At 39.3% G+C, this 144,179-nt stretch overlaps 1 protein-coding gene across 2 annotated transcripts; it reads left to right on the top strand.

Annotated features, from left to right (window-relative positions):
- Positions 1-61,189: 61,189 nt before the first annotated feature.
- On the top strand, positions 61,190-62,191 carry LOC148009312 (antifungal protein ginkbilobin-like protein). Of its 2 annotated transcripts, none has more exons than XM_087673603.1 (2): positions 61,190-61,331; positions 61,446-62,190. In XM_087673603.1, the coding sequence occupies exons 1-2, from the start codon at positions 61,283-61,285 to the stop codon at positions 61,943-61,945; spliced, it is 549 nt and encodes a 182-aa protein (XP_087529729.1). In that variant the 5' UTR covers positions 61,190-61,282; the 3' UTR covers positions 61,946-62,190. The 2 variants fall into 2 exon arrangements, with proteins under 2 accessions (XP_087529729.1, XP_087529730.1); XM_087673604.1 differs by having other exon boundaries at positions 61,274-61,331; positions 61,450-62,191.
- Positions 62,192-144,179: the final 81,988 nt, after the last annotated feature.

The following is a 144,179-nucleotide window of genomic DNA, read 5'->3' as shown; positions in this document are numbered from 1 at the left end:
CATCCCGAGTAGACACTCATGGATACCTAAATTCATGACTCTGAATTTGACTGAGGTTTTCTTTCCTCCCAGAAAGAATTCCACCTTAGCAGTTTGCCTAGTACAAGTTACCTCACGACCGTTTGCCAATTCCACAAGCAGGGTAGGTGCTTCTACTATGGCTATTCCTAATCTTTTTGCACATGCTGGTGAGATAAAGGAATGTGTATTGCCACAATCAATCAAGGTTTTGAAACCTTTACCTTGATAGTCTGACGGTGTCTGAATCACTGAGAACTGGCGATTCGGCCCTTTCTTGTGTAAAGCGGCATGGACAGTCGCTCTTTCGAATTCTGCTTCCATAGTCGGATCTTCCTCATCTTCTTCTTCGCATCTTTGTCTATTGGCAATGCAGGCAATTCTTCCTCTTCCACGGGTGGCGGCTCCTTGACCGCGGCCTGCACCTTGGAAAGGCGTTTGACGATGTCCCCCGCTGAGCTTGGGACATTGCCTCTTGAAGTGACCGAGTTCGTTGCAGTGGAAACATCGGAGGTTTCGGCCATTACTTTGAGTAGGAACAAAGTTGTTGACGTTATTTGTCCTTGCTTTTTTCCTTTGTCCCTGATTGTGACCTTGAACTCTCTTCACTTGAGGTCTGAATGCTCCTCTGTTCGGGTCAGTATAGGACCAAGTTTTATTACCCCTTGGTCTAGCTTGCACCTCCTGAATTATAGGTGCCGCTCGAATGAGTGCATCCTGAAGATCTGATGGACGCATAGATTCGAGAAGGGTATTTATGGGTGGATTTAAGCCCGCGCAAAATTTGGACACCTGCTGTGTCATGTCCATCTGTGGCGCATACTTTAAAAGTGAGACGAATTTAGAGTAGTATGCGTCCAGAGTGAGTCCTAGATGTTTTAGCTCGTAGAAGTCATTCATTTTCTACGTACGATATGCAGGTGGCAAATATCTCCCCTGCACGGCTTTCTTTAACTTCTCCCAAGTAACGGACCCCTCTGAAGTCCCTTGATCCCTACACCATTATTTCCACCAAAGTCTGGCTTCGCCGGTGAGTTTTAACTTGGCGAGCATGGCCTGATTGGCAGGTGCAGTACCAACTGCTTCAAAGTAATCCTCCATAGATTCAATCCAAATTTCAACATCAGACTGGACGAATCTGCCTCTCCCGTCAAACTCGGGTGGCTTTATCTGCTTGAGGAGGAACTTCTTCTCCTGGGTCACAGCAGTACTTGATGTAGGGGGCGAATTTGGAACATGTACCTGGGGTTGTGCCTGGATAAGTTTTCTTAACGTTATTATATGATAATTGACGTTAGCATATCTTTAGTTCAGCTATCTCGTAAATCATGAAGCTACTTAACTTTTTTAACAACTCTGATGCACAGCCAGATATTGATAAAAGAAGTCTTTATTTATATTTACATGGGCGTAGCCTTATACAACGTCTCGTGTGATGATAATCCAATCATTACATTCAGTTTGGGGAGAACAACGTTGTATTGCATTTGTCTACAGGAACTGTGTAATAGTAGGGTTTTGGGTCATGGATCTTTAGGAATCGATAATTCATTAGAAGTTCAGGATACCCTTTTCGTTGGAATCCATACTTCTCATGGCGGCCCAACACTTTAATCCTGTCGGCTGGGATTACACGGGTTACTTCCTTATATACATATGAGTTCATTTCAACCCTCCGACCTTGAATATGTAAAGTCGAATTTACGTGAGCTTCCACAAAAATGAACAGCTTCACGACTTTCAAGTCTTCCAACCACTTGATCCTCTTTACGTTGGTCTGTAGATAAGCAAACCGGTGGGCAGCTATATAGTAGATTCCTGAAGACCCCGTCCATCTTTGTTCTATGCATAAAGGTGATGGATTATAAATCTGCTCCAGGATGTTTATCATCCCAATTCTTTGTCTATAAAGTGGAGAATGCATTGCAGTCATAAACATGACCCGAAACACCAAAAACTTGTTCCACGCTTCATAGTTCTGCAAGACATCATTGAAGATGAGGAAATGTTTGGACAGCAACAATTTCTTTATTTCATTTTATTGAGATCTCATAAAAACATTTCGTTGTTGGTCGGCTCTGATACCAACTTGTAACGTGTCCCCTAGTATCATCCAAGACACGTCTTAGCAGTCCATCGGAAAGGATGTCTAGAAAACTCCGCCCGGCACTCCCAAGGAATGTTACGGGTTTTGTGATCTAGGTCTCCCCGTGTCTGCCACGTAGCGGAAGTATCCTGGCCATTTCCCACTTAGGATCAACCGGAATTAGGGTTTTCTTGTTTGGTCATTAGCTAACAGCAACTAGCGTCAGACCCGAGCGAACTACTTTACGCAGAAACGCCAGGTCCGAAGTGGATTCATGCTGCACTTGGTTCAAGGAGAATGGGAAATGAGAGGGATGCAAAGCTCAACCTCTCTGCCAAAAGGCATAGTCCCATTCCGTTCCCCTAAAACAGCGTAAATCGGGTAAGACGTAACTTTAGGTCATTGTTCTCGTTATTCATTTTGATGATGATGATCATTCCGCTGTTCTTCAAGATTTCTGAGAAAAGTTCCTGGCTAACCGGGACCACCCAACCATAGGACGGACCCATGGCCCATCCTCCGCACTTTCCTCGGTTTGTTTTAGTTATGTAATTATCTAACACATTAATTTGACATATAACAATCAGCTTCTTTAGTTAATCCCTTTAAGCACTGGTTCTTTCACGTAACCTTATCACATGACATAGAAAAACAATATCAAGCAAGTTCTTTTATCATTTCATCATTTTATCTTTGAAATACAAGGAGTTCCGCTCGTAGGCTTGTCCATAATCTGCCTGAAGGCTATCCAGTAATCACCAAGGATCACTATTCCAAGCTTCCACCTGACAACTAGTATGCGGGCCTCGAGATTCAATCCCGAGTCACGTTAGCCGCTTGTGCAGGACCCGAAAGGCGAGGGATTTACGGCCAGAGCCCCCTGGCACCCAAGCGTCCTCCTCCTCCAAGTAGAACTCAACAGAGAGACCTCTCGCGGCGGGTTCAGTCCACGTTCTCGGCGCCGTCAACAACCCCCTTGGTTAGGGTCAGGCATGCAGTCGGGGGTAACTGAAGCTGCCTCTCCTTTCAGGCCTTTAACCTGAAGTATAGGTACTCATTTAATTTGTAATTCATAATTCAAATAGAGCTCTAAAATCTCTAGCAAGCACAAACATTTCCATTAATCAACGTAGTTGTTTGGCAAACTGCTAAGGAAGTGTTCTTTCCTTTTTGAGTGTACCAACACTCGTTCCCAAGGTGTCTTGTAACTTGGCAAGATCTCTTACATTTCGGTGTAGGGCATACCCAACTTGGTTAACCCTAAGGTACCTTAGATATGCTAGTTTCTGGTTTACAACTTTCCTTATTTAGAAGGATATCCAAAAATACGTCTTTTTGCAAGATAACTTGCGTAAGGATCTTCCGTCCTTGATGAGGGTTTTTCCCTTTTCTCCTTGAGAATCAATCACAAGACTAAATGATTTCATACATGTTGCGCAAGTCCTGCGATGGAATAATTTGTTTAGATTCTTTAAGCTGACGTATGTCAGGCCTAGGGTTTCTTCATTTAAGAACCTTAGGGATAAACCCTAGTTTCTTATCTTTATGAATTTATTGTCGCTACAGTAAGGAAAGTAGTCAAGTGTTTAGGGTACGAATGTTTCTATGTTTAGATTGGTTTAGTTAACTTTTGAAAGGTAATATTAATCGTCTTGTCATGGTTTTACTATCCTTGTGACAATTTACTTTCCCAATCAATACAGTTTGATTTGGCATATAGCATAAGGCCAAGGTGATACAAAGAGCGACAATACTCCTTAGGACAAAAAGGCCTAGCTGTGAAATTGGTGTATACACTCTTTATTAGTCCCAAGTCCTCAAATAGCACGGGAAAAATGTTAATAGAGTGTCATCCAGCAATCCCCTATTACATTTTCTTTCCAAATGAGTTCGTATATCTAATTTTTATACTTGTTAATTCCTAACATTTAACTTTCGTTTTCTTTAAAGATGAACTCATGCCAAATAACAACAATTTCATTGCTAAGATGTGCAACTTAGCAAAGATAACTCCCTAGTAATTTGAGCATCGAAAGAAACCTTTCTTGAATTTAGCCATTTACCATGAATCGTTGCGAAAGGAATAAGACTAATGGTGCAATATATAATTTCTACACCTTAGGAATATATTACTATAGTAAATCGTTAATCTTGCTCGTAATTTTATAATGCTTGATGCAATTTGAAGAAAGCTAAGTTGTATACATTGTCATTCATAAGCTAACTCCTTCGTTAAAAATAACTCGAACAAATATATCCTATCCTTAACAATTTTTCTTTGCATGATCGACTTAAAACCGAATTAACACCAAGAAGAAAAAACCTGGCTTTGAGGTGAGATATCCACGTGGATACCGGGAGATGACCCTCCCGCAGCTACACCTTGGACTTTCTTTGGTGGCATCGTAGTTCGAATGTGAGATAGCTTTTTCCTTTTTCCTCTTGGAATTCCACTGTCTTCTCCTTCTTTTTCTTTTATCTTTTTCCCACTCCTCCTCCTCCACTCCCTCTTTTCACTCCCTCTACTTCCCTCCCTATCTTTTATCTCACGGCTATTTCTCCCTTACGGGATACCATACGAGGCCATGATGATGAATTGGATTTTTAGGACATGGGAGTGTGTGAACACCGGCTTGTTTGATAAAATTAAGAACACAAAGCTCAACTAAGAGAGCACTTGCACAAAAAGATCTAAAAAGTGAATGAAGGAATTAATGCAAGAGAATGAAAGTCTGCAAGGTAGCCTAAGGACAAAGTAGGCCTATGGGTGTGACTTGAGTAGTCTAAAGAGCTAAAGGGAAAAGAAACAAGGGGGCTTAGGGGGAATTAAAACCCGGGAAGGGGGGGGGAAACAAGGGCTTAGGGGGGGATTAAAGCTCGGGAGGGGGGGAAACAAGGGCTTAGGGGGAAATTAAAACCCGGGAGGGGGGGGGGAAGCTTATTCAGCAGACTACGGCGGCGTGTTGACGGAATGGACGGACTGCGATAGTAGATGGCGATGTGGCGGAGGGCAGATGTCTGCAGGATGATCGGCAGTGGTGACTTTTCTCCTCTCTTCAACGGCAGCGTTGGTGCAGGGTGGCTCCTCCTTTCTCTCCCTCACGACCACATGGTAGTAACATCTCCACTCTTTCGCTCTCGATGGCAGAGTATCCTCTCAACGTGCACCCTCTGTAACTCCCCCCTCACACGGCTCAGCCCTCCTTTAAATAGTGGAGGGGAGGGGGATCTCCCCTCCTTGCGTGTCGACACGCATGTCCTTTCCTCCATCACAGCTCCACCAAGGAGCTTAGCTACTCCTTCTATTTCCCTCCCCCTCCAGCTCGTCAGTCGGCTGCAGGGATAAGGGGGAAAATTTAAAAAAAAAATTCATTTATCACATTTTTTTGTAACACGGAATATTACAATGTTTGATTTATCAAAGAGTTAAGAGACATCATGGTAAACAGTATGGATTACTTATGCCTTTATCTATTCCATCGAGACCATGGGAACAAATTTCTATGGATTTTATTACTGGTTTACCTAATACTAAATCTAACCATGATATGATTTGGACAGTAGTAGATAGGTTTAGTAAACAAGCATATTTCATTCCATGTAAGAAAACTTTAACAGCATCACAAGCAGCACAATTGTTTTTGAAAACTGTTTTCACTAACCATGGATTACCAAAAGTTATTATTTCAGATCATGATTCTAGATTTTGTAACAACTTTTGGATTACTCTGTTTGCTAACCTTGGCACAAAGATTGATTTCTCATCTGCATTTCATCCTGAAACTAATGGACAAACAGAAGCTACTAACAGCACTATACTAGATCTTTTACATGCTTATACTATTTCTAAACCTCAGACATGGGATACACATTTGCATTTATTACAGTTTGCATATAACAATACACCACACACATCTACAAAGAAAGCACCATTTGAAGTGATTTATGGTTATAGATTGTCTACACCTGTTGCATATTTGTCAAATAGAATTCAGAGTGCTGATGATATTGCTAGTATGCATAATACTATTTTTGATGAGGTTAAAGACATGATTGCCAAAGCCCAACAATCATATACCAAACAAGCCAATAAAAAAAGACAAGCAATGAATTTCAAAGTTGATGACTATGTTTGGTTGAGAATAGAAAAACGTAGACTACAAAGTGTAGATAGACATCCAGTTGTTAAATTAGCCCCTAGATTCTATGGACCATTTAGGATCATTCGTAAAATTAATGACATTGCATTTAAGTTAGAATTACCACCTCACTGGAAAATTCACAACACATTTCACATTAGTTTATTACGACTATTTAGAGACCAATTACCTGTACACCCTGTTTATGAAAACCCACCTTTGTTAGAGGAAGAGACTGAAATACTTGAACCTGAAGCTATCATAGACAGTGACTTTATGACCACTAGAACTGGCCAAAGATATTCTAGATATCGAGTTAAATTTAAGAACCATCCTGTAGAGGAAGCACAATGGATGCACGCTAGAGACTTAAATGCTTTTCCCACTCTGTTAACTCCACATTGAGCTAATAGCAATTGAGGTCAATTGCTATCCCACCCTGAGGGTATGATGCCAGGAGGCATATTTCACGGTGGATTCCGTGCCACGGTGGATTCCGTGAGGTTTTACGGTGGATTCCGTAAACTTTGATGACCGGGGCTCATACACAAAGTGGATTCTTTGTGTGAGAAGTTGATGGGGACGCCTGTCCTTTTCGGGCGTTTCATTAATTTAGTGTGTACATGGGTGATTCCATAGCGGGTGATTCTGCAAAATGTATATTAAATTAATAAACGTTTATGAGTTTAGAGTGCGCACTTGTAATAAATTAAGGTTAGGATTTATTTCTAACCAGTTGATTTATTTATGTACCTGACGATTGCTAGGTATTCACTTTTGTCAGTTTAATTGTATTTACTAATGATTGTGAATGCTTCAGTTGATGTGTAGAGATAGCAGCAGTGGCGGAGGAAAGCATTGGAGGATAGCGAGTATTCGATTTATTGATTATATTTTGATGGGCACATACCTTAGGTATGGCGCCTATATTTTGTCACGCCTATTTATTGAGGCGTTGGATATTTAAACTCTTTGGGCACCGCCCACTAGCTTTATTCCTATTTTGTGTTAAAGCAAACTCAAAAGCTAAAAGCTTGCTATTTTGTAATTTGGGCTATTATTTGAGCTTGAAGATGAATAATACATAAAATACATGCTTTGTGGAGCGCTCACACAAGGCATGGGGGGAGATTGCACCCAATTGGTCTCTTGTTCATGTCGTTCATGCTTTTTACCTTGTAATTTGTGCAAAAAGTAGAGTTCTATTGTTCTTGGGGACCTTCCGGCATTCACTACGCAAGCATACAGCATCCGATCTGCGCACCAGAAAGAGGAAAATATCCCCCCTTCTACCTCATTTTCATTTTCTCTAGCCCTTGTTACGCCTTCGTCCCATACAACGGAATTGCTAGGACAAACACCGACAAAAAAATTATGGATGACCACCAACTCTTCCTAAACTACCATGTGAATTTTGCTTGACATCTGATGGCTCTACGATGTCACAGAAATTCAAAAAGCACATTTTAAGCAAGGGAAGCCAAGAACACGACCCATAGAGAAAATGACGTAGTAGGAGTCAGAGAGACCCCCATCACAACAAACTTGAGAGAGATAACATCTCGCCGATTTGGAAAAAATTAATAGTTTATAAGCTTATCGCTTTATTTGGCTTTAACGATTATAAACGCATTCTAATGAAGATGCATATGAACTTCCGCATAGGAAAATAAACTAAGTAATATAATAATTAAATCTTTAGTAAAAACACTCTTTCACTTGGAAATGGACTATATGCGAGTCATGAGAAAAATATTTTAACTATGGTATATTTCATGATATTTATTGTTATTTAGTAAAAGATGGATGTGATCATAATAACAGAAAAATGGTAGATGTTATCATGAAAGGAAATATTTTATAATTTTTTCCTCAAAGTGACTATCTCTAATTCATTTTTCTAATGATAAAAAGATGCATATGAATTTTATAATAGTTTATGGAAAATCATTTAGATAATATCATAAAATAATAAATGCATTAAATCAAAGAAAAATTGTATAGGAAAATATATATACTATACACACATAATTTAGGTGTGTGAAAATATAATTCGATGTCTAAATGATGAAATAAAAATTACACTTATTATTTTTGCATTGCATGGAATTTAAAAAAAAAAAACAAGCGGCATTCCACTTAGTACATAACTAAAATAAAATTGATCTTTCTAGATAACATTGAAAGTTTGGCAAATGGTTAGACTATTAATGATTATATTAGCAAGAGCATCAATATCATGATTTGACCCATGTATGAATCAGCGAGATAACCTAACCTAAAATATCAAGAATGTTGAAGTGAAAACAATTATGAAATATTTGACAACCCTAAAACTATTAGTATTAGGAAATAAAATAAATATCGAAAGTCTGTAGGACTTGTTGGACATTGTGAAGAATTTGTCCATACAAATTCTAAAGTCTAAATAGACTTGGAAAAGCATTTGAAATCCTACCAAGTGTGGTTTAGAGCAGGGTAGCGCATGAAATGCCTACCATGGACATAAGAAATACCAAATTTTTCATAAGGGTAAAATAGACTTCTCATAATTAATCAAATTCATGAAATAACTTGAGGATCCCAAAAAAGAGTTGCAAGTAGGTAGCGAAACCCTAAGAATAAGGTGAAATCTTAAAAGAGAAACCCTAAAATTGGGTGGGGTTGCTTTCTATGCTAAAAATAATTAGTGCTATTTCTTTTTTATTTGTGTACGCATTGATGGTTGCACATGAAAGATTGATTGTGCTTACGTTAATTAGTTCTGATTGTAAATATATAATTAAGATAATAAGAGAAAGGATTGCGTTATACCTCGCCTAGGGCTATACACGGAACCCTGCTCCAAGGGGGATTGTTTTGTACCGTTGCGAGGAGCTTTGGACTAGCCCCAAGACGGCGAGAGGTCACTCGGTGAGAAATCCGTTAGACAGAATGAGGTAGGAGTGCCAGGGGGGCTGTAGCCATAAACCTATCAATCGCTCTGAAGAATTATCAAATCCTCACACAAATCAGGATAGGATACGGGAGTCCCCGGTACTAGTGAAGGGATGGAAATCTTGGAAGGTTTCTTTTCTTCTACTTAGATAGACGGGATTTTCCGATAAATGGAGGTTTATCTTCTGTGTAGGCAGAAAGGAAAATTCGTTGCAAATAACTTTGTGAAACAATAAATAAATATGTTTTTTCAAAAGAGTGTTTTCCCTATCTTTGTATTGTGCCATAAAATCACGGAAGAAACCTTTGATAATAACAGTGTCATGGTGTTGCACATCTACGTATGGAAAAACTATAGAATCTCTACAGGATTTACAAAAAGCATGTCTGGTTTACTACAATAGTCTGAAATCTCTAGTATCATGTTTAGATTACTTAATTCTCACTTTAGATGGATTTAAACATATGCTCTGACTTATTTTCAAGGGAATAAGTTTTCCAAAACAAAATATGGAGAAAAACAACATGATTTACAAAAAGTAATATTTTCATCTATTTTTTATAGATTTTTGTAATTCTACTTGCACTGGCTTATCAACCAAACATGTTCCGATCATTTTGAATACCTAGATAACTATATTGGGAGTTCATATGATGAAGTTATGAGACAAACAAGTTGCAAACAAAAACAAGGCAGAAAAAATGAAAATAGTGAAAAGTTGTAAAAAAAAGCATAAGATTTAAAGCTGAATGCCTTAAGCTTTTATGAGTGAAAGGGAGTTGAGAAAAACTATAAAAGGGAGGACAAGGAGAGAAGGAGGATCCATCATCAAATCAAGGGAGAGAGGCTAGAGGTTGAGCTTGAATCCCTCGCCTTCTTCGATGACCGTCATCGAATTTTGGAGAGAAGGCTTGAGGTCAAGCTTGAGCCCCTCACCTACATCAAAGTTTTGTCATCACGAGTCATTATGAAGCTTGGTGCCCCTTGTCTTTCTCGATTCCACCTTCTTTTCTTCTCTCACTTTGAGATTTTGATTTTGTCTTTCCCAAACCTCTTGTGATTAAACTCGAAAGTCTTTTGAGTATCTTGCTTATATCTTAATTCAAGAATTTATTTTTGCATTCGACTTAAAACTAAACTCTTGTGTTTAATTATTGTATTTTGAGTTATTCTCTCATCTCAAAGCATCACTGCGGTGAGTGACTTTCTTGAACCCCCCATGTGAATCGCATGCGATACAAGCCCCCCACGAGAATCCCGTGTGACATGAGGTGAACCCGACATGAAATTATCACTTGTGATTGTCAAGATGGGAGACTCTTCGAATACTCCATCCACTTCATCATCGAGTGCTTCTTCCTTTTTGACCGATGAGATGAAGAATTTATTGCAAACTCTTTCTTCAGCCATTATGATGGAGAATCAACAGATGCAGTTATCAATGCAGTAACAACAACAATTACATTAGCAATAATTGGATCAACAAGGAATGATGCATCAAGAACAAGAGCATACGCATGGTGCAACCAAAGCGATCGAGACTGTGGTAAGTGAGCACAAATTATTTGATGGTGGCCAAAATTTATCAGCCTATCTTAAAGATTTTGAAAGCCAAATGTGCTTCTTCAGAGTTTCTACAAATTGGAGCAACTATTTCTTATGGCTTGTCACACCTACTTTGTGGATTAGAGTGACCAATTTATTTGTGCAAGACTCTAACTGGAATGTTTTCAAGAAAGCACTCAAATATGAATATTTCATGGAGGATTATGGTATTGCTACATGAAAGACATTCAAAGACTATGTTTATCAGCCCAACAAAGGTCTTGTTGCTTCTGAGTTGTTGTGGGAGTTTGAAGAGCAATACAACTAGTTGGATGCAATAGAGAAAAGAGCCCGAAACTTGGAGAAAGTTGAGTTATTCTTGCAGGCAACTGACCTTGCACTTCAAGATGAGTTGGGAGAGCTTCTTAAAGATCATACGCAGCCTATGGGATTGAAGACTAATTGGCAGGATGTTGTTGATGCGGTCTCTATACTGACAAAAAGACTGGGATGGAAGGCTCACTTGTAGAGCGGCATGCAAACACCTCTAGCAATGTCTTCTCCTACCTTGACTTCTCTTACTTCTCCTGTTGCTCCTTCCACTTCTTCTCCTATTTCTCATCTTGTGTCTATGCCTACTTCTATGCCTATGCCTATGTCTATTCTTGTTGCAGTTGTGACAGACCATCTGAAAAACTGACTATTGAAGATATGATGGAGGAAATTTTAAAGAACTTAAAAGACCTTAAAAATAAGATGACTAGAATGGAGTAGCAGTAGATTGAGAAGAATGATTATGATGATGAGAAGATTATTGATGGTCTCTATAATGGGCTGTCATGCTTAGATAGTATGGAGGATCTTTCAGCATTGTTGAAAATTGAAAATCAAGAGTTGTCATATGTCTTATAGGTCAGTTCTCTAGCGATGAATTGAAAATTTACTGATCTCATGCAACAAAAAAATTTAGGCGCTGAGAATTCCCAGCAAATAGTGTTCTTTGCTAAAATGTTTCAACAAAAAGATTTTTGAAGTGTCGATTTACAACAACAAACAAAATTTACACCCAAAGTAAGTTGTGGCCCTCACTATTGGGTTGTTAATATGCACTTTGAAAAAGATATGGCTGATTTTTGTTAGTCAAAAGAATTGGGTGTTGTTTATACACATCAGAATTTGTGTTTTCTAAGGTATTTGCAAGAAGAGCTGAAATTTGCAAGCTGTAGCAAAAAAGCCAAAGTAGAGAGACAATATAAGTTTGTTGACCATAAGGTCATATTACCTTTGGTCAGTGTTGATGATTTGCCAATGATGGATATGAATAAGATTGGAGTCACGGGATGGTCTCATGATGAACCAGCCAAAGAAGATCTTAAAGCTATGGAGCAGATTTTTGTAGGAGAGAAGACTATGCCATTGGATGCTGTGATGATCTATGAAAACTTACCTACTTTGATTTGTCCATATGATCCAAGAGGATACTGTGATAACCCATGCCAACTTACCTACATGTTATATTACCCAGATGATTATCCATATGATTTTGGTGGGAAAAATATTGTAAGTAGTGAAAAAGTTGACACATGCCGGGTTTGGAGGGGGCGGATGTCGTAGTGTTGCACGTCCACACATGGAAAAACTATAGAATCTCTACAGGATTTAGAGAAAGCATGAGTGGTTTACTACAATAGTTTGAAATCTCTAGTATCATGTTTAGATGACTTGATTTTCACTTTATATGGATCCAAACATATACTATGACTTATTTTGAAGGAAATAAGTCGTCCAAGACAAAAGATGGAGAAAAATAGTGTGATTTACAAAAATCAATATTTTCATCTATTTTTGATGGATTTTTGTAATTCTACCCACGTTGGCTTGTCAACCATATATGTTCTAATTGTTTTGAATACATGGATGACTATATTCAGAGTTCATATGACGAAGTTATGATCCCAAAAAGTTGTACACAAAAACATGGCAGAAAAAAACAAAAATAGTGAAAAGCAATTTAAAAAAACATAAGATTTAAAGCTAAATGCCTTAAGCTTTTATGAGTGAAAGGGAGTGGAGAAAAACTATAAAAGGGAGGATAAGGAGAGAAAGGAGGGGCCATCATCAAATCAAGGGAGAGAGGCTAGAGATTGAGCTTGAATCCCTCGCCTTCTTCGAGAACCGTCATCAAATTTTGGAGAGAAGGCTTGAGGTCGAGATTGAGCCCCTCGCCTACATCGAAGTTTCATCATTGCGAATCGCTATGAAGCTTGGTGCCCCTTGTCTTCCTCGATTCCACCTTCTTCTCTTCTCTCTCACTTTGAGATTTTGACTTTGTCTTTCCCAAACCTCTTGTGATTAAATCCGAAAGTCTTTTGAGTATCTTGTCTATATCTTAATTCAAGAATTTATTTTTTCATTCGACTTAAAACTAAACTCTTCTGTTTAATTATTGTATGTTGAGTTCTTCTCTCATCTCAAAGCATCACTACAGGGTGAGTGACTTTTACAAACCCCGTGCGTGAATCCTGTGCGACACAAGCCCCTCGCAGGAATCTCATGTGACAACGGGTTAATTAACGAAGCTGATATTATATGCCATAACTTAATATGATATGTAATTAGAAAACTAAAGAAAACCGTTTGTGGAAAGTGGGTGGGCGAGATTCCAAACAGATCCATCCTAGGGATGGGTGGTCTTGATAAGCTGGGAGCTTCTCTCAAGAGATTGAACAAAATGTTAATTAGGAAAAATTAAGCTGAGCCAAGCATTGACTTACCTAGGGTTAGGTCTTAAAACCCTAATAAGAAATTATCTTAGGGGAAAGGCACACTGATTGTGCCAGAACTCCGTTAGGGTTCCTTGAATCCTAACCAGTTTTATTGAAAAAAGTGTTGCACTCGATAAACTAAGGTTAACTATGATTGCTCTAGTCAAAAGAGAAGCCATTGTGGAACACCTTTGATGGAGCTAGATGATGTATCGAGACCTCAATTGTCAAATTAGAATCCTAAAATTGTAGGTTGATCCTTGTAGGGATGGCCGGTACCTTCCATTATGGGGTGGACTTTGGGAAACCTAGATGACAGACCCCGTGCATTCTCATGAGTGCCCAATGAAGCCATCTAGGATAGTTCCTTGATGAACCACTAAAACGTGTTGCTAGGGAACTCTTAGGCAAACAAGTGAAATGTGGTATTAGAGCAAAATTGAAATTAAAAATATCTATGGTTTTTAAGATCAACTATTCTAAATAATAATCATCCTGCTAATTGTTAAGGGATAAACTTTGGGAGAATAATGAAGCTTAGAATCAGTTCCTTGTTTTTCAAGCAATGTACACATCTTCTTTGAACTCCATGAATGACGAGTGGAGAAGAGAAATGATGATGATACTTGATCACCTATATGATCCATCCCCTATGAATCGTTACTATTACATCAAGGCCGATCGATTCTTCAACATGCAGACTAATTTGAAACACCTTGAATGGATGGAAAATTTAAAAGTAGTTGAGGAATTTATCTTTTGTCTTTCTAGAGAAGGAATCCACTTATGATTATGAGTGGCCGGCAAATACGTCTAGACCATTATGTCTATGACAAGGTATTGAAGGTAATCCCAACCGAAAGGATTATAATCCAAGGACGTTGCAAGTATCAAGATTATAGTATCGATGGTTTTCCAAATCTTCCATTTCCATAATATAGGTTTCTAGACATAGACAAAAATTGGCCTACTTTCTTCTACATGAATGTAACTAATACCCATCCTTGAAAAAGAAAGATATAATGATATTATATTTTCAAAATTGTACATAGCATCTAGCATAACCTATCAATGCTGATGTATCTTTACTTGTAAACATCTTCCATTTGTAAATATCCCTTGTAAAAATCATAGCTTATGGCTACTAATAATAAAAGATAATAACGGCTAGATTTTGTAAAAATATTGTGCTCTTTGGCCCATCATTGTTTTACAAAACTAGTAAGATATGTTAATGTGGAAATGAAGCTGAAAAGTTTGAGCGCTAAACTAATTCGTGAAACTTATGATAACCTAGGTTAATACAAATATTGCTAGTCTGACTGAAATTTCAGGAGAAAAAGTATATCCTAAAGTAGGTTAAGCCATCGAAACTCGATGGCAAGGGAAAATATGTTGAAGTTGAGGCAGAGATTTGGATTGAGACCATGGAGGACTACTTTATTGTTGTAGGAACTACCCCTGCTAATTAGGCTATGATCACCAAGTTGAAGTTGATTGGTGAGGCATGCTTGTGGTGGAAACAATGGTGTAAAGACCATGGACTTACTGAGATAGCTATTACCTTGAAAAAGCTAAAGGAAGTTGTGCATGGTCGATATTTTCCACCAGCTTATCGCACACTAAAAATGAATGAGTTATTTAACTTAAGATAGTTGGGAATGAGCCTAGAGGCATATTACTCAAAGTTTATCTCACTTCTTAAATATGTACCTTTCATGAATATTGCTTGGCATATGCCTAAGTTTTGTCAAGGACTGAATGCTCCTCTAAACACACACCTTGAATCTATGCACCCAAATTATATGCAAGATGCTTTGATTTTCCTAGCACCTCTTGATTAGGAGATTCAATCCAAGGAATAATAGGCTCTAAAATCAAAACAAAGAGACTTCATAGGGCTATATTAAGTGAGCCCAAGGTCAATGTTTGTCTAGTCAAAGAAAGAGGGCAAAAGAAAATGCAATCAAAAACTTCATACCTACAAAAAGTAATTCAGGAGTACCTAGGTGTTTCCACTGTAATGAGCCAAGTCAATTTAAAAGCCAATGCCCAAAGCTTGGTCAAATTCCTTGCCAAGGACAGTATAGAGGTCACAACCAAGCTTCAATTGAAAAAGAAAAAGCATCTGTTGTAAATTTTAAAGAGCTTGAAGAAGAGAGAAACCCAATTATGGAAGTCGATATGGAGAGGGCATCAATTCACACCACCCTCCATAAGAAAGGCCCAAATCACCAATTTTTGGTGATTCAAATGCCAGTAGAATATCATGGTAAGTCCTTTAAAATTGTGATTAACTATGGAAGTACACACTCATTCATATCACCAAAGTGTGCCAAGAAATTATGTATAGACACAATACCTACATCTAGGTTGCTTGTGGAACTTGCTAATGGGAAATAAATCCTATCTACTCAACTAACTTGTAAAGTGACATTTAACCTGGGAGGCAATCTCTCTAAAATGGGATTTAGGATCATGAATTTAGCGGCCTACGAAAGTCTTTTGGGCATGGACTGGCTAATCCACAATGACGCATATATTCAGTGCATAAAAGACCATGTGACTTTTCAAAACCTAAAGGGGGAAAAAGTGATGACCCAAGGTAAGACACAAAAACCCAAGGTTCAACTAGCCAAATCATCTTGCATAATAAAAGGTTTAATAAAAGGATTACTTGTGTATCTCATAAAATTAAATAAGGTTGAGTATAATAATTTGGACAAGAGAGAGCCATATTGGCTAAAGGAATATGATGACATCTTCCCAAAAGAGCTGACTAAATTACCACCTCGATCAAGAGATCAGACTTAGACCATGAGCCGCTCCAATCACTAAGAGTCCGTATAAAATATCTATCTCTAAAGCAATTGAGCTAAAAGAGAAACTCAAGCAGTTACTGGATCAAGGATACACCAAACCTAGTAATTCACCATGGGGAGCCTAGGTACTGTTTCAAAAGAAAAAGGATGAAACTCTCCACCTTTGCATTGATTACAAAGGACTCAACTAGGTAACAATCAAGAATAAGTATCCGATCCCAGGAATAGATGAGCTACTTGACAGGGTGTAAGGGGCAAAAATATTTTCCAATATTGATCTCTGATCTAGTTATTACCAAATAAGGACCAAGGAAGAAGATATCCCCAAAACTACCTTCAATACTAGATATGGTCATTTTGAATTTCTTGTAATGTCATTCAGTCTAACTAATACCCCTACTACATTTAACATATTAATGCATGACATTTTTTAACCATATCTTGATGAGTTTGCCCTAGTCTTCTTTGATGACATTCTAGCATACTCCAAGAGAGACAAAAACCATGAGCTACAATAGCGCATTGTATTGGGCACAATGAGGAGGCACAAGCTCTATGTGAAGAAAAAGAGGTGTTTCTTTTTCAAAAGACAGATGGAATATCTTGGATTCATAGTATCTCTTGAAGCAATCTCTGTAGACCTAGCCAAAGTTAGAGATATTCAAGAGTGGCAACCACCAATGACACTTAAGGAAGTGATAAGTTTTTAAGGGCTAACTGGATGGCATAGAATTTTCATAAAAATTACGCCCTAATAATTACACCTCTCGCTAATTTGTTGAAAAAGTAAATTGCTCTTGTGTGAATGCCCATAGGGCAATGCTAGTTTTGAGTATCTCAAGAAAAGTTTGGTAATATCATCCACTTTAAAGCTACCTAGCCTAAGTCAAGAGTTTGAGATCATAATAAGTGCAAGTTCTCTTGCACTAGGTTGTGTGCTTATGCAACAAGGTCATGCGATGATAGCCTATTCCCCAAGGAAGTTGAAAATCCATGAGAGGAATTATGTCACTCATGATCTTGAGCTGTTTAGCTATGATCCATGCTCTCAAATTGTGGTGACACTATTTGCTTGGAAGCAAGTTTACTTTGGTCATTGACCACAAAAGTCTCAAATGGATCTTTACTCAACTAGGCCTCAACATGAGGCAGCGTGAGCAGATTGAAGTCTTGCAAGAATTTGATTTTGAAATCAAGTTCAGACCTAGAAAAGAGAATGTGATTGCTGATGCATTAAGTCGTAAATCTTTTCTGAATGCACTTATCATGGAAGAGCCATCTAAAGGAGAGATTTTAGCTACCATGATATCGATGCCTAATAATGCAGTTATTGAGCTAACCAAAGAAGAGGCAAACAAGGATCCCAACTGATACTTAGGTAAATCCTAGTTAAGGACACTAATCCTAAGCTCAGATTTAAATACCAAATTTTCACTACGGATGATGGGCTTGTCCAGGACAAGGCTCTACATTCCTCTTAGTCATGCTGAAAAAGAAGATATTATGGGAAGCCCATGACTCCCCGTTCTTAGGACACCCTAGCTATGCAAAGAATCGTAATGCAATTAGAAAAAGTTACTATTGGAAAAGACTGAAGCATGTATGTTACTGAATGCCTAAGTTGCCAACATAGGTGAAAGCTGAGCGTGTCAAAATGCTAGGCAAGATCCACCCACTCGACATTCCATAGATGAAATGGGAATTCATCAATATGGATTTTGTAGTTGGCTTACCTTCTGCTCAAGGAAGGTATCATTCAATCATAGTGATTGTGGATATGTTGACAAAGGTCACTCATCTTATCCCAGTCAAGTCCTACTACAAAGCTTCGTAGGCTTAATGGATTGCCTAAACAGATCGTTAGTGATCGGGACTCTCTGTTTACATCACATTTCTAGAGAAGCCTATTTGAAGTAATTGGAACCCAACTTTGCTTTAGCACAACTTACCATCCCCAAATTGATGGTTAAACAGAGCGGGCTAATCACGTCATTGAATATATACTGAGAGATTATTGTTCCAGAGAACCACTAAGGTGGATACAATATTTACTCTTGGTAGAATTTTCCTACAATGCATCATATCACCAGAGTATTTAAATGAGTCCATTTCAAGCATTCTATGGGCAAGATTGTTTGATGCCATTGAATTTCTCTGATCCAAGCCTAAAGGTCAAGGCTTCTAAGAAAATTCTAGATGACATGGATGATCAAGTCAAAACTATTGATAAGACATCCAAGCTGCCAAAGAATGTCGTAAAGCTTATGCTGATCTAGGATGGCAAGAGTGTATCTTCGAAGAGGGAGACATGGTTTTCATCCATGTATGCCCAAAGAAGAGTTTTCTATCATTACAAAAGTTCAAAAAGTTGAGTCCAAGGTATTGTGGACCATACAAGGTTCTCAAATTCCTAGGAGCTAATGCCTATAGTCTACAACTTCTTGATCATGTGAAATTTCACAATGTATTTCACATTAGTCTTCTAAAAGCTTATGTGGCAAATCAAGATCATATTCTTGATGACCAGCAAATTGTAATGCCTAGTCAAGAAGCCCTTGAACTCCAACCTGATAAAATTCTAGATGCAAAAGAGAAACCTCTGAGAAACATAACCGTTAGAGAGTATCTTATCCAATGGAAAGACTATCTTGAGGAGGATGCTACCTGGATAGAAGAGATAGCTCTAGAAAAACAGTTTTCCCAGTTCTTTTTGAGATGATAACATCTCAATTCTTCTAAGGAGGAGAGAATGTAATATTCCCGCTACAATGCTTCATATCAAGAAACAAATTCACGCTTTAGGCATTTTGAACAATTACTTGTTGAGCTGTCATATAAGTGACCACACATAATTTTCTTGATATCGATTCTTGCATTAAATCATTTCCGTAATCTGACATGAGAAGATGCCTCAATGATCCGAGCCAACAGAACGCAATGAAATCTCCCAAATAATGTTACGATGGCTTGATCATATAAATTTTCCCACATTATATTCGATTTGGCATTCTTGATTCCATTTAATACATCGAGGATTACATCGATTCCATAATTGCAAGACAATTCACACAAGCCTCAATCGGTAGATGAATGCGCAAGAACGAGCATGATATTGAGTAAGTTAAGTATCAAAGAGTATGACATGACTTTATATACTAGATAAGTCATAAAGTAACTTGGCCAAAAACAACTAGAAGTTGTTTTGAAGAAAAAAAGACGTTTTCAAAAAAAAAGGCCAAACTACATGATGTTTTTAATGCCTGGAGGGAGAGACAACATTAAAAAATCATCCCCATGCCACCATCCAACAAGTAAGCAATGAAAATGAATATTTAATAAAGCTCAATTGGCTCTTGACAAGTAGCCAAATGAATCAATCAACTGCATACTCCCCCTCATGCCTATAAATACACTCCCTCTCCTTCACAAAAAAATCAAGAAGGAAGACCTCCTGATGATGGAAATTTTTCTCTGCTTCTCTTATCCATTGAAGCTTTGACCCTTGAAAGAGGAAAATACCCCCCCTTCTACCTCATTTTCATTTTCTCTATCCCTTGTTATGCCTTTGTCCCAATATGGCCAAATCACTAGGCAAAATGCTCACAAATTTTTTGTGGACGACCACTAACTCTCTTTGAACTACCATATCAATTTTGTCTGACATCTGATGGCTTCTCAAGGTTGTTGAAATTCAAAAAGCACATTTGAAGTAAGGGATGCAAGGAACACTATGGAGAAAATGACATAGTGGGAATTGACAAGACCCTCGTCTACTAATAAACTTAAGAGAGGTAAAATCTTATTGGTTTGAAAAAAATTAATGTTTTATAAGCTTATCTCTTTATTTAGCTTTAAACGATTATAAACATATTCTAATGAAAATACATATGAACTGTCGTATAAGAAAATAACCTACATAATATAATAATTAAATATTCAATGAAAAAACTCTTTCACTTGAAAAAATATTATATGCTAGTCATTAGAAAAATGTTTTAATTATGGTTATTTCAAGATATTTATTGTTATTTAGTTAAAGACTCATGTGATCATAATAACAGAAAAATGGTGGATATTGTTAGGAAAGGAAATATTTTATATTTTTTTTTGAAAGTGACTATCTTTATTTTATTTTTTAATTATAAATAAATACATATAAAATTTACAATAATTTATAAAAAATTATTTAGATAATATCATAAAATAATCAATACATCAAATCGATAAAAAACTGTATAGGAAAATATATACTAAATGCACATAAATTAGGTCTGTAGAAATATAATTTGATGTTTGAAAGATGAAAGAAAATTTGAAATTATGATTTTTGCATTGCTTGGAATAAAATTTTCAGAAAAACAATCAGCATTGCACTTAGGACATAGCTAAAAGAAAATTAATATTTCTAGATAATGTTAAAAGTTCACCAAATGGTTTGACATCGTTGATTGAACCATAGAATATAAGTAGAATAAAATAAAAACTATTTTCTCACTAAAAACACATGTAATGTTAATATTAATGATTATATTAGCAAGAGCGTCAATATCATGAGTTGACCCACGTATGAATCAACGAGATAACCTAACCTAAAATATCAAGAATGTTGAAGCAAAAACAACCATGAAATACTCAAGAATCCTAAAACTATCACTATCAAGAAATTAAATAAATATCGGAAGTCTGTAGGACTTGTTCGACATTGATAAGAAATTTTCCATACAAATTCTAAAGTCTAAACAGACTTCGAAAAGCATTTGAAATCATATTAAGTGCAAGTTAGAGCAGGGCAGTGCATGAATTGCCTACCATATGCATAAATGCCTATATTATCTTTTAGGGAGAAAATACCAAATTTTTCATAAGGATAAAATAGACTTCTCATAGTTAATTAGATTCATGAAATAACTTGTGAATCGTGAAAAGAGTTGCAAGTAGGAAGAGAAACCTTAGGAATAAGGTGGAATCTTAAAAGAGAAACCCTAGATTTGGATGGGGCTACTTCTTATACTAAAAATACTTGTTGTTTCTTTTTTATTTGTGCATGCATTGATGGTTGCACATGAAAGATTGGTTGTGCTTGCACTAGTTAGATCTAATTGTAAATATATAATTAGGATAATAAGAGGAAAGATGGCACTATGCCTCCACCACTGCTAGATGCAAAATCCTACTCCAAGGGGGATTGTTTTGTGCCACCATGAGGAGCTTTGGACTAGCCCCGATGGTGGTAAGAGGTCATTTGGTGAGGAATCCATTAGGTAGGAGGAGGTAGGAGTGCCACGGGGCCTCTGGCCGTAAACCTCTCAATCACTCCAAGAATTGCCTAACCCTCACACAAATGAGGATAGGATCCTAGAGTCCCCAATAGTAATGAAGACATAAATCTTGGAAGGTTTCTTTTCTTCTGTGCAGATAGAAGGGATTTTTTGATGAACAGAGGTTTATCTTCTACATGGGCAAAAGGAAAGAATCATTGTAAATAACTTTACAAAATAATAAATAATTAATTTTTTCCAAAGGATTATTTTCTCTATCTTTGTGTTGTGCCATAAAATTACATGAAGGAACCTGTGATAATGGTGTCGGAAGGGTTTTTGTCAAAAGGTCGAATCCACCGGGTATCAGAGGTAGAAGTAGAGATAGGAGATGGAAGCGAAGATAAAGAATAGACAAGAGGTACACACAATAATGGCATAGCCCAATGAATTGAATCAATAAGTATTAAAAGCACCTGAATCCTTGCACTACTCAGAAGCAATCTCCAGGCATTAGTTCTCCTGGAGCTCCCTCCTAGAACAAAAACATGGATAAGAAATAACAACTCCTTTGCTACTGCTCGGAACCAAAATCTCATGGCTCCATTGGCTCTAAAAGGGGGGTAAAACTTCAGGACACCTGATCACGGATCTCCTAGATCACTCCCTCTTCTTCTTTCTGTTCAAAGTGCAGTTTTCAATAATTTTTAAAACGATCGCGAGGTGCACGATTTTTCCAATCTATCTTTTTTTGTGAAAAATCTCATAAGTGGCTAAAAAAGCAACTTGCTTTTTGCATGCCATCCTAATATAGAGCCTTTTTTAACTTTTTTAGATTTTTTACAATAAATAATATAAAAAATAGGCTAAAATTATCCAAAAATCTAGTATTTTTGGATAATCCATGCAACTCACACTGGTACTAATGACTTAGATCACACTGACTCTGTAGATCAATAACGAAGTTGGATGATCATGCTTTTTCACACTTTTTCCGCATAGCATCACGACATCCACCCCCTCCTAAACTTGCACATCCTTCAGTATGTGCAAAAATCCTAGTTGTCACTGAATTCTAAGTCCTCCTCATCCTCCATAATCATATCCTTTGCTTCTTCATCTTCCATATCTTCCTGGCTACCCCCTGTATCATGGTCACTATTTTCTTTCAATTTTGGCAACTCATAGGTAGTAGATTCCTGCCTCTTGAATAATTTGATTCTTTTCCCTGCTACTGAAAGTTTTATGGATGTCCCATCTAGCTCATTTAATGTATAAGTAACATTATCAAATACCTATCTTACCACATAGGGTCCAAACCATCTTTTGGAAACTTTACGCATGGCATTATGTTGGTTGTCTACTGGTTGTCTAAACTACAATCATAAACCAATACCCAATCCCCATATTGTATGGTTCTTGATCTCAGTCTATGTCTTTTGTCATACCGTTTCTTGTTTCGTATTGTTGCTGCCCTTAACTTTGCAATTGCGTAAGGCTAATAACTCCTCTCGATTCAACTCCTCCTTCAAAGGTAGGGCACTCCATGTCATTATCATCTCTTCTATTGGCATGATAGGTTTTTGATGTAATATTTCTATTGAAAAAAATATTACGAGCCCATGTGAGTCTCATGCAATGACAATTCCAGCATTGAAGTTAGGGACGGTGCGATCTTTAAACGGTACACAACGTATCATGAGTCTCCACTGGCCAAACGAGACCGAGGTTTAAAAACCCGCATATCTACATGTGAACCTCCTCTTGGGAGGAGGTTAGAAGGATATTAAGAGGATAAAAATTCAAAAATTTATTACTCCTTCTTTCCCCAGCCGAATGCCGTGCTAGAGGAAAGGGAGTGTGGTGCGAGTGCATCAGCACCATAGCTAGATGACGTGGGGGGATCAGGCCATGCAATAGGTTGCGTGGGGAGGGGGGAAGTCCCCTCTCCCTTCAACTATATAAACCCCCTCTAAGGGGTGGAGGAGGGAGAGCGGTAGATTCTGAACGTGAAGGGGAAGCGTGAGAGAAGGAAGTCGCCGCCAGACTGTGGAGGAAGGTATTGAAGCTACCGCGTAGGGGAAGAAGAAGCTCCTAGATTTGTTGTGCCGGCGGGAGGTTGTCAATCAGAACGCTGCCGCCTGGGCTTCCCTCTCCTTCTGCACACGCCCACAGAAGCTTCCAAGAAGCTTCTTGGAAGCTTCTAAGGGGGGCCCTCTAAGCCCCATTTTCCATTGCACTCTCACACAAGGGGTTTTTATCCCTTGGGAATTAAACCCTTTCCCCCCCTTGGATTCCCCAAAAGCCACCTTAGCCCGGGTTTTTAAGCCCCTTTCCATAGCATTTCCACAAAGCCTTTTTAACCCCCCTGTTTCCTTTTAAAGCCTCCCATTGCATTCCCACACAAGCCATATTAGTAGGTTTTGAACCCTCTTTTCCTTTGGTTCTCCTTAAGTTCACTCTAACCACCGGATTTAAAACCATCCTTCCTATTGCAACTCCCATAAGCCTATTTTTCTAACCAGTGGAACGGCCCTTCCCTTTTGAACCCTCCCAAAGCCCAACTTTCTTTCCCCTCTTAAGCTTTGTAGTGGAAGCCTATAAGGTCCTCCCACTAGTTTCCTAATACGCCTTTCCAGGGCTTTGAAGGAGAGGGAGCTAAAAAGCACTTCCCACTCGATTTTTCCCATAAATTCCTTAAACCCTTGGGATTTTTAAAACAAAGAAGGCCCAAGCTCCGAACCCTAAGGCCTTCTAAAGCCCAATTCGGAAAGAAGGTGCTTCGGCCAAGGAAGCCGTACCGAAAATTGAAATTTCGCATACGAGGGAGATGGCCCAAGGTCATAAGTTTGCAGCCAAGGCAAGAAGGTCAAATTCTCGATGGCCCCTAAAAAGGCACAAGGCACAACCGCAGGAGGATCATCTCCTAATATTCATGTGGACATTTCACCGAACCCACAAGTCTAGGTTTTCTTCCTATTTTTGATTTACGTCGTAATATTGCAATTATGCATGGTTAATTCACGGAAGTAAGATGCACTTTTGCGATTGAAAAACATTGGCTATCTTAAAGGAAATAGCTCACAATTGAAGAATCGGTCATTTGTATTTCTCAAAGAAACGAACGAAAGAAGAACATAAGACGTCTATGCATTCTTAGCAAATTGTTTTTATGCATTGCAAAGTAACGAATCTAGATCAACTAATGACCATCATTACAAAGTCAAAATTATTGTAGTACACTTCGATTATGCATGGAAAGATTAAATCGCATGTTGCATTATTAGACATATCTTTCTTCACAATGATTCATTAAAGAAGATTGCTAACAACTGTAGGAATTTGCAAGGCATGGAAATGATTCTAGGGCTGCATGAAGTAGGTTAAACTCTAGACAATTGGCATAAATCTCATTCAAACTACGTAGTAGTCAGGAAAGGTTGTGTAATGCTCATTCAGGGCACGAATATTTCATGAAGTTAGGGAAAGGCTGCATGGTTTGTTTTAACATAAAACCCTAAAAGTTTAGTGGCATGAATTATGAATGCATGTTCTAAAAGGATCAATAGAAATTATGCCATAACTTAACATACGCTTTGCTCTTAACCAGAAAAGTTAGGGGTTGTAAATCTAATCATACATAGGCAATGAATGGTGTGCTTACGAGAATGGTATTGTAATGCAACTAGTTTTTCCCCTATTTGATCAAGACAATATCTTCATGAATAGACAAGTAAATTGGTTTACCCTAAACACCTAAAACCGCAAAGGAATCGCTTAGAAATGGTTAAATCGATGCAACATATCTCAAGTGCTAACTAGCGTTTAGCACGTTGAGGACGTGACCTAGTTGCACTTATTACCAAGTTGAAACTCTCATACCCTAAAGACCTGCCCACATTCACGGAATGTAGGGACAATAGGACATACTCACAAGAAACAATCTAGGGTTTCTACCCTAAGGATCGCTCGATTAAAAAGATGAAACTCGGATTGAGTTGGAACCCTAGGACCGACGGAATTGGCCTAGTGCAATCGGAAATGAATTGGATATGAAGACACTCTAAACCCTGTTCTTATCCAATCATGATTTCATGATTAGAAGACGTCATTCGATGGGTGAAATAGTCCCATGGATTAGATGCGACACTTGTGCAACAAGTTGCAGAGTCACATGATCTTGTGGTTTGATCACAAGGGAATGGCCAATTCCTCGAAATGAGATTGGCAGATTCTTGCGCAAGTTTATCTTGCAAGAGGATGATTAGTCGTCGTGATATAGTACCTTTCTTGGAAAAAGTGACCAAGATAAGGGGATTAGATATTTGCTTGGAAACAAAGGACCAATCAATAATTTGGAGCAACATACTTTCTGCTAATAGAACTTAAGGTATTGGTTAAATTGGGTTAATAGGATATGGCCCTAACCCAAAGACATACGGGTTATCAAAAAAAACCTTGGGAATCTTGCGAAGTCGCAATCGACCCCGGAATCGAATGTTGGATGCATTTGGAGAAAAGGATTCACTCCTTAGCAGTTGGCCAAAATAATGACCACTGGAAATGATTGTGCTTGTATCAGTTTAAAGAGCACTGTTTGCTTTGTTTGCACAAGGAACTAAAGGATGAAAAGATATGTAATGCTTCAAGTTGAAGGCCAAAAGGGAGTGGCACCTCAGTTACCCCCAACTGTCTGCTTGACCCTAACCAAGGGGGTTGTTAGCTGCGCCGGGAAGGTGGACCAAACCCACCGTGAGTGGTCTCTCCGTTGAGCACTACACTTGGAGCAGGAGGACGCTTGGGTGTCGGGGGGGCTCTAGCCATAAATCCCTCGCCTTCGGGGCCCTGCACAAGAGGCCAACGTGACTCGGGATTGGATCTCGAGGCATGCATACTAGTCTATGAGCGGAATCTTGGATTAGTAATCCCTATGGATTGCTAGATAGCCTTCGGGCGGATTATGGATAAGCCTACGGGCTGGAATTTATAAATGTATTCCAAGGATAAATATGATAATTGGTTGAAAAGAAACTTGTTTGACACTGTTTTTCTATGTCAAGTGCTAAGATTACGTAAAGGAACTGGTGCCTAATAGGCTAATTAAGGAAGCTACTTGATGCATGTCCAACTAAATGTGGTAGGTAATTAGACAACTAAAACAACCTAAGGAAAGTGTGGTGGATGTGGCCATGGGTCCGTCCTACGGATGGGTGGTCCCGGTTGGCCGGAAACTTTTCTCAATCATAATGGACAGCAAGAAGATCGTTTCAAAGGAAATGAATAGCAAGGGCTCTAACCTAAAGTCTAGGTTATAATAATCATGGTTTATACTATTTTAGGGAACAGAATGGGACTATGCCTTATGACAAAGAGGTCGAGCCTTGCATCCCTCTTGTTTCCCATTCTCCTTAAACCAAGTGCCGCGTGAATCTGCTTTGGCCCTAGCGTTTCTGCGTAAAGTAGTTCGCTCGGGGTTTGACGCTAACTACAGTTTAGGAAATGACCATTGGAAAAAAACTTGATGTCGGTCCTAAGTGGGAACGGCCAGAATACTTCCGCTATGTGGCAGATGCAAAAAATCCTAGATCACAAACCCTGTGACATTCCAGGGGAGTGCCGGGCGGAGCTTTCTAGACCTCATTTTCGATCGACTGCTAAGACGTGTCCTGAAGGGAATAGGTGGACATGTTACAAATGGTATCAAAGCAAACCAATAAAGGATTTGTTTTTTAAGAAATCTTATTAAGAAAAAGTAAAGCAAATGTTGTTGTTCAGAACATTTCCTTACTTTCGATGATGTCTTGCAGAATTATGAAGCATGGAACAGGTTCTTATTGTTGCGAGTCATGTTTATGACCACGATGCATTCCCGGGATTATCGACAAAGGGTTGAGATGATGAACATCCTAGATTGTATTTATAATCCATCGCCTTTATACATGGAACGAAGATGGACGGGTGACTCAGGAATCTATTACATAGCTGCCCACCGGTTTGCATACCTGCAAACCAACCTAAAGAGGATCAAGTGGTTGGAAGACTTGAAGATCATGAAGCTGTTCATTTTTGTGGAGGCTCACGTAAACTCAACTTTACATATTCAAGGTCGGAGGGTTGAGCTGAACTCATATGTATATGAGGAAGTGAACCGTGTAATCCCTGCCGACAAGATCAAGGTGTTGGGGCGTTATGAGAAGAATGGGTTCCAAAGGAAAGGATACCCTAATCTTCCAATGACTTACCGATTCCTGAAGATCCATGACCCAAAACCATACTATTATCCAGTTCCCGTAAATAAATATAATACAACATTATTCTCCCCAAACTAAATGTAACAATTGCTCTATCATCTCAGGAAATATTGTACTCTGAAAGGGCTATGCCCATAGAAATGCAATAAGACTTCTTTTTTATCAATGTCTGTCTTGTCCATGAGAATTGACAAAAATTTAAGTGGCTAGGATTCTTGGTTGATAGCTAAATTGGGTATGAAATATATTTCATAACGACTAGCGAGTTATAACATTAAGAATCCTTTATTCAGGCACAACCCTAACAGATTCCCAGTTCGCCTCCTACATCAAGTACTGCCGTGATCCAGGAGAAGAACTTTCTTCTCAAGCAGATTAAGCCGCCAGAATTTGATGGGAAAGATAGGACTGTCCAAGTGGATGCTGAGATTTGGATAGAATCCATGGAGGATTACTTTGAAGCAGCCGGTACTGCACCCGCCAACTAGGCTATGCTCGCCAAGCTGAAGCTCACCAGTGAAGCCACGCTTTGGTGGAAGCAATGGTGCAGAGATCAAGGGATCACAGAAGGATTTGTTACCTGGGTAAAGCCAAAGAAAGCTGTGCAAGGAAGATACTTACCACCTGCGTATCGCACGTAGAAAATGAATGAGTTCTACGAGCTGAAATAGCTGTGACTCACTCTTGACGCATACTACTCTAAATTCGTCTCACTTCTTAAGTATGCGCCACAGATGAACATGACACATCAGGTGTCAAAATTTTGTGCTGGTTTAAACCCACCAGTGAATACCCGTCTCGAATCTATGCACCCATCAGATCTTTAGGACGCACTCATTCGAGCTACGCCTATAATTCAGGAGGTGCAGGCTAGGCCAGGAGGTAACAAAACTTGGTCTTATAATGACCCAAACAGAGGATCATATAGGCCTCAAATGAAGAGAGTTCAAGGACAAAATTGGGAACAAAGAAAGAAAGCAAGAACTAATAATGCCAACAGCTTTGTCCCTAAAAGCAATGGCCGAAGCCTCCGTTGTTTCCACTGCAACCAGTCCGATCATTTCAAGAGGCAATGTCCCAAGCTTGGAGGAGGACATCTCCAAGCACCTTTCCAAGGAACTGGCCGTGGCTAGGGAGCCGCTACCCAAGGTAGAGGAACAACCGCCTGCATTGCCAACATGGAAATGTGCGATGAAGAAGATCCGACCATGGAAGCAGAGTTTGAAAGGGCAATGGTCCATGCCGCTCTTCACAGGAAAGGGCCGAATCGCCAGTTTTTGGTGATTCAGATGCCATTAGATTATCAAGGTAAAGGTTTCAAGCCCTTGATTGATTGTGGTAGTACACATTCCTTTATCTCACCAGCCTGTGCAAGAAGATTAGGAATAGCCATAGTAGAAGCACCTACCTTGCTTGTGGAATTCGCAAATGGTCCTGAGGTCACTTGTACCAGGCAAACTGCTAAGGTGGAATTATTTCTGGGAAGAAAGACGACTTCGGTCAAATTCAGAGTCATGAACCTAGGTATCCATGAGTGTCTACTCGGAATGGATTGGCTTAAACCTAATGATGCCCACATTCATTGTGGAAAGGGCCAAATTTCCTTTCGAAACTCTGAAGGGGAATTGGTCACAACTCAAGGTGAGGCTGGAAAGCCAAAAATTCAATTGGCCAAAGCATCTCGAATTATAAAGGGAGTTAGAAAGGGACTACCTATTTACTTGATTAAGCTCAATAAGTTAGATCAGAAGCAGGAGTCTAGAAAAGAACCTTCATGGCTAAAGGAGTACGTGGACGTATTTCCTGAAGAGCTGACAGAACTCCCGCTGCAAAGAGAAGTGGATCATGAGATCAAGCTAGTGCTAGGAGCTGCGCCAATTGCAAAGAGACCTTATAGAATGTCCATCCCGAAAGTAATTGAGCTGAAGGAACAACTCAAGCAACTACTAGATCAGGGCTACATCCATCATAGCAGTTCACCATGGGGAGCTCCAGTACTGTTCCAGAAAAAGAAAGATGGAATGCTTCGACTGTGTATTGATTACAGAGGGTTGAATCAATCAACTGTCAAGATTAAGTACCCTATTCCTAGAATAGATGAGCTTCTTGATCGTCTTCAGGGTGCAAAGATCTTCTCCAAGATTGATCTCAGGTCTCGTTACTATCAGATAAGGATCAAGGAAGAAGATATCCCAAAGACGGCCTTCAACACAAGATATGGACACTTTGAGTTTCTAGTTATGTCATTCGGGCTTACGAATGCGCCTGCCACCTTCAACAGGTTAATGCAGGATATCTTTAGGCCATATCTTGATGACTTCGTATGCATCTTCTTTGACGACACTTTAGTCTATTCCAAAGAGGAAGAAGATCATGAACCCCAACTTTGGATTGTCCTTGAGACAATGAGAGCATATAAGCTCTATGCTAAGATGAAGAAGTGTGCATTCTTCAAACGTCAGATTGAATATCTGGGATTCATCGTATTAGTGGAAGGAATCTCAATGGATCCGGCCAAAGTCAGAGATGTTCTAGAATGGCCAATACCAACAACTAGCAAAGAAATAAGCAGTTTTCTTGGATTGACAAGATGGTATAGGGTCTTCATCAAACTATGCTTTGATTGCAGCACCTCTAATGAACTTATTGAAGAAGCAAACATCCATTGCATGGTCAACTGCCGAACAAACCAGCTTTGATAGATTGAAGAATAGTTTGGTATTAGCACCTATCCTAAAACTTTCAAACCTTAGTAAGGAGTTCGAGGTAGTAACTGATGCTAGCATGCTTGCCTTAGGATGTGTGCTCATGCAGGAAGGTCATCCTGTAGCATACTCTTCAAGAAAACTGAAGAGCCATGAGAAGAATTATACTACCCATGATCTAGAATTGTTAGCTATCATCCATGCTCTAAAGCTTTGGAGACACTACCTGTTAGGTAACAATTTTACTCAAGTCTCAAGTGGATCTTTACCCAGAACGAGCTCAACATGAGGCAACGTCGGTGGATTGAAGTGCTAGAGGAGTATGATTTTGAAATCAGGTACCGACCGAGAAAGGAAAATGTAGTTGCCGATGCACTCAAACGCAAGGAATTCCTTAATTCACTAATCTTGCAAAATCCATCAACAACTAGATCTCTAGCCACAAAGGTGTCCATGCCAAACAACCCAATACTTGAGCTAGCTAGAGAGGAAGCATGCCATGATCCAGCTTATCAAAAGATGCTAAGGGAGATCCCTATCAAGGACCAGGACCAAAATCTACAGGCTAAGTATCATGAATTCTCTATCAGTAGTAGACTTGTCTACTATAGAATGAGATTATGTATACCGGCAAGCTAGTCACTTAAGTAGAAGATATTGTGGGAAGCTCATGATTCCCCTTTCTCAGGACATCCTGGCTATGCTAAGACTCTCAATGCAGTTAGGAAGAGCTACCATTGGGAGAGGCTTAAAGGTGACGTTCTTGTAGTGGGAGCTCACGCTCAACCTCCAAGACCCACGGACTGCTTATTGCTTCAAGCATTTCAAGCGAGCTCTAATGGCTATCTCTCACCTAGCTGATGCGCCGTCGATCCTATGAGTGTAGTGAGCTTACCTTCATGCCGATCAAGTTGCCTTCTCTCCTGCACACTCTAGTAGCTCCATGATCCAAGTGCAAGCTTCAAGAAAGCTTGATCCTCTCACTCCAAGCTCCAAGCTCCATTGCCGTGAGCAAGATAAGAGAAGAGAAGAGAAGAGAAAAAGAGAGGAGAAGATGGAGAGCTTCTCCATCCCACGGTCCCTCACCCTCACACACTCACTCCGTCACACTCTCACACTCCCTCTCTCAAGCACAAGCTCAAGCAAGCAAGAAGAAGAAGAAGAAGAAGAAGAGGAGAGCTACTTTTGGCCACACATAAGAATGAGCTTCTCATTCACATTTCAACTTTATATACAAAACCCTAAATCCCTTTTGGGCGGTCATCCCCTTTTCCCCTTTTTTACATAGTCGACCGTAGCCTAGGCCCTTTTTCCCATTGTCCTTCTATCTTCCTAGCTTCCTTTCCACCGCCCGTCTACATTTACAAATTACACGGGTGAGAGTCCGGTGCTCCTTGAATTAAACCATGATGCACTTGTGCTCTTTTACAAAAGTTTTGACTTGCACTTTTCCTTGTGGGCCTTTCTCCCTTATTTAGGACTCTCCTCCTTGTGCGTCTTTGTCTTCCGTTTCTCTTTGCCTTGGCCTTTGTCCTTGTCTTCTGCTTTAGCTTTTCTAGATTTTCCTCCTTCATTCGTTTGAGGGTAACATTACTCCCCTCCTAGATGAGTACTAGTCCCATGGCACTCACTGTCGTAGGTAGCAGGCGTTAGCATGCACCGAAGACGTGGGTGGCAAGGACGTCTGTGGTTGCAATGGCGGAGTGTTGGTAGTGGTGGGGAGGAAGGTTGTTGGGGGCACGTTGGTGGGGTAAGGGGTAGGTGGTAGGGCAATGGGAGTTGGTGGTAGGGCTGTTCTTTGGGGGGGTTGCACTGATGGAGTACAAGTGGCGGTTTGTTGGGGATTCTGTACATGATGATTCTTGGCAGGCTTACAGGGTGATAAGGATAGTTGAGTGTTGATGAAGAGCGAACAACACCTTCATTGGAGTCTTCAATACCTGCAATTGAAAACCTCTCATAGGTGGTTTCTCCCTAGGGGTAGTGCTAGTCTTCTTTATCATGCACAAGATATAGTTTAATTAGTTTGGGAGATAGGTCAAACTCTAAGCAAGCTGAGAGTATTGTCCTGTACTTGAGGACCCAAAATGTGTATATACTTCGGTGTAGATATTATGTGAGTGCTCGTGCATACTTAGATATTACATAGGTAGAAGACCGCGGGCTGGTTTCTTATAACGACGTGTGGATAAAGCAAAGTCGTCCATGGTGGGAAGAAGTACACGAGAAGGTGTATGCGACATCCTCTGCATTGTGATTGCATGGTGTAACATAATAGAACACAGGGATATTGCACTATCGGTAGCTGGTAGACATTGGGCCTGTGCGATGAGGACAATGTACTTTTCATGGCCATTCGTGCAGTGCTTACCGCAAATGATTGCAATGGCCTAATTTGAGGACCCCTAGGTGTGGTGCTGTGATCGTGGATGCTTATTATCTTTTCATTCTTTTGTTTTGTTTTGTTTTTTTTTTTTGACTTGCCTGAGTACAACCATTGCAATATGTTGAGACTATCAACCTTTTAATGGGTTGGGAAATGTCAAGCTTTGAAGGCTCAAGAAATGGATATGACAGTGATGATTGTGCCCTAGCCTCATTGTTAGAGAAGCCGTTGTTGCAATGTTGGTATGATTGAGGTAACAAGTGTCGTGAGCTCACTGTAGAGCTTGACCCAAGAAGAGAGCCTAGCCCATGACTATGCTTTGGTTTGTGCGATGTGGACACTTGCAAGGGTTATTTTTCGTGTTCGGCAGCGTGGCTTTGTTGCGGTTCTTGGTGCGGTTGGTGGTCTTACGGTGACTTGGGCATTGAACACGTTTGCACAAAGACATGTGTCATCCTGCATCCACTTGTCACTTCATGAGAATATATGCAAGTCGCATGTGTCAAGTACAACAAACAAATGCAATCATGTCAAGATACAACTTTTCAAAATGCTATGATGCTGATTACAATGCCTATTCCAGTGCTTGTTAAAGACATGGCATATATTAACGATAGGTAAAGGAAGTGTATACAAGTGGGGAGCCTGCCCCTTTAATCATCAAGAGACAAAAAATTATGGTAGGATGGCTTGTTAAGATGCTGTATATCATAGGGGCTACTCGATTTGCACAAGGCGGGGTGAGTCCGAGTGGTTAGGCGACTGAGGCTCTGTTGGTGAGGGGCTCCCATGAGGTTGGGCAGGGAAGATGTCGACCGAGACCTGAATGGTGTAGTCTCTGGCCGCGACCATTTCCAAGATGCTTTTGAACAATGCATCGAATTCTTCCTTGTCTCGAGCTGCCCTTTCAACCTTTGAGCACCTGGTACTCGAGCACCTATTGGGGGCTTGCACAACTAGTGTTGCCAGACCTTGTGTGCTTCTTTGAGCTTCTACTCCCCTGACCTGGGAATTCTTTGGCCTACGTCCAAGGCGGTGTCACTTGGGACCTTGTTTCTTTGCATACCTTTTGAGGGTAGGCACGTAGCGCATCGGCGGGGGGGCGTGTGCTGCATGTTCCCGTTGAGCGAGAGCGTCTTTGCAAGCTAGCTACCCTAGGTGCTCCATGTCTTCCTCATAGGGGGACCTACAAGATGTGAACCAAGGACTAGGCCTTGATATAGGATAAAACCATTCTCATGTAAGGGATTAGAGTGTGGGTTATCAAGCGCATATGACGAGAAGGGGAGGGGTGAGGCATGCAGTGCTTGTTGTAGAGGGATGGCCCCCATGATGATGTTCATTTAGTCTCTAGCCATTAGCAGATCTTGGCTCATGCTAAGTTACACGGACTAATGGTCATGGATTGGGGCACAGGGCTCATCCTCGGAAGGATAGACCGGAAAGGGAAAAAGGTGTGTAGGAAGGGACTGCACCCTGTCTACACCATCAGAGATGTTGGTCAGGGCTTCCTATGGTGGTAATGAGGGGTGCATGCCCTCCGCCCGGAGGTGGAAATGGTCACATAACTTCTAAATATGTGGTGAGAGGAGGACCTGATGAGCTTAGCTTGTTGACCCCAACTCTTCTCCCTGCACTTGACTATTATTGCTTATGTGTGTTGATAGTGTCTTTACAGGGTCACAAAAGTCATTGTTTATTTACATACATATCCATGAATCCATGTCACTTCATGAGGATAAAAGCTTGTACTGAAACGTGGCACACGCATCCAGTACTCATGGCAGCTTACTCAATACCAATAGATATTTTGCAACATCGAGTAGCATCGAACCTTGTCCGAGTCTACTAGCAACATGTAACTCCTCCTTAGTGAGGACCTTATCAAACAGAGAGTTCTCTTGGCTAGGTTCAGCTAAGTTCGTACCCCGAATGGCAATCAGCACACTCGAAGGGAAGTTGGTGCCACATAGGTTGGGTCTCTTTGAGACAACCATTTGGCCAATCGCTCCTCAGAGACTGTCATGATCTGGGCTCCTAGTTTGGCCATTGCAATGCGGTTTTCACACCAACGCTGTTCAAATTGACTTGGGCCCTGTGATAGTCGATTTAGTTGCTCTATCTCTAAGAAATTTGGTTGGCAGAGTGCATCATTGAATGTGACAGCTAAGCGCAGTTTGTCGGCTTCCTCGCCAGAGATGAGTCCCATGCGTTCATACAGGAGCCTGTTATAGTGCTCGTCAAGATGTTCTTGCTCTTCCCAAGATAAGGGAAATGGCAAGTATTCTTTGAGCTGCTCTTTAGGGAATGCGCGCATGTCTGCTAGGACATAGACACGTACAAACACTTTGAGCTTAGCATCCAACTTAGTTAAGCACTCTGTGACACTTCTATGTTCAATGAGGGCTTGCTCGGTTGCTATCTCATGCAAGGTTCTAGGAGTTTGCCTGGGCTTTAGCGTAGCTGGGGGCTCAGGCCTAGATGCGCAAGTTTGGCCAATGCTAGGATTTCTTATGCTCTTGGGGTTTCCATGTTTCTCCTGAGGCTTTGTTATTGCATCATGGTTCTCCTTGGATGTGACTAGTATGGGTTTGTCACCTTGTTGTGATAGCCTTATATCCACTCTTGATTGGTCAATGGAAGTTCTATTGTCGGTGGATTAAGTGTTGCAAGCAGCCATTGATGGTAACAATTGCTTTGATTTTTCAGAGCACACGGATGTGTCTGAGGTTTCACCGCTATTAGGAGAGGTATCAATGGGTTCATTGGTGGATGGACTCAATGCTTTATTCATCAGCTCTCGAGCGCTCTTCGTCTCAATGTTCTTGGGGTCCACAACCACCTGCAACTGTTGTTGTTTTCATTGTTTTCTCCCCTTTTTCTTGGTCAGTGAAGGTGCATCTCTCAACGACTCAGGACCTAGACTAGGTCAACCGTTGATGTGCTTGGTTGGGCCTCATCATTTCCTTTCTCTAGTGTGTCCTCATGGGACATAGCCGTGGCCTGCTGAATAGCCTCGCCAGGTTGTGAGGGCACAACTGTCTTCCTTTTGGGAGAGTCTAGCTCTTCAGCCAATTCCCATGTGTTTAACTCCTCTAGCCTAGGCTTTAGGCACTTTGGAATTGCTGGAGTTGTCAAGGAAGTTGGTTACGACACCTCCTTCATAGGTAAACTACTAAGGATACGTTCCGTAAGGGGCATTTTCACAGCCAAGGGCTGTGACTACTGTGATCCCTGATTGGAAGTAGTAGCAGCTAGTCCAGTGGGCTAGCTACTCTTGGTGGATTGCGTTGTGAGGTCCCTAGGGAGATTAGAAGTGGTCGCGTCTTTTGTTACCGTTTGATCATTCATTTGTGTAGATCGAGCATGAGTTGATCTGGTCACATTGGGTTGCAGAGGCATATCCTTAGGCCGAGAGCTACGGCTAGTGTCATGTCCCCCCTCTTGGATATTTGGAAGCTTTGATGGAGATAGACATTGGGAGTGAGCAGCCGCCATTGACGACCACTATTGTGCTTCCTGTGTCCGTTTGGAAAAAGAGGATGTAGGAGATCTAGGACTCTTAGGTGGACTTGGCACTGGCTGAATGATTTGCTCAAGGCTATTAGACGATTGTGCCATTTGCTTTGTTGAGCGATCAGCCTTACCATGAGAAATGTTGTGCCTATGATGCCTATTATCCTCTTGGAAAATCAAAGGCTCTTTGGGCACTAATGGCTTTTGTGCACACTCAATGGCTACATATGACATCTGCTTATTAAGCATGCTAGGCTGAGGCTCTTTCTTTCGAACACTCATGTCTAGTTTCCTGCCTCGAGACCTAGAGTTTCTCTTAGATTTCCTCCTGTGCTTTGTTGCTTTTGATGCAATCTTGCCTTCAATTGATGGAGATGGTTTAGTAGGGAACTTTGGTACCCAAATCCATCGGTTACCTGTGTAATACCCTTGAGCATGTAGCAACGCTTTGGATATCCATCGGGGCATTGTGCGGACCCTCCATCGATGCCTTTGTCTATAAGGCTTGGGCTTCTTTTGGGGTCTTCTACGATATTTGCAAGTCCAAAGCCCGTCCTTGGCATTGTCTCTTGACCTTCTTATTTCAAGCATGGCCTCACTCTCACTGGTTCTCGTTGTTCGACCTGTGCTTGTATCAACTCTTCCAACAAGTCCTTGCTCTCGTTAGTAGGCTTGACTATTACGTCGGCACCTTCGTTGCCTTTTCCTCGAGGTTTGATGAGGTCACCCTTGCCAAAGGTTGTGACTATCCTCACAGCCGATAGTGTCAGGTGTATCCTCTGTGTTACATAGTCAGCCTCACATTTGGTCGCCCTTTTGAAGGGTCTTCCCAGGAGGGTTTCCTTACCATATTTAGCACTATTTGGAGGAACATGAAATAGGATAGGCAAGCTTTCAGTTTCAATTATTGCAAGGATATTGCACTTCCTTATGAGTGCTTGTGGAGGTCCCCCATAAGGGCTAAGAGTTGCATTAGTCGGTGTCAGCTCTAGTTGGCTTAGTAGGGTCCATGCCTCATAGGTCAAGACATTAAAATCTGCTCCTTCATCAATCAGAGCATCAATAGTATGCTCTCTTTTTGCGGTGAGTTTGACCCTAAGATAAGCAGGTGGTACTATGTCTTCATCTTTCGGGTCTTGGCTTGTAAATTTAAGCCTTCTGACAAATGCCCTTGAGTCCTCAACTACACGACCAGATGTGGATTCTCCACTGATGTCTTGGCTCGTCAGTGCAGTGCTATTCAAGGAGCATCTATTGTGAGGACTGTCATATCTAGTCATTCTCGCTATTGTAGCTTGATGTTGTTGCTTTTTGCTTTGACTAGATGTAGTCCAAATGCAACACGTACATGTTTTTGCAGTGTGGCCTTTTTTCCCTTGTTGGCTAGATTGGCCCATTGAGATTCCAGGGTCTCTGTTTCTCTTGGTTCCGGTATGGGCTTTTGGTTGCTCTTTTGTAAGTGAGAATCCATGTTTGTGTAGAGCCATTACTACACTAGGGTCTAATTTGGAGGACCTATCACGGCGCGTGTTTTCTCTCCAACCTACTTGGGGGAGGTGCGGAGGGGGCAAAGCCCCCTCTGGGGGTCTAGGGGGGGCAGTCCCCCTTGGCCCCACAGGGCCGTTATGGTAAACACCATGCGCAATTTGGAGGATTGTTTAGCCAAATTTTGAACTGCTTTCTCTAAGTTTCAGCCCAGTGATGGATTTGTGATGTGCCTTTAGCTCTATGTAGCCTTTGGGGTTGATTTCGGGTTCAGATGCGTCAAAATTTGTGTTCTAGATACTTGTTCGATTTTGACAAATTTCTATCCGATTCTCAGATGTTCGATTTTCAAGAGTCCAATTATCAGAATCGGACGTCCAATTTTGGGTTGGTCCTATCTGTCCAACGGTCCAATTTTGGTCACGTCCGATTCTTGCAGTGGTCCAATTCTAGGAATCAGATTGGATAGGGTGGTCCAATTCTAGTAGTCGGGCTGTCCGACTCTGGGAGTCAGATCGAAAAAGTGGCTCGATTTTTATGCTAGGACCAATGGCCCGATTTTGACATGTGGTCCAATCTTGGGTGGTTTATCTGAGTGAGTTCCTTCAGTTATTGAATACAATCCTCAATTTATGGTCACTCAGTGTGCGTATCGCTTCTTGTGCACTTGTGCTCAATCAGGCTTTCAATTTCCTTAAGTACATTCGAGTGCAGAAATTCAAGGTGAGTGCAGCAAACAATCTCAAAGCGTCTTACGTACTCTTGCTTTGTTTCGGGCCTGATAGGCTTGTTGGTCAATTTTCTAGCCGCCTTGATAGGGTTCAGGGTCTTTCTAATATGTTGCCTTGTTTGTTTTTGGCCAATCGGGTTTTAACTGTTCAGCGATTTGTGTCTAGGTCTCTGGGTCTCGTTGCTGCCTACTTCAAGCTGCTAAGCGACTGCTCCCTATGATTTTGTCACACGTGTGCCAGAATCAAGTTCTGAGTGTTAGAAGGACTATCGATAGTTTGCGCTGTTGAGCTCTAGCTGGGTTAGGTCAAATTTTTGAGAGTTTGATAAAAATTTACACTTGGCCCAGCTGGTCCAAATTGCAAGGTCCAAGTGGGTCACTCGGACGGGCCGAGGTACATGGATCGAGGGCCGAATTCGTGGCTCAGATAGGGTAGACTCAGACGGGCCAAATGGTCAATTTGGACAAGGTCACTCAGACGGGCTGAGGCACTTGGGCCGAGGGCCGAATCCTATGGGTCAGATGGTTTGGCTCGGACGGTTCAGGCCGAGGGTCGAATTAGTCCATGGTCCAAATGGTCGACTCGAACGGGCCGAGTAGGTCTGGGCCGAGGGCAGATTAGGGTTTTGGGCCGAGTGGGCCGAACGAAAGAGGACCAAGGGCCGATTCTGGGACTCGGCCAAGAAGCGACCGCTCGAACGGGCCGAATGCGGCACGACAACGACAGTGAGAGGTCGATTTTGCTCGATTCCTGTGATTTACTTAATCATAGCAAGCAATAAACCTCCAAATCCTATCTAGGGAGATAGGGAAAGGGATTCATATACCTGAATAGAGTAGTAGGCTCGTCGATGGTGAGATTGGATCGAATTGTGTGATGGCTCTCTCTCTCTCTCTCTCTCTCTCTCTTTCTCTCTCTCTCTCTCTCTCTCACTCACTCACTGTAATGGTCACAAATGAGCTCTCCCTTGGCCTCTTGGCTCTTATGCCCCTTCCCGGGTATGGTGTTGATGCCCCCAATCACTCACGTGCTGATCTTAGGTATCACAAGTGAGCTTTCTACCATTTTTTCCATGATTTTTGCCCTATTTTGCAATAGTAAACCCTACCCTTCTCCGGTGCGATTTCCTAATCCTAACCTATGCTAAATGCAAGAAGAATCGAAAGCAAAAATTTGAAATAATTTCTCCATGTTTCCCAATCATTAAACAAACAAAATATCCCAAAATAATTACTTGTTTTGAAGATCAAAAACACCCAAACTTCCTACCTATATCAAGCTCCGTTTTGGGGATGAATCCCTTACTTCGATGCTCGATATGAGGCGCGCAAGTGCTCAAGCTTGAGTCCGTTGGTCCCGACAACAGAACCAAAATGTAGTGGGAGCTCACGCTCAACCGCCAAGATCCACGGATCGCTTATTTCTTCAAGCGTTTCAAGCGAGCTCTAATGGCTATCTCTCACCTAGCCGACGCGCCGTCGATCCTATGAGTGTAGTGAGCTTACCTTCATGCCGATCGAGTTGCCTCCTCTCCTGCACACTCTGCTAGCTCCACGATCCAAGTGCAAGCTTCAAGCAAGTTCGATCCTCCCGCTCCAAGCTCCAAGCTCCATCACCGCGAGCAAGATAAGAGAAGATAAGAGAAGAGAAAAAGAGAGGAGTAGATGGAGAGCTTCTCCACCCCACGGTCCCTCACCCGCACACACTCACTCCCTCACACTCTCACACTCCCTCTCTCAAGCACAAGCTCAAGCAAGCAAGAAAAAGAAGAAGAAGAAGAAGAGGAGAGCTACTTTTGGCCACACACAAGAATGAGCTTCTCATTCACTTTTCAACTTTATATACAAAACCGTAAATCCCTTTTGGGCGGTCATCCCCTTTTTTACATGGCCGACCGTGGCCTAGGTCCTTTTTCCCATTTTCCTTCTATCTTCCTAGCTTCCTTCCCACCGCCCGTCTACATTTACAAATTGCACGGGTGAGAGCCCGACGCTCCTTGAATTAAACCATGATGCGCTTGTGCTCTTTTAAAAAAGTTTTGACTTGCACTTTTCCTTGTGTGCCTTTCTCCCTTATTTAGGACTCTTCTCCTTATGCATCTTTGTCTTCCGTTTCTCTTTGCCTTGGCCTTTGTCTTTGTCTTCTGCTTTAGCTTTTCTGGATTTTCCACCTATGTTCGTTTGAGGGTAACAGTTCTCAAATATGTCACTGAGTGTTTGCCTTGTCAACGTATTAAAGCCAAGCATGTCAAAATGCCAGGAAAGTTACAACCACTTGACATCCCCCAAATGAAATGGGAATTCATCAGTATGGAATTTGTTATTGGTCTACCCCAAGTTCAGGGAGGATACAACTCCATCATGGTTGTGGTTGACATGCTTACTAAGGTTGCACACCTTATTCCAGTAAAGACAAACTATAAAGCCTCAGACATTGCAAGGTTGTTTATCAAGGAGATATTCAAGCTACATGGGTTACCCAAAAGAATCATTAGTGATCGTGATTCTCTCTTCACATCACATTTCTGGAGAGCTATCTTTGAAGCCATTGGGACTCAACTCTGTTTTAGCACAGCTTACCATCCCCAAATTGATGGCCAAACCGAGAGATTCAATCAAGTCATCGAGGATATGCTAAGAGTACACTGCTGTCGTGAACCAAAAAGGTGGATTCAATACTTGCCTTTGGTTGAATTTTCCTACAATGCTTCTTACCAACAAAGCATTCAGATGACCCCTTTTCAAGCATTGTATGGTCATGACTGTCGAAGTCCCCTAAACTTCTCAGATCCAACCTTGAGTGTTGAAGCTTCAAGGCAAATGTTGGAAGAGATGGATAACCAAGTAAAGTCAATAAGACAGGACATCCAAGCCGCCAAGGATAGACAGAAGGCATACACGGATTTGAAGCATCAAGATAGAATCTTCGAGGAAGGAGACATGGTCTTCATTCGTGTATGGCCAAAGAAGAGTTCCCTATCCTTAGGAGATTGCAAGAAGCTAAGTCCAAGGTATTGTGGACCATATAAGATCCTCAAGTGCCTAGGACCTAATGCTTATAGACTGCAACTCCCTGAGAACCTAAAGGTTCATAATGTATTCCATATCAGGCTATTGAAGAAGTATGTACCTAATCCTAGCCATGTACTTGATGACCAAAAAGTTGTAATACCTAGTCAAGGAGTCCTTGAGCTATGGCCTAACAGGATCTTAGATGTTAGGGAGAGACAACTGAGATCTAGAACCTTGAGAGAATGCCTCGTCCAGTGGAAATATTATCCTGAGGAGGATGCCACTTGGGTGGATGAAAGCACTCTCAACCATCAATATCCCCAGTTTATCTTGAGATGAGGACATCTCGATTCCTCCAAGGGGGAGAGAATGTAACATTTCTATTGAAAAAAATATCACGAGCCCACGTGAGTCTCATGCAATAACAATTCTGACATTGAAGTTAGGGACGGTGCAATCTTTAAACGATACACGACATATCATGAGTCTCCACTGGCCAAAGGAGATTGCGGTTTAAAAACCCACATATCTACATGTGAACCTCCTCTTGGGAGGAGGTTAGAAGGATATTAAGGGGATAAAAATTCAAAAATTTATTACTCCTTCTTTCCCCATCCGAATGCCGTGCTAGAGGAAAGAGAGTGTGGCATGGGTGTATCAGTACCATAGCTGGATGACATGGGGGGGATCGGGCCATGCAACAGGCTGCGTGCGGGGGGGGTCCCCTCTCCCTTCAACTATGTAAACCCCCTCTAAGGGGTGGAGGGAGAGTGGTAGATTCTGAACGTGAAGGGGAAGTGTGAGAGAAGGAAGTTGGCGCCAGACTGTAGAGGAAGGTATTGAAGTTGCTGCATAGGGGAAGAAGAAGCTCCTAGAGTTGTTGTGCCAGCGGGAGGTCGCCAATCAGAATGCTGCCGTCAGCATGGGCTTAAGAGCTGCCACTGGAGGTCGAGTTGCGCCGCCACTTCCCTCTCCTTTTGTACATGCCCATAGAAGCTTTCAAGAAGCTTCTTGGAAGCTTCTAAGGGGGGCCCCTCTAAGCCCCCTTTTTCATTGCACTCTTACACAAGGGGTTTTTATCCCCCGGGAATTAAACTCTTTCCTCCCCTTGGATTCCCCAAAAGCCACCTTAGCCCGGGTTTTTAAGCCCCTTTCCATAACATTTCCACAAAGCCTTTTTAACCCCCTTGTTTCTTTTTAAAGCCTCCCATTGCATTCCCACACAAGCCATATTAGTAGGTTTTAAACCCTCTTTTCCATTGGTTCTCCTTAAGTTCACTCTAACAGTCGGATTTAAAACCATCCTTCCTATTGCAACTCCCACAAGCCTATTTTTCTAACCGGTTAAAAGGCCCTTCCCTTTTGAACCATTCGAAAGCCCAAATTTCTTTCCCCTCTTAAGCTTCATAGTGGAAGCCTATAAGGTCTTCCCACTAGTTTCCTAATACGCCTTTCCAGGGCTTTGAAGGAGAGGGAGCTACAAAGCACTTTCCACTCGATTTTCCCAATAATTTCCTTAAACCCCCGGGATTTTTAAAACAAAGAAGGCCCAAGCTCCGAACCCTAAGGCCTTCTAAAGCCCAATTCCGAAAGAGGTGCTTCGATCAAGGAAGCCATACCGAAAAGGGAATTTCGCGTACGAGGGAGATGGGCCAAGATCATAAGTCTGCAGCCAAGGCAAGAAGGTCGAATTCTCAATGGCCACTAAAAAGGCACAAGGCGCAACCGCAGGAGGATCATCTCCTAACATTCATGTGGACATTTCACCGAACCAAGAAGTCCAGGTTTTCTTCCTATTTTTTATTTACGTTGTAATATTGCAATTATGCATGGTTAATTCACGAAAGTAAGATGCACTTTTGCGATTGAAAAACATTGGCTATCTTAAAGGAAATAGCTCACAATTGAAGAATTGGTCATTTCTATTTCTCAAAGAAATGAACGAAAGAAGAACATAAGATGTCTATGCATTCTTAGCAAATTGTTTTTATGCATTGCAAAGTAACGAATCTAGATCAACTAATGACCATCATTACAAAGTCAAAATTATTGTAGTACACTTCGATTATGCATGGAAAGATTAAATCGCATGTCGCATTATTAGACAACTCTTTCTTTGCAATGATTCATTAAAGAAGATTGCTATCAACCGTAGGAATTTGCACGGCATGGAAATGATTCTAGGGCTGCATGAAGTAGGTTAAACTCTAGACAATTGGCATAAATCTCATTCAAACTATGTAGTAGTTAGGAAAGGTTGTGTAATGCTCATTCAGTGCACGAATATTTCATGAAGTTAGGGAAAGGCTGCATAGTTCGTTTTAACATAAAACCCTAAAAGTTTAGTGGCATGAATCTTGAATGCATGTTCTAGAAGGATCAATAGAAATTATGCCGTAATTTAACATACGCTTTGATCTTAACCAGAAAAGTTAGGGGTTGTAAATCTAATCATATGTAGGCAATGAATGGTGTGCTTACAAGAATGGTATCGTAATGCAACTAGTTTTTCCCCTCTTTGATCAACAAGACAATATCTTCATGAATAGACAAGTAAATTGGTTTATCCTAAACACCTAAAACCGCAAAGGAATCGCTTAGGAATCATTAAATCGATGCAACATATCCCAAATGCTAACTAGGGTTTAGCACGTTGAGGACGTGACCTAGTCGCACTTATTGCCAAGTTGAAACTCTCATACCCTAAAGACCTGCCCACATTCACGGAATGTAGGGACAATAGGACATACTCGCAAGAAACGATCTAGGGTTTCTACCCTAAGGATCGCTCAATTAAAAAGATGAAACTTGGATTGAGTTGGAACCCTAAGACCAACTGAATCGTCCTAGTGCAATTGGAAATTAATTGGATATGAAGACACTCTAAACCCTCTTCTTATCCAATCATGATTCCGTGATTAGAAGACGCAATTCGATGGGTGAAATAGTCCCATGGAATAGATGCGACACTTGTGCAACAAGTTGCAGAGTCACATGATCTTGTGGTTTGATCACAAGGGAATGGCCAATTCCTCAGAATGAGATTGGCAGATTCTTACGCAAGTTTATCTTCCAAGAGGATGAGTAGTCGTCCTGATATAGTACCTTTCTTGGGAAAAGTGACCAAGATAAGGGAATTAGATATTTGCTTGGAAGCAAAGGACCAATCAATAATCTGGAGCAACATACTTTCTGTTAATAGAACTTAAGGTATTAGTTAAGTTGGGTTAATAGGGTATGACCCTAACCCAAAGACATAAGGTTATCAAACAAAACCTTGCGGATCTTGCCAAGTCGCAATTGACCCCAGAAATGAATGCTGGATGCATTTGGAGAAAAGAATTCACTCCTTAGCAGTTGGTCAAAATAACGACCACTGGAAATGATTGTGCTTGTATTAGTTTAAAGAGCACAGTTTGCTTTGTTTGCACAAGGAACTAAAGGATGAAAAGATATCTAATGCTTTAGGTTAAAGGCCTGAAGGGAGTGGCAGCTCAGTTACCCCCACTGTTTGCCTGACCCTAACCAAGGGGGTTGTTAGCTATGTTGGGAAGGTGGATCAAACCGCCACGAGAGATCTCTCCATTGAGTGCTACTTGGAGTAGGAGGACACTTGGGTGCCAGGGGGGGCTCTGGCCATAAATCCCTCGCCTTTCGGGCCCTACACAAGAGGCCAACGTGACTAAGGATTGGATCTCGAGGCCCGCATACTAGTCTACGAGTGGAATCTTGGATTAGTAATCCCTATGGATTGCTGGATAGCCTTCGGGCAGATTATGGATAAGCCTACGAGCTGGACTTTATAAATGTATTTCAAGGATAAATATGATAATTGGTTGAAAAACAACTTGTTTGACACTGTTTTACTATGTCAAGTGCTAATATTACATGAAGGAACCGGTGCCTAACAGGCTAATTAAGGAAGCTGCTTGATGCATGTCCAACTAAATGTGGTAGGTAATTAGACAACTAAAACAACGTGAGGAAAGTGTGGTGGATGTGGCCATGGGTCTGTCCTACGGATGGGTGGTCCCGATTGGCCGAAACTTTTCTCAATCATAATGGACAACAAGAAGATCGTTTCAAAGAAAATGAATAGCAAGGGCACTGACCTAGAGTCTAGGTTATAATATTCTCGATTTACACTATTTTAGGGGAACAAAATAGGACTATGCCTTATGCCAGAGAGGTCAGCCTTGTATCCCTCTCGTTTTCGATTCTCCTTGAACCAAGTGCAGCATGAATCCACTTCAGCCCTGGCATTTTTGCGTAAAGTAGTTCGCTCGGGGTTCGACGCTAGTTGCCGTTTAGGAAATGACCATTGGAAAAAACCCTGATTCAGGTCGGTCCTAAGTGGGAACGGCCAGAATAATTCGGCTACGTGGCAGAGGCAGAAAGTCGTAGATCGCAAGCCCGTGACATTCCATGGGAGTGCCAGGCGGAGCTTTCTAGACCTCCTTTCCGGTGGACTTCCAAGACGTGTCCTGAAGAGAACAGGTGGACACGTTACATTCGACCACACATAAATTTTGCAGGCATATATCCTATAACGGCAATATGAGTTGTTTTGTCAGCCCACAAAGAATAAGGGAGCAATCATGGCCACTCTTTTACCTTCGCTCCGCATGCTTTTGCTAATACCTTCACAATAGGTGGATGACCTCTTTCACTTTTGCCATTTCCTTCAGGGTTATAGGCTGAAGTTAAAGCATGCTTTATCCCCAACCTTGCAAAGAAATCATGAGCTTCATCTGCATCCAGCTCACTCCTATCTGCAGTAATTTTTCCAACATAGCCATACCGACAAAAGATGTCTTCTAAGACAAAAGTACACATAGCATTTGTTGTCTTAGTACATAGAGCTCTCCCTTCAACTTGATTAGTCAAGTCTTCACGAGAAAGTACAAGATACCTCATTTGCCAAAGACCTGTAGGCATTGTGACTAAATACACCACCCACTTAAAATGAAGAGACAATGGATATGTGGGTTGCAATCCATCGATCTTTGCAAAAGTACCCCAAACACCTCTATGACTAGCCCACAACCTTTCATGAAATTCTTGCATAACATTTAATTGTGAAGCTCTGTCACCCAAAACTTGCAATGGCATACCCTATTTCTTTTTAGCATGTTTCCATAAGTATCCATCTTTTAAGAAAAACCCATAGGGTTTCCTCTTAATCTTTTTAAACTCCTCATCTGATCATTCATCTCTCTTTGTTAATGTACTGAGGTATTGACCAATTCTCAGCCACTCTCTTGCATATTTTTCTTCCAGAAACACTTCTACACAAGATGAAAAACATCTAAAGTGTCTTCTCTTTGTTGTCCAAGCTTTTGCTAATGCTGTAGCAACACCTTGCATTGCTAAATTCACTCTTACAACATCATTTTTAGCCACAAGAAAGTCATCTTTTTCCTCCTCATCCATCATCCAATCTTCATTCTCATAGCATGCTCGAGATAACATGTTAGCCACTAGGTTATCTCTTCCTACAATATGTTGAAATTCAAGGTTTAAAGATTTGATGTATGCAATCCACACCGAAGCATAGCAATGTCCGGGGTAGCACAACTAGTAATCATACCCAATACTGGACAATCGGTCTCATTGACTACATGAGCACCCATAAAATACTCCTTATCACATTTAAGGGATGTCACAATTCCCCATAATTCTCTTTTAACTTATGGATACCTTCTCTGTCATTTAGTCAATACTTTAGCACCAGAGCGTATTGCATATCTTTACCCTTCCTCATCATCTTGCCCAATCACCCATCCAATTTGGATTGGGCTTGTATCCACAATAATAATGATAGGCTTTCCATGTGAATAGTCAGCCTTTCTTAATGTAGGAGCAGATTTTAAGAGTTACTTCAATTTCTTCATTGCTTTCTGATGCTTCCTTTCCCAATGAAATTTCTGACCTTTCCTCAGAAGCTTATATAGAGCATCGGCTACATGTGCAAAGTGAGGAATCCATATCAAATAGAACGCACATGCTCCCAAGAATATCCGCACCTCTAATATATATGCATACATCTTGCATTCTATCAATCCCATCTATTTTTTCTGGTGATGGTCTTTGCCCATAGGGCCCACACATATGCCCAACAGTCAAAACCTCTTCAACTCCAAAGAGAAACTTTTGTCCAAAAATAGTTAAATGCACCTCTTCTAGACATGTCAAAATCCTCTCACAATCTACAATATGGTCTGCAACAAATTGTCTACATCCATGAGCATCCATCTCTTCATTATTTTCATCCATTGCACACCCTTTTATTGGAACATCATCCAAAAAGGGCATTGTAAATTGTGGTATAAAATCCTTGAGTACCCTATTCATAGCATCCCAAAGAATTGATCGCTTTGCCTACAAAAGCTTCTGCAAATTCATCAACCACAAGACCTGCACCCACATTTCTTATGGTCACTTTATTGACCAGTTGCATATCTTGAATAAGTCTCAAAGTCCCATTCTTTTTTGCCACAGTAAACCAAGGATTTGAGTACGCGGCTGAAGAGGGCTCCAAGATCTTCATGTGAATCTTTTCATTCAGCAAATCCATTAGCTTTGGCAGGTAAACTTTAGGCAGTGGAATAGGCCTCAAGTTCCATGGCACATGTGGCACAGTAAATATTACCATAGGAGAGACAACATTTGGATCCACACAACCTATTTCACTTGGTTGAAATGCAAGTACCTTTCCATACCTAGCCAACATCAGCATAAAACAATCTCTCTCAGCAAGCAAAAGAAACCCTTCTGCACCAACTTTCAATTCCTGTAATGTTTCAGATGTAAACTAATGACCTATATCTTTAGGATCCTGTAAGCTTGGCTACCTTAACACTTTTTCATACAAACCCTCACTTTTTGGTGGAAGTGGCAAAGAAATTGGTTTCACCTTTTTTTCAACAGTCTTATACTTTGTCTCCACAAGTGCTTCAGCCCATTGTAATCCTTCCTACTGAGCAAACAATGCTATAACATCATATATGTCCAAAGAATATGCTAACAACACTCTGTTTTCAGCCTCAATTTTTGCATGTATAGTTGCTAAAATTTCAGCCATAGTGTCATTAATATTCAGCCCATAAAAGATACCTGAAATGCCTTCATTTTTAGCTAACAGTCCCAAAGCATTTAGTTCCTTAGTAGCCCGTTTCATAGATATGCATTCAGCCTTGCACATAGCTTCCATAGGCTTAAACCAACATGAACTGTTTGCTGTAAATTGAGAATAACCAATAGTAAATACATGCTTCATTCCATCAAGAGATGAGTACACCCTCTGAACAACACTACCGTAGCCCCACATTACAACAATGCTTAATGAAATTCCATGCCTTTGAATTCCCTTGCATTTGGAGCCAAAACAGACTCTCCAAGTGTATCACCATTTTTAGGATGATTAATACAAACAGTAAGAAATTGAACTGCTTTCTTCCCATCCTTGCTTCTGACTCTTACATAAGCAAAACCATCATCAAGCACCTTTGTTTCCATACAAACTCCTATAATATAGGGCTATCCCAAAATCACTGCATATGAGGAATTATCTTGCACAAAGAAGTGTTGCTCTTCTTGTACATCACCAATTTTAACTTTTACATTAGGACATGCAGCATAAAGCTCTCCCGAAGAATTATTTGCAGCCCTCATATGCCAACCATGATCAGTGTCTACAGGACATGCACCATTTTCATACAATCCATGCTCAATGACATTTATTTGAGGCCCATGGTCAAGTAAAGCAACACAAGGAGTTTCACGTTTTTCTATTTTCACTACCATTTCAGTGGTAGTCCTAGCCCAATGATTTCTTCTGTAGTGACTTCGAGGAATAAATCCTAAAGTTTCTTCCCCATATTGTTGCATCTGCCTTACTCCACCACCATGCATATTACTACAAGACAATGCATTTCAACCACTTTCTTCTCTTTTCCACATGTTGTCCACTGATTAGTAGCATCCTGCATAGATAACCTAGTACTTACTTCATACTCATATTCAACCCGAATACCCAACAAACAAGTTTCCCCTTCAAATTGCAGCAATGCACTAGTGGTATCACCAAGAAACTGATGCTTCCTCTTAATTATGTCAATGATCTCTTTATGAAATTCTTGCTTGGCGATGCCAAGCACCTCTCCCAAGGTGAATTCCACCCGACTGTTTAAAATCCATTCTTCTAGAACCTTCTTAAGATTTGTGGTTGTCTTAGTGTCAGATTGCAACTTATATCTTGGCTGCTTGCCCTTCTTTTTGCCCTCTTGTTTGTTATCCTGTTTTTGGTCTTGACTGACCTCTTCCATAACATGCTCGAGAGGTGGCTAATTTGTAGCTTTAGGCTAATCCATACTTCTTCTTGTCATTATTTTAGCTGTCCCTCCATTATCTTCATCTCTTTTTTGTTTTTCTTCCTCAAGTACATCCATGTTTTGTACCTTTGCTAAATATGCATACACTGAATATGCATCTACCGGTGATTCCCAACCAATTATGCCATGAATGTCTTGCCCTGCATGAGACATTTTACTATCAATGACCTTTTTCTTTTTGGCTGCATATAAAGCATGTGTCCATATTTCAGCCTTTGGACCAACCATCACTTGGTCATGCATTCTATCCAACTATAGACCAAAAGTAGAAGCATGTACCGCCGCATAAGCATTTCGAGCTGCCAGGTCTTCCAACAACTTCTGCATACCTCCCTTTCTGAAATTCAAAGCAAGAGGCAATCCCATTTCTTGTGCATGGATCTTGCCATCTTTCCAAAAGATAAGTTGTCGTGCCAAGGCCTCTTGATAGGCAGCACAATCCTTTCTCTCATGTTGCAAACTATCACACCACATACATCTTTTTCCTAGCTTAGGGGTTGCTGCTCATCCCCTTTCCTCTTGTCCTTTTTCATCCAATTTTGCAACCTTCAATTAAAGATCTCGCATTCCTTTGACCAATTCATCTAAGATATCTTCCCTAACAGAGGGAACAATATCAGGTACAGCCATAGGGTTAGCCACGGAAGTAGGTGGCTTACTAGATACATCAACTGTCTTGCCAGTAGCAGTGTGCAAGCTAGAGACATGCAATATTTCTCTTCTTCTATGCTTCTTCACAAGTGCAGTAACAACTTCCTTGACATGTGTCCACTCTATTTTAAAACCTGTCTTTGTAGTCTATTCCTCTAGCAAATCATCAAGCTTCTCTTAAAGCTTAGGATCAACTACCTATAGAAGCAATTCAATTTTTTTACTTGCAAGAGCTTGCTGTTCTGCAAGATCCAATTGCTCAAATCGACTTTCAAATTCTCTTAACAATTTTGTACAAGACCCTTATTGGGTTGTAAAACCCACTCTTGAAAAGTCTTGCGCGTAATCAAACTGGTATCTTCAATGTAAAATTCTTCCTTGAGTGTCTTCTTGAAGGCTACCTAGTCAGCATCCTGCATGTACAATTCAATAATCCGTGCTTTTAGTTCATGTACAGTAACACGTACAAAATACCGACTCCATGCAAGTTGAGTCATCCCAAAGAATTCCATCTTCTAAGCATAGGTATGTACATATACAAATACATTCCTACCATTGAATAAATTCATCTCACACTCAACTACTTGTAGTCACAATTCTTTTTGCTTGAGCAGAAGCCTGCATCACCTGTTGTTGTTGTTGTACCTGCATAAGCATATTCATATTTTGCACCAATTGTTGCAAAACATCACTGGAGATTGTGTTCGAAGGTTCTCCCATCGTCTTTCCTTCTTCTGACGACCTTTCACGTCGGGTTCACCAATGTCGAAGGGGTTTTTGTTGAAAGGTCGAATCCACCAGGGATTAGAGGTAGAAGGAAGTAGAGATAGGAGATGGAAGAGAAAATAAAGAATACACAAGAGGTAAACACAATAATGACAAAGCACAATGAACTGAATCAATATGTATTAAAAGAACCTGGAATCCTTGCACTACTTAGAAGCAATCTCTGGGCATTAGTTCTCTTGGAGCTCCCTCGTAGAACAAAAACGTGGATCATAAATAATAGCTCCTTCTTTGCTGCTTGGAGCCCAAATCTGATGGCTTTGTTGGCTCTAAAAGGGGGTAAAACATAGGACACCTGCTCTCATATCTCCTAGATAACTCCTTCCTCTTCTTTCAGTTCAAAGTACAATTTTCAACCTATTTACAACGATCCCGAGGTGTGTGATTTCTCCAATCTGTCTTTTTTTGTGAAAAATATCATAACTGGCTGAAAAACTAACTTGCTTTTTGCATGCCATCCTAATCTAGAAGCTTTTTTAACTTTTTCAGATTTTTTACAATAAATAATATCAAAAATAGGCTAAAATTATCCAAAAATCTAGTATTTTTGGATAATCCATGCAACTCATACTAGTACTAATGACTCATCTCGCATTGACTCTCTAGATCAATAAAGAAGTCCAATGATGATGCGTTCCATGCTTTTTCACACTGTGTTCACATAGCATCATGACAACGGGTTAATTAATGAAGCTGCTTTTATATGCCGTAACTTAATGTGATAGGTAATTAGAAAACTAAAGAAAACCATTTGCGGGAAGCGAGTGGGAGAGATCCTTAACGGATCCATCCTAGGGATGGGTGTTCCTAGTAAGCTAGGAGCTTCTCTCAAGAGATTGAATGAAACATTAATTAGGAAAATTTAGGCAGAGTCGAGCGTTGACTTACCTAGGTCTTAGATCCATGATAAAAAATTATCTTAGGGAAAAGGTCCGGCGGTTGTGCTAGAACTCTGTTAGGGTTCCTTGAATCCTAACTAGTTACCGGAAAGAAGCATTGCACTCCATGAACTAAGGATAGCTACAATCGTTCCAGTCAGATGAGAAGCCCTTGTGGGACACCTTCGATGGAGCTAGTTGATGTATCAAGACCTCAGCTATCAAATTAGGACCCCAAGCTTGCAGGTTGATCCTCGTGGGGATGGCCACTACCTTCCGTTACAAGGCAAACTCTGGGAAGTCTAGATGATAGACCTTGTACATTCTCGTGAGTGCCGGGCGAAGCCATCTAGGATAGTTTCTTGATGAACCACTAAAACATGCTGCTAGGGAATTGTTAGGAAGGCATGTGACACTCATCTTAGGTCATGATTTTAGTAGATAGGTACTATGCATCTAAGAGTTTTTCTTTGATACCATGCTTCATGCATACGCAATGTGTAATGCCATAATGTGCTCTAATAGTTTTAACCAACAACAAGCCACATGTTATACAAATACATTCTTTTCATACTTTTTCCTAATGTACAACGATGTTGAGAAGATAAAACGAGGCTAACCCATGCTTCCACTCCTTAAGTTATTTAATAGATCTTAAATGCTACACTTCAATGCACAATCATTCGTTGTTTTCATTAGAAACCCTTGACATTTTAGCCTTCATTGCACATTGATTCACTATATGGAGCATTTTTTATATTATGTGTCATTTTTCCATAGACGTATCTCCTAAGCGACCACCTTAACATGAAAATGGGTGTAGATTGAGACTAAACCCATGCCTTATAGGCCACCATATATTTTGACATATTTCACTTTTTAAAAATATTTCTAGATTTAAAATTTATTTTTCTCTTTTTTTAACTTTTTCAAAATTTCTTAATTATTTCTACTATAAATACTAATTATTTTTTAACTTTTTATCACACAATAGTAAAAACCAACCATGAAAATTAGTATATACTATTTCATCCACATACAATATTTCTTTAAGTTATTTTTATAAATTATTACTAAAACTACTTCATTTTACATGTTTTTTATATTTAGGATAATTAATTACCAAATAATATGATATAGATTTTTTATTTTCTTTATGATAACACTCGAACACATGTCATACTACTATCATATCAAATTTCATGCCATATGCACATCATTTCCATGATTAAACATAAAAAAGAACCAAATTTTCATGAAAATTGAGACTTACTAGGATTTTTCATGTTTTATATTTTTATGGTTGCATACATGACCAGCAAATTGGTCACAATTTGGGATCTACTTAGTGCTAGTTGTTGCATCTCAATATCACCATCATCTTATCTTTATTGAGTCTAAGCCCAAAAAACCATATCTCATCCCAATCTTCTCTTGATTATTCCCACAAGAACAACCCACAAAAGGAGAGAGTGGGAGGAGAAAGAAAGACTAGAAATGGAGATTTCATATCACGCCACCATTTGAGGAGCCAGAGGTTGCAATATGAAGTGAAAATTTTGAGAAGAATCATGGTGTAATTAGTTGGCACGGGTACTCTTTGGCTCTCATGACCATCTCTCTTCCCCCTCCTCATGAGGACATGGCATACCCTCCTTTCTCCATGTTTTTTGGCCAAAAAAATGCCCCTGCCCCTCCCCAAAAAATTTTGGGATTGTGACCTTTGGGGTCACAACTCCAACCACTTAAAACCTCTTTCACACATGGCTTTCTTTCCTTCCCCACTTGGGCATCTAGAATCTCTCGCATTTGGCCTTCGAATCAAGATTTGAAAAAATCTGCATGTTTTTTTGAGACTCTCACACTTGACATTATCGGTCCTGCCACTTGAAATTTTTTATAAAAATCTAGAACTTCTGCAAGGTTTGTCTTCAAATGTGACTTTAAAACCCATCTTTCATTGACGCTTAAAATAACCGGATCTACCTTTGCTACTTCCATTGGGCTCACATTTTCACTTTAAAATTTTAAATGTTTGTATGCTTTTGGCTCTTTATGTGGCTTAAAACCTCACTCTCATTTCACTCAACTTGGTAGGTGCCCCATCAATAGCCCCAACCCCATCCTCATTTTGGATGTCAATGGCTCACCCATCTAGTATATTATTAGGGGATGGTTTTTCTTTTTTGGAGATTGGTACTCAAGGCATGAAGCCCGAGGATTAGGTTAGGTATCTCTTGGAAGGTTTGAGAAGTTGTGCGCCTCCTATGAAGATATTGTCGGGCATACAAATCTATGTTATAACGATATTCCTAGTAACCCTTTCCTCCTAGCTTGTTAGGAAGCTAGTTCTAGGAATTCGTGCTAGTTGTGAGGCAACTAGGGAATCTTGTTGAATAATTTACAAGAAATAATACATGTCTCTAAAATATATACAATATGGACATGTGTAAAAAGGGGTTCTAATACTAAAATATGAAAATAAAGAGAAAAAGAATAGAAGAGCAGATATCCATCATCTTACAAAGGCTTGGTAGGTTCCTAGGGGTGAGTGGCCGATACCTTACCTTTCTTGCGGATGGCATTTAGCCAAAAAGTAAATAAGGATGGTTGGAGTGAACATAAAAGTGAGCAGAAAAAAGATTTTTTTTGTTGCCTCACAAGAGCTTGGTAGATTCTTGGATATTGAAACTAGACCTAAGGCCAATGCCCTATTCTCCTCATGTTGGAATACACTTAGATTCCTCCTTTTTACACATCCAAGTATCAAATAATGATTAATGATTAATGATGAATGTGAAAACATGAACATATATATGAATTCAAATGGACTAGGCTATAGGAGCCCTCTCCTGCTCGGAGTTTCTAGTTTGGTTATTCTAGGTTAGGTTTTTGAGGTCAAGCCAACATTGAGGATGGATTTTTTATAGATCTTTTAGCCATTTGTATTGGAGTAGTTGGCTCACAAATCGGTCTTGATCTCTTTATTAGATTATGCCTCACCCATCCCTCCTGAAATTCATGTCTCAATTTTGTCAGGGGATAGGGTGAGAGTTGTATTTTGTGTTCTTTTGTCTCTTTTCTTTGAAGCAACTTGATACTCTTTAGGTTTCCTTTGTGTATAGATCGGTTCATGGATTCAACGGCTAGAGTCACCCTATCCCTTGGCCACCAATGAGAGTGGGAATTTCAGCTAGATAAAGGTCCAAAAGTGTGCTAAATTTTATCATTTTAAAGTAGAAATGCAAGCTTGCTATAGAAGTGGAAGAGGTAGATCTAGTCATTTCAAGTGTTAATGAAGGATGGGTCCTAAAGTCATATCTAAAGACAAATCTTGTAATGGTTCTAGATTTTTATGACATTTTCTGAATAGATAAGTGAGAATGTCAAGTGCCAGGTAGTGCAAGAGTCGCAAATAATCAGTCTTAAGTTTTCAAGTCTCAATTTGGAGGCTAGATGCGAGACATATCGAATGCCCAAGTGGAGAAGAAAAAAAAAACAAGTGTGAAGGGGATTTTTAGACCCTTGAAATGTTTCATGGGGGAGGCATTTTTCAGCCACCACAAAAAAAAGGTGGAGAAAGGAGGGGGCACCATGCCATGAGGAGAAGGGGGAGAGAGATGGTCATGAGAGCCAAAAAATACCCATGGCAATTGATTGCACCATGGTTCTTCTCGAATTTTTTTCTTTCTATCCTCACCTTCAGCTCTATGAAGGGTGGCTTGATTTGAAATCTCCATTTCTAGTTTTTCTCTCTCCTCCCTCTCTTTCCTCTTGTGGATTGTTGTTATGGGAATAATCAAGAGAAGATTGGAATGAGATATGGTTGTCCACTAGCTTGAACTGGATGAAGTTGAGATGATACTAATGCTAAGATATGGTATGACAAGATCCCAAATTTAGACCAAATTGCTAGCCTTGTATGCAACCATAAAAATATAAAAGATGAAAAATCCTAGTAAGTCTCGGTTTTCATGAAAATTTGATTCTTTTTATGTTTGATTATGGAAATGACATGTATATGGTATGAAGTTTGATATAAGAGTAGTATGTGATTTGTTTGAGTTCCATCATAAATCAAACATAGCACTTGACATCATATTAATAAGCAATTAATTATCTAAAATACGAGAAAATATGTAAAATGAAGTAGTTCTGATAATAATTGCTAGAATTCGTTGAAAGAAATGTTGTATGTGGATGAAATAGTGTATGCCAATTGCCATGGTTGGTCTTTTTTGCTCTATGATTAAGTTACAAAATAATTATTATTTATAATATAAATAATCAAAGAAAATTAAGAAAAAATTTGCATATTAAAGTGGCAATTTAGGGAATATTTACAAATGGGATTTTTAAATTATACTTTGAAAGAAACCCATAAGTTTAGTAAAGTAAAAGGGGTCATTTTATGGCCTTATGGCATGTATAGAAAGGATATTTCTTAATGCACTTATAAAGAAAGGATATGCCCACGAGCATGGAGGCAGATGGGAGAGGATCCATCTTAGGCAAACTCTAGGGGGTTATGGATATCTAGTCGATAGTAGGTCAAGAGCCATCATCATGAATGATGAGGGGAGGAGGGTGATGGCTCACATGAGAGAGTTGTGCCAACAAGTTTTTCGGCACAACGTCTTGGATCATTGGAAGAACATACCGGAGGGGAGCAAGGACTACATTGTAGCATCCTTACACGAGGAGTTTCCGGTGTCAGCCTCAGTAGATAGATTCTCTATGGGCTGGATGATGGATTGCATGCATACATACATGTCACATAGACAATCCGACGCACGCAAGGCAATCAAGAGTGGAGCTACAAAGCCCGAGTGGTTAAATGCAGACGAATAGCACCGACGACTGAGGGAGGAGGCTACAGATTCTCTAGGACATAAGAGTCAGCAGCGCGAGGCGGCGAGGGCACGACTCGAGACCGGAGTGGTCCATCATCTTGGGAGTGGTGGCCACATGACATATTTGGAGGACTTTGTAAATTTTTCTTTTATTTTGCTTGTTTATTTTTTTGAAATATTCTTTGTACTGACAATCATGTTTCTAACAGTTAGCATTTTGTTTTCTTTGCAGCACTCCATTACAAATCGCGATCCGACTAGCCTTGATACTTGATATGCAGAAGGCATGGTCTCACTGCATTGATCAACCGATTGTATAGACGCGACGGCCCTGTAAGTCACTCATCTTTCTTGTCCGTGGTTACCATGAGATATTTGAATGAATTATTGTATGGTGGATTAATGTGTTGTTTATTTTTCTGTAGAGTCCATTCGATGCTCCTTTGCAGCGAGACGAGCTTTCGGGGGACAAGGATTTGTAGCTCGCCCTTGGATCCCTAGAGCTCACACACCTTTATGTTTGAGTCGCTTGATCTATGTAGACATTTTCTATGTATTAGTGATATCCTGTCATGATTGTACCAATCGCTTATTATGCGATCATGTATTTATTTCATGTATTAGTTTTATGATTTCAGTATACATTTTTTTTGTTTGCAAGCGCATTGTACACAATAGTGCAAAAACTATTTTGTATGGCTCTCATAAAGCACACAATGCTCTGCCTTGCCACAATTTTTTTTTTCCCAGTTACTGTCACTATTAGCGTCACAAATTTTACTGCTTGCATCATTATATACGTCGCAAACCGTCGTTATCAGTGTCGGTATTAGTGTTGGTATTAGCGTCGCATTTGCAACGCTGATACTGATGATGATAGTGACGGTAATACTGATTGTTCTATGGCATCGCTAATAATGACGCTTTTTGCGATGATGGGGGCAAATTTTGTTATTTGCATTTTCATCGCTTTAAATGTCGGTATAAGGCCTATATATTGTAGTGTCTCTATAAACTCAATGCAAAGGAGCTATCAAATGAAGGTGATTACTCCCATAGAAAGTGCAATAAAGTGCAATTACAACATGTTGAAGATGAGCTATATCAGTAAGAAATCAATGTGAAAGAGGGGAAATCACTGATATACGACAAATTGGAACTACTAGAAAATAGCTCCAACTAGTAGTGAGTGAAGATGCGACTAGCATCGAGAACTATCAAAGGATCAATGTGTCAAAGTGAGATACATCCCATAAGCATAACCATTATCCATATGGGTGAAGATGTGACTGGCATCGAGAACTATCAAAGAATCAGTGTGTCAAACTGAGGTACATCCCATATGTATAACCATTATGCATAGAGTGTGCCTCATGGATAACAGAAGAGACCAACTAGAGGCACAACGGATTGAGAAATGTAACAAAAGCTAGATAACCAACCAAGATGCATACATCACTATCAACATCATGACAGAGATAGGTGTCGGCCTGAAAGTAATGCTAGATCATTCCACTAAGCATCAACTGTGTACATAAAGTATGTGTTTGACTTAAGTGGTTTCTAGCTTATGCTTTCTTATGCCTCCACTAGGCATGGTGTCTGGTTCCCATGTGCTCATAGCTTAGCATTGAATGGACACCATGATTAGTGTAGTCATGTGTCTAACTTTGGTGGTTGGTAGCTTGTGCTTTTCATTGTGTCAATGTCCCATGCTCGCTTGGCACTAAAAGAAACAAGGCCTTCCTTATGCTTGCACTAAGCATAGTGTTTGGGTCTCACGCCCTCATGGCTTGGCATTGAAGAGATATCATGATTAATATAGTCATGCATCTGACTTAGGTGGTTTACAACTTATACTTTTTGCTTTGTGTAAATAAGAATAATGCTTGATAGATTAAGTCAATTATTTATATACATGTGTGCATATATGTTAAATTGAATACAAATTCTTATATCTAAATAGAATACAAAATATATCTAAAAAAGAAGGTATGCAATAAATTATTTTGATACATCGTGTAAGTGTAAAAAGAGGGGTCATAAAACTCTTGCATAAGTCATAGGTAGGGGATTTTCCAAGATTCTTCACTCATAGATGACATGTCTTCTTTGCAAAGAGTGAACCCCCACAAACTATGGTTTCCTTGATGACACATGGCTAGGTATGAGTTGTTGATGAACAATAGGAATGTTGTAGTAGCTTGTGGTCAAGTTCATTGAAGTCATGGGTAACCTAATCAAACTCCTCAAGAAATAGGGGTAGCCAAGTTTGTTATAGTCGTGGGTAACCTAATTGGACTCCTCAAGCAATTTAGGTAGCCAAGTGTGATCTAAAGTTGATCCTTAATGAATCATGAGCATGTAGGTAGTCGTGGGTATCCTCCCTAACAATCGTGAGCAAGTCATTAGCAATCATAGGCAACAATCATAGGTAGTTGCACACTCTTATGCAATAATTTTGCAATCATAGGTAGGTTGATCATGATCATGGTCAACAAGGCATGTTAGAATGATACTTGTTTTGAATTGTGGACTACTTTCCTCATTTATTGTGCACTTTCTTTGGGCCACAGAAGTACAAGGGATGCTTTCTTTTTAGTCATTGGTTTCTTTCAATAGTCTAAGTCAGTTCCTTAAATCATGGGCTACTCTCTAATGCAATCATGGACTAGTGGTTAAGGTAATTATGGTGATGTTGCAAGAGGCCAAAGCAAGAGGCCAAAGCAATTCAAAAGGCAAGCTAGAGATTAGTTGTGGGCAGCCTCTAGGTAAAAAGCATCCTTACTTCTTTTTATGTATAGCCACCCCAAACATGTCCTAGAAAGCACTCAGTTGAAGATCTTGCAATGGAGGCTATGGGACGGTAGATTAGGACTCACAACTCAAGTACTTAAGCATGCAAGTCATCTAACCCTCGTTAATCCAAATGTGGGTGGGTAGATTTCTAACTAGTGTCCATGTGGATAGGTAAGAAGACAAGGTTTTGCCTATTAGTTGTTGTGAGCAAGTCTAAGGAATATGGAAGCGAACAAGTAGACTCACTCTCTATCACATAGTTGTGGGCTTAATGCACAACATTGTTCCCACAAAATCACAAGATTGCATATTTTGATGTTTTTATAAGTGTTATTGCTCAATGGTTCCTAATATACTATAATATGTTTCTCTAATCCAATTTCAATACCCAAACCAATTCCTCACTGATTTGGCCTCTTAACTACGTGTCGATGTTTTGAATTGGCTCCATTCATTGTTGATGACCTACAAGAGTTATGGGAAGGTGTATGTGTGGGTGGGTGTGTGTGTATGAAACAAAGGTCGATAAGTAAATCTCTCTTTTCTTCCAAATAATAAATTGTTTAGAACTCCCTGTGGGTTGCATGTGCAAACTTATGGCTTTCCTTTTATTTCTTAAGTCTAACAACCCACCTAATGTAGGAACTATCCATTATGACCCAATAGCAGTCGCTTTAGAATGTGGCACACTGTAATTGATCTTTTAGCTTGTTTTTAGTCAACTTGTGCTGCTTTTGACTTCATTGCTTAAGTTTATTGATAAGGTTGATGACGTGTGGCTTTGGTGGATGGGAACACCTTAGATGGATGCACCTAAAATGCATTCTAGTATCGAGGGAATTTTGAGTGAACTTTTCTACTTATTAGGATAAGTGGGCGTGCATGGGTTGGGTATTTTACCAAAAGAAGAACGCACTTGAGATTGATTCCCTTTCCTTTTTCATAGAATTCGGAAAACATTGTGTGGTGGATCATGTACTTATTGCTCCTTGAAAAGTTTACCCTGATCTTCTTTTGAAAGGTGATTCTCGCCCTCGCATCGAATTCAGCCCATCCCTGATATACAGAAAGGTAAAAAAAACCTGGACCCGTAGTCACTTGTGCTCTGAGGAAAAGAATAGAAGCAAATTAAAGAAGGAAGCAAATGATGGAGCTGACTAGTTGGCTCCAACGCACTTGGGCGAAGCTGGGAATAGCACGTGTTTTCCACATCGCGGCGGCTGGAGACTTAGAGTTAGCTCTATAAAACGGGTAAAAGGGGGAGCAATGGCAGTAGTAAAAGATTTCCGATCAAGCTGCTCTGTGTCTGTCTGTGGTAAGTGTCTAGGGTGGTAAGGCAGGCGCTCTCTCTGTCTCTGTCTCTGTCTCTCTCTCTCTCACACATTGAAGTTATAGTAATTACTTGTGTACTGATCTCGACTGCATGCAGGAAGATCCTCATCACTAACATTTGAAAACATGGCCACGCATAATCTTGAGCGCAAGTACGCAGTACAGCTTCTGCTGCTGGTAGTCCTGATGAATATCGCATATTTATCATTAGCGGCTTCGGGGGCGCCAGGCGTCGCGGCCGACTCGGCCGGCTCGACACAGGCTTACAACGACCAGGTGATGGTGGCGGCTTCGTGCAGCCCGAAGCCGATACCGCAGGGGAGCGCATACTGGGGGCACGTGGGGGCGCTGCTGGCCTACCTGGTGCAGGAGACCCCATACACCGATCACCTCTCCCTCAAGGCCCGCTACGGCGGAGGGAACGCGCCCGCCTTTGGCCTTGCCACCTGCTCCGCCTCTGCCTCCCCTTCCGATTGCCAGTCCTGCCTCCGGGCCCTCTCTTCCGACATCTGGCGCATCTGCAATAGCGCTCTCGCTGCTCGTGTGCAGTACAAGGACTGCTACCTCGGCTATGCCCTTTATAGCTTCTCCAGCTAATTCATATTATTGCGCCAGTGATGCATACGACTACACTTATTACACACCGAGCACGTATACACACACTTTACTCGCATAGAACCCCACGGGCCACTAGTACTCTCTCCCTTCCTCTCCCTCTCCCTCTCCCTCTCCTCCTCCTATCATAATATACCCCCAAAATAATCACTCCCATATGTTGTAAATAAAATAAACGAGCATTCGCTCCACATGAATTGACTCTAAGAGAGTTACCTCATAAGATTTTCCTATCCCAAGCTTTCCTTCTTTTTCACTCCTCATAATTAATAATGATAAGTTTATTAGATAAAATTTTAAATAAATTATTATGTGTTTTAAATTAATACTTAATTTTAGATTAATGATTTTTTATAATATTATATATTTATATAAGTTAAAAAATTTTAAGATTTATAAACTTTTACAAAAGAAATAACTTTATTTTAAAAATATAATTATAATAACTTTATTAAACTACATATATACTTTTTTTATGATATTATTTTGATAAATTTATCTTATTTATAATTGTTATCTTGAAAAATCTAAGCTTTAATTCTATATACATAATCATTACATAATCATATAGTACAAAAATTTAGAATGTATTCCACATATTCTAATATAAAAAACTCGATTGTACATTTATATATCATTTTCAAAAAAATTAACTTTTATTTAAAATTTTATTAATTGAAAATGATGTATTAAATAAAAAATATAATATTGTATATAAAATGTTCATATAGTAAACTTATTTTTATTTTATTATACATTTTTACAGCTTATTCTATGATTAGATGATAATATGAAACCAAAACACCATACCTTGTAATCCAATAAGCATATTTCAATCCAAAAAGATTTAATTATCAAACATATAGAGTCTAAAAAACCAAAATGATATTATGAGAGTTTGTTATCTAATTATATTGCTATAAATATTTAACTTCTAATAGACCTAATACATACTATTTCAACACATTCGCAAAATAGATATACTGTTAGAACTACCAGACAATATGAAGTGGCGCATAATCGAAAAACTTTGGAAGACTTGGTCAATGAAAGTTAAGACAGACAATAAAAATTGGGATTTTTGCATAAAATATTTTACAATAATATATGTGGGACGCTTTATGTAGAAACAATCTACTATTCAATCAATGAGTGACATATTGAAAGCTAGTGGATCATGTTATATTTACAACCTCCATGATTGAAATGGTTAAGAGTTCTTATTACTATAATGGTAACGCAACAAATAACTTGAAGAGATGAATTTCAAAGACTTTACAAACCACTTTCTTGCTTTCTACTATAACGTAAAAGTCAAATTTAGTGACTTGGATAAACAAGAAGCTGAATCTTATGTTTATTTACATATAATTTTTACATTTTAAATAAAAGTTTATCACAAAGAGAGTAAGAGAGAGAGAGAGAGAGAAATTTATTTAAAACTATATTTATTTAATAGATTTTTTATTTGCATAAAGAGGACCATATTCATTATATGATAAAGCTTGTTTTCTTAATAATACACATGTATACATATATTTGTTTATGTTACCAATGAGTGTATCACGAAAATTTCATAGAGTGTAGAATTTTAGACATAGTGAAAATAAGATAAAGTTTTTCAATAATCTTAGCTACATTATATTTTATATGAAATGCATGAGAGGTGCTATGAACCAATATGAATAAAAGGAATATACATTGGGGCTTTGTAGCATACTCATGTTTACTTTACGCCACATTTACTTAAGAAACTTGGAAGATTGGAATTTTTTCCAAATCAAGGAACTAAGAACATGGCGAAGGGGTAACCCTGTTACCTGCAAAATTACTTGAAGACACAAGTTAGTGAGAACTAAAAGGTATTAATAGGTTGTCAGTTTGAAGGTATCACCTTGGTTATCCTCTTCACACCATGTGGATAATACTTGATTTAAAGCTAAGAAAGGAAGACATAATTCTTGTGGTATATAACAATTGCCTTTTGTCTCTAAATGTGCATCAATCCAATTGTTGTTGCAAATAAGCGTTGTCATGCCGCTACGCACACATCGTGCGAAAAACTCTAGAGTGCGGCTTCCTTATAGATATAGAGAGCCAATGCCACTTTAGGCATTAGTGTTAGTGTCCATGGTTCAAAAATATTATATTTTTTGATAAGTTTTAGCCAATTTTTGATATTATCTCTTCTAAAAATCCATAAAATTGTAGACAACTTCTAGATTAGGATAACATGTAAAGAAAACATGTAGCTTTCAACTATTTTGAGAGGATTTTATGTTAAAAGAAAGAGTAGCGAAATCATGCGACGTGCGATCGCTGTTCTCAGACAGTGAACAACACTCTGAAGTGGGAGATGAAGAAGAGGGAGTGATTTGGCGGAATTCTCGCTGGCGTGTTGGTATTTTACCCCCCTTTCGGAGGCAATGGAAGCATTAGATTGGTGATTTGAGTAACATAGAGGAATGTATTATTTTATGCACGTTTTTGTCTACAAGAGTTTTATCTTCTCATGATACCGGAATAAATTGACAGACTTCATCTCTGTTCGTATTCTTCTACATTTTTAATTTTCTTCTAGGAGTATTCCTCTATGTCTTCTATTTCTTCAAACCCCTTCTCTTCCATCTACTCCTCTCCCTGAATCTCCCTTCACCATGCTCTCTCTTACACCCATCGTAGACTTTCAACACCAAACACACCAACATCGTGTTATTAGATGTGAATTCCAGAAGATATTTGGGCTAATATCTTTAGCCATATTCAGAGAATTAGCTACAGAACGGTTCTTTTGATTTATTTCTTACTCTACAGAAGACATCTTGTCAAAATATGCAAGTATTATGAGCCCTTATGGCATGGCAATGTTTGTAGATCATTCATAGTGCTTTGAGTTGAATTAAGAGGAGCTTTTTCTCTTATTTCTTGGCTGTGGTAACTTATCCCTATCAAGAACTCAATTTGAAGCTCTCTTGAAGCAAGTCTCTTTGCCCTACAAGTCTTGTAATTGACTCATAAGCTTTTGTCCCTAATAGTCTACATTGAATGTAATCATGCAAAGTTGATTCATGCTATGGCATCATGTATGAATGATGGGATGCAAAGTTGTTTATGATACATGATAGCATATTGTACTTGATTTTAAAATTTGTGATTGCTCTTACACTCAAGAAAACAAGCTTGATTTGAGTTAGAAATTATGAGATAATACTCTTGTGATCTTTGCTAAGAACATGCAGTTGGAAGCTCTATTAACATCTTTAAGAACTTGGCTTGAAACCTTCAACCCTTCTCTTATCTCTACCATCTCGAGAGTCTAAGCTCTTGAACCCCCATACATTCTTCTATCAAACCCCTGTGATTGACCATGAAGTACCTCTTTAACCTTTAAACATTCACTGTAATCTACTTATCTCTTGAAGACACATCTCGATCTATCTTGTCCAGTTTTCTTGCCAAACCCCTATGGTAACCTTCAACCCTATGCACTGCGACATTGGTGAATCCGACATAAAGGTCGGTGTAACAGAACTGCAAGAGGGGGGATTCCTTAGGCGATACTCTACAACAATTGGTGAGCATACTAAAGTAAACTCAGCAAAAACAAATCCAAATGTCACAACAACAACAACAACAACAAAGGCAAGACAAAGAGAAGATTGATTCCATAGCTATCAAGGCCCTAGAGGAAGTTGAGTGGGAATTTAAAAAATTCAATGGTCAAAATGTCTCTATTTTCGTTCGCTTGTATGTTGAGAAAATGCTATTTTTTGATGTACCACAACATGCATGGAGTCACTATTTTGCCAGACTAGCCAAGTATGGTCTTCAAGAAAGAATCCATGGTCTTTTTCAGCGAGATGAGGATTGGGATGCATTCAAAAAATCCTTACACGAAGAATTCTTCTTAGAAGACTCTAGCCTAACGAAGAAGAAAAGTTTCACTAATTGGGTTGAGAAACCCAACAAAGGTTTAGCTACAACAACTTTATACCATGAGTTTGAAAGTAAATTTGGACAACTTGATGTTGAAGACCAACAAAGTATGGAAGGTCAAAAGATTGAATTATTCCTTAAGGGTGCAAATCCTATTCTACAAGAGAAGTTTGTTGATTGCCTAGAAGATGCTATCTTTGAATCAGGAGTCAAGACCTCATGGATAGATGTTATTGATGCAGTTAACATGATTGCTTGAAGAGAGTAAATGCAACTAAGATTTGGCTCTACTTCAACTTCAACAACTTCATTGATGGAGCTTGTTCCACCTTCAAAATCCCCTGTTCCTTTAACTAATCAACCCACTCTTTCTTCTTATATTCCTTCTAAAAACGATGTCATGGATGAACTCATTAAAAGCATGCATGACCTTCATCTGAATCTTACAAAAATTAGTTCCAAGGTGGAGAAGCTAGATATCAAAGTTGAAGAATAAGGACAATCATAAACTCAAAGACCCATGAGAGAAGGCTATAAGAGACATTGTATTTGGTGTGAGAGCCAACAACATGACAAGAGGGAGTGTTCTGCCTTTCGTGAGACTGAAGCACAAAAGCTCATCTTTTGGAAAGACAGAAAATTTCATGTAGATGATTAGAAGATTTAGCTATAAAGAATGCCTATGCAGCAATTGATGCAACTACCTATGGGCTGCAAATTGAGCCAACTAAATCAAATTTGAAATCATATAAAGCTAATGTGCAATCTAAAGTATGGATGCATGCATTAGATTAAATAGAATGCGGCAAAGTAGCCAAATAATTTTTGACTAACACCAGTCAGTGTATTCGAGGAATAACTGGTTGGAAAGAACCGCTAGATTCTTTTTCTACCTTTGCACATTTGACTAACGTTAATCATAAAGAAGTCTTGATTGAAGAAAAAAGAAGAAGAGACGATGAACCAGGTCCTTCCTCTTCTGGCCCTCCGAAACAGATAACTAGACAACACCTAAACAACCAAAACTTGCTGAAAATATAACCCTAGATCAAGAGATGGAAGATGCGTCACAAACAAAGAAGATCGAAGAAAAGAAGAAAGGCAAGCATCCAGGCTACAAATTGCAATCTGACATAGAATCTGCAACCGATCTCAAACGAGTTCTAGAAGAATGAATTCTGGGAAGTAAAATTGAGTTCACCCTAGGTGAAATTCTCAAAATTGCCAAACATGAATTTCATGATGTAATTATTAATGTACTCAAAAGAAAAAGACAATATGTTGGTGATAATGCTGAAGATATAATGCACGCTTTTTTGCAAGCTCTTCGAGTCTTTGTGCAAGATGAAGAGAAGATTATTGCACAAGGAATTCAGCTTGAAGCATTTAAAGAGTTAATTGTAGCAATTGAGGCTAAAGAAAGCATATGGATACAAAAATTAAAGAAGTAAAGGATGAAAATGTAATGGTCGGTTGGTCCAAACTAGTTGGGCAGTCCAGCTCTCAAAAAGAAGGCCGTATATAGCACATGCATGACGAGGAAGAAGCCTGATTCATTCCAAGCAATCACTATTCCCGTACACATTGGGAAAGAGCAACAATGGAGATAGTCATCAAAATTGGAGAAAAAGAAACACCATGTATTGCACTCTTAGACCATGGTTTTAAGATAAACGTCATGGCAAGGAGTCTCTATGAAAGCAGCTGATGGCCCATAGATGTTGATCCATGCTGGCGATTGAGAGCTACAAACAACTCTTCTGGAGAGTTATATGCTGCACGTCCTAATGTGCAGGTAACTATTGAAGACATAAAAGATAATTTTCACTTTTTCGTTCAAGACTCTTATACCCTATCATTCTTAGGCAACCTTACATTTATGAAGCCCACTTGGAAACAAAAGCTCTTGATGATGGTTCTTCATATGCTCGAATCTGAAGCAAGGATAATGAACGAGCTGTCCAATTTCTTAATGTGTGTGTTAACCATAATCGAAATAGAGATCGACTACGTGATTATCCTATGCCTCCTAATTCTTGAGAATTCAAGGGTTTTCTGGCTGCACTGCTGTAAAAGGAGGCTATGGTAGTGTGTCATGTAAAAAGATTGAACCTCCTTATGCTACAGAAACTGTGTCTCTAGAAAATTTGTATGTATGTACACCCAATAGTATGGGCTGTTATAAGTCTCTTCCAACATGACTAAAGTTGAAATAAAATATTTATGTCATGTAAAAAGGAAGCTGAAAACTTATGACATGATGGCTAAAAATGAAGATATTTTGAGCATTTTTTTTGGACTAATTAGTACTAACATACTAGCTGAAATATATATAGCTGCTCATACATAAAATCAAGCTGAAAATCAATCCACAGAAGTATGTACATTGGATTTTTATCAAACAATTCAAGAATTTATTGAGGAGGAAGACATTGGCTTACTCAATAAGGCTAAAGTGCAAGTGGAGACAAAATACAAGACGATGGATAAGAAAGTCAACTAGTCCCACTGCCTCCTAAAAGTGTAGGGCTGGCTGATAGGGCGACAAATTAGCCAAGTATTCTTAATCCTTCCAACATTGGTTACAAGTGCACATCTGAAAATATAAAAGAGCTCAAAATAGGTGAAAATTCTTTCCTTTCACTGGCTGAAAGACACTCTTTTATGAAAATGCTAATGAAACATGGAAAATCTTTGCATTTGAGCCAAGTGAAATAGCTTGTGTGGATCCAAATATTATGGCTCCTATGGTCATTTTTACTGTCCCATATGTGCCTTGAAACATCAAGTCCATTCCTGTTCCAAGGGCTCACTTGCCCAAATTATTGGAACTTCTAAATGAGAAGATCAGAATGAAGATTTTAGAACCTTCTTCAGCACCTTACTCAAATCGATGGTTTACTGTGCCCCCAAGAAAAATGGATCCTTACGATTCATTCAAGATCTACAACCTGCTAATCGTATCACCATCCGAAATGTTGGTTTGAGTCAAATTGTTGACAAGTTTGCTAAAGCTTTTGCAGGTAGAGCAATTTATTCTATGGGCGACCTATATTCAGGATATGACCAATTTCAGCTTTCATTAGAAAGCTGAGACATTACCACAATAAAGACACCTCTTGGATTGGTCTGCATGTGCACTCTACCACAAGGTGCAAAAACTCTGTAGCCCATATGATGAATGCCATGCACAAAGTCTTAAGGAACTTTATTCCACAACTTACTCTTCCATTTGTTGATGATGTACCTATCAAGGCATGTGAAGTCAATGAAAAGAATGAGAAGCTTGATGAAGATGGTTGCAGTATATTTGTAGATAACTATATTCATGATTGTGACAAGATTTTGACAAGGCTAGAAGATGTACATCTTACCCTTTCTAGAACTAAGTTGATTTTTGGAGTAGAAGAAGTCCTAGTGGCCGAGCATCTGTGTGGGCCCTATGGAAGTAAACCTTCACCAATGAAGATAGATGCCATCAGCAGAATGCAAGAAAAATGCATAAATATTTCAAAGGTGAGAAGATTTCTTGGTGCATGTGTATTCTATCTCGTATGGATACCACATTTTTCTCATGTAGCCAAAAATATCTATCAATTATTAAGAAAATGCCAAAGATTCTCTTGGGGAAAAGAGTATACTCTCACTGTATGCAAACTAAAAAAGTTGTTAATTTCAACCCCCACTCTAAAAAAAGCTGATTATTCAAATGGTCAACCTATCATCCTTACTGTAGATACAAGTCCCATTGGGATAGGATGGGTTGTTGGCCAAGAAGACCTTGAAGGTCACAGGTATACAATTTGTTTTGGAGAAAAGGTTCTCAATGAATGTCAAAGAAGGTATACACAAATAAAAAGGGAATTGTGTGGAGTTGTAACAGCATTAGAGTGTGACCGTGAATACTTTCTAGGTGCTTCCATAGTGGTAGAAACAAATTGTCTTCCACTCTTGGGCATGATTGCTAGCTACTCTACACCCAACATTGCTATGCTAAGATGGATTGCATATATTAAATCTCTCAACCCCGAATTAAAAAATATTACAGGAAAGGAAAATCGAGTTGCTAACATGCTGTCACATGCAAGATATGACAATGAAGAAGAGCTTATGGAAGAAGATGAAGCTGAAGAATCTATACTTGCTGAATTTCATTCCATGGATGTTGAAAGTACATTTTCACTTGCTGCATATACAAACCCAAAGCTGAATCTTGCAGGTGAAGCTAATCTTTTTCATGGTATAGCATTAAGTACAGTAAGAATAGGAAAATGTATTGTTGAAAATCAGCATACAACAACAAAGATCAAAGATTTATCTATGGTAGAAGGGTGGTCAACTAGAAGCCAACATGCTCATTGCATTGCTCAAGTTCTAGTTCATTTCCTAGAAGCAGATTATGAAGAAGATTGGCTAAAGATTGGCCAATATTTGAGCACAATTAAGAAGAAAGAGACTTGGACTGATGAAGAGTTCAAGCACATTAAGAGGAAAGCTTATGGCTTCTTTCTTAAAATGGGCATCTATGGATGCATGCAAAGAAAAAGAAAGAAGCGCTTGCTTGAGTTTTAGGTAATAAAAGGTTGCAACTACAGGTAATGAAGGAATTTCATGAAATCTTATGGGCTGACCATAGGTGGGGAACCTTTAATAAAGTCAAAGAAAAATACTGGTGGTAGAACATGTATCGAGATATAGAGCATTTTGTTGAAACTTGTTATGTGTGTTAGATGTATTCTATGGTCAAGCATCAAGATGGATGTTAACCGACGTATCCCTTGTCTATACATTATAGATGGGTTACTGATCTTGTAACCATGCCTACAGGGATATGGAATATGTGGTATTTAGTGCTTGCAATAGAAGATCTAACAAATCAAGTTGAAGGTAAAACTTTAACAACCAAGACCACTCAAGCTATTTGTTGCATTTTGCTTGAAGAAGTGTTTTGCAAATATGGCTATGTTGGCAAGGTAGCCACAGATAGAGGAGAATTGGATGTCGATGAGGCATGCAACTTCTTTGCTCAAATGGGTATCAAATTGACTTTGAAATAATCCTACAATCCTGAAGGCAATGGAAATAGTGAGAGAGGATATCAACCTATTCTCAAAGGTCTAGCAAAGTCTTGTAGAGCAAAGATCAAAGAATGGCCTAAAATGCTACATTTTGCGTTATGGGCTGATCAGACTACTCATAGTACATTAACTGGCTATATGCCAGGTAAACTTATGCTTGGACAACAACCAATTATACCAATTGAAGAAACTATTCTCACATGGAGTCATCTACTTTGGGAGGAAGGCATCAATAGAGAAGAGTTGTTGACTTTGCGCATATTGCAGCTAGAAAGAAGACTTGAATATGTTCAAGTAGCTATTAAGAAGTTAAAAACAACAAGAGTAAAAAGCAAAAGAAGATTTGATAGGCAACATTGACTTCGGTCAAGAGCTATCCAATAAAATGACTGGGTGCTTACTTATGACAGCAGCCTAGATAATCAGTACAGTGCTTCTAGGAAGATAATAAAGCATTAGTTTGGCCCGTATGTGGTAAAGGTCGTTCATAACAATGCCATATATTCATTGGCTGAATTGGATGGGACAAGCATGAAGATACCCATAGCTAGAAAAAGAATGCCATATATTCATTGGCTGAATTGGATGGAACAAGCATGAAGATACCCGTAGCTGAAAAAAGAATCAAGCTCTTCAAATGAAGACAAAGTTCAACATATGAGTTAGAAGACTTGGATATAATTCAAGAGCATAAAGGCATAGAGGAAGAAGAAGAGGTAGAAGATGAAGACATTGGCATGGTAGAAGATACTTCTTTTGACACTGTAGATCCGTAAGACTTTGACACATGCTGGAGGATGTGTAGGCTAGGAGGGGGTGGATGTCCTGCCGCTATGTGCACATCGTGTGAAAAACTCTAGAGTGTGGGCTCCTTATAGATCTAGTTAGCCAATGCCATTTTAGGCATTAGTAATAGTGTCCATGGTTCAAAAATAATAGATTTTTGAACAAGTTTTAGCCAATTTTTGATATTTTAGATATTATCTCTTATAAAAATCCATAAAATTGTAGACAACTTCTAGATGAGGATAACATATAAAATAAAGCATGTAGCTTTAAGCTATTTTGAGAGGATTTTATGTAAAAAGAAAGATTAGTGAAATCATGCGATGCACGATCGCTGTCTTCAAGTAGTGAACAACACTCTGAAGTGGGAGATGAAGAGGGAGTGATCTGGTAGAATTCTGCCTAGGTGTGTTGGTATTTTACCCCCCTTTCAAAGCCAATGGAAGCATTAGATTGGCAATCTGAGTAACATAGAGGTAGGTACTATTTTATACATGTTTTTGTCTAGAAGAGTTTTATCTTCTCATAATGCAGGAATAAACTGACAAGCTTAATCTCAGTTAGTATTTTTTTACATTTTCTATTTCTTTCAAGGAGTATTCTTCTACATCTTCTATTTCTTCGAGCCCCTTATCTTCCATTTACTCCTCTCCTTGAATCTCCCTTCACCCTGCTGCCTCTTAACCCTGTGGTAGAGTTTGGACACTAAACGCACCAACACCGCGTTATTAGAGGTGAATTCCGAAAGATATTTGGAATGATATCTTTAGCCATATTCAGAGAATCAGCTATAGCATTGCTCTTTTAATTTATTTCTTACTCTACAGAAGACATCTTGTCAAAATATGCAAGTAATATGTGCCCCTATGGCAAGGCAATGTTTATAGATCATTCATAGATGCTTTGTGTTTAATTAAGAGGAGCTTTTTCTCTTATTTCTTGATTGTGGTAACTTATCCTTATCAGGAACTCAATTTGAATCTCTCTTGAAGCAAGTCTCTTTGCCCTATAAGCTTTGTAATTGACTCATAAGCTTTTGTCTCTAATAGTCTACATTGAATGTAATCATGCAAAGTTGATTCATGTTATGGCATCATGTGTGAATGATGGGATGTAGAGTTTTTTATGATACATGATAGCATATTGTACTTGATTTTATAATTTATGATTTCTCTTACAGTCAAGAAAACAAGCTTGATTTGAGTTAGAAATTATGAGATAATACTCTTGTAATCTTTGCTAAGAACATGGAGTTGGAAGCTCTATTAACATCTTCAAGAACTTGGCTTGAAACCTTCAACCCTTCTCTTATCTCTACCATCTTGAGAGTCTAAGCTCTTGAATCCGCATACATTCTTCTCCCTCAAACCCCTGTGATTGACCATGAAGTACCTCTTGAACCTTGAAACATTCACTATAATCTACTTATCTCTTGAAGACACATCTCTATCTATCTTGTCCAGTTTTCTTGCCAAACCCCTGTGGGAACCTTTAACCCTACGCACTGCAACATTGTGTAGTATGGGAGTAGCCATAGTTTGTGAGAATTTAAATTCTCATAGAATGCCTGAGATTTCTTGGTAGTATTTTCTAACTTTTATTTGTTGTGCAAATTAACCACGGAAAACTATTAGAAAATTACTAAAAGAATTGATTGGTATTTTCCAACGTTATTCTATAAAATGACCAAATTGAGAGGATCATTAGTTAATTATTAAGAAAGTTTATTAGGTGCAACTTTTGTAAAGCAAAGAAAAATGTATTTTTATACAAGTCTTGTAGTATTTACAAACTTTACATTATTTGGCTATACAAACCATGCAATATTGGCATTATTACTCAAGAAATAAGATTCTATGCATGAAATGTAATCCAAGTCTTGTGGAATTAAGGAAAGTGTATTTGTATGTATAGAGAGACAGGGAGAGAGAGAGTTAGAGTTCATCAAGATATTGGACTTGCCATACATATGTGTAAATATATCTATGTGTACAAACTTGAAATGTATTATGCTATCGGCCTATAGTATGTATCTATGACCCAAACTAATTAAATTTGATGAGTAATAATATTTTCAACATACTAAAATTGTAAGTCCATATGTATTTTATAAAAAATATTGGTCGTGTAGTGAATATTTTTATAGAAAGGGGAAAAAGAGAAGATAAATGCACTTGCATGATTTTGAAAAGCATCCAAACATTATAAATTTCTCCAAGATGACAAGTATTTTATCTTATATAATTAAAAGAGAGGTTAACACAATGAGCAAGCTGAAAGAATGATCGAGGGAAGAAAACTTACACCAAGATTTGTAAATTCGAGTGCTTATAACCGGTCATTAAGAGGCATGGAGAGAAAAGAGAGAGGAGAACGTGGAGTTAGGAAGAAATACACTACCCACGGCATCGTAGGGACCCTTACGACCATGTCACATGGCACATCATATGGGGTGCCACAATTATGATTTGTATTACTACTTGGAATTTTCATGGACTAGGAGAGAGACATAGCTGCATGATAGTTGGCCTACCACCTACATCAAACTAGCATACATAAGTAATGTTAGATTCAATTATTAAAGTAAATACATAAGGTGCCAATAGAGGAAGAGTCATTACGATGGCATTCAATGTGTTAAAAAACACTTAGAAACATCCTAGTTTGCTATGAAGGTCTATCTAAAGCCCCAAAGCTACTTTTATAGGTATTACCACAAGTCCCTTTTAATTAAGGGTGTGGTGACTTGAGCTTATATGCAAAAAGACAATGGGAAGGAAAATATTAGCCTTACAAAGTTAGGTGTGCCATTGCATGAATAAGTGCCTAAAATGGAAATGTGAACAATGTTCCTAAGCAGCTAAGAGTGCACATATAAGCATGTGTGCTAGTGCCATTGTGCGAGCATTGTGCCTATGGGTGAAGATAGGTAAGGGTCTATGTGGGTATGCTTGGACTTGTGGAAGAAGGATATAATACTTGAGGGGTGACTAATTAGTTAGATACTTGAAGGTACATCGCAAGAGAATCTCGATACTAGCTCCTTCTATGTTGGGGAGAACATAAAATAGAAGATGAATGGTGTTTGTCTCAATTGTGATTGCAAGCTTCCACTGACCTAATGAGGAGCGTCCTCCATAGGGGTTAAGCCTTGCATGGGTTGGCTGTAATGTGGTGGGTTGCCTTAGGTTCTTCCAGTAGTAGTACGGTAAGGTGTTATAATTGAATCCTTCATCAATGAGAGCATTGGCTATCACCAATCAATAGTGAGTTGAATAGAAGATATGCAGTGGGGATGACAGGCTCATCATCGGAGTCAGTATTGGTAATGGTCAGAGCTCTTATATTTACAATTTTTGGCTCAAGTGAAGTTAGGTGTTGATTTTGCTAACATTTTTCATAGAATGTTTGCTATATGTGTAGCACAGGACTAATGGTAGTTACCATAAGGGATTTATGCGAAGGTGTCTAAGGGGGTAATACTTTCAAAATCTATTGCCATTGAAGTGGCCAATGGGCTGATTGTCTAGAGATTTTAGTTCTACATTGCCAATTCTAGTAATCATGTGAACACGAAATGTTCTAAGGCCTTGTAATTTGAGTTTGATCTGCTTATGCCCTTTGATTGAGAACAATAGGACAAGGTGCCCCTTATCAAAAGAGCATTGTTTGACATGGTTGCAAAACCAAGCTTTGCATCAAACCTTTTCTGCAAGTAGGGCGTGAGTGGCTAGCAAAAGTGTTTTAGTGAATCATTCCAACTCAAAAAAGAAACTTTTCCATGCTTTGGTGCCTTCCCAACATTCTTGAATAGTGATGGGCAAGCTAGGGATCAAAGAATTCCATAGGTTTGAGGGTATTGGTGCCATATACCATTTGAAATGGGGTTTTACCAGTGCAAATTTATAAGTTGTGAGATATGTCTAAGATTTTCCATGAGTTTGTGATCCTAGTTAGAGCGTGAAGCTGAAATAGTTTTGGTCAAAACATTGATGAGCACTTAGTTGGTAGCTCTAGCTTGCCCGTTAGCTTGAGGATAGTATGGGTTGGATTTTTGATGGATGACAAGGAATGTGGATAAAAGGTGATGGATTATCATTGAGAAAATGTGTCCCTTGACAAATAACTATTTCTATGGGGCAACCAAATCTGAAGATGATTTATTCCCAAAGAAACCTAATAGTGGTTCATGCATCATTTTTTTACAAGTGACCCGCGCTTCTATCGATCTAGTAATGTAGTCTATTCCAAGGATAATGTAATGAGCTTGCGAGTACTAAAAAGTTGGGCTGATTGGTCCCATAAAATCTATACCCAACTTTTCAAAAGGTTGTAATTGGTTACCATCCTTGAATGCATAGGCCATCGGAGTTGAGCTTCAAGAACTTTTTCAACCATTGTGGTTGCCTCAAAGTGTCCTCCTGCAATACCGCCATGCGCCTCTTCTAGTGCGGCCTCAATCTCATGCTTACACACACCTTTTAAGAAGGTCATCATGTCCTAGGCGGTACAATTGGCAGGCAATCAATTGATATGGTCTGGTCTTGATTAGAAGGCAGATGAGGCATACTTTTTCAATTAAGGATTCTGAAAGGCTGTGCTATAGAATGTGTACTGTGTCTTTAGCCCAATGAGGTGTGAGGTTAGCTTTGAAGAGCTGAGCTTTTTTTTAAATGTGAAATATAGGTGAGTGCCAGGGAGTTGGTTGTCAACTCATGTGGCCTTCTTGCGTTGGTTACTTGTGAAAGATGATCAACCATGAAATGTTATTTGTCCTTTCGTACGATAATGGAAAAAGCGCATTCTAGCAACAAGAGAAGCCATATAGCAATGCGTACGATGGCTTAGGGTTTGTTTACAAAATATAAAAAAGCTTGATGGCCCACATAAAAGGTAAAGGGCATAGCCAACAAATAATGGCGAAGCTTCTCGACAATGTATACCGTAGCTATGGCTTCTCATTCAGTGGTGGAATAATTCATTTCGGCTTCAGTGAGTTGTTGACTAGGAAAGATTACGGGAAAGTCATATTGCCCTCACCAAGCTGGCACAATACTGTCCGAATTGCAACCTTGGAGGCATCTATATGTATGTAAAAAGTAATCAACTAGTTTGGGGCTTGTAAGGTTGGTGCTATCATGAGAGCCCTTTTTAACACTTTATAGGAGGCTTCACACTCGAGCCACTCCCATGTAACTAGTAGCTTGTACAAAGGTCGAGTGACAGGTGCATAGTTAAGCACAAAGTGACAATTGTACCTAGTGTCTCCAAGGAAGCATTGCACTCCCTTAGTGTTGGAGGGGGTGGTAGATTGATGATAACCCTCACCTTTTAGTAGTTTCTATTGCAATGCCATTTTTGGATACAACATGGCATAGAATGATGCCATGCTTTACCCAAATTTTCCATTTGAGAGGGTTCAGAGACAAATTATACTATCAACACCTTTTGAAGACAAGTGCGAGTTTCTCAAGATAATCCTCCCAACTAGAGTGGATGCATAAATCATTGAGAAAAATCTCAAATCGTTTTTGAAGCATGTCTTTGAAAATGGTACACATGAGTCTTTGGAACGTCACAAGTGCATTAGCTAGTCCAAATGGCATGAATATATAAGTAAGGACTCCCCATTCTATTTTAGAAGCCACTTTAGATTGGTCATTTGGGTAGACTTGGACTTGGTTGTACCCTAAAAATCCATCTAGGAAGCTATATGCCTCCTTCCCTACTACTTGTTCTATCATATTATGAAAGCTGATTTTAAGGTAGAATTTAAAGCGCAAAAGTGGCTTAAGATTCATAAAAGATGCGTTTTTGAAAAAAAACATGTAGATCACGGATCAAGGAGTTGTAGTTTTCCTTAATACATTTTGAAGTTGGAAATCCAACGCAAGTGTCCGTTCATCCATCGGAGTCCATTTGACCCCCATTTAATGATTGCAAGGTTTTGCATTATGAAGCAACTGCATGATTCGAAAGCCAAAAAGCAAGTGATAGAGGCCAAGACAATAGATTTCAATGCTAGAAAGCAACATGTCTAGTTAGATCACAAATTCAAGGTCGTTTGCTCTTCTGTTCGGCCTAGACAATAAATAAATTATAGCCAAATAATAATACAGACTCACTGGAGCTAGAGTGAGAGAAGTTTAAAGCTAAAATACTATGTAAAGGGTGCTTTCTCTTATATTTGGATGCTTCCATTGGAAAGATGGTGATAAAACTGTTGAGATAGCTTATTTTATAGAAGGTGGAAATGACTAAGGTGGAAACTTATTTTTAATAGATAATGACTATTTCTATGGGCTAGAGATTGCATACAAGACAATGTTTTTGGAGGTACCAAATTCATGTTGTAGTCTCCAGGTAGATGTTGGCTTGTTAGGTCTTGTGCTTTGAGATAGAAAGGGCTTCAAGTAATCTCTATGAGTCCACCTTCATAGTCACAAATTACTAACTGAGAAAGGGTCTATTAAAAGAAGGATTTCTCATGCATTGTCGAACAAAAGTGGTTATTAGATTCATGGAAATATAATATCATTAAATGGTTATTATGAAAGGTTTTCATCACAATGACTATAGTCTAGGGTGCATCAAGAAAGAAGTAGACTCAAAGGGAGTATGGAAAACTAAATAGAGTAAATCTCGAAAGCCCATCAAGGAAATCTTCACCCTTTGTATATGATCTAGAAACTACAACAGAAACGAGGCATAGACGTGCATGTTAGACACATAAAGTCGGACGCATCTATTAGAGCATCTATAAGTGCATGTAAACGTGCATGTAAATAGACACAAATTTTGCGTCTATATATCCGCGCAAATAGATGCAAATATAGACGCGCCAGCAAACGCACAATTATTTAACCACCTAAAATTAGCAATTCACATAATTAAAAAACCAAAGTTAATAATTATTTAACCACCTGAAATTGATTCTTGAGCATGCACATGTGCGCATGATAAAAACCATAGAATTAAGAATACATATTGAATCATTGAATTAAAAAAATAGAGTTAATAATTACTTTTTCATTGCTCTCTAATGAATGGTAGTTCCTCCAGTTGACAAGCCTGATATAAGTAATTAGCGGCAAGCGACAGAAACCTTACAATTAGTAGCAAGCATTGCAATATGTATCTCGTAATTTCTCTACGTACTTGAAGATTATAAAAGATACTTCCTTTTTATTATGGAAAATTCAATTTAGCTTTAAAATTGACTATTGATTCTTGAGTATGCACGTGTGCGCTTGATAAAAAGCATAGAATTAGGAATACACATTGAATCAATAAGCAAATTAAGTATGTTACAGTGAATGATCCATCTCATCTTCAATGAGATCAACCCTTGCTAAACTATCTACTTCTAGGTCTATGTTACCAAGAGGTAACGAAACAAATAAGTCTATCCCACTATCAAATGTGTTGCTATATTGCTCAATAACTTCATCAATATCATCGACAATCACATTATTGTCTTCTTCTGCGTTCACATCCTCGCGAGGTTCATCTTGTACTATATCACACATATAATCCATTATGGTGTCATCATCCACATCATCATTAATTGTTGGATTGTCATCTGCTATCTCCATGTCGGTAATATTACCATATATTGGTTTTGAACGATTAGATATAGGGATGAAATACCACCATCGGTTATTGTTTACCATTGGATGATACACAACCTGTATTTGAAAAACAAAAGCAAAAAACTTAAGTACTTATTATATTGTGTATATGTATCACATATATACATATAAAAAAATTAGCCTTTGCATATATACATGCTCGCATTGTTGAGGTAGTACTAATGTGTCATTCTTGTTTTGGTGAAATTTTGTAGAGTCAATGATTACAAAACCACTTGGATGACGTCTGATTGTGCAATGCTCACCATTTGTTACCACTTCTTTAAACCACTTCACATCCAGTACATATATAAAGAATCGTTTGAAGTCAAGCTTCAGAATATCTTGGATCAAGCCACAATAACCTTCCATGGTACCATTGGCATCCTCGAAGTGAGCAAGGACACCACAATCTTGGGTATTTCTCTTTTCATCTATACATTGAGTTCGAAGATGTTTACCCTCACACCAAAGTGCATTGAATAATGTGCACTAGTAGTAAAAGATAAAAGATAAAACATGTCAATTATTTATATAAAATAAAACTTATAGAAATAAATTAATTGATAGTATGTCTCACCTTTGATAAGCAACCTCGTGCGTATTCCCACTCTTCTTGAGATATATTAATTTCCTCCTCTTTTTCCATTCTCTCCATTTCCTCATGTAACCAATCTATATCAATATGACGTGTGAGCGCATTTAGATGATCTGCAAATGAGACATTACGTCCATATCTAGTGCAAAATTCTTGTCTTTTGCTTTTTCTTCTTGCCCTTGCTTCATTATATAGTGTCACCCATTTTCTCATTACATCACTATTGAGCACACAAAAACTATTTAACTTACGAAGTTCTTCTTTTGTTAGCACTTGACTCATTCCTTTTCCTTGAGGTATTATAGAGGTCATCCTCAAGTCTTCATCATCTTTCGATAGTCGTGGTTGAGAGGGATCCACATCAACAAGATATTCAGAGATATAAACAAGGGATGATTGCACTAACCAACCCTCAGCCATGCTTCCCTCAGGCTGTGCTTTTTGCCTTACAAAATCTTTCAAGGTTTTCATAAAGCGCTCAAGAAAAAACATCCACCTTACATGAACTGCCCCACAAAGTGTGATCTCATCAATCAAATCTACGAGTAAATGTAATTGAGAAGTCAAAATGGATCGATGAAAAATTTCTTCCACCAAACAAACCACCTCAACAGATAATACTCGAGCATCTTGCAATGTGTTTGGATCAATTTCCTTCAAGCTCACGTATCTGTTAAGATATATTTGAGAATTGTTTATTTTTGTGTAGAAATTCAAAGATATATAATGAAAAAATACAATGTATACACACCTCACAAGCTCTCCCATCTTGTAAATGATATCACGTACATCTTTGGATACACAATGGGATATGCTAGTAGGAAGTACGAACTGAATGTAAACAATATTCATAGATCGAATGATTAGTTGAGGAAAAAGTCATCATACCCCAAAGTTTACACATAGTTACTCCACTAATTACTATACTCATGGTTAGAGATACCCTTACTTGAATCATTTTGTGCCAATCGTTGGACTTCAAACCAGATAGTTACTCCATACCTCTTTTCTTTTTCTTTATGAAGGCTCCCTTGAGACATCTCATACATCCTGTGGGTGTTCGAAAGCTATATATTTGTTCCTTCACTATTTTTTCCTCGTTCTTTGACAACATCCAAGGTGCATGGGGTAGCTCAATCTTTCCTCTAGGTCCAATGCGTGGCGAGGCTCGTCTCATGCAACCAATGTTACGTAAATCCTCCCTTACATTAACTGAATCACGAGCCCCTATCAAGTGATCCCATAATGTAGATACAACATTTTTGAATATGTGCATGGGGTCCAATAGGTGATTGATCTTGAGTTCAGTCCAGTACGGAAGACAAAAAAATATAGAGAACCTAACAAACAAACAATATATTATGTAAACAATTCATCATGCTAAATACTTTAAAGTTAATCGAGAGAAATGCACTTCTTACCGACTCATGCCGAGTGGAGGGTAGCTGTCGGCATTAATCCATCTCTTCTTCCAATCTCGAATGGTTAGGGATTGTGGAGTCATTCCATTAGTAGGGAGAACATATTTGGGATGGTCAATAGAAAGAACCTTCTTTAAACGTGCCGGCCTAGAGGAAACTAGAGAGGGACCGCAAATAGGACATGCATGATATCCTGACGTGGTTAAACCTGAAAAAACAAGTGAATTAATAAAATGCAATTGATTCAAGTCTTGAATTTCAAATATAGAGTTATATACATGTACCTGAACACTCTCCGTATCCTGGAAAGTCGTGCATGGTCCACAACAACATGGCCTTTAATGTGAAATCTCTAGAGGATGCAGATGCACTTGTATCTTGCACCTCAATACCTTCCCATAACATTTCTAACTCTTCAATCAAAGGCTCTAAGTAAATGTCCATGTTTTTTACCTTGTGCTTTCCAGGAATCAGAAGGGACAACATCACATGTCCCTTTTTAATTACCATGGATGGAGGAATATTATAGTTCACCAATACCACTGGCCATACACTGTATGATGTGCTTTTGATGCCAAATGGATTGATTCCATCTATACCTAAACCAAATCTCAAATTTCTTGGCTCTTCTTTGAAAACGGGCCACAAATTATCTATATGTTGCCATGCAGGTGTTTCTACAGGGATCCTCCATTTTCCATCACTTGAACAATGACTAGCATGCCATGACATGAGCTTTCCAATAAACTTACACTTGAACATAAGTTTTATACGTGGAACAATCGGAAATTATCGCAAAACCTTACGAGGCACATCCATTGACTTCATCTCCACTTCGTATCTTGATTTGCCACAAACAGGACACTCTCGTGCAAACTCATGAATCCCACAAAATAAGACACAATCATTGACACATGCATGGATCTTGACATAATCGAGGCCTCCCAGAGATGTCAAGTAATGTCTTGCTTGCTCTCTCTTAGTTGGCAATTTGTTTCCTTTTGGAAGCATTTTTTATGATAACCTACATATATTTTTAAAAGTGAGTTAAAAAACCACCAACATATATTTCTGTCTGATTTTAAAATAGAATTAACAATTAATATTATGATTCATAAGCCAAACTGAATTGATACCTACTTCAATAACGCATCCAAACTGACATTACTCCATCCATAAATTGTTTGCAAGTTAAGTATCTCGAAGGACGCACAAAGAACAGAGTACGTACAACCTTCATACAATCGAGTAGATGATGCTACATATAGTGGATCATCTGGCTTCGTAGAGTGACCTTCTCCTTGAACCGGTTGCGAAAATAGATGGTGTACCATGTTGTCCAAAATCTCATCCTCTACGGCTTGATGGGGCATTTCATGAGGGCTACTATCATGGTCTTCAGTCTCTACTCTTCTTGAAGACTCTGCCTCCTCGCGTCAATGTTTTGCAGCCTCTCGATGCCCGCGAGGGAGCATCTGAGGATGTGGCACCACATCCTGCTCAATCACAAAAGGGAGTTTCATGTACGTTAATATATAATTCCCGTAACATAGACATGCAATCTTAGTGGTAAAAAAAAACAATGAATACCGGTGATATTTCTCATTCCCATTCTCCATACAAGCTGAGGTGTAACATTGCAATTCGACATGCTCGAAAAATACACCCTCAACAACGATCACACATGCATTTAATTTTTCCTCGTAGCCATGCATCTCGATTATGAAGATGCAGTTTCATACTCACTTGAGGATGTGCTCATTGACTCACCAGCTTGCACTGCACTAGGTGATGACGACCTTGACATGATTAAACCTAATTCATGACAACATCAAAATATTTGTCATTCATATGTTTACATAATATCTTAATTTTAAATACACAAAAATCATCATAAATACATTAAAACTTATGATAAGAATTCACTATCAAAACTTATCTTAAAAACAAAAAATTATGATAAATCCCAAATGCGCATCTATATCCGCCTTTAACTACGCGTCTATATTCGCGTCTATACTCGCGTCTATCTGAACAATAGACGCACATATACATGCGAAAATAGATGCACACGTCAAAATTCAAACCATACTTAAATCATTTCTTTTCAAACTACGCCTTTCCTTTCCTGCGTTTTTTGCGGTTCTAAAGCTTGAGTTTAGCCGACATGCAGTCTCTTCATGCCTCACCTCTTCTTTCATTTCAAACACACAAGAAGGGAAAAAGGAAAGCCAAGGAGAGGAAGAAAGAGAGATCAAGAAAGAGGAGAACAAGAAGAAGGAGCAAGCAAGCAAGCAAGCATCAAGGGAGGGTAAGTTACCAAGGAGAGGAAGAAGGAGAAGGAAGAAGCGCCACCACCCGCCACACCAAACACCCAAGGTGAGATATTGGGATGCATACCACCTTCTTATGAGCAGAGATTGTGCAGAGGCATGGAGGCAGATCAGAGAACCATGCTCACCCACACCGATACATGACCCTGCAGTATGGCATGGATACACACAGAGTTTATATCATGTACCCGCACAGCTGCTGATACCCACACCATGTACACCGAGACTGGGTATTTCATCCTTTTTCACCACTAGTATGGTGAAACATGCTATCTTACAGTTACAGCATGGCCGCGCTCGAGAACAGTTTGATCTTCAGGCAGAGCATATTATATATGGCAGAGACACATTGGCTCCACTCATTTCTCACCTCTTCAACCGTGCATTGTCTGAGGGGTTCCCTGACTCGTAGACAGAGCACACCATTGTACCTATCCACAAGTTAGGGGATCCTATGGATCCTAACACATATAGGACCATCATGATTGGGCCAATTTTGGACAAACTTTATGGCATGGTGATGGAGGAGGAGCTCAGCACGCTGGCAGAGAGAGAGTGCATGCGCACACCCGGACAGGCAGGGTTCAGACGGGCATTTTCTACCATAGACCACATCTTTACTCTCCGTTGTCTGATCGACCAGACACGAGTGAAGAAACAGATATTGTACTATTGCTTTGTGGATTTCCGCAAAGCCTTTGACATGGTTCCGAGAGAGAGGCTTTTCAAACGTCTACTTGATCTGGGGGTGGATGATGACATGATGTGGGGTATTAATGCACTATATGAGCGGGTTACTGGCAAAGTCAGATGTCCGGGAAGTATATCAGATCCCCTTGTGAGCACCATTGGTGTGAAACAAGGATGCCCACTCTCACCGACTCTATTTGGGCTATACATTGATGAGATAGCAGAGTTTATTCAACAGCGAGCCGGTGGAGGTATAGATCTCAGTGGAGCCACAGTTCATATCTTACTATATGCAGATGACATTGTGTTGGTCTCAGACTCAGCTTAGGGATTATAGTAGCATTTATTAGCATTGGATGATTTTTGCATACAGAGAGGCATGACAGTGAACCTTGGTAAAACCAAGGTTCTTATATTCCATACATCAGCTCAGATACGCAGACAGAGTATTTTCATGGTAGCAGGAGGGAGTATTGAGGTCACTGGATCATATGTATATTTGGGAGTCACCTTTACAGCAGCTTCAGGGACTTTCGCGATGACACGGGCAGCTTGTGAGGGCCTCACTAGAGGATACTCAACATTGGCTCTTATGGAGAGATAGTGTCATTAGGCACATTTTCAGGAGCCCCGCACCAAGGGGTGGCTCTTTGATACTCTAATCACTCCAGTACTGATGTATGGAGTAGCTATATGGGGGCCAGGCCTTGCCGATTATGTATGGACATTGATGGAGAGACCTCAGGTGATCATGATATCTAGATTGATTCGCAGCAAGGCCTCAGTCCCACATGACATTGTGTGAGCAGAACTTGCCACACTGCCCATGCTAGTCGAGGCATTATTTCAGATAGTGTGCTTCCTACACAGATTTCAGGATATGGACAGAGATCGCATTGCATATAGAGCATATATGGCATCTCAGGAGATGGCTCGAGCGGGGGATACCACATCATGGTATGCACAGACTAGAGCTTGGTTTGATATACATGGGCTAGATATTGATAGACTCCCACCTCTTCTATATGATACTCAGGCTCCCACTTACACCCTCTCTCTCTCTGAGAGGAACAGAGTCATCAGACAGGAGATATGGCATATTTATATACAGAGGACATGGGTCAGCCCTGCACAGCCACTGCCATCGAAGATGGCACATTACTATACACAGTTCTTGAGCATATCAGAGCAGGGATTCATAGAGATTTCGAGATATATGCAGATCTATATGCCACATCGATTGAGAGTTCTTATTGGACAACTCAAGGTATCATCACATCAGCTTATGATTGAGAGTGGCAGAGCCAGTGGCATCCCATGGGAGGAGAGGATATGCCCCCTTTGCAGATCAGAGGTGGAGAGTGAGGAGCATTTTGTTCTCAGATGCCCGGCATACTCAGAGTTGAGATCTAGATACACATTGAGCAGCTCACTTCAGGGATGTATGACTGATATGGATCAGAGATCATTTGGCCGTTTTCTGGGAGAGGCATGGCACATCAGAGAGTAGAGCACACAGCGGGTCCTAGTCAGAGAGGGGCCCACCCAGACGACTATTACACAGTTCTTTCAGACAGACAGAGTGAGAGCTACTGTACCACCCTCCAGCCAGACCTCCGGGCTCACACTATAGCAGGCTGAGGACCAGCGTACCCGACGCCGCACGAGGATCTGTGGGTTTCGGACCCCATAGCCACACCGACAGGAGATCCGGAGGATTCTTGATCTACATCAACAGCAGACTGAGATCCGACGATACTCGACACATTGGATCTCAGATCTCCAGTTTGCTCTTTCTCCAGCGCCGATGTACCACATCCTGCATCCAGGAGGGATCACCTGCTATTAGCGACTTCGACGCGACTGCTACTACATCCCAGGGTAGTATATCTCCCTGCATCTGTTACATATACACATCGCACCACTTTATCACAGCTGACATTTGTTTTCCCTTTGTAGCCATTATCTGGAGTACCAGAGCTCCATCGACACATACACATACACGACACTTATCACACTCACAGCACCGTATTTTCAGTTTCCAGTTTTTAGCTTTTCATTCAGCACTTTTATTTTGGATAGCTGGACCTCATCAGTTGTATCATAGTTTGTCTCATAGGCCAGTTTTGGTCTTTAGAAGACGTTAATATAACTTTCTTTCTTTCTCTCTTCCTCTCTCTGCTCTGTATGTATATTTAGGATTTGTGATTCCATTATGTATTACATTTTGTAAATCATCAATGGCAGTCATCGGCCTAAAATCGGCTGACTGAGCGCGTCTGATAGCGCGTCTATATCTCAGTGTAGATGCAGACATAGACACGAAAAATGTTTTCTCTCAAAGCATCTGAGGGCTCATCTTAGAGCGCGTGTGCTGGCTCATGTGCTCTGTAGTGTACACGCGATGATACATGTGCTGCACAGAAGGTTGACCTGCAGTCTACACGCGATTATACATGCACATTGACCTGGGAAGCACGTCTGACAGCGTGTCTGTGCTGCATCTTAGATGCGCAGATAGACGTGCTGGACAGAAGGTTCACTTTGGAGCGCGTCTGAGGGCGCATCTAACCTGTAATGTAGACGCGGGGATACACACGCCAGGTCTCCCAATTCTGATAGTAAATAATATATTTTTGAAATGATGAATGTGACCAATCCCATGTTTGTGTTTATCAGTTTTCTTGTTTAAGAGAAGCATTAGCACTTAAGTGTTATGCTCAATGTCTAAAGAAAGCTCTTTGAAAATGTAGGTAATATATGATTTTTTGTATGCAAATAAATTTGTCTTTTTCATGTGTTTTTTTTGCAGATGTCGTATCCTGGTTCATCTAGAAATGACCCAGATGTGGATCGCATGAATGATACATTGGCCTCCTTTGGCAGGGGGGTCAATGCATTTTTTGGAGGTTTTCCTAGTAGGGAAGACTTCATGGGAGAGAGGACCAGACACCTTGGCCGCTCTCCCACAGGGGACGAGGTATTCAGTGTCATGTCTGGGACACCTCTGCCGTCTTTGCCTGGCACTACTTCCCAGACTCCACATGCAGGTACTCCACATACAGGTACTCCATATGCAGGTACTCCATATGGAGCTACTCCATTTGTAGGTACTCCACGTGCTCCACGTGTATCGGTTGAAGTAGAAGCATCTGTAGAAGCACGTGCATCTGTAGAAGCTCGTGCGTCTAGCGAGGCAGAGGGTAGTCGACAGAGAGGGAGGAGGGAGAGTCGAGGGGGAGGATGAGGCTTGTGTGGGGGTTGCCTAGGAGGTAGTGAGCGATCACCCTCACTAGTAGATCACGTAGAGGAGGTTGTACACTAGTACTATAGAGTTACAGATGCTGGTGGCATCTTTCATGATGATGAGGGAAGGGATGTAATGGCGTACATGAGGAGCATCGTGCATGCGACGTATAAAGATTGTTTCATTGCCTTCAAAAATCAGAAAAGCGGCTTGTGGCAAGAGGTGTTGAGGGCAGTCCATAGGAGGTACCCAAATCCTGAGAGTCAGCGATTCTTGGATGATTGGGGACATACAAAAGTGAGGGATATGCTTCACAACAAAAGATCCCACCTCATGACACGGGCCAGGGACTCACTGCGGAGGTTGGAGGAGGGGCATGGAGCCTATAGCCAACCACCTATGTGCCACTGCATAGAGTGGAAGAAAGCCAAGAAGAAAGCAGCTGAGAAAGTGAAGAGTCGCCAGCACGCAGAGGTGCGACGGATCCAAATGGAAACCATGGGATCGTCGCATTACAGATCGGGCGGCAGAGAGTCGTGGGAGGTTGAGTTTGTAAGTATATTTTGATTTCTAGTTTTTTTAAATTTATATTTCTTTCAATTCTTTATATATTTTAGTCTAATATATTGTGACTTATAATTGTTTGTATATCTCTAAATGTTTTGCAGACTACCATCATTGGTAGGACACCTACTCCTAGAGAGGTAGGTTACCATCGAGGCCATAACTGTGCAGCGACATGGCTTCACTTTTATGAGGAGGGTCTCATCACTAAGGACCAATACAACCGGGCCATGAGGATTCGATAGCCAGAGGAGGTATGTTTTTCTTACTTTCCTATTAAAAGTATAACTAATTATAACTTTTTCTCCACCTTGTCTATGTAAGCAACCCTGATCTTTTGTGTGTGTAGGCGAACTCAGATGTGGAGCATAGCGAGGAGGGGGATAGTGACGCTAGTAGCCATGGTGGTACTAGCAAAGATGTTTCCTCTTCAGATTTGTAGAGGAGCACCATACCTCCTCATGAGGCCTTCTTTTCTTGTATATGTATGATATCTCTTTGAGCCTACTGCTTGCGGCCATGCTTTAGGTCGCAAGCACTTAAACTTCCCTTGTAAATGCTTTGATATATAATGAATACATGGACTTTTATTTTCAATTCTCATGCCCGTAAGATACATTGTCTTTTTCCCAAATACACAATCTGATGTATGGCAGGGGAAAAAAAAACCAGAGAGCATTCGTTGATACATGTGATTATAGACGCGAAATGGTAGATGCACAAATAGACGGGCGCGTAGATGCACCCGCAAGAATTTCTCTATATTCAAGAATTGCGTCTAAATGTGTGTCTATGAGGCCTTTTTGTTGTAGTGAGAGTTTAAGTGTGAGAGGAATGATGAAGAGTAATACTTATGTCAATGAGGATGATCGAGGTAATGAGTGGATGCTCATAATGTGTACATGATTTCTTCTTGGGACAAGGTTTGAGTTACAAGATGGTAGTTGTCACTTAAAGTAGAAATAAATATAAGCATTTTCATTAATGTTTACATAACTTGTGTTTGTTGTTGTTCTTCTATTTGCCCCTTTTCCAAACCTTTTCACAATGACCCCACCTCTTTCCATCCTCCATGTAAATCTTCATGATATTCTTGTGGACCTAAGGTGAAAAGTTGTGTCACTAATGTATGATGGGAGACCAAAGTAATCGTAAGGTTGACAGGGACTTTAGCAAGGAGAGGATGCAAGTATTGGAAGAGTGTATATAGGTAGTTATGCAGAATATTTTGGATATGGATTGTAAGATACAACCATCTCAAATATTTATGCAGGTAATACAAATGTAGATACAACACCAAGTCATAAATATGCAAGAACATGAAGTTACTGAACAAGAACTTGAATGGCTCAAGGATTTGCTAATGGAAGCACTTTAGGTGATTGCAAAGAAATTGGGACTGTTCAATAAGTTTGATATATCAAACTATCTCAAATTTTTTGACAAAACATTACAATTATATGATATTCCCAAAGATTATGCAAGTGTATATTTTGAATGCAGTGTTGAGAGCAGGATCAAGACACAACTTCAAGAGATATGACAGATATATAGAACAAATTGGGAAGACTAAGCATGCTCTTGAAGCTTCGAAAGAAATTGAGTATGCTCATAGCCAAGTTTTGTATGGAAATTTGTTACTTATATAATGGATTATTTAAACTTGCATGGCCAAATTCAAAGGAGATGGAGGATAATGTAGATGTGGATATGGTGCTAGAGATGGAGGATACTGTAGATGGGGACATAGTAATAGAGAGTACTAATGATGCTAAGATTTTATGTAGGAATGCTTCTATGCTATTTGATATGCTTGTTCATGCTACATATAGAGATATATTGATTATAATTACAAATGTAGGCGTAGTGCGAGATGATTATGAAGATGTAGAGAGCTTGATTGAGAATGCTTATATATTGTTCTATATGTTAGTTGATGTTCAGGATACAGATGTGTTGATTGATGTAGTACTAGTGGAGGTTGTTATACATGTTATACTTGATAATGTGGATAAGCTCGCTACTGATGTGTTACTAGGAAAGTGTCCACTGATGATGCATTGATGGAGTTTATGGATGTTATCATGTAAGAGAGGGTAGATGCTATGGTAATTGAAGATGCAAAAGAGATATATGCTTTGAGACTCGCACTGTATTTTTTTTGGAGCCCCGTAGTAAAAAATATGCTCTAAGATTTGGTGATCAAAGCTCATTTATCATTTAAAATTATCATGATTAGATAAACAATAAATAAATATGCACAAAGCATATACATGTATACTTAGGTACTCACTTGCCTATGTGATGTTAAATAACACAAAAAATGTATTATTTATGACTAAAATTTACATGGAAGTAAAAACGTTTTTTATTTACTATAATGTCTCTTTACACTACAATGTTGGTGAGTTTTGGCAATAAAATATCTATAAAGACTTCACTTATAGCCAAATTTTGGTGATAAGTGGCAATTTTTTGCATAAATAATTGCCAATTTTTGTGTTTTAGACATATTTATAGCCAAATTTACAAAATTTGACAAAAAAAATTCACTCTTTGAGAGAGCATTCAGTTGTGTAGATGGTCGATCTAATCATGCAAGCCAAAGAAGATGCATTTCCAAGTCAAGTCATATTCTAGACCAAATAAATAGATATATTCATGGAGTGTGCTCCCTTATGGATACTTGAAGATGTGGTCATATGCTTTAATGTGCAAGATGATGGGAAAAGGATGGAAATGGTTTATGTAGGTGAAGTTGTAGGATATGAGATGTTGCAATGGGATTTTAGGTTACCATTTTATCCTAGAGGGTCTAACTCGGGTAAGTTACTCATGAATATATGTGTGCATCACGTGGGTTCAAAATAAGAAATTTTTAAAATACCATTTTTATAGATTTTTTATGTACAGAAGGGTGTAATGTAAAGGGGTTATTTACGAATTGAATAGAAAAGGGTTATGTTTTATTCAGAAAAAATTCAAAAATAAGGATATTTATAAACAAGCCTTGAACGCACGTGATGTAGAGGATATACACATAGTAACTTCCCTGAGGGGTCTAAAAAGGTCATGAAGTTGGATGTAGATGGTTACATGATAGTTGGATGTCATGAGCTATTGGTGCCTATGATCTAGGTGGGAGTGTTTGGGAGTACTATGCATTTTTTAGGATGCTTGTGAGGGGGATGATTAGGTACATGCTTGTTCAGGTAAAGATCATATGGGTATTTGATCCTAGTGGGCTACATAGTCTCGCACATCGAGGGAATGTGTAGGTTTGTAGGGGGTGAATGTCGTATGGATTATTTTCCACTCCAAGAAAACTTTAGGCACAATAGTCTCTCAGAAAATATAGGTAATTCAAATGCATAAGTGTTGATGGATAAAAATAAAAATCCTATATCTAGATAGTGTTCATGATAAGAGGGGGAGTGCACCAAGAGAAGCATGCTATGATGGCACTATTATTATAAAGAGTTTATTAGAATAGGATATCGGTAGCTAATTGAGGAGGGGAAAAGTTTTTTTGGCAAAGCTATCTTGTTTTTTGGGAAACAATGTATGTTTTGGGGGGAGAGATCCATCATGAGTTTACAAAGATAGCAGCTAATTGGCGTGCTAGATCATGTCACTGTAACCAAGAGAATAGCATGATTGCTAGAAGTGGGCTATATTTTTCTCAAAGGGATAGAACTGTGTCTTTGGGGATAACCACTATTGTTTTAGGCTTCTTATTGGTATTTTTTCATGGGGAATCAAGTCATCAACTATAAGATATGGGAAGGAAGAACCGTTGTTTCTTATTCAAATCAATGGTTGATCCTTCTATTTGCTTTGTAGAGTCTTTGAGTGGATGCTATTATCTCTGGGAAGCTTGTGTAGAGGATGAGATGATGGAGCTAGAGGATATAGTGATTATGGAGGACAATTAAGTACATGTCAGTATTGTTGGATTTTATACTATTGTTGAAGACTTCATGCATTAGTTTAGCATGCCAAGAGTAGGATAGTGTCTTTCAAGGAAGATTCTTTACCCATGGTTATAGAGGCCTATCATGTTGGTGATTCCAGGGAGGAAACTACAATTATTAGTGGGCACTACTCTAGATGATTGTAAGGGTCTAAGGGTAAAGAAAGACATTCATCGAGGAGGGAGATCGAGTTGTCTTTGATCTTGCTAGGAGAAGTCAAGTGTAGGTTACTAGTGTGCTTGAGAAGGTGATCACCATGAAAAGGGGAACACAACAATGATCATGAATGTGAGACTGTACTCCACATGTTGGGGAGAATCCACTAGTGGCTTGTCTTTAGGAGGGCACCAATTTATGAGGAAGATCATGAATGTAGAAGTTGAGCATAGGGTGATGAGATTGTGAGCAAGGCCTAATGTAGGCTACCCAATATGTTTACAAAGACACTTGCATGGATACTAGTTGATGTTGCTATAGAGCCAAAATGAGTTGGAACAAAGATATTCCATTGTGAGAGTGTGTAGAAGTTGAGACTAGTTAATGGAGCATGCTTGTTAAAAGAGTCAATGATTGTTGCAACATTGGCAAGAAAAAAAAAATCCAACCACCAATACTACATCTTCACTAGAGCCAAAGCGAGAGAAGTTCAAAGCTAAACTACTATGTAGAGGGTGGTTGCTCCTATCTATGGATGGTTCTATTGGGAAGATGGTGATAAAGCTCTTGAGGTAAATTATTTTAAAGAAGACAATCATGAACAAGGTGGCAATTTTTTATGGATGATGACTATTTTTATGGGTAGAGATTGCATATATGATAGTATTTTTCGAGAAAATGGATTTATGTTGTATTTTGGAGCTAGATGTTGGCTAACAAGGTCTTATGCTTTGAGAGAGAAAGAGGTGTAGGTCAACTCCTATGAGTCAACCTTCATAGTCATGACTTACCAATTACAGAAAAGGGTCTATTTATTGAAGGAATTCTCATGCACCATCATCAAAAGTGGTTATTAGCTTCATGGAAATGTTATGTCATTAGAAAAGGGCTATTGTGGGCTTCATGGAAATGTGATGTCATTAGAAAAGGAATTCTCATGCACCATCATCAAGAATCTAGTCAACTAAAAGGGAGCATGAGAAAACAAAGAAAGTAAATATGAGAAGCCCATCAAGGCACTCTTAACCCTTTGTATATGTCCATTATATCAATATTTTCCCTTGGCGCCGAAACTCTCCAATATCGTAGGATGAGGGTAATGATTAATCTCAAATCTAAGTGCGAGAGGAAAGGTGAAGAGTAACACTTTTTTGTGTGAGGATGACCATGGGACTGTCAGGGAAAAAGCACTAGTCAGGGCTATGACGTCAAATCACGGTTCCGAAGCAAGAAAAGTGCGTTCACATGGAAAATCGTCTAAATTGCGTAAAATGCTTCAAAAATTAATAACTCTAAAACCGTGCACCGGAACAGGGAAAGGTAAAAAGGAAAAATGATCAGTTCAATGGGGGGAACAGGGCTATGAGGTTGGATGAGGACTTTGGTGAACGTAGGGTGCATTCACATGGAAGGACCTCAAAATCAAGGAATGAAGGAAAACTGCAAGGGAACAGCCCCCAAGGGTGGGTGGAACATAACCGGAAGGGTGGAAAGGGATCCCATTAGGGTAAAAGCAAGTCATGGCATACATGCATGAGCAAGATAAGGCATATGCAGAGGGGTATGCAACATAGACGCGCAGGGACGCGTCCCCACACTTAAGACCTTAACGGATAGGGTTAACCGAGCAATAGGGACCTAGGACCACGCCACAGACCATCCACTAACTTCCCCACACTTAAAACATGAACATCACTAAGAAACAGAAGTTGTAGGGTTAGAAAAACTTGGCCCGTTGCATCAAGAATCAAGGTTGAGTATCGATGGCACGTCCAGTGTTGTTGTCGGCGCTAGAGGGACCAAGGCATCTTCACAGCACACGTTCGTCATGGCAGGGACCACGCCGCAGCACCCAGGGAGGTAGCTGATGGAAGGAATCGCAGGAAATTCGTTGATGATGAGGGATATTGCACTCAACTCACAATCACTCAATTGCAATGAAAGAACAGTCACTCGTCCCATGACTAATATCACTTAAGGAAAAAGGATTGAAACCCATATCTCATACCCAGTTGAGGAATCGACAAGGGGGAATTGTGCAAAAGGAGTATGCCAGGGTGCACAGTTGATGGTGCAGTAGTGCGTCCAACCCGTCTGGCATAAGTGCAAGGAGGAAGGCAAGGGAGCCTTACAGTGCAGTGTACAGAACAGGGTGATGTGTCTTGTGTTGACGGTAAAGACCCATCCCGTGGGTGCATAGGGAAAGTGGAACATACCTGACTCCAAGTGTCGTAACGTCCCTCAATCTCACCTCTCGGTAATTGATTGAAGAAACTCCAGTCACACTCAACCCACCCTCTGTCTCACGCTCTGTGGATAGATATAGGAGGGCAGCCTTTTCCTGAAACCCATTGATGTAATCCTCACAGTCACTTGTGCAAAGGGTGTATGCCTTGTGCGCAGTTGATGGTGCAACAGTGCATCCCGCCCTGTGCCGGCATACGGTGTGAGAATGAAGGCCAAGGAGCCTTATAGTGCAGTGCACAGAACAAATCGTGCTTTGTGCTTTGAGAGGCCCATCCCGTGCGTGCAACACTTCATTCACACTTCTCACCTCGCATTTGATTTGAAGGGAAAAGACTGGTCTCTCGACCCACCCTCTGTCTCACTCTCTGTTGATAATTACAGAGGGCAACCCATACTCACTTCCCCATCCGGTTAGGATGAAAGCTTACATCACTCAAGGGGTTGTCGATGAAGATCGCGTCATCAGTTGTTGAAGAGGCGTACCCAGGGAGGTAGCCATCAAATCGAACATTGTGTTGGATAGGAACATAGCGTCTGCTAGAGGACAGTTAGTCACTTTGCAAAGAGACCCAGGACACAGCGTACCAAGGGAGGCAGCTTCGGAATTGGATCCTAGGGATATCAATTAATAAATCCACTTTCTGGACTGTTGGGTGTTACCACCTTTTCCACAGCCAGCTTCTCGCCCAAGGGTGTTTATCACCTTTTCTTGGAATGAGGCCTGCTATGACAGGGAATTGCTTCATTTTCTCTCATAACAGATTTGTTTTTTTTTTTCCTTCTTCTTTGTTTTTTCTTGTTTTCCCCTATTCCCGAGGGTGTTTCCACCTTTTCTCGAAGAATAGGTCGGCATGACAGGGACCTAAGTCCTTTTCTCCCATGACCGATATGTTTTGTGTTTAAAAAAAAAAAAAAATATTGAACAAGGGAATGGTAGAAAGACCATTTGTCAGAACCCATCTCGCCACTGTCGCTGGTGGAAAATAGAGGATAAGAGATCAAGGCTGGAAGGGGGTTTTGAGGGGACAAAGGGTTGCGTCCACCTCATCAGAAGTGGCTGAAGAATGGCTATCAGAAGTAGCATCATAAGAAGTACAGTGCTGCGCCAACGAGGGAAAGGATCAAGTGTCCATAATTGTCAAGATCCCCAAGGAGGGAAGTACTTCTTTAGGCGATATCCATTGATCAGAAAGGGATCATCAGAGGCATCAACGGTCTGTACTTGGACAGAGCCATTAGGGTTGACTGCAAGTACCTTATAGGGGCCCATCCACCGCTGTTGGAGCTTATTACCAGGAAACTTGCCAAAGCGTGAATCATAGGCTAGGACCAAATCACCTTCTTTGAACTCCTTGTGCTTGATGAAACTATCATGGTAAGCCTTGCGTCGAGCTTGCATGGCTTCCATGCACTGTAGAGCCATCCTGCGAATTTCGTCCAAACATTCCAAATGCAGGAGACGGCGTTGCAGTGAATCATCATCCCCCAAACGCTCTTTGATCGCCACTCTCAAAGAGGGTAGTTCCAATTCAACAGGAAAAACAGCTTCTGTACCATACACCAGCTGGAAGGGTGTCTGTCCCGTTGCTGCTTTATGGGAGGTTCTGTATGCCCAGAGGGCCTCTGTAAGTCGGTCGTCCCAATCACGACAATGTGCAGCAATTGTTCTTGTCAGAATCGAGCAGAGGATGCGATTGGTGACTTCGACTTGGCCGTTGGCTCTAGGGTAATAAGGAGTGGACTTGCGATGGCGGATCTTATACAACTCTGTCAACTCCTCCATGACTTTGTTGAGGAAATGCGTGCCTCTATCACTTACTAGCTCTAAGGGACTGCCAAAACGGGTGATGATATTCTCGTACATGAACAGGGCCACGCTGTTACCATCGTCCCGCTTTAGGGCTTTAGCTTCACACCACTTTGTAACATAATCCGTACATACGAGGATGTATCAGTTCTGTTTCCTTCTGGTAGGAGGGTCGATCGGACCTACGAAGTCAATACCCCACTTCTCAAACGGCTTCAACGGAAGGATAGGTTGCAACGGCATGGCACTTGTCTTGGTGGGTTTCCCCATTCTTTGACAAGCATCACATCTTTTACAGTAATCATAGGAATCTTTGTGAATTGCAGGCCACCAATAACCTGCTAGCAGAGCCTTCCTGGCCGTAGCTTCTCCTGCAAAGTGACCTCCACATGGCTCATCGTGGCAAGCCTTCAGAACAATCCCAATCTCTTCTCCTGCAACACATCTTCTGAGTACTTCATCTTTGCCTTTCTTGTACAGTGCACCGCCGAGCAGGGTGTAGGGGGCTGATTCTAGCATGAGCTTCTTCCTTTCTCGACTAGAAATACCAGGAGGATACTGCTGGGTTGCCAGCAGATTGGCAATGTCTGCATACCAGGGAGTTACAGTTTCTACCAAGAATAGGGAAGCATCAGGGAGGTCTGGATCATCCCGCTCCTCGTCTGCAGTTTGTGGGATACGCGACAGATGATCAGCCAGAACATGGGAACGACCAGGCTTAGTAATCACCTCAAAGTCGAACTCCTGGAATAAAAGGAGCCATCTCATCATTCGTCCTTTCACATCTGCTTTGTTCATCAAGAAGGACAGGGCCTCATGATCCACATAAAATTTAAAATGGGTAGATAGGAGGTAGTGGCGAAACTTTTCCAGGGCAAACACCATTGCCAAGCACTCTAGCTCGGTCACTGTATAGTTCCGTTCCCTATCAGTGACTTTTCGGCTTGCATAATAGATCGGTTGATCCAACTTTGAGGAGCCCTTTTGGCAGAGGACAGCACCTAAGCCTTCAATTGATGCATCAGTGTGTACATGGAACTCTTTCGTCCAATCAAGAGGTTGCAGAATGGGTGCCTCTATCAGACACTGCTTCAGAGTGTGGAAGGCTTTGTCACATTCTTTCGTCCAAGTAAACTCTGCATCTTTCCTCAGAAGCTTGTGCAAGGAAGTTGCCTTTGTCGCAAAATGGGCTATAAACCTTCTGTAGTAACCCACATGGCCTAGGAATCCCCTCAACTGTTTGAGGTTGGTGGGTGCTACCAGAGCTGCGATCTTTTCAATCTTTGCAGGGTCTGTTGATATCCCTTGTGCAGAGACAATGTGGCCCAACAGAACTCCAGAAGAAACCCCAAAGATGCATTTGTCGGGGTTGAGGGAAATCCCATACTCCCGGCATCGGTCAAAGCATTGTTCCAAATGTCTCGAGTGTTCACTGATCAAACTATAGACACAGAAGTCATCCAAATATACCTCAATAAAGTCATGCAGATGATTTTGAAATGCAGCCATCGTGACTCGTTGGAAAGTAGCAGGGGCATTGCAGAGCCCAAATGGCATCACTCAGTAAGCGTAGGTCCCCCATTCTGTGGTGAAGGTTGTTTTGGATTGGTATTCTTCTGCGATTTGGACTTGGTTGTACCCACTGAATCCATCCAGAAGGGAATAAAGCTCATGTCCTGCCATTGTGTCCAATAGTTGGTATGTGAAAGGGATAGAAAAATGATCCTTCTTCGTCTTGGAATTAAGCTTTCGAAAATCCACACATATTCGCAATTTGCCATTCTTCTTGGGTACAACCACGATGGGTGAAACCCATTCACTGTTTGCCACTGGATAGATGAACTCGGCTTCCAGAAGCTTCAGCAGCTCCGCTTTCACCAATGTGGAATAATTCGGGTTCATTCGCCTCTGTCGTTGCCGTACTGGCTTGGCATCAGGCTCCAAGTCAATATGATGTTGACATATTGTGGGATCAATCCCCTTTAGGTCTTTGTAAGACCATGCAAACACGTCCAAATTTTCTTTCAACAAGTTGTACAAGGTTAACAACTCCTCTTCTGGGAGACTGCTACCCACCTTCAAGTGGCGTTCAGTACCTTCTGCATCCACAAAGGTTAACTGCCTTTCACCTTCTACTTCACGGATAAAGGTCCCGCGGACTGCTTCTGGGTAGAGATCCGACTCCTTCAAGGGAGTGGTATCCTCTTCGGATGTCCCACTAGAACCAACTTCTTCTTTTGGTGGAGACTTAGGTTGCTCCTTAAGACGTTGGAATGGGATAAGCGCCGTTTCGGGTTTGGTTTCAAAATTAATTACCTCTTGGCTTGAAGACTCCTCTTCTGATGATACATCTAGGAATGTCACATAACAGGGACCCTCTGATGCCTGTTGGGTTTGTGGGACTGGTGCTGGTTGGCACGGTGCATCATCATCATCTTTCTTCGGCAAGGACGGGTTAGGACGGCATGAGCCACACTTAAAAGACGGCTTGTTCTTCTTAATCCATCCCTTATAAAAGTTTTGCATATGAGAAGATCCATTTACCAGACCAAATGGTACCATCACCATGCTGTCCCATAGCATGAGCTCATCGGCTTCTGATGCTTCTGGAACTTCTTCCTCAAATGTATCCTCTTCAGGTGGGATAGAATCTTCTGGCTCACTTTCATAATCTTCTTCGTCCATTTCATATCCAACCTCTTCTGTCTCTATCTCTGCTTCTGCTTCTGCTTTTGTCTCTGTTTCTGCTTCTGTCTCTGTAGGAGCTCTGTAACAGAAGAACAGATTCTCTGTTTCCTCTCCATCCTCTGTCTCTGCTGTGGCCATGTAACAGGGAGAGCAGTACATCCATGCTTCTATCTCACTGTCAGAAGTGATTTCAGAAGTCATTCCTGGTTCAGGCAGGAAGTATTCACCCATTGATAATGGCTTTGCCTCTTTTGGAAGTTGGCCTACAGTATCCATTGCTAAGGAATGTGCCACTGTTTTCTTGGGAAGGATCTGTTTGACAGCATCTTCGTCTATTGATGTTCCATCCGCAACCTCATTAGGGGAGTCAGAAGATAATTCCAAGGAGGTGGATCCATGTCCTTTTTGAGAACCATATAGTTTCAGCACCACTTTGTTGGATCCTCTGCCCAAGGTCAAAGTTCCTTTGAACCAATCCGTCCTTGCTCTGGCTTAAAAAAGCCATGGTCTGCCCAGTAACAGAGGATAGGATGTACCATAAGAGTTTGGCTTCACCACCAAATAGGTCAGCCAATAATCTTTTCTAGCCACTGTAGTCTTCACATATGGGAGAATGCCCAACGGCTTGATTCTACTTTGATCCGCCAGTCTGATGAGCCATTGGGTGGGTTGCACACCTTGTAGGCCTAGATCCTTCATTGTCACATCCGTCATAATGTTCACTGATGAACCACCATCAATCAGTGCATTTGCAATGAAGCAGCCTTCTATCCACGCGCCAGTCTCTGGAGTACCCGGATCTAGGAAAGCATTAGCCACATCCACTTCTTTTACAGGCTCTGGAGCCTTGTTGGGCTTTGTTGCTATCGAGGGAGCAATCCTTAAGCCACGTCTTCTTGTCAATATACTTTTGAACCTTTTCCGGCAACTGGGGGACAACATCAATAATTGTCGGAATGTGAGGTTTGGTCTAAAGGTATCTAGATCTCTAACCAGATCGTATTCCTTAATAGGATCCGCTCTAATCGGTTAGGGAATGGGGCAACACCCATTTTCATTTTCCCTCTTCCTTCCATCAGAGGAATTACAGGAACTTCTTCTGCCACTTGTGGTACTTCCTCCTCTTCTGTATCCTGGACCTCTGGTCCTGCCTCTGTAACTGTCTCTGTAACTCTCTGTGGCACTGTAGGGCTCTGTACGACACTGTTAGGCTCTGTTCTGTTCTGTTCTTCTGGTGGAAGATTGAACTTCACTGTTCTGGCAGGAGGGTTATTTTCTTTCTGGATAGGTGGTTCCTTCTGCTTTGCACGCATGATGGCAGCAACTTCCAATTCTACCAAATTGGAGGTAGACTCTTGGGCCTTGACCGGACTATCAGTAGCACTGTTTTTCACTGGGGCTGGGCTTGGACAGTCTTTTGCAGTGTGGCCTTCTCCTTTGCATCGACTGCATAAGGGCTTGTAATCCACTAACCTTCAAGGATTTGGACAATTTGGTGAAATGTGTCCCTTTTCTCCGCATCTGTAACACTCCACTTCTGATCTCTGACCACCGCTAGACTGTCTTCCTCTGTAACTTTGGGAAGGAAATCTTCTGGGTCCAAAATTAGGACCAAACTCTCTAGGCTTGGGTCCAATATATTGTGTTGTCATTTTGGATTCCAGCAGGTTGAATCTTGCGTCTTCTTCCTTCCTTCTCCTATCATGCATCTCTTTCAGAGAGCAAATGTCCTCTGTATGATTCTTCCGCAAACAATAGGAACAGAAGGCTCCAGGGATGGTTGGTTTTCGTGTACATTCAGTGGCTAAATGGCCTGCTTGATGACACTTACCACACCAAGTATTTGACCGCATCACATCTCTTCCTGCTCCTGCAACATTGGATATGCTAGCGGTATTCACTTTCAACGTCTGTAGTTGTTCTGTAATCACATCCATCAACTCCTTTTTTATGTTTGCAACTGAGTTGGATAAATAATCCTTCAAGCTTTCTCCTCCGGACGTACTGGTAGGAGGGTTTTGAGGAGTTTCTGTAATCACTGCATAAACTGGTTGGGCTGGTACAGAGGGGTCTCTGTTCTGGTTCTGATTCAGTGCTCCTGTTTGAACGGTTGGCTGTTGGCTCCAGCTGGTAGGATTCCACTGTTGCTGCTCATTTGGCATTGAGGAAATTGGTTGAGACCATGGTTGTTGTGGTGGAACCACCATTTGAGGCATGGATTGTGGCCACTGTGGATTTGGTGCACTGTACTGTGATACCAGGGGCATCTGTTGGTAGGGATAGGGAACAGTCCCTGGAACTGCATTTGGTGGATACATCATTCCTGACATCAGAGGAGGTAGGACTCCTCTTCCTGTATTCATCGCTAATCTAGCTTCCACTTCATCGAACAGTCTTGCACCTTCTGTTGCAGCTTGCAGTGTGGCTGGTCTTTGCAGCTCCACAAACTTACGGACTTCTGGTTGTAATCCTCTGAGAAACACTCCCTTCTGAATGCCATCATCTAGATTATGGTTAGTCCATCTCTTCAGGATGGATTCCATTCGTGAGACATAGGCTTCCACTCTTTCTCCAGAGGACTGACTGAGGTTCATAAATTCCTCTCTCATCCGCTCTTCAAAACCTTCACGCCTGAATTTAGTGAGGAAGGCCAACTTTAGGTCGTCCCATGTGCCAAAAGTTCCTACTGCTTGTCTCTCGTACCACTGAAACGCCGCGCCCTTGAAAGTGGCGGGGAATATTGCCAACCAATGCTCAGGGGTTCTGGCATTGTTAGCCACACACGCTACCATAAACTCTGCTACATGAAGATCGGGGTCTTCATTGTACTCTCCCTTAAAAACTAGCAATGGGACTACATTCGTTGGTCTGTCATCAATATTTCCAGGACGGATCTGGCTTGGAAGTGGACCTCCAGCAGGAGGAGGAAGAGCTTGATGTGCCATTGGGACTTCTGTAAAGAGTTCCGCAAGGGCGTCAAAGGCGGCTTCTGCTGCGAGCTCGCTCTCGGCTCTGATTCTTGCTTTCTCTCTTCTCACGTACCTCTGGACTCGTTCCAACGCTTGCCTTTTTATTGTGTCATTCATCAGGGGGTTGACTCCACTATGTTGTTAGTGCTCCACAGAGGGTTAACAGAAGGCTTCAGTCTCTGGAGGACTCTCTTGCCAACATTTCTTCTACTTCTTTCCTCTCAACGTCCCTAAATTCTGCTTTCATGCCACTACACAGGGGAAGGTATTCGGTTCTGAAGGTGTCAAAATCCATACGTCTGAGCTTTGTGGTGGTGCCATCATTATAGTAATGCCAGCTTCTGATGGTTTCAACAGTGTATGTTGTGAAAAACACTCTGTCTACCAACTTCCAGTGGGTTGCTATTTGAACAAACAGAAGATTGTTAGTACACCAAGCATCCCATGTATCTTGCTATTGAGCGTCCAAGAACAAATTCCAACTCTTTTCCTTCTTGTCTTTGTGAACCTCTACAGACCAAGACTCCTGAAGCTTCTTCACAATCTCCCACTTGATGTTTTCTGGAAACTTCTCAATGAATGCCAAATCTTCCATGGATGTTCATTCTCTCTGTTTCTGCTCTTCAGTTTGTTCCCAAACAGTTTGCCACCAAGATGCAAGTTCTGCTACTTCAATAGGAAGAGGAAACTGTCCACCACATAGAGCATGCATCATGATGGTGATGTGTTTCCGCCATTGTGGGATGAAATTCTTGTGGAAAGTGGCTTTGATTATGAGAAATTCCAACTCTTCAGTGAAAGAAGGAACTTTACAAATATCCATTGAATTCTTCTATTCTTGACAATGCCATTTCCTTCATTTTCAGCCTCTTTTGGTGCTTGTTGTTGGCAAGTTTCCCTGGCTGCACACCAAAAACATGGAGCCCCGAGAGGAACACCAAGGAAAAGGGATTTCTCTTGCAAGAAAATCTATCTTGTAACATCAACAAGCTTGTTTATCATGTTTCATATGATCCCAATGAAGAAAAGAACACTAGGCACAACAAATCTTCATGCAGCATCATGTAAATCTCCCACGGTTTTGATAGAATCAACCATATTCTTCAACATCTTCACAAAATCCATCAATAGAACAAAGAAAAAAAAGAAATATACCATCTTTGAATGGAAATACATCACATAGTATTCATCTTCAATATCTTCATAGTCTTCTCTCTCAATCTCTCATATACAATCACTCTGTTTGAGTAGAATTGGCTATCTCTGACTCTCTCTCTCACACTCCATCAATAATACATCATATCCTTACTAAAATCTCTCAAAATAACTCTCAATAATCACTCTTAGGTCGTGGATACCCCTCCCAAGAGGTATGTCTGATATGAAGGGTCACCAGAGCCACTACAGTGTCTCTTCACCGCTCACTACTGTCACTTCACTCTAGTCTTCTCTTGAGTCTTCAGCAGCTACTTCTTCCACTTCCTTCAGCTCCTTTGCACTTGTATTCACCTCTTTCCAAGACTAGAAAACTTTCCCAAAGTCACACATACATTCCACAGAACACTTACAGAAGCATACAGAACAGTCTACAGAATAGTACCAGAACAGCTACAGTACAGAACAAAAGCAGAAGCTCTACAGAAGACCTACAGAAGGTTACAGAAGGTCATCAAAACCTCATAACTCATTCTCAAATCATTCCAAACTCTCACAAGCCATTCAATAAACTTTCACAATATCTCATTCTTCATCAATGAATACTTCATCCCTCCTTACAGAAGACAATCAGAACAAAACATACCAAAACAGAACAAAACAGAAGGTATACAGAACCAATCAGAACCTATCAGAACATCACAGAACCACCAACAAACATCATAATCTTCCAAAACACAATCAATATCATCCAAAACACTCTCAATCCACTTCCAAATCAACCAATCATCTCATAAAATCAACCATTCAGCTCTCAAAAACAACAAAAATCATCCAAAAAACAAGTCATTTCAACACTCAATAGTGCACCATATGTATGCCTTCTATATCACATGTATTCAAGGTTTATTTATAAATATCCTTATGTATGAATTTTTCCTTGATAAAACATAACCCTTGTATATTCAATCTATATGAGTAACCCCTTTATATAACACCATTTTGTATATAAAAAATGTATAAAAATGATATTTTAAAAATCCCTTATCTTGAACCCACATGATACATACATATATTTATTGCTAACTTCCCCAAGTCCACAATTATTACTAGCTACTATTTGGGATGATAGTAAGGGTCTAAGGGCAAAGAAAGCATGAGAGACATCCAACAAGGAGGGAGATCAAGTTGTCTTTTATCTTGCTAGGAGAAGTTGATTGCAAGTTACCAATGTTCTTAAGAAGGTGATTTCCATCACAAGGGGAATACATCAATGATCGTGAATTTGGGCTTGTACTCCACATATTGGGGAGAATCCACTAGTGACTTGTCTTTCGGAGGGCACCAAATTCTAAGAAATACCATTAATGTAGAAGTTGATTGTAGGGTGATGACATTGTGAGCCAGCCCTAGCAATGCAAGGTACCCGACATGTTTACAAAGACTACACCAACCACTTTTGTGGATATTGATTGATGTTGCTAGAGAGCCAAAATAATCTACAATGAGATATTATATTGTGAGAGTGCGCAGAAGCTGACACTAGCTTGTTGAGCATGCTTGTTAAAGGAGTCAATGACTATTGCAATGTTGGCAAGAAAAAAATTATAGCTAGCCAATACTGCACGCTCACATGGAGCTAGAGTGAGAGAAATTGTAATCTAAACTACTATGTAAAGTGTAGTTGCTCTTATATTGGATAGTTCTTTTAGGAAGATGGTTATAAAGCTCGACGTAGCTTATTTTAAAGAAAACAACCATGAATAAGGTGGCAAATTTTTTAATAGATGATGATTGTTTTTATGGGATGGAGATTGCATATAAGATAGTGTTTTTGAAGCAACTTAATCTATATCGCAATCTAGAGTTGGATGCTCACTAACAATGTCTTGTGCTTTAAGATAAAATGGGTTACAAGTCATCTCCTGCAAGTCCACCTTCATAGTCATGACTCACTGGTCGAGAAACGGTCTACATATCGAAGAAATTCTCATGCACCATCATCAGAAGTGGTTATTAACTTCATGGAAATGTGATGTTAGTAGAAAAGGGATACTCTTGAAGGTTTTCATCAATGACTATAGTCTAGGATGACTCAAGAAAGTAATGAACTCAAAGGGAGCATGGGAAAGCAAAGAGAGTAAATCTCAAAAGCCCACAAGGCACTCTTCACCCTTTTTATAGGTCCAAATTGATATTTTTCATTGGCAGTAACTCTCCAATATCATGGGATGAAGGTTGTGATTCATTTGGAATTTAAGTGCGAGGGGAAAGATGAAGAATAACATTATGTTTGTGAGGATGACCAAGACAATGAACGCATCCTCGCAATGTATACATGGTTTCTTCTTGGGACAAGGTTTGAGCTACAAGATGATAGTTGTAGCTTCTTTGGGTTCTCATTAATGTTTGCAGATCTTAAGTTTGTTCTTCTTCTTCTCTTCTCCCCTTTACTGAACCTCTTCATCACAAAGACCTTGCATCTTTCCAACCTACATGAAAATCTTCTTGATAATGCATTCATTGATGCACCTCTAAAAGTGAATCATGCCTCTAGGTCTCTATTCCAATTCTATTGCACTGATTCTTCTGCTAAAAGGCAAGGTTGAATTGAGATAATAAACTCATACATGCTTGTTGGTAAGTAAAAATTATATTTAATTTTTTTATTTTCAATCACCATAACAATCTTGTGTTCTATTTAAGAAGGGGAAATTTGTATGAATGTGTAAATAAGAATCACCTTTAAGTGAAACTTATCAAGATTTGATTTCAATGTGCTCTATAATTTTGAAATAATTATAAAATGTAGGTGTAAAGATAATAGTAGCACACATTGAGAAGGTTATTATTATATCTAAGGAGCCCATGCCTCCTCAATTTAGTGAGTTGGGAGAACTTTTAGAGTTTATTGATATTGAGTTTATTACAGTAATTGAGGATAATGATGAAAAAGACATAGATCATAATTATAGTGAGGATGCAAAAAAATCTAAAGAGAAGTAGTAGTGCCTTCAAGATGAAGAAGTTGTGGTTGTTTAAGATGTCATGATATTGATATATAATATTACTATATGTTTTGTGAATAAATGTATATATTTTCTCATTGAGTTGAAACTCTCCCCAACTACTGTAATGTTTCCTATGTTTCCTTACATTACTTGCAAAAAGATATTAGCTCACACTAATATAGTCAAATTTTCACCTTTGAAATTTATGACTTATATTCATGTGTACTTATGCAAGGTTGTAATGTAAAATGTTATGGAAATATAGATATATCTTAAGTGTAGCATGCTATAGTACTAAAAAATTTACTAGTTCATACTAATGTTTGAGAAATTTTGTTTTTGTATTTTGTTGTACATTGTATTGTATAATACTATATAAGTCTTACATTTCATTTTCTAATATAAAGGTCTATTGATGCAAAAGCATGTTGATAACATCTATATGAATGGATGGTATGTTAATATAAGTTCTCTAATTGGTCAAGTACATGAATTGAGAAAAGCTTGCATATGTTGTCACATAACTAATATAAGAACATTGTTTTTTCCCAATAAAGCATCAAAGTTTTACCAACCCCCAAGTCTAAAGATACTTACAAGGTACTACATCTCTTTGAACACTAGGTTTTGCATATAGCAATAACTTTATGGTATATAAACTTTGTGTTCTTAAGTTACTAGCTTCTATAGAAACAAAACTCCTAAAATATGATCTAAATTAGAACAAAACAAAGCATTTGATAATACTGATTTCTTTAACAAAAACTTAATGTTGAAGTCCTTAGAAAGGTATGCTTTAAGTTACCCAAGTCTAGAAAGGAGTCATTTTCTTAAGTTTTTAGCTCACACTTATAGTCAAATTTTTACCTTTGAAGATTATATTTAATATTCACATGTTCTGCAAGATTGTAATGTGAAATGTTATAGAAATCTAGATATCTCTTGATTGTAGCCCACTATAGTACTACAAATTTATTAAATCTAGATATCTCTTAACTGTAGCCCACTATAGTACTACAAATTTATTAGTTCATAGGATGTGTTCGTAATGGATAATTCTTGCATTAGGTGGTGTGTTAATCTTAAGAGACTCCATCGAAACATGAAATATGAGCCATGAGTTTTCAAATGCAGCCTATACTTCAACAATTGATTATAGACAATAAAATGATAGATTTACTAGTCAAAACAAATGTATCTATGAAATGCATAACCTAGGAAACTGTGAACTTTTTTCTAGGCTCTTTCTTATTACTTAGAATATTTTCTATCTAGAAGAAACCCCCCCACCAATTTCACCATCCAACAAATGCTTTACTAGATAAGCATCTAGCACATTGTTCACTTCTTCCTCATTAACACTTTGCCTTCATACATTCATTTTAAACTAGTAAATGTTTTTCCCATTTTCCATTGTATCCCTCGAAATTTTACTATTTTCTTTTCTTAATCAAAATTTCCAAGGATTTATGGGGATAAATATGCTTTAGAGATGTAGACATTGAAAATGTTTATTTTTTATGATATTACACAAAGTTGATCCGAGAACTCATAATTTATGAAGAAAAGTATCAATTTTCTTGAGCTCAAAAAATGGTGCTTATAGAATAAGGCACTTAAGAATAGGTCCCTTATATAGAGGAGAGTAGGTAGGCAAAGTTTAGAGCAATTTGAAAGAGACATATACTAAGACTTTTTGATAATTTTTTATCTGTAGATATTCTAAACCTCTAAATGAATATTCATATTAGTGTATGAATTACCCCTTACCATACTTATTCAATCTTCATAATATCTCATTTAGAAAATCTCCTGAAATTTTTTAATCATAACATAGAACCATGGCAAAAATAGATTGTAGCAGAAAGGAGCTTTATATCAATTTTTAAGTAAGAGTATCATAGTCTATATGCGCATTGGACGACTTTGTACAATTTGATTTGACTAGATGCTTGTTTTCATACTTAATGTGAGGCTACCAAGGTTCCTTTAACCATATGGAAATGCATTTTAGAAATTTAAGGTTTCATAAGGAAAGAAAGAAAGAAGGAGATACTTAATGGGGCTGGGTGGAGTGCAGTGCACTAATAAGAAACATGCATGTTGATGGGAAGGTAGACTTCATCTTTTGATAAATAGAAATATTTATGAGCATATCTATAACCATAGTGAGACTTTTTTCTAAACGATCAGTGTAGATCTAAGGATGAGATAATGACACACTGATTAGCCATGGAAGGAAGGAGCTAAGCATGTTATGTACGTATAGCATGCAAAATTTCAAAAGGCCTTAGCTATATGAACTTTTATGTTCTCCTGGACAATGTATCATGACTTTTCTTATCAATTAGTAAGGGTTTTAGCTAGCACCCTTACAATTATAAATCAAGGTTTAGGGTCTAATCTGGATGATTGGAGTCAAAGACTTTACACTTGATATTTTCAACTTGGGGGTAGGTGTATAATCATTGGTGGCTTCACAATATCAAGGTGCAATTGGTGGGCACAACTATCTCATTGTCGTTTTGACATCAAGCTATTCTATGATAAGATGTCATCAAGATGATTCGACTTGAATGAAGGATAGACGATGGGTTCAAACAAAAAGGCATGGAAAGTCTAAAGCGCATTTACATGGGGACTTGAGCCTTGTGTCTTATGAGTCATGTGAATGGGGCTAATCCATTCAACCCTGTTGTTTAACGACACATGTGAATGGGGCTAATGCATTAAGATTTTCATAGATTTATTCCTTGGCTTTAACACCAAAGAATTTTCTATGACGCCTTTCCGATGGTGGCTATAAAAAGTGATGCCATCAATGGCAAAAGAAAAGAAATACTTGTCAAGATAAGGAGAATAGAATGCTTTTGGGTGCCTTATGCAGAGAGGTTGCACATGTTACTTTTTGGGTGGTTAATAGCCATAATGGGATGATTTAAAAGGTTATGAAACTTTTCATAAGGGTATGAATGCTTTAAAAAATGGGAGGTGCACTGTATGTGAGGGGAGGCGATTATATAGAGGGGGGAGGAGGATATGAGGTGGCATGAATCATTATTATTGAGGTGGTGGAAATTAGAGTTGGTGGAGTGGAGAGTGAGGAAGGAGCTAGCAAAGGAAGCCTAGGTAGAAATGTTGATCATGTAGAAGAAAAGGTGGCAAGAGGTCAAGCTACTAAAGAGGGTGGGGATATGCAAACAAGAATACACTACTCTCATGAACTCCTTATAATTTCCTTACTTTGTCTTAACATCAAAGTTGAGATTCTTGAGAATAATCTTGATAATATCAACAAATACATCAAAATGAAGAGAGGGCATATTGGAATGCCATAAAGGTAAGCTCTGATAGGCTCAACTACTTCCTTTACTAGCAACTAAAAGGTGGTCACCTACCACGATTGATTATGGATCTCACCTACCACTTTCTTGTACTTGTGAATAAATGACTCAGTGGTAGGTTCTCAAGTAGTAGTGCAATAGTAGAGAGGTAGAGTAGAGTAATTAGCATTCTATTAGTAGATTAAATTCTAATTTCCAAAATTATATCAAAGCAAATCTCCACCATGGTATTAGTTTTACTTTCTTTGTTCTAATCTCACACTCTATTTTCCAACATGATATCAGAGCATACCTGATGGCCTAGCATTCTCCGTCATTCATCAATTTAGAGCTTGCCTTAGGTTGATAGGCTCTTACATATATCTCAGGGCTCATCTTATCTAGTTTGTATCTTAGTTTTCACTCATTGAGTTTGCATCATAGTAATGAGAGTATTTCTGCACCACAAAAAGGTTAGTTCTACATCAAGAACTTGAACAAGGATATTGCTTCAAGCAATAAAAAGCTCTATAATACATGCATAGAAAGGTGTTTATCATTAAGGATATTTACAAGACATTCTGCATTTGGAGGAGATCTACTTCAAGTAGTATTTCTACATCAATTTTCAACATTTGATATCTACCTTTAAGCACAAACTACAAGAAAAATGTTATCTTCTATCACTTTAGAGTATACTTCATGGAAGAAAGCACTGATATACTTGTCAGTGCATATTGGATTTTTAAAACCCCTTCGACGTTAGTGAACCTGATGTGAAAGGTCATTGAAAGGAAAGGTAGGATGGTGTTGAGATGAGAAGCTCAACACATGCGGACATTAATGATGGACCGCCTAGTTAGATGGGTCCACATGTCTACATTTAGCACGTCAGTGGTCATTATGACTCTCACATGGCCACTGACTCATTACTTATTATATTTAGGTTGTTACACCTATTTACAACTAGCATAGTTATAGCACCAGTCGACTAGTGTAGTCGGTTATGCATTGTTTGACTTAGTAGGCCACTTTCCTTTATGTTGTATCTTATCTATACTTTGTGTACATTGTAAAGTTGTATGGAAGAAGAAGAAGAAAGCAGCAAGAAAACGTTTTGGCCTCCATATCTCTTCTTGTCTCTTGAGTGAGCTTCTCCTTGTGCATTCTGTGTGTGTTTGGCGCAGCATCTTGAGCAATTCCCGCCACCACGCGATTCTTGACATGGTATCAGAGCCGCGCCACTAAGAGAGGCTAATTTCAAAGACTGAAGTAAAGGAGAATAAGCAAGGTTCGAGCAAGCAAGCCTTGGGTAAGAAGCTCTCCCATTCTTCCACTCTTTCTCTTGGATAGTGCCTGTGGAGGCACCAGAAGTAGGGCAGAGCAAAAAATCTCAGATTACAGTGAGATTTGGTGTGCACGAAGAGCATTGTGTATTGTGCAGATAATCCCTTTGGCCCTCCGCAATTATTTTGGGCATCTGAGGCCATTTCAGGCCTCGTTTTAGAGCCGCAAGGTTGCAGACAATAATTTTAGAGTACACTCTGACTTCGGCTGTATTGACCGAAAGTGGGTGCACAGGTTACAAATTTCAAATATGTAAGTTCAAAGGTGTTTACTAGTGAATAAACATAAGATTTATCTGCAAATTGTTTGCAGATTGCATGTATTGTTGAGCAGATAGTGAAAAAGGCTGTCTAGTGCATTGTTGTGCACTACAAGTTGAGGGTTGTAGAAGATTTGCTTGCTGTTTGGTATTAGTTTTGTGATAATGGCAGAGAACAGTGGAAACCCCATCATTGAGAAGCTCGACAAGAATAACTACCCTTCATGGAAGTTCCATGTCACGAACTTCCTTATTGAAAAAGGCCTCTATAAGTTTGTTTCAGGTGAAGAAAAGGAGCCGGAGGTGAGTGATTCTCCAACTGCAGAAGAGACAAAGGCACAGAAGGAATGGAATGCAAAAGACAAAAAGGTTATGTATTGGCTATCTGTAGTAATTGTCAATAATATGTTGGGACATATTAGAAATGTAGAGAATTCATATGCAGCTTGGACAATACTTGAAAGTATGTTTTTTGTAAATACAAAGGTACGAGAGATTCAACTCAAGCAAGAGTTGAATACATTGAAGAAAGGGAAGATGTCTATCAATGAGTATGCACTAAAGGTAAGGAGCATTGTAGATGCCTTGGCAGCGATTGATGTAATGCCTAATAATGATGATTTGGTGTCGTCTACCTTGGGTGGACTTAACAATGAAAAGGATTGGAAGTCTTTTGTAACTTCCGTATATGTTAGAAAGCCATTTTCAGATTTCGATGAGTTGGTCTCCCTTATGATCACTGAAGAGATCAACATGCTGAGTGAGACATCTGAAAAAAGTGCTGAATAGGTCCAAGCTTTCTACTCTAGTTCAGGAAGGGGACGTGGCAGGTTCTCTTCAAGAGGCCATGGTACAGGATGTGGTAGTGACAACCAGCAAAACATATTGAATCAACAATTTGGGGATATGCAGGTTTCAGGAGGTTGTGGTAACTTTAGAGACAGGGGGAGCTTTAGAGGAAGAGATGGATGGCAGAACAGAGGTTCTAACAACTCTGGTATTGTGTGTCACTACTGTGGCAAAACAAGTCATATTGCAGCCCAATGTTATGCTAAGAAAGATAATATTCACAGTGGTAAGTTGTAGCAAGGAAACTATCATCGTCTTCATGACAGAATGAAGACAAAAATGAACATTTGTTTGTTATGCAGCATATGTTGAATGTTGTTACAGGAAAGGGAACACATGATGATGTTTGGTATGTTGATTCAGGTGCATCCAATCATATGACCAGCCATGCGGAATGGTTTGGAGAGATGCAAGATTTGCAAAATGCAGGTTATGTGCAGACGAGTGATGATTCATGCCATCCAATTTTACACATTGGAAAAGTTTCCTTGTCCTTGCATGATGGTAAGACAAAGAGTCTTTCAGATATATTACATGTGCCATCTATTACAAAGAGCTTGGTGTCAGTCGGTCAAATGGTAGAGCAAGGGCTGCAAGTCAGATTTAATGCAAAGGGCTGCTTTGTAGAAGACTTCAATGACAAGTGCAAGTTAGTTGCAAAGGGAAGTAGAGTTGGACGTATGTTTACTCTCGATGTTGGAATTCCTACTATGAATGCTGCTATGTATGCTAAAGGAAAAGGTGTTGGTGCAGATATTGAAATTTGGCACAAACGCATTGGACATGCAAATGTACAAAGTGTGAAATTAATGCAGTCCAAAGGGTTGGTTACAGGTTTGCCTACATTTAGAGTTGCAAAATTTCATAAGGTATGCGAAGCATGTCAGTTTGGTAAGCAGGAAAGACAAACCTTTTCACATGACAGAGATGTAAGCAGAAATATCCTTGATGTTGTGCATACAGATATTTGGGGGCCTACACAAAAACTATCTCTTGGAGGCAGTTCGTACTTTGGCACATTCATTGATGATTGTTCTAGAAAGTTGTGGGTATATTTTATGAAGGAAAAGAGTGAAGCATTTGAGCACTTTGGAAATTTCAAGGCTGCAGTTGAAAGAGAAACAGGCTTGAAAGTAAAGTACTTGAGGTCAGATGGAGGGAGAAGAGTACCTCTCGAATGAGTTCATAGATTTTCTAAGGTCTCATGGGATAAAGAGACAGTTCACATGCTAGTATACCCCACAACAAAATGGGGTTGCTGAAAGGAAAAATAGGCATGTTGTAGAAGTTGCACTCGCCTTGATGGCTGAAAAGAATATGCCTAAGCATTTTTTTCTGAGACTGTTTATACTACTATTTATATTATGAACAGAACTCCCATAGCTGCAATTCATGGTATGACCCTTGAAGAATATTTTACATGTAAGAAGCCTGATGTATTGCACTTGAAGGTATTTGGCTGTGTTGCATATGTTCATGTGCCAGAATGATGAGCTTGGCATTCCTTCTGTCATGACACCAGGTGTACAGAGAGCTCATAGTAATGTAAAGGCTCCATTGAGTGATCCGGTGGTATGCAGATCTAGCAGGGTCAGATACCCTGTTAAAAGATTTGGTTTTGAAGGTTATGCAGCTCACCATAATGCTTATATGGTGAAACTAGTTGAGGATGTTGAGCCCACTTGTTTTGAGGATAATGTTGGTCATACTCATTGGGATACAGCAATGGATGAGGAGATGGGTGCATTAGAGGCCAATAAGACTTGGGATCTAGTATCATTGCCCAAGGGCAAGAAAGCTATTGGATGTAAGTGGGTTTATAACATTAAGCACAATACATATGGTTCTATTAGTAGGTACAAAGCTAGGTTGGTTACAAAAGGCTATGCCCAGACATATGGCATAGATTATGAAGAAACCTTCAGTCTAGTTGCTAGGATGGCAACTGTCAGATGTGTGATTGCTTTGGAAGCAGTAGCCAAAGGTTGGAGATTGCAGCAAATGGATGTGAAGAATGCCTTCTTGCATGGTGATTTGCAGGAAGAAGTGTATATAGATTAGCCAATAGGTTATGAAGATTTAGAGCATCCCATATATTCGTGCAGGTTGAAGAAGGCGCTCTATGGGCTCAAGCAAGCACCTAGAGCATGGTCTGACAAGATCAGAGAGTATCTTGTCAATATTGGCTTGTATGTTTTTGATGCTGATCACTCACTTTATGTGAGAAAGGGAGATGCAGGTTTGGGCATCATAGTCATCTATGTGAATGACTTGATTATTACAGGTGATAGTGATAGTGGGATTGCTGAAGTCAAGGAATTTTTGAAGAAGTTTGAGATGAAGGATCTAGGGGAGCTAAGGTACTTCCTTGGAATTGAGGTGATCAGATGTGATGATGGTATATGGTTGTCCCAAAGATAGTATGGCTTGGATATGTTGTCCAAGTGTAGTATGACAGCATGTAAACCACTTTCAGTCCCATTGGAACAGAATGTAAAGTTGAGTGTTGATGTTGGGGATGAGATAGAAGACCCTACTATGTTCAGGAGGATAGTGGGGAGTTTGATCTACATGACCATTACAAGGCCAGACTTGAGCTACAGTGTTGGTCTTGTGAGTCAGTTTATGCAAGTACCTAGAAAGCCACATTTAGATGCAGTCAAATGCATATTGAGATATGTGAAGTCCACCTTACATTATAGACTTTTCTATGAGGCAGGTACAGATGTACAGGTGTTTGGATACACAAATGCAGATTGGGCCAGTAGTATGTCTGATAGAAGATCTACCAGTGGATACATGTTCTCTATTGGTAGTGCACCAGTTACTTGGAGCAGCAAAAAGCAATCTACAGTTGCTTTGTCGAGTACAGAGGCTAAGTATAGAGGTGCTGTTGTTGCAGCATGTGAGGTAGTATGGATGCAAAAGTTATTGATTGATTTAGATGTGCAGGTGGAAGGTCCAATTTTCATTTATTGTGACAACATGAGCAGTATACAGTTGGCTAGGAACCCTGTGTTCCATGCTAGGACAAAACATATTGAGGTACACTACCACTTTGTGAGACAGAAGGTACTAGCAGGTGAGATTGACTTGGTGTATGTCAGCACACAGGATTAGATAGCTGACATCTTCACGAAGGCATTGGATACAAAGAAGCTTCAAAAGTTTCGAAGCTTATTGAGAGTTGTAGAGATGCAGTTGAGCTTGAGGGGGAGTGTTGAGATGACAAGCTCAATACATGCGGACATTAATGATGGACCACCTGGTTAGATGGGTCCACATGTCTACACTTAGCACATCGGTGGTCATTATGATTCTCACATGGCCACTGACTCATTACTTATTATATTCAATTTGTTAAACGTGTTTTCAACTGGCATAGTTATAGCGCCAATCAACTAGTGTAGTCGGTTATGCATTGTTTGACTTAGTAGGCCACTTTCCTTTATGTTGTATCTTATCTATACTTTGTGTACATTGTAAAGTGTGTGGAAGAAGAAGAAGAAACCAGCAAGAAAATGTTTTGGCCTCCATCTCTCTTCTTGTCTCTTAAGTGAGCTTCTCCTTATGCATTCTGTGTGTGTTCGACACAGCATCTTGAGCAAGTCCTGCACCACACGATTCTTGATAGATGGGAGAACCTTCAAGCACATTTTCTAATGATGTTTTGTAGCACTTACTATAGGATTTGAATACGCTTATGCAAGTACAATAACAACAACACATGATACATGCTTTTTCTTAAATATAAATTGTTTTGATGAATGCTCTTCGTAGGCAATAGAGCTTGAGATAAATTTGTTTTATAATAGGAACGTACGTGTATATTTACATACATATGCCCAAAAGATGGAATTCTTTGGGGTGGCTCGACTTCCATGGAGCCGATATTTTGTACGAACTATATATGAATCGAAAGCCTAAGTTACTGAGTCGTACATGCAAGATATTGATTGGGTAGCTTTCAAGAAGACACTCTAGGAAGAACTTTACATTGAAGACACTAGTTGACTACCCATAAGACTTTCTAACATTAGGTTCTAAAACCCAATAAGGGTCTTGTGGCTACAAAGTTATAAGAGCATTTGAAAGTTGGTTTGAGTAGTTAAATTTTACAAAATAGGCGTCAAAATCCTTATGTTGCTTTGCTTGACCATGGGTTGAAGATTAATGTCATTGAGTATGGATTGTACGAGAATGGAGCTTGGCCTATGGAAATTGATCATGATTGACATATGAGGGCTACAAATAAGTCTTCAAGGGAGCTCTATGTTGCATGTCCTAATGTAAAAGTGACAATTGGTGATGTGCAAGAAGTGAAACACTTCTTTGTGTAAGATAGTTTCTCATATGCAATGATTTTGTGACAGCCTTATGTTACAGTAGTGTGTATGGAAACAAAGGTGCGTCATGATGGTTTTGCTTATGCAAGAGTCAGAAGTAAGGATGGGAGAAAAGCAGTTCAAATTTCTTAAACACAATATTAGTGACTTTGGGAATCTCCCAATTTCCATTTTTTGAATACTAAAAAGGTGGCACCCGGATAACATGCCCATAAGTCTCTCAAAACCATATGATGTGACATATCATTGGAAAACACTTGAAAAATGGAATCTATTGAGCTACAAAGCGCTCGATTTGGAGTTATAGTGTTCAAGTTATAACAAATCTAAGGATTTGACCACATGTCCCAAACTTATGAGAAATTCCCATATTTCCCAATATGGTGTTCAATTACCATTTATGTTAATCATCCTAGGAATCGGGATATGCTTCGAGAGTCTTATTTTACTCCAAATGAAAGGGAATTTAAAGAACTCGATTTTCACTGAGCACTACCATAATCCAGGGCTAGAGTAGTGTTGTTCGGAGAATGTACTCATCTCTTGATGGAATGAACCATGTATTTATTATTGGTTGTTCTCAATTTTCAGCAAATAGTTCATGTTAGTTTAAGCCTATGGAAGTTATGTGCAAGGCTGAGCGCATATCTATGAAACAGGTTGCTAAGGAACTGAGAGCATTGGGGTTATTTACTGAAAATGAAGGCGTTTTAGGCCTCTTTTCTGTGCTAAATATTATTGATACTATGACTAAAATTTCAACAATCGTACATGCAAAAAAAGAGGTTAAAAATAAAGTGTTTTCAGTATGTTCTTTGGATATATATGATATAGCAATATTGTTTGCTCAGTAGGAAGGATTGCAAGAGCCTAAAGCAATTGTGGAGACAAAATATAAGATGATTCACAAAAAGATGAAACTAGTTGCTTTGCCATTTCCACCATACAGTGAGGGTATGTATGAGAAAGTGTCAATGCAACAAAGTTTACGGGATCCTAAAGATATAGGTCATTAGTTTGCAACTGAAATATTATAGGAATTAAAAGTTGGTGCATAAAGGGTTTCTTTTGCATGTTGAAAGAGAGTGTTTTATGTAGATGTTGGCTAGGCATGGGAAATCATTTCCATTTCAGCCAACTGAAATAGATTGTATGGATCCGAATGTTATCTCTCTATGGTAATATTTACTATGCCACATGTACCATGGAACTTGAGGCATATTCTAGTCCCTAAAGCTTACTTGTCAAAGCTAATGGATTTGCTAAATGAAAATATATGCCTGAAGATCTTGGAGCTCTCTTCAGCCCCGCATTCAAATCGTTGGTTTATTATGCCTTAAAAGAATGGGGCTTTGAGATTTATTCAAGACATGTAGCCGTGACCATAAGAAATGTGGGTGCCGGTCCTGTGGTTAAAAATTTACAAACGATTTTGTAGGCAAAGAGAACTATTCTTTGGGTGATATTTACTTAGGTATGATCAATTTTAGCTTGTAGTTGAGAGCAAGGATATCACAACCATGAAGAATCCCTTGGGGTTAGTATGGATGTGTACTTTTGCACACACAGGGTGCAACGAACTCGGTGACACACATGACAAATGCTATGAATAGGGTTCTCAGGGATTTTATACCACAATTGACAATGCCCTTCTATGGTTGATGTTGTAATCAAAGGGTGTACTTCATGGAAGAAAGCATTGATATACTTCTCAGTGCATATTGGATTTTTAAAACCCCTTCGATATTAGTGAACCTGATTTGAAAGGTCATTGGAAGGAAAGGTAGGATGGGAGAACCTTCAAGCACATTTTCTAATGATGTTGCACTTACTGTAGAATTTGAATATGCTTGTGCAAGTACAATAACAACAACACATGATACATGCTTTTTCTCAAATATAAATTGTTATGATGAATGCTCTCTGTAGGCAATAGAGCTTGAGATAAAGTTGTTTAATAGTAGGAACATGCATGTATATTTGCATACATATGCTCAAAAGATGGAATTCTTTGAGGTGGCTCGACTTACATGGAGCCCATATTTTGTACGAGTCTATAAATGAATTGAAAGCCTAAGTTACTGAGTTGTACATGCAAGATATTGACTGGGTAGCTTTCAAGAAGACACTCTAGGAAGAACTTTACATTGAAGACACTAGTTGACTACCCGCAAGACTTTCTAGCATTAGGTTCTAAAATCCAATAAGGTTCTTGTGGCTATAGAGTTATAAGAGAATTTGAAAGTTGGTTTGAGTAGTTAAATTTTACAAAATAGGCGTCAAAATCCTTATGTTTCTTTGTTTGACCATGGGTTGGAGATTAATGTCATTGAGTATGGATTGTACGAGAATGGAGCTTGGCTTGTGGACACTGATCATGATTGACATATGAGGGCTACAAATAGTTCTTCAAGGGAGATCTATGTTGCATGTCCTAATGTTAAAGTGACAATTGGTGATGTACAAGAAGAGAAACACTTCTTTGTGTAAGATAGTTTCTCATATGCAATGATTTTGTGACAGCCTTATGTTACAGAAGTGCGTATGGAAACAAAGGTGCTTCATGATGATTTTGCTTATGCAAGATTTAGAAGCAAGGATGGGAGAAAAGCAGTTCAAATTTTTTACCATTTATGTTAATCATCCTAGGAATCGGGATATGCTTCGAGAGTCTTATTTTACTCCAAATGAAAGGGAATTTAAAGAACTGGATTTTCACTGAGCACTACCATAATCCAGGGCTAGAGTAGTGTTGTTCGGAGAATGTACTCATCTCTTGATGGAATGAACCATGTATTTATTATTGGTTGTTCTCAATTTGCAACAAATAGTTCATGTTAGTTTAAGCCTATGGAAGTTATGTGCAAGGCTGAGCGCATATCTATGAAACATGTTGCTAAGGAACTGAGAGCGTTGGGGTTATTAACTAAAAATGAAGGCATTTTAGGCCTCTTTTCTATGCTAAATATTACTGATACTATGACTAAAATTTCAACAACTATACATGCAAAAAATGAGGCTAAAAATAAAGTGTTGTGAGTATGTTCTTTGGATATATATGATGTTATAGCAATATTTTTTTCTCAGTAGGAAGGATTACAAGGGCCTAAAGCAATTGTGGAGACAAAATATAAGATGGTTGACAAAAAGATGAAACTAGTTGCTTTGCCATTTCCACCATACAGTGAGGGTCTGTATGAGAATGTGTCAATGCAACAAAGTTTACAGGATCCTAAAGATATAGATCATTAGTTTGCAACTGAAGCATTACAGGAATTAAAAGTTGGTGCATAAAGGGTTTCTTTTGCATGCTGAAAGAGAGTGTTTTACGTAGATGTTGGCTAGGCATGGGAAAGCATTTCCATTTTAGCCAGCTAAAATAGATTGTATGGATCCGAATGTTTTCTCTCTATGGTAATATTTACCATGCCACATGTACCATGTAACTTGAGGCCTATTATAGTCCCTAAAGCTTACTTGCCAAAGCTAATGGATTTGCTAAATGAAAATATATACATGAAGATATTGGAGCTCTCTTCAGCCCCACATTCAAATTGTTGGTTTATTATGCCTTAAAAGAATGGGGCTTTGAGATTTATTCAAGACATGCAGCCGTGACCATAAGAAATGCGGGTGCCGGTCCTGTGGTTGAAAATTTACAAACGATTTGGTAGGCAAAGAGAACTATTCTTTGGGTGATCTTTACTTAGGTATGATCAATTTTAGCTTGCAGTTGAGAGCAAGGATATCACAACCATGAAGAATCCCTTGGGGTTAGTATGGATGTGTACTTTCGCGCATAGGGTGCAACGAACTCAATGGCACACATGACAAATGCTATGATTAGGGTTCTCATGGATTTTATACTACAATTGAAAATTTCCTTCTTGGTTTATGTTCTAATCAAAGGGTGTGCTATGGATGAAAAGAATAAAGAGATGGACACTCAAGGCTGTAGATAGTTTGTTGTAGACCATATTGTTGATTGTGAAAGAATTTTGATGTATCTAAAAGAGGTGCATTTAACTCTTTCTAGACAAAATTCAATCTTTGGATTTGAAGAGGTTCTCATTGTTGGGCATATGTGTGGGCCCTATGGAAGAAGACCATCACTAGTGAAAATAGATGGGATTGATAGAATGCAAGATGTATGCATAAATATTTCCGAGGTGCGTAGATTCTTGGGTGCATGTGTGTTCTATTTGATATGGATCCCTCACTTTGCACAGGTAGTTGATACTCTATATCAACTCTTGAGAAAAGGTGAGAGGTTTCACCAAGAAAGGAAGCATAAGAAAGCAATCAAGAAATTGAAGGAGCTCTTGAAATTTTCTTCTACATTGAGAAAGGATGTTTATTCACATGGGAAGCCTATCATTACTATTGGAGATATGAGCCCAATCGGGATTGGATGGGAAATCACGCAAGATGATGAGAAAGGGAAAAGATATGAAATTCGATTTGGTGCTAAAGTATTGACCAAACGAGAGAGAAGGTATCCACAAGTAAAAAGAGAATTATGGGGAATTGTTATAGCCCTTAAATGTGATAATAAGTATTTTATGGGTGCTCATGTAGTCATTGAGACTGATTATTTGCCAACTTTGGGTATGATTAATAGTTGTGCTACCCTATACATTGCTATGCTATGGTGAATTACATACATCAAATCTTTGAATCTTGAATTTCAATATATTGTAGGAAGAGATAACCAAGTGGTAGACATGTTATCTTGGGCATACAATGAGAATGAAGATGGGATGATGGATGAGCAGAAAGAGGATGACTTTCTTGCTACTAAAAATGATGTTTTGAGTGGTAAAACTAAATTGAGAAGTGTTGTAACTACATTACAGCTCTCATTAATGCAATGACAACATTAAATCTAGTAAGTACATCGGCTAGTTTTTCAAGTACAAGTGTTGTAATAGTGAATTCAATAATGCAGGGAGCTACTATAGTGCTAAAGAAGCTTGGACAACAAAGAGAAAATACTTTAGATGCTATTTATCTTGTGTAGAAGTGTTTCTAGAAGACAAATATGTAGGAAAGTGGCTAAGAATTGGTCAATACCTCAGCACATTAACAAGGAGAGAAGAGTGGTTGGATGAGGAGTTTAAGGAGATCAAGAGAAAAGCCTATGGGTTTTTTTTAAAAGATGGGTAATTGTGCAAACATGCTAAGAAGAAATAGGCCAATATGCCATTGTGAGTTCTGGGTGATAGAGCTTCATAAGTAAATGTTATGCAAGAATTTCATGAAAGCTTATGGGTTGTCCATCGAGGCATTTGGGGTATTTTTGCAAAAATCAATGAAAGATATTGGTGGCATGGCATGTATAAGGATGTTGCTCACATTGTGGAAACATATAAGACTTGTCAAATGTATTCATCTATGAGACATTAGGATGAATTACAACCCACATATCCCTTGTCTCTTCATTTTAAGTGGATGGTGGATCTATTCACTATTCCTATAGGTCTTTTGCATGTGAGGCATCTTGTACTTGTTCATGAAGACTTGACTAATCAAGTGGAAGGGAGAGCTCTACGAACCAAGACAACAAATGTAGTGTGTACTTTTCTCTTAGAAGAGATCTTTTGTCAATATGGTTGTGTGGGAAAAATTATTGCAGATAGGGGTGAACTGGATATGTGGATAATTTCTTTGCATAGTTGGGGGATAAAGCTTGCTTTAAATTTAGCTTATAACCCTAAAGTAAATGGAAAAAGTGAAAGAGGTCACCTGCCTATTGAAAAGGCATTGGCAAAAGCATGTGGAGAGAAGTTACAAGAGTGGCCACAATTGCTTCCTTATGCTTTGTGGGCTGACAAAACAACTTGTAGTATTATTATAGGATATATGCCTACTGAATTGATTGTATGGTCAAAAATCTATTATGTTGATAGAAGAGATGACAGTCACATAGAGTGCACTATCTTAGAAAGAGGAGATAAATCGAGAGGAGTTTTTGGCCTTAGATATTAGACAGTTGGAAGGGAAGTTAGAAGATATAAAGGTAGGAGTTGCAAAGTAAAGGGCAGAAAGGATAGAAAATAAGAAATTGGTTTGACAAAAAACATATATTGGACCAAGAACCATAGAGGATGGGGATTGGGTGCTATTCCCTACTATCGGAATTCTTTTGGCTATCCCATCTAGCTCATTTAATGCATAAGTAGCATTATCAAACACCTATCTTACCACATAGGATCCAAACTATTGTTTGGAGACTTTATGCATGGCATTATGCTTGATTTTCAAAGTATTGTCATAAAGTAGCACCCAATCCCCATCTTCTATGGTTCTTGGTCTCAATCTATGTTTTTTGTCAAACCAGTTTCTTATTCTATACCCTTGCTGCCCTTTACTTTGCAACTCCTACCTTTATATCTTCTCAATTCCCTTCCAACTGTCTAATATCTAAGGCCAACAACTCCTCTTGATTCAGTTCCTCTTTCTAAGATAGGGCACTCCATGTTAGCTTATTTCTATATGTTGGCCATTTTTTCTTGTAATTATCCTCAAAAAGTGTAGTGAAATTTTAGAATAGGATGATATGCAAAAAGTAAGTGACTTTTTAGTCAATTTTGGGAAATCTCATAAACAAAGAAGGGCTCCCAAATTCGCATGGTGCATGATCCCAGTTTTAAGGTAGCAAACAACCCTCCAAATGGGAAGAGGGGAGAAGGAGCGATCCGAGATAATTCTAAGTAGGTGTTTCCTGGGGTATTACCCTCCTTTTGAAGCCAATGGAACCATCAAATTTTCCATGTGAGTAGCAAAGTAGAAGCTAGTATTTGTACTCATTTTTGGGTATAACAAGGAGCTACAAGAGATCTAATGTCTGGAGATTGCTTTTGAGTAGTACTAGACATTGTTTAGAGAATCCAAGAATCATTTGTCTTGGATTTTAGTCATCAAACTATCAACTTATGACTATTTTAATAACCAGGAATATACAAGGCTGTGTTAGCTATATATATATATAAACAGACTATATATAGCTAATGTTAGCTATATATAGTCTGTCTATATATATATAGTGCCCTAGGTCCCCTCTATATATTCCTATCATGTGTGCTCATTTGACACATGTCTGGGGTTCCACTTCCGGTGTCTCATATCTCTCTTCTCCTCTCTTCCTTTTGTCTCTCGTCTTCCTCACAGTTTCCAACATGGTATTAGAGCGCACAAATACGCCCGAGTTGGAGGAGAAGGAATGGGTGCTCTCCATCAAGGGCATGCTCGACATCTGCTTGTGCGGGCCGTGGGACTCCTTCCCCTCCATCTTCATGGCCTCCAACCCCCCTCACGCACATGAAGTGGCAGAGAAGGCACAGGCTCCGCAGCCTTCCGAAGGCACGGGCTCGGCTATGGTAAGAGAGGCTCAAATCACAACATGGGGGTAGCCATGGCCTCTCTCTTTTCTGTTGGCTAGGCCTTCCCAAACAGGTGCCTTCTCGTAGGGCTTTTATGGGTGATGTCAACCTGCTCGCCCCTGCCTCTGCCCTGAGCTCCTCTCCCTTCTACGTCAGCACAGCGGCTCCACGGAGGCAGTCCACAGCTCCGTCGTCAACATGCCCCCTTGGCTTCCTGCTCATGAGAAGGCTTTGAAGAAGTTGAGCTGCAGCCTTGGGGGCTTGATCTTGCTGGACGCGGGCGATGTCTTCAGTGATGCTGTCATTTATGTCTCTGGAAGAGCCATGCTTGTTCATCGTTGCATCCTCGCTGCAAGATGCCCCTTCTTTAAGGCTCTCTTTCGTAAGGATAACAGGGAGCTTGCGTCCTTTGCACTAGTGAGCAGAGGCAACGAGGATAATTCGATGGGAAAGGTGAAGATTGACCTTTAGAAGCTGTATCATAGGCTCCCCAACTCGACGAGGATAGGCTATGATACCTTCATGGTCACCTTAGGCTTTCTATACACTGGAAAGCAAGCTATTCTTGCTATCAAGTGTATTGATGATGAATGTCTTCATGAAGCTTGCCAGCTTGTTATAGAGTTTTTCTATCAAGTGTATTGATGATGAATGTCTTCATGAAGCTTGCTACCCTGTTATAGAGTTTACAATTGAGATGCTGAGTTTATCCTCTGTTTTTGATATTTTGAAACAAAAATCTTTCTGGTAGTATCAACTTCACACTCTGGTGGAAAAGGAACGTGTTGATGAGGTCCTTCATGTTCTTGTTGCAACAGATGTACATGAGGATGCCTCACTAGGTCCTTCCTGTTCTTGTTGCAGCAAATGTACATGAGGATGCAGATGTACATGAGGATGCCTCACTAGGTCCTAGTTTTGATGCTAAGAAGGCCATTCTGTATTTTCCCAAAATAAGAGTGGGAGATGATACAGAGAGGTTGTTTAGAAACCTAGTAGCTTACGAGAGCCACTTAGCAGATAAGCTTCCTCTCTCTCTCTCTCTCTCTCTACATTTCAACATCAACATTACTTTTGGATATTGATATTGCCATGCTTCGTGCTAATCATCCTCGTTCGTTATTCCATTGATGAACGTCCTCATTCGTTATTCCAGTATATGAGCATCTATATTCCAGCTGATGACAAATTGTTTTATTTATATTCTATTCATGGAGCCGCCTGCTGACGCAGAAGTGTTGGTAATTGCGAGGAAGACGAGAGACCAAAGGAAGAGAGGAGAAGAGAGATATGAGACACCGGAAGTGGAACCCCAAAAGTGTGTCAACTGAGCACACATGATAGGAATATATAGAGGGGACCTAGAGCGCTATATATGTATAGATAGACTATATATAGCTAATAGGATTGCCTCAAGAAAGTCTCCTAGATCAAGTTCTTTGTTTCTTTTACGATTTGAGTTGCCCTTTTTCCATCTCTAAGATTTCATATTCTGTCAAGTTGTCGATCAAGTTGATGAGGTCAGGTAGATCCACTTCCCCAATAGTGTTGGTCCTTGCTACATCTGGCTTTTCAGTTGTGTTCTTTGCTTGGTCCTACACTTGGGGGATTTGATCACCCATCTATGTCTTGTGATCTTCTCTAACTGGTGGAGTTTTTCAAGTTTTTATGTTTGAGTGAGTTCCTTGTTAATTACAAACAGTCCTCGATTTACCTTCACTCTGTGTGTGTATTTTTACTCTTTTCTGTGCACTTGTGTGCAATCAGACTTTCAGCTTTTCTTAAGTGTGTTTCGAGTGCTAGAAATCAGAATGAGTGAAAAAACAAAGTGTCTAAGCAGCTCTTAGACTCTCGTTTATGGGTTTGTCATGAAAGGCTTGTATGCTCGGTTTCTGGCCACGGTTTTTGGATGTTCTCCCCAGTTTATAGAGTTTTTGCTATGCCTTCTATTCAGTCAAGATTTGTTTGGGGGTTTACGACTCCATTTGATGCTGCTAACAAGCTCAATCGCTAGATAGTCAACTAACGTTGCCCCTATATCTACGTCTTGATGTTGATTACTCTATTCCTTGCACTAAAAAGATGTTTCAAGTGTCTGTATGGCCTTTGGAGGTTCGGTTTGGTGTCTAGGTGGATCTGGTCCAAAATTTAAAAATATTGAGAAAAATCAAATTCGGCAACAAGTGCGAATTGCAGGGGCTGAATGTATAGTTCGAACAATCCGAATAGCCAAGGGCTTAATTGGGATGTTTGAATGACACATGGAACAAGTGGGTCGAGGCCGAATATGGAGTTTGGACGGTCTGAATGGTTGGTGGGATGAATGGTCAAGAGCTGAGTGAATGTTGTGTCCAAGGCTCAAGTGGCCCCGAGTCGAGTAGGCCGAGGCCGAATGGCTAAGTACGTAGTGTGTTTGAATGTGCAACTCTGCTAGGCCGAATCCAAGTGGGCCGAGTTACTATGTGTCCAAGTAGGTAAGACAGATTCGGTTGAGGACTGAGTATGCCAAAGACAAGTGGCCAAGGACCGATTCTAGGACTCGGCCCAAAATGGAGCCGCTCAAATGGGCCGAAGGGAGCGCGTTTCTTGCCAAAATGGCAAAAAATCCGATGAACTTGAGAGATTCAAGGAAAAGTAATTGTCGAGCGCTTCTAGATCATATTTATGCATTCAAGAGAAGAGTTGGGTATACCTGTAGCGGGCAACAAACTTGTGGATGGCAAGATCGAAGAGAATCCATGCAATGGAGCTCTGTGTGTGTGTCTCTCTCTCTCTCTCTCTCTCTCTCTCTCTCTCTCTCTCTCTCACACACACACAATCCGGGTTTCAAATGAGCTCTTCCTTGACCTCTTGGCTATTAAACCCCTTCTTGGCAAAAGGTCTTACCACTCCTAATCACTCGTTTGTCGACCTTAATCCCCTTGAGCACTCATTTTTCCCATTTTTCTTGTTTTGTACCGTGTTTGGGCCTATTTTATAGCATCAAACCCTATGCTTTTCTAGTCTGATTTCTTAATCCTTACCCACTCTAAATGCAATAAGAATCAAAAGCAATGTACTGAAATGATTTCTCCTACTCTCCTAATAAAAAAACCACCAAAATAACCAAAATACTTACTTGTTGTGAAGATTAGAAAAACCCAAAACTTCCTACCTATCTCAAGCTTAGGTTCGGGGATGAAATCCTTACTTCGATGCTTGATTTGAGGTGCGCAAGCGCTCAAGCTTGAATCCGTTGGTCTTGGCCAACGTAACCAAAATGTTGAGGGGACTCGCACTCAATTGCCAAGACCCACGGACTGCTTATTTGTTCAAGTGTTTCAAGCAAGCATCTATGGCTATCTCCCACATGGCGGATGCGCATTGGATCTTACTAGGGTGTAGTGAGCTTACCTCGATGCCCGAATGAGTTTGCTCCTCCCTCAAGCACACCCGTAGCTCCACAATTCTTGATGCAAGCTCAAGCATCCTCAAGCCTTCACCTCCAAGCTCCATCCTCCATAGCCGCACGTGAGACAAGAGAAGAAAGGAGAAGAGAAGAAGAATAGAGGAGATGGTAGAGAGCTTCACCTCCTTGATCCCTCCCCCTCACACACTCACTCCCTCGTACTCTCACACTCCCTCTCTCAAGCACACACAAGGCAGCAAGAGAAGAGAAGAAGAAGAGTCTCCTGTTGCCACACACCAAGGAATGAGCTCTCATTCACTTTTTGGAGTTTATATACATGCCCAAAAATGCCTTGGGCAATGGTCCTCCCATTTTTTACATGACAAACCATTGTGGCAAGGTCATATTTTCCATTCCCTTATACTTGGCCTATTTTTTTAGCCTATGCCTGCATCTACCCTTTTACAATTTGCATAGGAGGGAGGCTGGAGCTCTTTTATAAAAGTTTTGGGGCATCTTCACTTTAAAATGCACTTTTCCCTTTAACTTGATTATAGAGGCCACCCTTGAACCTTTGCTTGTTCTCCATCCTACTTCTTCCATTTCATCAGCATTTCACTTCTTTTGCTTCCGTGTCAAGATGGGGTTAACAATAGCCTTTAGTACTTGATGGTTTATGCTAGCTATATTCCTAGTTGCATTGTACATCCCTATGTCATGACATATGTGTTCACTTAATAAAAACTTACATATTATATAAAAATACTATGATTTCATTTGTGTGCCATAACTACTATTTGGTAGGAGAAATGAATGTTGATTATGTCTTCAACTCTATATGAAAGTATGAGTGATAGTTGGGGATATATAAAAGACTTGCCAAGTGTAAGATGGAGTTTAGATAGGATACACCTCTCAACTTAGTAACCATGTACTTTGCAAACATTATAAATGATTAGAAGTAAAAGTATCAAGAATAAGTGAATACCCAAGATAATGTCCATCAATCCTTACAAGATAAGGGAAAAGTGCCCAAATATAGTGAACATGCAAAGGGTAAGAATTAGAAAATTGGGACTTGTTTGAATGTGAAGCCAATTGTGAATAGTCTACTTAGGAAAAGACATGGATAGGTTTGGAAGGAGGGATATATGCTTCCTATGCTCAGAAGGAACCTCCCAAGTCAGGGTAGAAGGGGAAGCCATCAAAGCTTATGACAAAAGGACTTGAAGGAGGGTTCTAGGAGTAATCTTTGAAGTGTCTTTGGTATTTAGGTTAGGGAATTTCTAAAATTTCATGATGTTTTGGGCTTGAAGAAACTCCTACATTAGGGTATATAGTACTGTAATAAAGAATTTAGTATACTAGTTTAGTGCAGATTTAAGGGCATCAAGGAGTTTATTCTTATTGCTATAGTAAAATGATTTGATATCGCTAAAGTTATTTTTTCTGGTCCATAATGGTTAAAGAGTGGTTTTGATAGATTCTAATAATGCCAAGCAAGAAAGGATACAAACTAGGAAGAAAATCGATGAAATGCAAGTCTAGGTCAATGGAATCAGGAAGAGGGCAACTAATTTCCCGTTTAATATGACATTGAAAGTCACACTTTAGGATAACATTGAAGTTAAGTAGTCAAGAAGCATTTAATTTGATAATTTGTTAGAATGAAATTAAAAATTATAGATATATATATGCAAATCTACCTAATTGCTAAAGATTTTACTTTGGAGTATGAATGTCTTTCAATAGAGGTGGTTGATCTTGCTAGAGTGCTCTTGATATATCTCAATAGCATGTTGTATTCCAAATAAGGTTGTCTTGCAAAATGGAAAGATGAAAATGATTCTTTATTGGAGAGGCTAGATTTAAATCTTGAGTTAGTATTGTAATGATTGATTGGCATGGTACTTGATAGGACATGGACTCATTAATCACTTTTTCTAGGCCTAATAAGAAATGTCATGTGCTAAAAGTAGCTTCAAAAATAGCAAAAAAGAAAGAGTGTCCTTTTCAAGTAAGAAACATCCTTTTTGGTAGAAATTTTTTATAAAAAAAACTCTATTATTAAATGCCTTAAAAGTAACATCTCATAATCATCGACCATTTTTACCTGTAATCTCGTGAAATTAGTTGTCTTTCTTCTGATTCCATTAACCTAGAATTGCATTTTATATTTTTTTTCCCTATGCCCTATCATTGGTTGCTTCACATTTTAATGTCATATGAAACATGAGAGTTGTTGCCTAGTTTCTAATTCCACTATAATAAACTCCTATTTCATATATTTTCTCTTGGGTCACAATCTTTGATGGCAAAAAGATCATAGGCCATATCATTGGCACGTACTTTGACGCTCTGTCGTGTGAAATACAAATTAGTCGTGGGGTTCATTGTTTCACCTATATTTTTTGTGTTTTATATATATTGTGTTCAATTTCTATTATGTGTTAAAATGAAATGCAATATATATGATTTCATGTTGTTGGATTCATTGATTTTTGTGTTTTATATGTTGTTATTCAATTTTCTCCTTGATAATTGTTTTTTGAATCATGTTTTTGTAGTTCATTTTGTTAAGCTATGGCTTGAACTAAGGCTACTACAAGGAAGCAGAAGGTTGATCCTATGAACATTACTTAAAAGATCCACCATCAGTCCTCTAAGCCATCTAAGCTACCAAAAGCCATTAATGAGATTTTCACAAGGTGTAAAATGTGTTAGGGAAATCAAGAAGGAAATGAAGAACCTTGATAATGAAAATTCAAAGCTACCATTTCAAAGAGTGGTCAGGGAGATATGTAAAAGCATAGTCTCTTCAAAGCTACCATTTCAGAGACTGATTAGGGAGATATGTAAAAGCATAGTCTTGATAGCTTTCGGTGGACAAGGAGTACCCTTATTTGCATCTAGGAAACTACAAAGGACTTCTTGATTGATTTTTTCTAGCATGCATATATTTGTGCTACCATGCACATAGGGCGACACCTATGGATAAGGATATGATTATCCTATGATGATTGAGATATAGATTCTCCAAGGTTTTGGAGCTAGTTCCTCTCATAGATGAGAAGACATATAATATTCTTAATGTGCCACCTCTCCAATGTACTTGCATTGTATCTTTCTCTCTTTCTCTTTTTTATATCTTAAAAAGAATAGCATAGATGTGTAGAAATTACATGGCATATAGCGGACATAATTTGAGCAAGAAATAGAGAAGACAGAACAAATATGAGAAGAGCATAGACTACTTTAATTTCAAATACAAAGATGACTCTGTCCACTCACACACTTTCACTATGACGCTTAGATGGTGATCCTGATAGATGATAGGTGAAGAACTTAGGGTAGCTAGAAGAACCTCAAAACCATTCATATTTAAGCTCCTAAATCATAGAATCCATGGCACACATGATGTACAAAATAAGAGCCATGAAACTCCCTAAAAATTGCACCACTATTTGCACCCATCTCTCCCTACTCCATGACTACATATAGGCTACTTATTGCATTCTTTCTTTCTTGTCTTCTTTTGCTTCTATCCCTCCATATTGAGACACATTCCTACTTTTTCACATGTCTCTACTCACAACCCTTATCTTCATCCAATCAAGTTCACATAGTGTCGTTGAATCTATTTCGCAATTTGAGATGTATGTAAAATGGGCATTGTAATGTACCTCCTATATATGATCACTTCAATAAAGTCATATTCATATGTTAATGTCTATCTTCCAAGCTACATGATGTCATACTATACAAGTCAATATTAGTTGAAAAGAAGAAATTAGCCATGCAAAAAAAGAAGATTTCACCAAGGAAGTTGTCTCAATCAAAGAGTACGCCAAAAAAGAATGAAAAAAAAAGGTGGAGCTTGAGCCAAGTAGCACTTTTGACTCCAAAGAATTCTATGATAAGTCAACTTACGAGGGGAACGAAACTCATAACATCATGAAAGGAGCTCAAAATAGTTATCTTAACATTTTAAAAAAGTAATATTAGGATATATAAACAAGAGCATAACCTCGACAAAGATAATCTTATAATCCTTCTAGTTAGGCATATACATCATGACCCTAATTGCAATAGAGAAGAGTCCATGGCTTACACCACTTGATTTGTCATAACACATTAAATGAGGTGTTAGTAATTACTTCAAGAGAAAAATGAGAATAATTCATTATGCTATAACACTAGCTCCTCTAATGGTGATGGTGATGGTGATGTCTTATCCACATACGAGAAGAAGGAACATTGACATGCTCAAAGTGGAGACTTATTATTTCTATGTCATATGTGGATGTGAGTTAGCTAAAGAAGAAGGTGGGTTCTTGAAGAGTGTCCTCATACATATAATTTTCCATATACTGAGTCCAAAATGTATAAATAATTGACCATTAAAAAAGAAAATTGCTAAATTGCAAGGATAATATTATCAATAATGATTTAAGAATTAAGATGTAATTTATAGAGAAGATCAAATTCTCTCATATAAAATATGATGAATGCATGCAAAAGTACATAAACGTAGACTTGAACCTCAAAAACTATGCTAGAAAGTTGGTGTAGTTTTTTTATTAGAACTCTTGGTGGAAAGACGATTTTTTAAAGTGTGACCCGACATTTTGCTAGCACCTTTCAGGACAAGCTAAGTTTGCAATTTAAAAAATCAAATATTTGATGTATGGAAATATAAGAAAATGAAAGATAAAAAGTTAAAGACGGCTTGAGACAATGTAGTTCTCATTTTGAATGGGAAGTCTAAGAAGCTTAATGTGCTCATTGAAGAGATCATCCCTGATGTCAACTTGTTATCATGGTACTCTTTTCATGATGTGAAGAATGAGAGGGTGTTTATGTAGATCTTATCCAAGATAATAGCCATATTGCCCATTGATGAGGATTTGATGATTGTCCTCCATACTTATTGATCCATTTGTAGTAGGCAAAGGAGGAGATACCTTTTTTACTCCTAAAGGAGTGATATGTAGCAAGGTTAGTGTTGGAGCTATATATAGCTCACCCTATCTAGACTAGGTCTCACCTATACATATGCAGAGTGTGATCAATATGATGTAGTCTTTGGGAGTGTATTTGGTGTGTCTCTTCTTTCCCTCTCACGCCTCTACATATCTTGTCTCTCTATATCTCAACATGGTGTGTCTCTTCTTTCCCTCTCACGCCTCTACATATCTTGTCTCTCTATATCTCAACATGGTATCAGAGCTATCATGATCGACTACAACCACTTCTGTGAAGAAGATAATCAGGAAGTATATCTATGTAGTATCTCTTCAATTCTTGATTCATGTTCTTTTCATGCTTAAATTTGATTTATTGTGTATGTTATGATCATCTTATGTTATGAGTTTTAAGCATAGAAGAAGCTCACTCGATCATCATTTAGATTGCAGATATGTTGAATTGTAGATATGCCTTGCTTGGACACCCTAAAAGTATCTATTTGGAAAACTCTTTAGGAAATGCCTTTCTCAAGAAAACCAATTTTTCTCATGTGTTAGTACTCACAAGCTTTCTTTCTATCAAATCGGGGCTCAATTTTGAGTTTTGTGTCAAAAGTTATATTAGTTTAGGTAAACTGGACTTGAAATAGGAAAACAAACAGGACAATAGCTTTTTGTTCACACTTCTATGACATAGGTTTCATCTCATGATTACTCACTCTTGTGTTTCTGTGTTTTTGCCAAAATTAGCTAGATCATCATTTATTCTTTGCCAAAAATGAAAGCAATAACATTTTGAGTCATTGATTTCTTCTCTCACATGATTTGTCTATTTTGGGTATGTTTCTGCCTATGTTTTTGTCTTGGATCTCTTTCTTTTGGAGAATGCTTTGTGAACTAAATGTCTTTCCTTACAACATAGCTTCTGCGTATGATTTTTTGTGTTGCACTTTCATCTCATCATTTCATATATGGTGTGTAGATTCTACGATCTCATATTGTACTTATTCTCTCAATCAACTATGTCGAATTCGATGATCGTCAACAGATTTCCTTCTTGAAAACGTTCCATTCCTCACTTTCAAGGACAAGGATTCCTTGGGTCGAAAGTAAAGATTTTGCTAATTCTTAAAGGTGATGACTTGCATGATATTGTTCTTGGTAATTATGAATGTTTGCCTCAACCAGTTGATCAAGCTCATGACAATCACTACAACAAAAAGGCTCCATAGACATGCTTCTAGACGCAATATTTGAATTGTGAAAAAAAAAGTCGGGTGCGTTTATTAACGCGTCTATTTTCTCGTCTACAAAATCGCGTCTAAAAGCGCGCTTATAGGGAGAAGTAGACGCATACTTAGACGCGCCTATAGATGCAGATATAAACACGCTATGTAAATATATAATCATATTTATAAAAAAGTGGATATATTCATATTTTGCGTCTATACACGCGTGTATTTACACGTCTATAATCGCGTTTACTATGAAAGTTTTTGACGATAATAGATGCACATTTATCCTGCAATTTAGATGTGCTGATAGACGTGCAAAACAGAGGTATGAAAAAAAACCCAGAGAGCATGTGGCTTTGCAAGCCACATGCTCTCTGGTTCCCCCCCCCCCCCCCCCCCCCATCAACATCAAATTGTATACTTAGGGAAAACAGAGAAAGATTATTTCGAAGATTGGATATTGAAAACAAAACAATGTATGTAGCACACGAAATTTCATATATATAGATGAAACGTTTTTACATTATGAGTTCTAGTGCTTGTGACCTCATGGTCGCAAGCACTAGCTGAAAGTAATACCTATCAAAAATGAAAATTACAAGCCAAGGGGAGGCATGCATGCAAGGGGCTCCTCTATATCTCCTCAGAAGAGGCATAATCATCGCTACCACCACCGCTGCATGTGCCGCTGCCGTTGCCGCCACCACTATTGCTAGTCCCCCCTTCGCTATCCTCAACTGCATCAGGGTTCGCCTACACAAAGGATTAAAGTATATAAATACCATTACAAATAATAAATCATATTGATCTATACTTTTCATGTAAAAAATAAAATATACCTCTTCTGGTGGTGGAATCCTCATGGCGCGATTATATTGCTCCTCCGTGATGAGTCCCTCCTCGTAGAAATGCTGCCAAGTGGACGCCCGGTTATAACCTCGATGGTAGCCTACCTCTCTAGGAGTAGGCATCCTACCAACGATATGGAACTACAAAACAATTTGAACATACAACATGTTAAAACACACTACATAATGAAGTGAAACAAATTACAAAATTTAATTTAAAAAAAGGAATCAAATAATACTTACAAACTGAGACTCCCATGACTCCCTGCCACCCGATCCATAATGCGACGATCCCATGGTTGCTATCTAGATATGTCGCGCCTCTGCATGCTGGCGACTTGTCATTTTCCATGTTGCTCTCTTCTTGGCCTCTTTCCACTCCTTGCGGTAGCAATTGGGTGGTTGGCCATATCCAGGGCGCCCTTGCTCTTGTCTCCGCAATGACTCCTTGGCGCACGTCATAAGATGAGACCTCTTGTTATGAAGCGCGTCTCTCACCTTTCACCGTCCCCAATCATCTGAGAATCGTGAATTCTCGGGATTAGGATACCTTTTATATACTGCCCGCAGCACCTCTTGCCACAAACCATTTTTTTGGTGCTTAAAGGGCATCATGCAATCTTTGTATGTGGCATGCACGACACTCCTCAAGTAGGCTATCACTTCCCTCCCCTCGAAGTCATGCAAGATACCACCAACATCAGTGATAGAGTAGTACATTTGTGGAGGCTCACCTCTCTCATTTTCTAGTGAGGGTGATCGAGAGCCACCACCTAGGCAACCCCCACAAAGCCCTCGACCTCCTAGTCCTCCCGCACCACTCTCCCTCCTCCCTCGACGTGCACTACCCTCTACCTCACTCGATACACGTGCCTCTGCAGATGTACGTGCTTCAACCGATCAATGTACCTCAGCTGATCCCTGTGTAGGCAAAGATGTGATAGGTGTCCTAAACATCACACTAAAAACCTCATCTGCAATGGGAGGGCGATCAAGATAATTGGTCATCTCCCCCATGAATTGCTCCTTGTTGAATGGGGTGCTAGAGGATCCAGGATTCCACATCTACACAAAAAAAATCATATTACCCTGTGTAGATAAAACATATTACATAGAGCATATATACCTGTGTCTCAGTGCGCGTCTATACTTGCGTCTCTCTGAGCGTCTGTCAGCGCGTGTATCCTCGCGTGTACACTGCAGAGCACATGCACTGAAAGACGCGCCCCCAGAGAAACGTTTTCCGTGTCTATATCTACGTCTACACTGAGATGTAGACGCGCTATCAGACGCCCTTTGTCGGATGATTTTGCCAAGCGACCGCCATTATTGATTTACAAAATGCAATACATAATGAAATCACAAATCCTAAATACACAAACAAAGCAGAGAGAGGAAGATAGAAAGAAAGAGAGAGAGAGAGAAAGACTCACCTTGGGTGTTTGGTGTGGCGGGTGGTAGCGCTTCTTCCTTCTCCTTCTTCCTCTTCTTGGTAAGTTACCCTCCCTTGATGCTTGCTGCTTCTTCTTGTTCTCCTCTCTCTTGTTCTCTCTTTCTTCCTCTCCTTGGCTTTCCTTTTTCCCTTCTTGTGTGTTTGAAATGAAAGAAGAGATGAGTCATGAGGAGGTGAGGCATGAAAAGACTAGGTGAGGCATGAAGAGGCTGCATGTCGGCTAAACTCAAGCTTCAAAACCGCAAAAAACGCAGGAAATAAAAGGCGTAGTTTGAAAATAAATTATTTAAGTATGATTTGAATTTTGACGTGTGCGTCTATTTTTGCGTGTATAAGCGCGTCTATTTGTGCGGATATATAGACGCAAAAATCGTGTCTATTTACACGCATGTATAGACGCACCGATAGACACTGTGATAGACGCGCCCGACTTTGCACATCTAACATGCGTGTCTATGCCTCGTTTTTGTTGTAGTGAATACCCTTGTAACTAAAGGACATATCTTTGAAGAATGGAAAACTCTTTCTAATGAGTGGGTCAGATATGCGACAAAGTAGCTCGCCGGTATATTCTTTCTACTCTTCAAGAATCTCTTATGCTTGATGTATGTAATCTTTCAACCTCACAAGCTATTTGGGAGTATTTGATAGCAAATTTTGAGAAGAAATCTATTACAAAAATTTATTATCTTCATAGTCAACTCACTGAGTTATAATACAATGTGGAAACTTCTATGGAAACACATATCGAATCATTCAAGAACATTATCAATCAACTCATTGCTACTGTTGGTGATGCTATTCAACGAAAGCAATTGGTAACACAACTTCTTGATACTGTAAAGGACCTTGCTTATGATAATATTGTTACCATATTATCTAACAAAGAAGGGATGAATTTTAATAAAGCTTGTATATCTTTGATTGAATATTCATAACAACATGAAGGACGATTTACAAATCAAGAAACAATTATGATCTCACAAGAGGGCACACAATCAGAACAAATCGACCAAGCTTTACTTGCTTGCATGCATCAATTTTCACACTCTAAACGTAGGAGTCATCATGGTGGTAACTTCTCTCGTCTTATGTTTCCTAATAGACATTGTTCTTATTGCAATAGAAATGGTCACACTACAGATGATTACTTGGCAAAACAATATGATGAAGAACATGCTATTAGAAATAAACAACCACTTTATCCAGATATTATTCTCCTTGTGACTACTGCAAAAAGAGTGATTATCCAACCCATCCATGTTTCAAGAGGTGTTTTGATTTAGATCGTAATAGAACATATGCTACTACACATGACAACACTACTGAAGAAGCCAATTGTGTGAGTTACTCTATCTCCCCGAAAAGGATACTTCGTATTCGTGATGGATCTCTTTTTATTATTGATTATGGTGTATTGGAAACATGACATATCAATGTCAATTGTTACGTAATTATCATTCTATTCCTATCAAGAAATTGGTTCATATTTGCCAAGTCAAAGGTATATGTGATTTATATCTTGATACTCTTTCTTCAACAAGAACTTTGCGTGGAGTTTTACATGTCCCAGATCTACTAAGGAATTTTCTTTTAGCTGCAAGACTTGTGGATCTTAGTCTCTTTGTTGATTTTGACCATACCAAGTGTTGCATTGAGAATGATGGCCAAACCATAGCTATTGCTCCTTGAAATGGCAATCTTTTTTAGTTATCTTTAAATGAAGATATTGAAAATGTTATTATAGTTCATGGTGATCTTAACAACAAAATATGGCATCATCTCTTTGTTCACTCTAATTTTTCTAAGCTTGTCGATCTTTATCGCCGTGACCTTGTTCAAGGTATGGAATTCAAAGCTCGTCCTCATATCGGTATTTGTGAGTATTGTGCACTTGGAAAGCATTTTCACAAATCCTTTTCCATTTCTACCACAACTCATTCTAGAGATGTGCTTAATCTTATTCACACTAATATGTGTGGACCTTTTCCTCCATCAAAATCTCAACATCCATATTTCATGACTTTTATTGATGACTTCTCAAGATACACCACTATTTTTCTCTTGCCACAAAAATCAGAAGCTTTATTATCTTTTAAACAATATTAAAAAGCTACAAAAGTTCATACTGGTCGTTGCATCAAGAAACCTCCCAATGATAATGGTGGAGAATGCATTTCAAATGATTTTGATGATTATTATAATAATCAAGGTATTCATCATGACTATACGTAAACATAAGGAAAATCTTGCTTGCAAACTTCATCGAGCTCTCTATGGTCTCAGAAAATATTCATGAGCTTGGTATCAAAAGATTGATCTCACCCTTACAAAAGAAGGTTTTATCTCTTGTTCTTCAGATCCTAACTTATATATCAAGCGTTGCAATGATAGTTTTATTATTATTGCTCTATATGTGGATGACACCATACTTGTTCCTAACAATCTCAACTTCCTTCAACAAGTAAATGCATTTGACATGGTCGATCTTGGAGACATACACTCATGTCTTGGTATTCAGATTCAACGCTATCAGGAAAAGGGTATTTTATTACTAGGTCAAACAAAGTTCATTGAAAATATTATTCAGAAGTTTGGTTTGGGTTCTACACATCCTACTAGTACTCCTTGTGAGCTCTATAAAAAACTCTCAGTTTTTGTAGAATGATGGACAATTAGTATTACATCAACCTTATGCTAATGTTGTTGGATATCTTGAATTTGTTGGCTTAAATTCTCGCCCTCACATTCTTTTTGTTGCAAATTTTCTTGGACAACATCTTAGTTCTCCATGCCTTAAACATTGGATTGCAGCTAAACAAGTTTTGAAGTATTTGAAAGGCACTAAAGATGTTGAATTGGTTTATGGGCACCAACAAAACTCTAATTCTCTATATTCACTTCAACTTTTGGGTTATACAGATGCAGATTAGGCAAACTCTCACTTATCTATGTGTTCTACAAGTGGAAATTGTTTCTTTATCAATGGTTTTCTTCTTTCTTTGGACTAGCAAGAAATAACATTGTGTTTTTGTTTCCACTACAAAGGATGAATATGTAGCTGCATCTTTAGTAACTCGAGAGTTAGTAAAGCTTCGATAAGTTCTATCAGATATTGGCCATCCTCCCCTCTCCAACATACCACTTCGATATGATAAACAAAGTGCTATTAGTCTTCCTAAAGACTATATTCAACATAACAAGTCTAAACATATTGCAATGCATTATTATTATGTTCAATATAAAGTAAAGAAAGGCACAATCATGATTGAACATTATCCAAGTGATTAGATAACTAGAGATATATTCACCAAAGGACTGAATGAAGAACGCTTCACTTAAATATGTGCTCTGAACTTGGAGTCGTCTCAACTTCAATCTTTGGGAATTAATCTACTACGACATTATAGTGTCATTGTACATATTCCTTGTAGGCACCATACACTTCACCTATGCACATACACCTCAGCTCTCTTGGTCATCTTTGTACACAATGATCCTTCTTGATCATGTTTATAAATTTGTATATAGGAGCTCTGGTTTTTCCCTTGGGCTCCCCAAGGTTTTTTTTCATCCCTAGCTAGAGACCTTTGTTTGAGTGGGGTTGTTGGAGCTATATATAGCTCACCCTATCTAGACTAAGTCTCACATATATATATGTAGATTGTGATCAATATGATGTAGTCTTTGGGAGTTTATATGGTGGGTCTCTTCTCTCCCTCTCCCATCTTTGCATATCTTCTCTCTCTACATCTCAATAGTTAGTTGATGCATGGATATATTCCCTCTATCATCCATATCATACACTACAAGGTTATCATGGTGATATGAATGATTTTGATAAATTGGTAAAATTACATTAGTGACCCTCGCTAATGCAAATATACCATATGGGTTTAACATACAGATGTCTAATAGTCATGAGAAAGCTTCAACATCAAAGAAGTTTCACTGATGATTTACCAATTCAGGAAGAGGGTTTTATTTAGTATGATCATTTTTCTTCCTATTCACTTTAACTAATAGTTTAATATATGTTGATATTTTAATATGCTAAACCTGTGTATCTTTGTATATAGGGAGAAGGTAAATGTAGACCATACAACTTACTTTTAATCTAAAAGTTACTATAAAATTATCACCATCTGATAGTAGGATGAAGTAGAAAAGTAAAAAATAAAAGCATATGCAACTAAAAATGACTATGAATAATATCTTCACCTATGCCACTTTGAAAAGAAAACTTTAAGCATGTCAATGGCAACAAATTTATGGTCTACTCATATACAAAAACACAAAAGGTGATTTATAGATTGCATAGCCGATTTTAAACATAGGATTATTATGTACTTGATTCATTTTGAAGGATATGAATATGTGTAATTCTTCTATTAAGTTGGATTGAATTTTGTATTGTCAATCGACACAATAAGCATGTGCACTCTTCAAGAATTAAAGAATTGTATTAATGTGTGGAGAAGGATGGTCTTTAAATGGAATTTATCAAGATGTGAGCTCAATGTATTCTGTAATTGACCCAAGGGTTGCGATTGTGTCCATTGTGAGATCATACTTTTCGAGCCTAGGATTCTTAAAGGCATTGATTAAAGACGGGTAAAGAAAGCCAATAGCGCAAGTTACTAGCTTGTAGTAGTAAGTGGTATCAAAGCATTACTTATGATCTTATACAGGATGTTGTGGGTCCCTATGATTAAACAATTCACAATGATTGGAAAATATGGAAGCGTTTCTCTAGCTTTATAAGTAATAGCACATGAGACCAAGCATCTTCTTGGTTTCAAAAGCCTATTGCACCAAGGTCAATGAATTGTACACCTGGCACAAATGATATTATATAGCAAATTTGTGAATGATGTATGCACAACAAATATTTGCACTTGAAATTGAAATTTTAGATCTCAAGCCATAGCATTGAAGAAGGAAGACAAGAAAACTTAGAGTATTGGAAAAGAAGAAAAGCTTCCGCTAGGAAACTCTTATGAAATAACTCTCGTAGTGAAGACGAGAGACAAGTGAACTTTGATTGTTGGAAAAGAAGAAAAGTTTACGATTAAAAACTCTTATGAATTAACTCTTCTAGTCAATCCGTGTGGAGCGAATGTCCCTTTATTGTCTTAGTGACATCTGAAAGAGTGTTTTATTTTGTGCTGCACGAGCGCGAGGGAGAGAGAGAGGGGAGGAGAAGGAGGCGAGGCGGAGGAAGAGCGACGAGTGTGCTGGGGTGGTAGGGTTATTAATTAGCTGGAGAAGCCATAGTTGGCATAGCCGAGGGAGCAGTTCCGGTACTGCACACGGGCAGTGAGAGCGCTATGGCAGATGCGCCAGATATCGAAAGAGAGGGTCTGGAGGCAGGACTGACAATCGGAAGGGAAGGTAGCGGCGGAGCAGGCACAACAAACTCTAGACCACTTACTATATAGAAAGTTCACACTATAACTAGGAAGAATAGTAACCAAACTAGGAAGAATGTAGAATTTTCTAGTTATAACTAGATAATTTTGTCATCACGAATCTCTTCTAACTAGTAAATCCCTTTTTCTAGATAGTATCTAGAAAGTTGAAGCCTTATCTCGTAACATTATCTAGTAAGTTATTGTATATCTAGTAACAATATCAACATAACTAGGAATTTTTTTTTCACTAGTCATAACTAGCAAGTACTATCATCTAACTAGGAAATTATGGATAGTCTTTAAAGTTATTGTAGACTCACAATTTTGCTAGGTAAAACTAGTAAATAAATATTAGTTTATTTGAAATTTACATTTGTATATTACTCACTTATGAGCTAAGCTTTCGATTCCACACTTATAGCTATACTCACTAGTTTGTGTAGCCTATGCTTAGTCTAGCCTATCCATAGCTTATATATAGCCTAGCTTATACATTAGGCATAGGATAAGCACATGCTAAGTTAGGCATTGGCTTGATAATATAAAGTAGGAACATTATATGCTATGCAAAAGAATACAACTTATATCTGGCATTTTCTAGGCACAAGGTAACCATAGAATATGATAGGGTTGTGTTAGGCGTTGGCTCCTAGCATATGCTTACCCTATGTCTAAACTCTTCCTAGAATATGCTTAGACTATGTATACACATAGGATTGGCTTATAGTATGCCTAGTATTTTTCTAACTTGCCATATGTGTACCCCTATGCCTACCCCTTGTGTATTTATGTTAGACATACCTATGTCTAGCCACTCTATAGCCTCTATCAGTTTGTATGTATGAGGAGCCTATGCATATACCTTGCCTATATAACTAATCCAATCTAAACCTAAGCCTAAGCTTAAGCTCTACCTTACTACGAGCCTAGCCCTAACACTAACCTTTAATTTAGTATAAGCCTAGTATATATTGAGTCTAATTCTAATTTAAGGTAAAGAATACAAAGAGTAAGATAGGCTTATACATCATGTGTTACTTCTATAAAAATAAGTTGTATTTAGTCATTTTGTGGATTCTCATTAATTTTGACCTATTTGTAGTACAATTCTAACTTTTTATATGTGTGATGATGATCATATTGTGCTAAACAGACCATAATAAGCAATTAATTTGTTTTACTTTTGGTGAGCAAATAACTAGACATATAGAGATGTAATGATTGTAATATTGATCACTAGTGGAGTGCAATGTGAAATATTACTATTATGGAGACTGTTATCACATAAAGCTATTTATATACTTTAGCTTTAAAGCGATTGTACTCATCTATTTAGAGTGCATTGTTGTCTCTATTTTCTTTTAATTTATTCATATTCATTAAATTTTTCATTAATTAATTGTAATTATAATATTAAAAATAAAATATTAGAGCTAAGTTGAGGCTTATGTTAGAACTAATCATTTTGAGTGCGATTGAGTCGTCCTCATTTACACTGTTTGCTAGTTATAATATGCTTTTGTAATTAATTTGGCTCAATTTTCCATCGCAATCATCACTCTGATACCATGGAGTTGATTGTTACACATGGTCTATGATCATAGCAGCAAAGTAATGGTTGAAGTATTGGTGTAGTGAACCACTAAAATATTACACCACATACTTCTCATAGATTATCTTAAGGGACTGAGAATTAGCAAGATTAGTTGAAGAAGTTGATCTCTCACTTGTGCACAAGTAAATAGCATGCAATCTATTGATTTTAGTGGGGATTAGAAGAATAAGGGTATATAGCACATGAAAGACAGTGTGGAAGAAGAGGTTTTAGTAATGGATAGTAGGGTTTTGCATGTTTTCTACCTAATTAGCTATGAAGCCAAAGAAGCTTTGTAAGACCTCCATTGAGGCAGCATGATGCATATAGATATCATCAAGATAAGGTTTCTTAAAAAGAACATCTGTGTTGGTGTTGCCTAGCTCTATGTGTATTCAAAGTGTGTTGCACTCGCAAAAGGAAAAGAAGTGTTTGACAAGTTCCCAGTACCAAACAAAGTCTCTTAAAGTGCCTTGATCACTAGAGATAGGCAAAGCATGGACATGGTGCTGAAGCTTTGAGATGTTTTGGCAACATCTCAAAGGTGAGCGTCTACAAATTTGGTCATTCACACTTGCATTATGAAAGCTTGTATCAAAGAAGGGAAAAAAGATACATACCAAGGTACACAAGTTGGGGCTTATTTAGTCACTTTTGGTTGCATCTTCAAGGCATGTGGATGCATAGAAGTGGCATAGAAGGGCTAAGAAATACACATGATATAGTAGTTGTGGCATTGTATTGGTAGATATGTGCGTTGAACTTAGCTTGCTTGCAAAAGCACAAGAAGTGTTTAATAAGCTGCCAACTCAAAATTTAGTTAGCTTACTAACCAAGCCAATGAAAGCCAAAGTTGGAGGCTTTGATCATATATTACACGACTCTTTACATATTGGAGGGATTTCGGAGCACTAATTAATGGTGCTAGGATACCATCATCGATCTAGACAAGGTGGCTCAAAAAGATAATTCGCTATGGAGGTTGGGGCATAAACATGAGTCAACACTTGGTCACTCAGTTCTCACCAATTGTTGAACTCCATTGCTAGCCCCTTTTCCTCTATACATGCTTCTTCAGCAATACATCTATAATATTATTACTTGACAAATGTCACAGAGCATATCAGGCTCCAATACCATGAAGAAACTGTAAGCAAGAAGGGAATAGAGATGGCTCTAATACCTCACTTGACTATAGAATAGAGGGGTTAACATCCACCACTCTAAAGGTATTCTTGTTATTCAAAAATTCATGCTATCTTGGTCTTTCATCTCTTGCACTCAAGCTCTAACATACTCGTTCAAGCAATGGTTGCTTGCTAACTACAATTACTTTATCCACATCTACCACCACAATCTATTCAAAAGGAAAACCCTTTGTTGGCATGAATGATAATGACAATTCACAGATAAGGCAAACATAAACTCATGATTTACAACTTCAACACTTATGTAGTCTCTCTTTTCCATTGAGTTATATTTGTGTACTTGTCTCTCTTGTGATATTAATATTGTGTACA

This window comes from Lygodium microphyllum, unplaced genomic scaffold (genome assembly GCF_053477565.2).
Source record: "Lygodium microphyllum isolate KBCC unplaced genomic scaffold, Lygodium_microphyllum_v1.1.10 scaffold_31, whole genome shotgun sequence".
Classification (NCBI taxonomy): Eukaryota; Viridiplantae; Streptophyta; class Polypodiopsida; order Schizaeales; family Lygodiaceae; genus Lygodium; species Lygodium microphyllum.
Note: the sequence above shows the minus strand (reverse complement) of the source record. Positions and strands in the feature narration are given on the sequence as shown.

What these genes read in the sequence shown, in the direction of transcription:
- LOC148009312 (XM_087673603.1), top strand. Translation starts at nt 61,283, where the DNA reads ATGGCAGTAGTAAAAGATTTCCGATCAAGCTGCTCTGTGTCTGTCTGT. An exon ending in CTGCTCTGTGTCTGTCTGTG is followed by an intron (nt 61,332 to 61,445) that starts GTAAGTGTCTAG and finishes GACTGCATGCAG; the next exon opens with GAAGATCCTCATCACTAACA.